Genomic DNA, 144,179 nt, shown 5'->3' with positions numbered 1-144,179 from the left:
TTTTATATTACAAATTGTTCAAGAAAATGAAAAAGAAAACGAAAAATTCATTCCCAAAAAGTTATCATGAAATACAAGACTTTCCTTGATGAGTGATCATCATCATCTGAGTCTCTACAGCTGCTAGTGGGCCTTGACCTGGTCCAGTATTTTCTTCCAGATCTCTCAGTCCTTTGTCTGAGTTCTCCAGCTTTTCACAGTAATCGTTCGATGCCATCCAACCATCGGAGCTTCGGCCCATAAGGTTTTCCATAGAGAAGACGCAGAGGTGCCTTGTTGTCGTCCATACTTTTCTTAGTTAACTTTCGGACCCGTATGTTAGTACTGGTATTAGTAGGGTCTTTTATAGCAGTATCTTTATGTTTCGGGATAGCAGTTTCGATCGAAAATATCTTAGAAGGCCGAAGCAGCCATAATTCGTTTACATATTTCTGCAGATATTTCGTTCTGGTTTGTTATTAATTATGCCAGGTACACAAAGTCACGTACAGCCACGAACTTGACTTGTAGACCGAGCTTTTGGGCAGTTTGGTCTATAGCAAGATATGCGTTAATAGCAGTAGAGGATCACTGCTGGTAGCGTCCTCCCGATCCAGGTCTATATCATCCGCGTATCTCAGTATTTGTATCTATTCAAAAAATAAAGTGCCCGATATCTCAATTTCTGGAATCTCGGATGCATTTTTCTAAGGCTATGTTAATCAGAAGGCTGGAGAGCGCATCACCCTGCCTAAGGCCTTCCATTGCCCTAAAAGGTTGCAAGATACTGAATGGATCCAAACGACGCTTTTTTATTTTTTAACGTCATTGCTGTAAGTGACACCAATTGTGGTGGAATGCCGATCTCAGTCAACGCTTGGTACAGGAAATTTCGGTGAACATTGTCGTATGCAGCCTTAAAATTCACGAAAATAATATGGTGTGTTATGACATTGAACTCAAGTGTTTCAAAATCTGATCAGCAGTCGAACGGTTAGGGCCCCAAGCGTACTGGTAGTCGCCTAGTTTGTCTTCTGTGTATGGAGATATTCTATTGAAAAGGACATAGGCGAAGATTTTATATGCCGTGTTTAAAAGAGATATACCGTGATAATTCTGGCAATCAAATATGTCACCTTTCTTGTGTACAGACACACCGCTGTAATATTATATACCCTATGTTACTGCGATGTTCCACTCATCGGGCGTATTAGATTATATTAGAAAAACTTAACTATAATTTTTCTTATGTCATTGTTGTGGCAACCCTGTACTTAGTATGTGGTTCATGTACCTATGCAATGTGTAAGGCAATGTGCTTTTAGAAAGAATAAAGAAAAGTTAACAGGGCGTCGTTTCAGACTACCACACCTGGACAGCCCATAAAATTTCTCCTTAAAGCTAGTTTCAGCATATGTAAGCAATTCCACAGAGATGTAATCAGTTCCTGGTGGCTTATGATTTTTGAGTTTCCTAATGGCCAATCTAACTTCGTCTATTTGTAGGCAGCGAGATATCTGGGGTGTTAGTATAATTTTGTATGGCAGAAGGTGTTTCAGCAGTTTCTGTGCTATTTAGCAGTTCTTGGAAGTACTAATTCCATCTTTTAATAATATCGTTCTTACTATTTAGTAGCTTCCTATCTTTACTGTTACAAGCTGAGGTTCTAGGTTTGAAATCTTTCCTACCTCTACTCTATTAGTTTGGCTGTAAAAGTTTCTCGAGTCCTTCGTTGAGAAACTTTTAGCAATCTCTTCAAGTTAGTTGACATCAACACATTTCTTCTTCTTTCTCTTGTGTAGTTATTTTTTTTCCTTCGTCGCGCTTTATGCTCTCTCTCGTCTGCAAGTGTAGGTCTGCTGTAACGATAGGTATGCTTCATTCTTTTCGTTAGTAACCTTTTGGCATTCGGCCACTTGTTTCTGCATCGTATCTCATTACCTAGATTTTCACTCGCAGCTGTTAGTAGAATTTTACTTAGTACTTCCCAGGATCTTACTTGCGTTTTATTCGCTATTTATCTATCTGCTCTGAGCCAAAATTTTTAGATAAACTTTCACTTTAAGAGGTGCGAAATAAATCTATACTACATAGTATAAAACAAAGTCGCTTTTTCTGTTCCTATGTCGCTTTGTATGCTTAAATCTTTAAAACTACGGAACGGATTTTGATGCGGTTTTTTTTAATACATAGAGTGATTAAATAGGAAGGTTTTAGTGTATAATTTATTAGGTTTGAAACAAAGTAGGCGAAGCTGCGGGCGGTAAGCTAGTAATATTATAAAGAGGAAAGGTTTGTATGTATGTATGGTTTTCACGCATAAACTACTGAACCGATTTTGATGAAATTTGGCACAGATAATCTTTAGACATTGAGAAAGAACATAGACTACCTTTTATTGCGAAATATGTACTACGGGCGGAGCCGGGGCGGACCGCTAGTTCCTGACTAAAACTGCACTTTTGTATTACTTTTTTTAATTAATTATACTGAAGTATAATTTTTTGTTGATTAATAATACCAATATTAGAGTTGATTGCCCATAGGTATTAAGTAAATAGTAAAAATGAGTCTTGAAACAAACAATAAATATAATTTCTGAGTTAACATTTGGTTTCATTAGACTACTTCCCATTAATATTTTAATATTAAGTTGACATAATTCAGGTTACGTCCAAATGCATGCATAGAACAAAAATACTAAAGTGACTCATTCCCAAACTAGTCAAAGATGATTTACAAGCTTTCAGTACTAAAGTGACGCAATATCTAATGGTAATTTTTAAAAAAAGATAAAAAATATTTAAATATAATTTAATTTATTTTTTATGGATTGTATGGGTGGACAATATCCTCTAAAATGATATCAGACTTTAATATCTTATATAACTTTGCATGCGAACAAGTTATGACATGATTTGTAAATAGTTCTGTAAATTACGAACACTTTTTTGATGATTCCCAAAAAACACGAATTTCGTATTAGGTCACTTTCGTTCTCAGCGTGCGATATACCATCGCGGACTTTTCTGTAGACCTTATCAATGTGTATAATACTTAGTACATTATTTTGATAAAACTCGTAGGGTTCAGCCTGCGTTTGCAATGTAAGCGGTAAAAATGTAATTTTTTACGACATCACATTAGAAACCTCAAAAATAACAGTACTTCTCCACTATTTAATGGATGTTATTATACATATAAACCTTCCTCTTGAATCACTCTATCTATAAAAAAAACCGCATCAAAATCCGTTGCGTAGTTTCAAAGATTTAAGCGTACAAAGGGACATAGGGACATAGGGACATAGGGACACAGAAAGCGACTTTGTTTTATACTATGTAGTGATTTTCGATTGAAGTAGGTATTGAAAAATTTTGTTTTTTTTAAATATTTTTTTTGTAGAATTAATATAGCCGAAATAACTCTTTATAACAACTGGTACATAACAACCTTCTGAGACATTATTTTGAGTTTGAGGAAATTCCTATGAGAGTATTTAAGGTATATTTGTCATTCTCTAGCATCCTATTTCCAGACACAAAATCATACCATAAAAACGCTCTAAGAAAGATAAACACTCTCGCATTTATTATATACAAGCTTTCCGCCCGCGGCTTCGCTCGCTTTGTCTAAAACCTAAAAAATTAAATTAAAGTAATTTTAAAGATTTAAGCATACATAGAAATATAGGGACAGAAAAAGCAACTTCATTTTACACTAGGTACACTAGCTGTGCTCCGCGGTTTTACGCGCAGTGCTCCGCTCTTATTGGTCTTAGAGTGATGATACCTAGGCCTATATTATATAGCCTTCCTCGGTAAATGGGGCTATCTAACACCGGAAGAATTTTTCAAATCGAATCAGTAGTTCCTGTGATTAGCGCGTTCAAACAAACAAACAATCAAACAAACAAACTCTTAAGCTTTATAATATTAGTATAGATTAGTATAGATATGTAGTGAAGTTAGGATTTTCAAAATCGAGTTATATTAGTAGGGCCATCCAATTGGACGTTTCGGGCCACTCCAAATGTTCACCAATTATTTGCTTATTCACTGTTGCAGTTAAAATTTAACTTTCACGTTGATTAATGTTACTTTTTCAAGTGCTAGTTAGGAGCGAGGTTTCCGCTTTTAGTAGAAAATATAAGAGAATAAAGAGTACAGCATCCAAATATATTTCAGACTGTATTTACTTTTTGTTTTGTTTTGAGAGGCAGTAGAGCAGCTCTATATTTTGTGTTTTATATGATTACATATTATCACCCGCAGCTTCGCCTGCTTTGTCTAAACCCTTACAAATCATATACTTAAACCTTACTCATGAATCACTCTATCTTTTGATAAAATCGCATCAAAATCTGTTGCCTAGTTTTAAAGATTTAAACAATAAACATACATAGGGACGGACAAACAGCAACAGCGACTTTATTTTATACTTTTTATTGAAAATATAAATTTCATACGTCTTAGTTTTCAGTTTGCTGTATTGAAAAACGACAGTAAAATATATTATCACCACATTTTATACTTACATATAAACTAAAGTATCTTTCAGATGCTTTTTTCTTATTTTTTCAAAATATATTTCCATTTTAATCAGATAAGATAACGTAAATTAAAATACATTATAATAATACTTAACATTTATTATCGATATTACCATTTTCCTCAAAGGTATGGGAGGAGCAAATCTCTTTCCAATACAGTATTTTGTAAAGTTCTGCAAAGTCGTAACGAAGTGAATAATTATAGCGATTTGCGTAGATTGGACGTTTCTTATGTATGTACATATTTGAGGAAAATATTTATTTTCTTTAGGGCCGATTTTTCAATGCTTGGATAAACTTATCTGTCCAATAAAGTATTACAAAATTAAAATGTGACGTAAACTGTCAAATACAGGCAATTAGAATACGTTTTTAAAATGGTAGTTTTAAACATTATTCGACGAATAAGTTTTATCCAAGGATTGAAAAATCAGCCCTTAAAAAAATTAATCGAGCAGCTAATTACGTATATTTTCTCAACTTTGTAGATGTAGTAGACGTGATCGTACGTGGAAGAATGTACCTTAGAAGCCACTAACAACATATTATGTGTTTGCCAATAGGAAGTTTAGATTGTAGGTATTTGATATACCTAAATTTATTTAAGATCCTGTTTTACTATGGTGGTGAGCACATAACAAAAGATGGCTTATGTACATATATACTCCTTTTCTTGCTCTGCTATAAAAAATAATGCATTTTTACAACATGTTTCAGCTTTTTGAAAATATTTTCTTATGTAAATTAAATAAAAAAATACACACGTAAGAAGTGAAACTTCTTTATGACCTTATTTTTCAAAAAATAATTTACTATATGCAACTTTACAGAAATACGTCAATCACGCGTGGCAGGGATAAAAACAAGATGGCGAAAAAATGTTACACTAAATTTTTTTCCACCCCCGATAAAGAAGTTTCACTTCAAAAATTTAAGGAGGAAGTCACAAATCTGTACGCACCACTAAACTATCTATTATACGAATCTTAAATCGCTTTCACGGAGTTTAATCAAGCATATTAATGAGATTTGGAAACTTTGTTAATTGTTTATTACTGTTATACTTCGTTTGGGCCGTTGTTAATGACATTTTGTACTCAGATTTTATTACGCTTAATTTTTGGATGATATACCTACTCTCTTTAAAAGGTTACTAGATAACTAGCTGTTGAACGCAGCATCCCCTGCGTGAGTGTAATATTTTTTATGATACAAACTTTCGTCATCATAGTGACAGATAGCATTACAAATTTGACCCCGATTGGTCCAGTCACAGACAGCGTACAGTAGTTAGGGCTGTGCGTTGATACTTGATAGATCAGTCAGTCAATCTGTCTCTACCTTAACTTTAATTAGGATCCTGACATGCTTACATTCGATTTTGAATCGACATAGGTATACACATTTTCGATTCACAAAAGGACTATAATGCTTTCGGTCTTTATGTTCCGCCTTTACGCAATAAATACACGAAAAATGATAACTTTGAATAAATGTAGACATTAACTCTCTTTTAAACGCAAATGTTTCTACCATAATACTAGCGTCAGCTACTATCAAGTATTCTGTGACAATAGTCAAGTAACCATATTCATGCATATTCCTCACAACTAAGTTTACACGGAAGACGTTCCTCTTGAATATGCCCTAATTGTCAGGTTTCAATCAGATCCAACAAAGGGTCTTTGTAGCATGCTCGCTGCTCTTACTGTGACAATTACTATTTAGATTCGACAATTGTGAGCGGTGTATGGTTGTTGTATATTGTTATTCGACTGCGAAGGGAGGAGTAATGTTTTCATGGGTAGACCGTATTTGTATAGTATTTCTCATTTCATTTGTCATAAGTAGATAGGTATTGTTATTAATAGGAAATGGCAAAGTTGAAACTTAAAGTATAGGTAAAAAAAATTATGGATGTATTTTTCGACTGACTGGTGGAATAAATAAATTGTTTGAAGAAATTAAAGTCAATTTAAAGATTTTTAACAAGACTGCTTAAGATTACAGACAGATTATTTCTGTAAAACGTAGGCACAACGTAAAATTACCTTTTGAATTCGTTAAAAAGTCATAAAATGCATAATTTTTACGATTCAAGCTCAAACACGAGAAAACATTTCATTCATATTTTATAGTCAAACCCCGAGGCTCGGGCACTCCTAGGTAGGTCAAAACTCAGGTCTGGCATAATGACTTTGTCAAAGCCCAAATAAATGTAATATTTCGGCCTTTTACTAAATTTTCGTCAGTTCGTTGTCTATAGCTGAGGCGACTTATGCTGGCCATACACCATACTTATTACTTCCTATCGTCCATTCGGCATGACGCTACCGATTGGATCAGTTAGAACTGACCATGTGTGGGAGTGGATTGGCATTATTTGGCATGATAGTTATACTTGAAGGAACAATCGAATTTCGATTCTTTTGGCTTGATCATGGCGATTGGATCATGTCGATTGGACCGTGTTTGGCGGTATGCGATCGTCACTTCAGTCTGGTCAATTTTCTGGTCATTTTTCGTCCAAGCTGAAGCATAGGCGCTTCGCTCGCTTGGTCGATAAATATGAAAGTATATGGATGTTTAGATGTCAACGGTTACGGATTTGAATAAGATTTGTTTGGGAGATAGATGAAGTACCAGATTACTTAACACATTGGGTACTTCTCATTAAATAGGTACATATATATATAACAACAATCTTCCCGGCATATAATCCTTTTTTTGTTTCATTTTTACGAATAAAACGCCCAAAACGGCTAAAACATCGTCGTCTGTCACCGGTGATGCCATGGCTTCAACTGAACGTTGCTGCCGATTGGACACTTCAAACGTTGTGTGTGTGGTCTCTATGGACAAACTGCAGATTGGATCAAGCTGCAGCGTCATGCCGATTGGACGATAGAAAGTATGGTGTATGGCCAGCATTATGCGCATGCGATGCCTATGCTGCGTTCGCCTACACCCGAGACTGCCTCTGACTTCAGTCAAAGGATAAAATTCGACTGTATTTCGAGGATTGCCCGATGGCTTTTGCCAAACCTAAGATAAACAAGTCCTTCCGCGAAGAAATTGTGTTTCGGGGTTCACTATATAGCACATAGATAGATTGTGGCCCTTAAAAACATACGGGTGTCTTTTCATAAGCAACGCCGTGTGATAAAACTAAAGCTACATTGAAATAAGTTACAATAATGATATTTTAAAACGTCACAGATAAATTTTGGGAGGTTTTCCAAGCTTAAGGCTTTTAAAACTGAAAAATTTTCAAGCGCTTAGCATTTATCATGTTCCGAGCGCGTGTGAACGACGGAGCTATGAAATTTATTGTGTGGTTTTTAACGCGAAATTGTTTTAAATCTACTCTTTTTAGATTTTATTTGATAAGCATTTTATTGTGTCAAAAATTTTTATATGAATATTCATATTTTAAATCATTATAAACCTAGCCAGTTTTTGTGACGTGGTTTTATCGCCTTTTTATCCTAATGTGCAGAAGGAATAATGTTTATATGGCAGTAAAAATTATGTTTTTTTTTTATCTAAATGAACCTAACTAGGGTATCATTACTGAAAATTACGATCTAGCCTTATACTATAGGCTAATGAGTAATATAAATCTAACTTAATTTGCTAGGTATAGTATGTCTAAGAACGTGTCCATTAACACTTTTCTTAATGTCTCTATTTAAGGCGAAGACTCTTCGTTCATGTGTTCTTTATGAATAGCACTCACTATATTACACTAACACTTCACTAAACTAACTCAAAAGGTTTTGTCCTTTTCAGTCTTCTCACTATGTCCATGTTGTCAAGGAGCTGGATAGCCTCGACGTTCACATCACACATGATGATGAAGTCTGCGTTCGTGAGCTGCGGCGTTCTTTTTAATTATGAGTAAAAATTATGTGAAAATTGAAATGTATTTTATTTAATAAGTAGTGTAATCATTTTCACTTCACTAACAACTGCTCCCTCTAAACTGGTAAAGTGGTTAATGTCTAAGCTGGTCCTGGTTCGATCCCAGGAAGAATCTAACAAAAGCCTAGGCTCTATCTCCAGAAGGCCTTTTAGCTACTTAGGTTATAGGTATTTGTAGAAAAATGATCAATGTAACTACCTAATAGATGTTATGTACAAAACATTTGTCCGGTAAATTATTTCATTTCATTTCATTTCATATGTAAATCTCCTTGTGTATTGAGCAAATGCGTTGAATTATGTATAAAATAAATAATAAGATCGTGTTTTTCATCCAACAAAAATGTATTAAAAAAAACAGCACGAATATTATACGAAGAATCCTTTGTATTTCCCATTGTATAACGAAATTCTTTAAAACTCTGAATATGAATAATACCGCTATAATATTGGCGTTTCGAATAAAACCGACGGTAATACATTTATCATTTGTAAATAAAAGTCGTTTTAAGCTTTGAAATGTTTTATTGCTGAAGAAAACAACGTTTTTAAATGTCTTTGTAGTGTTGAAGATATTTTGTGTGTTTTCTTAAACATAAATAAATGGTTGTATTCTTCATGTTGAATTTACATAACAAAAATAAAATCTTCTTATTGTTGAAGTTAGCACAAGCTAAGATTAATTTAAAAAACATACGTATGATATATGAAAATGAAAAAACAAACATTTAATTGTGCGTATTTCACGAGGATTCCTTAAATAAACACATATCATAAAATTGCAATACCTATCTTATTGTTTATGAGTATTTTATTACTTGCTTTCTAACCGCGGCTTCGCCCGCATGGTCAAAGGAAATTCCTATAAAAATGAGATGTGATAAAAAGTAGCCTATATTATAGTAGTCTAGCGTCTTAACTATATCTAGACATAAAAATCACAACACAATTTCTCAAAGTTCCATAAAAAATATGGCATCATCACTACATAGTATAAAACAAAGTCGCTTTCCCTGTCCCTATGTCCCTATGTCCCTATGTCCCTTTGTACGCTTAAATCTTTGAAACTACGCAACGGATTTTGATGCGGTTTTTTTTAATAGATAGAGTGATTCAAGAGGAAGGTTTATATGTATAATAAGATCCATTAAGTAGTGGAGAAGTACTGTTATTTTTGAGGTTTCTAATGTGATGTCGTAAAAAATTACATTTATTCCGCTTACATTGCAAACGCAGGCTGAACCCTACGAGTTTTATCAAAATAATGTACTAAGTATTATACACATTGAAAAGGTCTACAGAAAAGTCCGCGATGGTATATGTCTATCTCTTATGGATAACCCATAATAACTTTTTTTTGTCATTTACTTTTTACGACAAATAATGGCTAATTTTCGAAGCGATTTTAACCAATACAGCATTAATCCTTAAGCAATTAAATACCATGGATACATTGTTCATTTAATATAGATCTATATGGCCCTTTACACCCAATGATTTAAGTGAATATTTTCGAAGATATTACAGATTTAAAAATTGCGGGACGTAGCGTTTGCGGCCGCCCGGCTATGTATTTTATACCCGTGCGAATTGCGATGCCGGAGCGGGCCGCTATATTTTTATACCTATACAACGTTCACAATTTTTCTGTAGTGTATTTAGTATCAGCATTGCACCCGTGCGAAGCCGGGGCGGGTCGCTAGTTATTTATATTTCAACAAAACCAACAAAAACTCCCCTAAAGAATCTGTTACAGCCTACAGGCCTGAATAATTTATTATTATATCAAACAGGAATATCAGTCGTACAAACAGAAATTTAATCCGAAAATCGGATTATATAGCAAACACAATTATTGTTATTCGACTTACCTGATTAAAGAGGTACCTGATTATATTTGTAATCTATATTACGATTTATCTTATTCTATATGTTTGTCTTTCGTTCATTTTAATCCCTGGACCAAAAGAGGAGTATAATAGGTACGTAGTAACTCTTTAGTATTAAGTAATCTATATTATACAGTACTAGCAAACCCGGCGAACTCCGTTTCGCCACCAGAGACACCTTTTCTTTGCTATAATAAACCTCACGGAGCCCAAGACCTTTCCAACGAATGCAAAACCGTGGAAATCGGTTCGTGCGTTCTGGAGTTATAGCGTCAGGAAGGAAAACCCGACTTATTTTTATATAGTAGAAATAATGGATTTTTCAATTTATCTGCGCATGTTGGTAACATCACCACTGCTGGAACGGTGAAGGAAAACATCGTGAGGAAACCGACATGCCGAAGAATCAAAAGTTTAACGATATGTGACATCTGCCCGCACTTGGCCAGCGTGGTGGATTATGGCCTGTACCCTCATAGGAGGCCCGTGTCCCAGCAGTGGGAACGTATATATGGGCTGATGATGATAATAAATATGTGGCATAATGATGATATCTACTTATGTACCTAATACAGGATAAATTGTCTCTGTCTTTGCATATGTATCTGTAAGCGGCATCGAAGCTTTTAAAATTTAAACCAATGGACCGATTTTGATAAGGTTTTATAGGTAAAATCTTAGGAATAAATGAATCTACATAGGGTAAACAATGTGGTCAACATAGCTGCTGAAAGAAAAACAGTATCTATCTATCTAGCAAAAGATTTTCTATCACAAAACCGGTTTATATTTTATTGGAAACAAAGTGATTTTAAAATAAAATCATAGCTTAAGAATTATTATTAAGGGATTCATTTAATTCCAACAATAAAAATCCTTTCGGTAAACTTTCGCAAATTGTCAATTTTCAGCTCCAATAGATATCGTTGATTCGTTTGAATTTATAAATGTAAAATAATTCCCTTTGTTACACAATTTTTAAGAGCATTTTATTGTAATGGATTTGAATTAAAAAGATATATATTTTAGAATAGAATGCTTTCGTAATCTCTTTTTAGTTTTTACACATATTAGGTAGTATGTACATAAGCTTTTTTACACATTAACATCCGGCGTGTGTGTAGCTACACTTAACGAAATCTAAGTAGGTGTAATTTAATATTGTATCGAATATTATACGCCATATCAATTTATTAATAAACTAGCTTCCGCCCATGACTTTGTACGTGCATCCCCGTTTTTCCCCGTTCCCGCAAGAATTTCGGGAAATCCTTTCTTAGCGGATGCCTACGTCCTAACATCTACCTGCATGCCAAATTTCAGCCCGATACGTCCAGTGGTTTGGGCTGTGCGTTGATAGATCACTATATCAGTCACCTTTGAGTTTTATATAACTATATAGATTATCATTTTGATCGTTCAAAACAAATATGATACGATTTTGAACCATTTTTACGGCCCTTGACTCGAACTTGGAATTTCTCGAAAATCTACGACTAAACCATCGAGGCATCCATCATTACGTTTAGAAGCCAGCCCTTAATCAAATACTAATTAATAAATGAAAGCAATGAATACAAGCGGAATAAAATGTTTTAGCTATTGCCTTTTCACTTCATTGGACTACATTTCATAAAATCACAAGTTCAAAGAGAAATGTCATCAATACTTTATATCGTTTTTTATTTTTAACGTCTTCAAAGATTGGCCGTGAAAGACGATACTGAATTTGAAGCCAAATAAAATGAAACACAACACCTTTTCTTGATAAATAAAAATGATTTTTCCCTGTTTCGTGGAAAAACTAGTAATGTTGTAAATGGAAGGGTTTATGAATGTTTATGTTATTCATTTATTATAATTCTATATATGAAATATAAGTGAGAAGAAAATATAAAGATAGGTGAGGTTAATAATATTTTTTACATCTTACTAATAATACTTACTAGATTTCCGCCCGCGGCTTCGCCCGCGTTTGCAAAGGAAAACCCGCATAGTTCCCGTTCCCGTGGGATTTCCGGGATAAAAACTATCCTATGTGTTAATCCAAGTTACCCTCTATATGTGTGCTAAATTTCATTGTAATCGGTTCAGTAGTTTTTACGTGAAAGAGTAACAAACATCCATACAAACTTTCGCCTTTATAATATACATATTATATTAGATAAATGCGAAAGTTTGTGACGATGGATGTATGTTTGTTACTCTTTCACGCAAATTCTACTGTTTCGATTACAATGAAATTTGGTATGTACCTAGATAGCTGAAGACTCAAAATAAGTCATAGATATTATGCTCCTTTTTATCCCGGAAATCCCACAGGAACAGGAACTATGTGGGCTTTTCTTTGAAAACACGGGCGAAGCCGCGGGCGGAAATTAAGTTATTTGTATTTGAATAAATTAAAAATACCGATATATTTTACGTCGAAAGTTGAATTATACTCGAGCCTTAAATTGGCATAACTAGAAGAAATAACTGCCTTTTAAAATATTATTTCTAAACGTCTTATACTGTGAGTACAATAAAACCTATTTTTAATAAAAAAATATACCTACATTCTTCAACCTTCGTATGAATGATAATGTAACACTATACCTATATTATGTACCTTTATAATATACCTAATAGATATCGATTACTTCTAGGTATTAAGAATCCTTAATAATAAATATTATATATATTATAGGACATTATTACACAAATCGACCTAGTCCCACAGTAAGCTCAATTGAGGCTTGTGTTGTGGGTACTAGGCGACGATAAATATAATATTTAATAAATACATATATAGATAATAACACCCAGACCCAAGAACAAATAATTGAGTTCATCACACAAATATTTGCCCTGACCGGGGATCGAACCCGGGACCGTCGGCTCAGTAGGTAGTTACTTTACCACTGCGCCAACCGCGTCGTCAAAAATAATAAAACACTTAGCAAGATTGCATTTAAAGATTTCATACACAGCAAAGTTTAAGCATTTTAGATTTACCGTTTCCAGGAACAACTTAGTCGTTAGGTAACTAAGGAAAGCACTAAGACGGTTTGAATTATAAATAACTTCTAAGTAAGTACTTAAAACTTCTCTAACATTAGTGGTTTTAAACACATAGGTACTTAACTTCCGTAGTAATAAAGATTTAGGTCGTCTTACCTGTGCTATAGATTTAATTATACATAGCATAAAGCGCGTCACACACGGTGAAGATACTATAATATTTTTATCTTAAGATACTGTTATATTTTATATTACAGTATCTTAACCACGGACATGTATCAAGATAGACTAAGCGAGTGTATGTACTTCCCGTGTCCAAACTATGTTATTGAAACTTACTTGACGCTGGCCTACACTCAGTCCGCGCTTGCAGTTCGCCAAGGAAAGACGTGAAGCTGAATAAAGTAAAATGCCGAATTGCGCCGTTATAAACTGTAGAAACTCCACAGCTGTGAGTGGCCGAGTTAGCAGAGATGTTTCCTTCCACCGGTAAGTAATTTTCTAATCAGAATATGCACTATTTATTTTAAAATCAAATAAAGAATATCTGTGGAAAACGATCGTGACAAACACGGATACCAAATCATACGAAATGATTCGGAATACATTGCGGCTTTTACTTGGCACGGTAAAGATCGCGTCGTATGATAACAAGCAATGAATAGCGTCTTCTCATTTTTCTGTTCTCATTTTTCTGTCCAATTTTGTGGTTAGTGATGTTCATTTGATGCAACAGTTCTCGATTCTAATCGATTTTATAATCGAACAGAAAAATGATAATTTGTAGGAGCAATTTTTAAGAAAAAAAGGCATAGATTTTTTTTGTCATTTAATACGACTTGACCTAGAACTTTTAAGTATTTTAATACAAAGGTACTAAAAATAAATATTATGACATGGACGCCATTAGTTAAAGTGTCATCTTGGGAGTTTTTTAAAAAAACTCCTTGTATGTAAGAAAAAGCTAAAACACATTAGTGTACTTGTTAGAATATTAAAAGGTTTATAACTTTATTTTATCATCCCTCTGTCTATGGTAATTATCATTTTTCTGTCTTGAATCGATTTAGTAATCGATTACGATTCATTTATTTGACTACCTCTTAGACATAGATCTACATAGTTTGATCTGATTTCTTTCGATTTACTTCGATGGGATAGGACGATACTAGAATCGCCGCGCGAGTGGCGGCCTAATCGATTTAGCGTAAAATGAAATTAACATCACTAAAAAGCGCTCGTGACGTCATAACGCGTCAAGGTCAGTACAAAAAATATGACACGCTTGGTTTTCATACAGATCGCGGTACTTGCGTTGTCTACTTAAATATACATGTCTGTGATCTTAACGCATCCGGTATCAGCGTTCGGACCATCATTTTTCTTTTTGTGAAAAATGATGGTCCGAACTTTCTTTCATGACGCGGGGTCATTTGTAACAGGATGGCGGTTCTACAGGAGTCTTAGTACGCAATGACAAAAAGAAAAATGATGGTCCGAACGCTGATACCGGATGCGTTAAGATACTGTAATATAAAATATAACAGTATCTTAAGATAAAAATATTATAGTATCTTCACCGTGTGTGACGCGCTTTAATCGTCTTAGTATTGTGATTAAAGCGTGAACAAAGTAACAAGGGGTCCTTGGTTCGATTCCCGATGAGTATTGAGTTTGTCTAACGATAATAGCCATTTAATTAGTAGAGCATCAAGAGATCGATAGAGCAGTTTTTGCTTTGATTCGTAACAAAAAAAAACAGAGATTCAAAATAATTACCTATCCTCTTCATATTTTTATTTATTTATTTTAACTCTTTAATAATTGTACAGATAGGAAACCTTAGAACTACTTACACATAGAACAGAGTACAATTATTTTGGCGGCCTTATCACTTAATAGTGATCTCTTCCAGGCAACCACGGTAAAAGGTAAACAAGCAAAATGATCACTATTCGCCAATAGTGATCATTTTCGTCTCGCTTTCGCTCGTCCCGCCGGACGAGAACAGAAAAAAGAATAATTAATAGCAAGAAAAAAAAATAATAATATATAGAGATTCATAGTGCTTCAACCAGTTAAGTTTACTTTGAATTTGATTGTTATTATTTTGTCAATAAGATAGGGATATTTGCAATTAATTGATTATATAATACTACTTACGTTTACGTGCTTTCCGCCGTCTGTGTCTAGGTATACGCAGATCTTTATAACTTCGCAACAGATTTTGATAGCGTTTTTTAATAGATAGAGTGATTATAGAATATAGAGTCAAGAGCAACCTTTAAGTATATCATTAATTAGGTTCTGGACAAAGCGGGCGAAGCCGGGGCCGAAAGCTAGCCTATGTATAAATGAGATAGTATCTATAGATATAAGTTATAACTATAGTAATTGTTTTGTATCTAAACTGCTGATACAGTTGAACAATCGTTGTATTTACATAGACGCCAACATACACAAACTGTCTCAAAGTTCGACAGCTGTGTCTGCTAACAATAAATTTACATCAAACATTAGATATAACTATTCCATTTCAATGCTGTAATGGTTTCTCAAATACTATTCTATAATATCAAGAATTTCACCCATTCGACATTCGTAACCATTGATCAAAAAGATGTGATTTATTGTGTCTTAACAAAATTAAACATTTTCCTAATATAAGTCCAAAAAGAAAGAAATTTTGATGAATTATAGGCTTTTTTTTAAACTTTACCAAATTAAAATTAGACTATCTACATGGAAAGCAAATATACAGTCGAATTGAGAACCTCCTCCTTTTTAAGTCGGTTGAAAATTACTACAATTAAATTGAATTTAATGAACAATAATCAACGCTCTATCTCTACTCTAAAATTTTACTATATTATATTATTATCTTACGCTAATGCAGTGAAAGGAATATTAAAGAAAAATACTGTGCAACAAATACAGTGAAATTTTTTATCAAACCTTTTCTAAAATTATTACAGACTTATCAGCATTCCGAATCATTAACTCAATTTCAGAGATATCATTAACTTTTACGATTAATGCAATTCGAGGGGAGAATTGCTCTTATTTATGGTTTATTTTAGACTAGCTTTTGTTCACGGATTGGTTTCTTTTTAATGAATTTTTAGAATAAATTCACAGAAAAGTGTACCTACTAAAAAAATTAGTAGAGATGAATGCTTAGGTGTTTAATAGTTTAACAACTTCCTGCAAGTGGTAGTATAATCATTTTTTGTCTGTTATGATACGTTGTTGTTATTGTTGTTATTGTTGTTATTGGTGCTACAGGCCCATGTTGAAAAATGTATGGGTCATTCGAACCACCAGGTGACCTATCTAGAACGATATAAGAGCATAAAATAATAAGATTCAGCACTATGCCGTCACTTGTAAGCTGTCCACCTGAGTGCAGATGAGAATTCGAAAGTACAGGTAGAGATTTTTTCCCCTTGTCTCCATGATTTTTGTACGGCGTTGCCGATTATAAGCAGTATTAAAATAGTATGACACACATGCCGTAGAAAAATGGTGGTCCACAAAGCCGAAATTTATTTTGATTTTCCGACAATTGCCGGGGAAAATTAGGTCATTTGATACCATTACCTACTTTATGTTCATTTTAACTATTTTAATAAAACAGGACTAAAAAATAAAACAAATAATTTCCACCAATAATTTATTTCCACATCACGTACACGACTAGAATGAAGAAGTAAGTCTCACATCTAATGAGTATAACATTCCGATTTGAGTTCTAATTCAAACGCTTAAAACTTATAATTGCATGTGAGACTCAAAGGCTACTCAATTTTAAGACGACGATATTCTCATAGTAGTACTTTTGTTATCAATACTTAATATTATATCTATAATTTAATACTATAAAGCTGAAGAGTTTGTTTGTTTGAACGCGGTAATCTCAGGAACTACTGTTCCGATTTAAAAAAATTCTTTAGGTGTCAGATAGCCCTTTTAATTTTTATCGAGGAAGGCTATAGGCTTTATATTATCACGCTAAGACCAACAGAAGCGGAGCCACGCGGGTGAAACCGCGGAGGGCAGCTAGTTAAAATATATATTTGCCTAAATGCAGTTCGGATTGACTTCGCCTTAGTGTGCAAATGTGAACCTGATTGTGAATATTACCATAAAATTTTATATTAAAACGTCTGAAGTTAGGTAGCCTTTGAGTATTACAGAAAATACAATTTACGAGAAATTATTTTCCGTTGCACTTTAACACATAATAATTATTTATTTAATAATTTCATATATTAAACATTTTATAATGTTAATTAACTTTAATTAAAATAAAATACTGTAAGAGATAATTTTTCAATTTATAAATCTTAAAATTATTCTAAATATACGACACCAAAATGAGATAAGAAATTAAGATACGCAAAATACAAACATCTAGGGGAATGCTAACAAATGAACTGGTTTTTAATATATTTACAAATTAACGTGTTCATTATTTGAAAAACCAGTAATTTTATAAGAAATAATTTTCGACTTCATAAAGGTAGTAGATACAGTGGTGGTCACATAATTAAAGACACCCCCTAATTGACCATAAAATATTTACAGTAGGAAGTACAATTATCTGAAAAAGGTATTTAATCTAGTATTATTTTTATTAAACCATACAAGACAATATGTTCTTTAAAATGAGGGACAAAAAATAGTTATATTCCTTGTTAGTTTCGACACTTGCTCTCTGTGGAAATGTAACACAAACTTTGTTAACGTACGTGTAGCTGGCCACTTAATTAAAGACAACAAGAAATGAGTTATAATTTTTATAAATAAAAAGAAACGGCATTGTGCTTTACTTCGTTTTGTCGCGTAATTTCATAAATCGTTGACACTCTATAATTTTTTTTTGGTATTTTTAACTTTTAAAATTAAAATTCATACGTTTAATAGTTTAAAACTATTATTATGGTTAAAAACAAGAGTTGCGACTCGTCCACAAGAAAAAATATTTTTAACTTCCATTATAATTAAACTGTTTCAAGGATATGATTATGAATGCTATAAAACATGTCAAGATGTTCTACACGACCGAAAACGTACTCAGAAAAGCAAAACCAAGTGAAACTACTCAGCCGAAAGATTAAAAAATGGTGTTGTTGGCTAAAAAGATCCATTTAAAGGGTCAGAACTGATACAGTTCAGAGTTGTATGGTGCAGCAGGCTTGAAGGGGGTGTCTGCAAGGACAATTAGACGGAGACAGTGTGAGGAAAACTTGCACTGATGAGTATCTCGGAAAGTACCTACCACTTTTGAAAAAACAAAATGTGAAGGCAAGATTTCACTTTGCTAACACTGGACTGAACGAGAATGGAAACATGTGCTGTTTTGGCATGAAACTAAGATTAATATGATTAATTCTGTCAGAAAACAATATGTAAGACGCCATCTCAATAAGGAAATGGATCCAAGATACTCTAATAAGTAGTCATACATGGGGGTGGAAATATCAAAGTGTGGCGCTTTTTTTCTGGACTTGGTGTTGGACCTGTCAAAAAGACAGAAGGCAACATGGATAAATTCCAGTACAAGTATATTTTAGAGCAATCCATGCTGCTCTATGCAGAGGAAAATTTACCTGTTGTTTGGACTTTTCAAGACGATAATGATCCTAATCACACAGCAAAAGTAGTGAAGAGCTCGTTAAGGAACCAATCTGTAACTGTTTTGGATTGGCCCCCCTACAGGCCGGATTCAAATCCGATCGAAAACTTATGAAATCAAGAAAGAAAGAAGTCGCGGCAAAGCGGTCATCAAACGTCGACTACCTTTGCAAAGCATTTTCGAAGAATGGAACCAATTTAGTGATGCAACTTGAACAAAATTATAGTTGCTTCAATGCCCAAGAGATGTAAACCGTCATTACTGCCAAAGGACATGCAACCAAATTTTGAAAAGTGTAAAAATGTTTTTTAAATACGTCAGGTATTTTGTGTTGTAAAAATAATCTCATTAAACTAATATTTTTTTATATTTCTTATGAGCGAGTCTAATGTCTTTAATTATATGGCCAGACCTTTGCTAGGTTAAAACTGCTAGTAGTAAGGATGAACCGAATAAAATCTAACAAACCGACAAGTTTTGTAGATAAAATTTAGTTTAGCATTAGACAACACATACCTTAATATTTTAAAATTATTGAACAAGTTCCAATGGTACTGTAAAAAAAAAATTTTGAGAGAAGTATCTTGGGTAGTATAAAATGTTCTTAGTGTCTTTAATTATGTGACCACCACTGTATATACCAAATACTAAACCAGAAATAAGAAATTCTAGTTTCACTAAACGAGAAAAAATGTTATCAATTCATTGTAAATTGAAGATTTATCGTTGTTTATAGTTACTAACACAAGTCACAAGTGCAATTTATAAATAATTAGTGTTATTAAAAATCTGTATACTTACATATTTTTAGAAGGAACACACGTCACTAAGATAAAACAGTGGACCAAGAATACCCCTGGAGTACTCCCAAATATTGTTACATAAAATATATTTTAGTGAATTTTTACTAAAGCTTTAATTTTGATACACCTAAAATAAATATAGTTTATATTTCCTTATATTTTTATAGTTTTGATTCCCTACGCCTAGTGGATCTTCAGTGATTGCAAATTAATATCTATTTTACAGGATTATTTGCTTTAAACATTATCTCCCTACTACAAGGTACCTAATCTACGAACAGTAGCATGGCAAACACTTTATTTTTGACGTGACAACGTCTTATAATTCGATAGAGCCGGCTGCACGCACGAAAAAACATGACTCATACGGCGTTACCTCGCTCTGAGGCGTTCCATGTAGGCTTGAAGTGCAAGCGAGAGCGCGGAACGAGTTACAAAGAAGCACAATCGGACGTTGTCACGTTCAACTATCGTCAGTAAACCGACTTTACAGACAACCAATTTTTAACCATAAATTATAAAATTTTCACAGCGAAAACCAATTTGTATGACTTATTTTTAAATAAAAAATGTAATAATAATGTATTCATTTAATTCAATATAGTTTAAGTGAGTGTCATAATATATTATTCTAGTAACAATGAAATATTAAAATTTAAAATTAATAAAGAAAATCAACACAACTTGATCTGAAGCTTAATTTTAATAACTTCATACTGTGAAACGATGCTGAGGAATAAACATAGAAACCTATAATATAGAATATAATATATTATATAAGTTGCTATTATACTATGGATTTTTTTAAATAAATTAATAATTAATATGTACTCATGGTTAAAAAAATAAATAAAACAGGCTAGAAAGAAAAAATAAATTAAATTTATTGGTACATTATGCATAACTTTAAATTAATTTTCCATTTGCCGATATGTATAAATTGACCAAAATTCCTAAATAACGATTTTCTGCTTAGTGCATGAGTTTAAATCAAAAATGATATAACTGTAGAAACGATTTTTTTATTCTCTGTAAGTACATTTATATCTTTATCTATATAATCTGTAAATATGTAACAATAATAAAATAACTTCAAAACCCCCGATATACAAATAGCAAATATTTATATTCAATCTAGGTATAAGGTATATTTCAATTCCATTTTTCTTTACTAACTTAACTATGAAATTATTAATTATTATGATTCAATAAACATATATTTTTATATAATAATAACTACTTATAGTTCATTAACAAAGGAAAAGCAGTTTAAATATATAAGTACCTGAGTATAAGTAATAATTCATTGTGGAATGAATGAATAACGATATTATAAAGATATGTATTTATACATTTTAAAGTAAATCAGAATATCGTCAAAAACTATTCTAAATTGTTTAAACCAATTACTTAATTATCTGTTCACTAAATCCACGATTAAAAACTCAGAGATAATAATAAAATACATGACAAAAATATATTATAGATAAATTCTCATATAAATCTAATAAAATATTTAAATGTTCTTTAAAGGGGGTATATTTTACACAAACCTAAACACATTATAAAAAAAAGAGGTCAGCCCCCCTATTCAAGTGGCTTTCTGTTAGCGTAGCGTTCAATAGAATAGACTACGAATGTAGTTTATCTACAGCCTACGTCAATCTCATACATTCGTAGTCTATTCTATTGAACGCTACGCTAACAGAAAGCCACTTGACTAGGGGGGCAGGTCCGCAAGGTTGCTGGCTACAACTGGCGGCAAAGAGCCAATGACCGGGCTCAGTCGTGCATTAGGAGAAGCCTACTTCCAGCAGTGGACATCGAAAGGCTGATGATGATGATGATGATGAAACACATTTAATTTTATATTTAACTAGGTTTCCGCCCGCGTCTTCGCCCACGCAGTCAAAGAAAAACCCGCATAGTTCCCGTTCCCGTGGGATTTCCGGGATTGCGTCATTTTCCCGGGATAAAAAGTAGCCTATGTCCTTTCTCGGGTATCAAAATATCCCCATACCAAATTTCATGCAAATTGGTTCAGCAGTTTAGGCGTGATTGAGTAACAGACAGACAGACAGAGTTACTTTCGCATTTATAATATTAGTATGGAATTATGGATTAATGATTATGAAAAACTTTTTAAGTCTTCCTAAAATTAAACTTAGTATGAAAACCAAAATGTTTAAAATATTTTTTATTTCATTTTATTGGTCTCTACAGTGATGCTGAAAGAATATGATGTTTATTTAAAACTAATATATTTAATAAATCATTCTTTATCATATTAGAAAAAATAATAAAAATTAAATTGTGAAATTTCAAGTAACTCTGAACTTATAAATTAAAACGTAAATAGGTATTATAATAAATCGAATTTCTAGTAATATCTTAATACTAGATAATATTTATGTATGGCAATCGTTGGATATTATTATGACCATTAATAACAATTAAACATTTAATTTATAATAATAGGACAATTATTTATTATACGATGTATTTTTTTATTTATTTATTAACTTGGCTAACGTTCGCTTAATTTTTTGAAAATCTAGCAAGCGTTCGTTTGAAATATCTATAGCTTTTCTGTATATATATATACTAAGACTAATTTTATTATTTCCACAGATATAGTAAATTGGATGGGATCAATTATTTATTGCATTTATTTTTTAACATTATTGTGTAACATATCCATAGAAATCTAAATAACAAGACACATAGAAGTGCTGTAATATCATAATTCGTATGAAAACCGCTGTCGCCAAAATCAACACATTCAAACCGAAAGCTAAACAGTACACACAAGTAAACTATGCCTTTTATTGGACAGCTTGATTTTAGTGAAAACTAACTTATCTATTAAATTAAGCTTTTGAATATGTATACTAACGCACGAATTTACGGTTTATTTTAGAATAACATCCCTAAGTATATGAGACTTTTTGGTCCAATACGAACAAACGTGATAATAAGAATGGTCGACTGTGTCATTCATTGTTATTTCGATTACTATGGTGACACTCGTAATACTTGTAAAATATATTCTATAATTTTAAGGAAAAACGGCATTATTTCTAAAAAAAAATATTTTCCGATGAAATATTATTCCTTTATAAGTATAATTACAACTTGTGGAAGAATATCCGCAATGGGAATTGCTGAAACACATCATGTATACACTCATACGTCTCCAGAGCAACTGAACAGTGACGAATGCACTGGTGATGTGCAAATCACCTGAGTGGCGACAAGGTCACGCACGCTTACGACTTCTAGTGTCTTGTTATTTAGATTTCTATGAACATATCATTATAAAAACAGCATGAAAAGTAACAACTTTAATAGACATAATATCGATTAATTATAAAGATATTTCAATAAAAGATTTAATATTATTATTAGTCTATAAGCAAAAATATTTGACTAGATTTATATCTTGGGAAGACTAGATACAGGTGGGATATGAGTATTAAGTATTTTAATAATAGTAATATTTAATAGAAAATTCCTACATAAAATGGCAGCAAATCAAATGAACTATTCTCTTTTATTTTACCATATTGCATATTAGATAACAGTGAAATTAATCTTACAATTGGAAATAAATACTGATTTTTTTCTTTTTATTTTCCTAATACTACTTCTGTAAATACCTATAGCCTAAACTTAAAGATATTTTAATAAACGACCATAAATTATAATTAAGCACATACCAAATGGTAAGTACCTATACACATTGATCTACTTTAACAGGAATCAAGAAACTATATCTAAAATATATACCTACGTCTATAAGATATTAATTTATATTGTTCGTATTTAACTAGCAGGAATAATTTCAATTTTATTGGCATTATAATGTATTTTAATTAGTAAGTATACGAAATTACCTATATTATTTTTATCATGTGTCATGTCGCGTCGGTTATTTATAATAATAAGTACATAAATTACCTTCTTAAAAATCGATTTTTATTAACTGCTTCGAAAAGCTCCCTAATTGCATCAATGTCAATTTTAAATAGATAAATATACGAAACACTTTTTATTGTTTCAAAAGATGAAGCATATAATAATATGCTTCATCTTTTAATATCCAAATATAGCGGCTAGCTATTTCTAAATGACGACATATTTATTTTATTTATTTAGTAACATGTGTACACAAAAACTAGATGGCGCTGTAATCACTAATAGAATAGCCAATACGCGCGCGGCATTTACTACGTTGCTATGGTAACCATTACGTCATGTTGCTATAACAATATAGTGACTATGTTCCTATCAACTCCCGCGCATTTCCACGTTGTCATGGCAACCCATGCCTTATCTTGTATACATCCTTAGCCGTTGCCATGGTTACCAATTCCTATCTATCTAGATGTGTGTCGATGCATATTAATTATTAAGATAGTTTGTATAAAGAGTATTCACTATATTTTGCCTCCTAACCATTATTTCGCCCATATTAACTCCCACATCTGCTTTTCAAGTTATCTACTAGTTATGATTGTGACGTCATATATTTATTGATCGTATTTAGCTTGTTGATACTCTTACACTCGTTTCTATGGCAACCAACATACATTTCTAAACCAAAACACTTGTCTTTTCACAGGTTTTCGATTCGACCTTATATCAACTTTCTTTCACCTCATCGTAGACAGACTAAATTCAACTCCTAAGTAAATTTCTCTTATTAAACTAAACATTAGCGTTTACTAAAAGTAAATAGACTAGATTTAATCTATATATCAGTTTCTTTGAACAAATTATTCGGAGTATTATTGAAGCAAATGTATCGACTTTGCGATTCAGTCGTATCATTGTCTTGAACGTCCAAGTTGACGCATTTCGGCGATGTTTCTGTATGGAACTCGTGTCTGTATGTGCCTGAAATTAAATTAAATTCATTTTTAGTTAGAAATACACTTTTTACACTGACTCTTACACTAAGTCTAATTTTTCGTTTTGTTCACTGACTCCTAGACTATAAATTCGTGGCTTACTTTCAAATATCCGAGCCAAAACGGTATAAGAAAGAACTAGTAGTATTTTTTTTGAGGGATTGATTTTTACATTCTATTTCTATACGACTTTCTCTCTTAACCCATTGAGCCCCGATCGGTCCACGACACAATAGATTTTCTATTGTGTCTGTGATTCCGGGGCCTGAGTTATTAATGAAAAATTCACAAAACGAAACTCTAAAACAGCAGGACCGATTTCGACAAAACTACCATGACCGATTATGAAATTTTCTTACTTTCATTTTGTGAGAAATAAGAATTAGGATTACTGAATAATAAGTTTGAAATAATATCTACAATTATAGCCACAATCGTAGTTAAAAGTTTTAATAATTTAATTAACGCGGATAAAACCACGATCTTCAGCTAGTTAAACGAAACTTATAACACAATCTATAGTAGAGCCATTTTAATAGGCAACATTTGACAGTTCAACAAAATTCAACAACGTAACCTAGTAACGACAACATAGAATAACATGATATTTCGTTTTGTTAGAACTGCACATTTGCTTAACTTTTTTCAATTACAATTACATATTTATTATAATAATGATCGATATAAGTAATTTTAGGATTTGATTTTACTGATAAACCATTCTAAACATAATAAACAATTTCTGATTTAAAGAACTGACGTCGCTACAATTTTGTGTCAATAAACCTTTTTTCTTTTTAAATACCAGAGACGTTACTCTAAAAATCGAAATCAGACATCTAGAATCGAATGCATTGATTACTTGGGAATAAAAATTATCATAAATTATTGACATGTGTTTCAAGTTCGATTGACAAATGTTTCAAGTCCGTATCGATTAATTCACTTTAATCGATGTTTTTATGCAGGTTACCACCCTATGAAGATAAAATTGATAGACGTCAAATGTTGCCTATTAAATTGGCTCCACTATGATAAACTTTATTTAAAAACTTATTTAGTAGTATTATTTAAATAATTTATACACTAAAACGTCAAAGTATATAAAGTGCAAGGTGTACTTACAAGCAACAGAAGTGGGATGGACCAAAAGTGATAAATTCTACACACTGTCTACTTTAGCATATATTACAGCTAGTTATTAGTATTTAGCTATTAAATACTATATTACGGATTTAAAACACAATTTATTTCAGTTAATTTTTTGTGAAAAAAACAACAACAGAAAACTAAAACACGTAGACTACGATACGAAATACAAATATCATTAAATTTGAAAAAATAGTTCGGTAGTAGATTGTTTTTGAATCCACCAAAACGGGGGACTTGATTTTCATGAAATTTAGCATAAATATAACAACTACTCTTTTAACGATTAGTATAAGAACTTGATAATCTGAAACTCGGAAAACTATCTCAAGTTCAAAAACATTTAAGTTCTTTAAAAAACTGTAAGAGCTAGCTTACGTTATTATTGCAAGAACATAAAATATATCTACTACACTACGAAAAACAACACATCTTAGCATATTTACATGCGTCTACAGGAAAAAAAGCAAAAAAAAAACATAAATACTAGGAATGTTTATTAAGCACCACATAACATTATACTTAGACGATAGCATGCTACAGTGACTTGACAGCAATAGCATTTACAAACAGCATCAAAAACGGTGCAGCAAATGCATAGGACTGACCAAATAAATACAAAAGTAAAACCCATGCTATTGTCATCAAATCAAACATACAAATTGCACAAAGCCTTTTATTACATAGAACGTGTATTTATTATTTAATAAAAAATCGTTATTAAATAATAACGATATAATTATTAAGTATATTTTATTACACGCTACAAGGATTTTATAAACAAACTTAAAACAAAAAATTACGACTAGAAACATTTACTGTTAAATGAACTTGTTAAAAATGCAAGTTATGTCAGTCGAAATTCAAATGAAAACGTGTCCACACAACCGCTCGCTACGACGGTCGAGTCGTGACTGAGCGTTCGCGTACACAACACAATGTTATAAAAAGTACAAATACCCGCATTTGTATAATTTTAAGTTATCACTTTAAGTACAAAATTATTTAAGCAATAATTACTGGTGTTTTTGAGATATCTGTCAAATGTTAATTTTAACCTTAATTTAAGTCTAAATATAATACTTTTATACACTGAGTACAATAACTATACTTTTATCCCTTTCGCACCTACACGTTGATAGCACCAGAAAAGGACAGACGATTAACTTGAGTAAAACTAGACTAGAATGACAAAGATTTGGTATAATTTCTTAAGTAAGCACAGCTTTAAAAACATTTCAAATCAAAGAAAGACAAATTTATATGAAATACTATTAATTTTTTGCCGTGCATTCGACTAGTCTGTAAAACTCTTAAAAATAAGTACTAAATTAAGTATAAATTGGTTTAAATTGCATTAAATGCATGCGAAATAAATGCATGCTCGTCGCTTAAGCATCAGATTCGCAGTAACACTGGTTACAAAAATATCTAAGCTACACGATAGCCTTTGGAAATTAAAATGTACATTTCATCCAATCAGATTGAGTCAGAAAATGTCATCTTGGAATTTAAATTATTCCAAATTCGAGTCGATTCAGGTCGAATGGAATTACGTCAATTTGATTGCACATTCAAAATGTATCGAACACAAATGAACAACATCAATTCTTATTTAATAAGAAAACTAATTTCAAATTCTAGTTCATTCAACTCGACCGAACAACGTCAAAAAATTTAAAAGATTGGAATATACATTCCAAATTCACAATCTGATTGAATTGCGTCATAACTGGGGAATTACCATGATGTCTTAAAGCAGTATTTTATTTCCAGTGTGAGAGAATTACTATATTAGTCGTCTTGCACGCAAACTGGAAATAATACTGCTTTAAGACGTCATCGTAACGATCTTGTTGTAAATTTTACAACAAAGTCAAACATTATACGTCACAGTTCAATTTCCACAGACAAAAAATCAAGTGCAATTAAAGCAGCTACAATTAACTTTACGAGCGCGTCGTCTACAAAAACCGTAACACTTGAGCGCCAAACAACACAACCCTCCTTTCCTACTATTATCCGACTTGCACGACTCTTTACTATCCAATCTTTGCAATTTAGGAACATCGTCGTTTGCACTCAACAATCGATCCAATCGATTCTTCAATTGCGTCGGCGACACGCTGCGATCCCGATTAAATTTCGATTTCAAATCGATATTGGCATCGATTATTTCCGTTTGGTCCTCCGAGCCGGATGCATCGACTGGGGAATGTGAATCGATACTTTCTGGGGTATACGGATCGAGGCATTGTCTTGCACTCAATAGTGTTGTATCTATATCGTTAACGAATATATCGTGATAGCTCGAATAGTCAGCACTAGTGATTTCGACGTATGGTATTCTTAGGATTTTTTCGTTTAACGATCCCGTGCGGGTTCTTTTTAATCTGTATTCGTCGGATAATAGTTTGTCCGGGTGGCTGCCGGATAGAATGGTTTTGGGGTTTTTTGTTGAGTACAGGTCTGGGTCTGTGGGTAGTCTGGGAAGTTTTGGCCTAGGGGTGGGGGTTAATCGTGCGCAAGAGCATAATACACACGGCAATCTATTCTCACAACACTCTACTATACCTCGGTCGCTTTGCAGCATCACTCGTAAATATATCGGCTGAAATGAAACAATTTACTTCACTTTTAGGTGGTTAGGTTTAGGCTTAAGCATATTTTGGGTATTTAAAATTACTTTAATAGAGCGTTCTAAGTAATATTTCTACTAAAGCCTAGAGCTTAATTTAACTTGGCATATGTATCATTTATAAGTGAATATGCATATAGCAGAAAATATCAAGAAGAGAATTAAAACATGCCTTTTTTAAAAAGTTGTGTTTACTTCATTATTAAAATAGACTTACAATGTGCAGAAAAATAGAATTTGCTAGCTTTAAATAATTAATAAGAACTAATTACTACAATTTTCATTTCTCATTTACGTCAGCTATTTATTGTATATCGTATTTTATGCTCTATGAAAATAGAGAAAATCAAATTGAAATGAAAATGTATGCTCAAAACATAGTAAATAAAAAACAAAATATTATAGTACAACAATCACCATTGTTATTATTCCTAGATAAATAATAACTGCTATTCAAATTAAAATTAAACTGCATTTTAATTGAAAAACAGAGCAACAGTTAATTGTACTATTTAGTAGAAAAGTTTACAGCTATTTTGTTTACATACGTGGTAAATAATTTACCAAGCGTAGTAGAAAACCTACACCGCATGATAGTAAACGTACCATATATGGTAATAAACATACAACAAATGGTAGAAAATCTACTACACATAGTAGAGAATGTACCATACATGATAGAATTTCTACTAAACATAGTATAATTTCTACCAAACATAGTATAATTTCTACCAAACATAGTATAATTTCTACCAAACATAGTAGAATTACTACCAAACATAATAGAATTTCTACCAAACATAAAATAATTACTACCAAACATAGTAGAATTACTACCAAACATAGTAGAATTACTACCAAACATAGTAGAATTTCTACCAAACATAGTAGAAAATCTACCAGATTTAGTAGAAACAAACCTTATGATCCCCCATACACGTAGCGTCGCCAATCACACCGTATTCATTGCGTCGTCTAGTGGGAACATCTATTAGACGTCTCAATTCCGAAGTGTCACCCGTTTTTGGTGACCCTTCGGATTGGTTGCGGACAAGTTTGCGACGGGACGGTGACGTTTCTGAGTCGGATACTCTGTGGGGAGATTGAAACTCAAATTATTTTTATTTATTTATTTATTTTTGATAACAAGAATTAGATAACGATGGAGTAGGTCAAAGTCGAATTGGGAATCAAGCTCATGTAAAAATAAATATTCGCATCCTACTAATATTATAAATATGCGAAAGTTTGTGAGGATGGATGTGTGTTACACACATGTTTGTTACTCTTTCACGCAGATACTACTGAACCGATTACAATGAAATTTAGTACACATGTAGATGGTAACTTGGATTAACACATAGGATAGGTTTTATCCTGGAAATCCCACAGGAACGGGAACTATGCGGGTTTTCCTTTGAAAACGCGGGTTAAGCCGCGGGCGGAAAGCTAGTAAGATATAATTTAGGATATTCAAATTCACATTGGGATTAAAATAATGTCATTGAGATAAAAATAACCTTTATAGGGAATAATTTAATATGCAATAACTGAAATTTACATTGTTAAATGGCGTGTTATGTAATGTTCGTTTAAAATAACAAGCTGATAAAACAAAAAATAAAACATTTAACAAATTGTTGTTAAATTTTTTTACAAATTTTAGTATAAAATGAGAAAATACTAAAAAAAACAACCTCCAAAAAATTATAGGGCCACTCAACAACACACATCACGTTATACTCAAAATTGATAAAATACAAAACAACATCAATTTTGGACAATTCTTTCATGGTGTTCACTCACTGTTTTTTGTCATACAAAGTGCGCGACATGAGCCTGAAATTATGTTAATATAACTTTTTAGTTTTTTATTTGTATTAGATAAGTGGTTATCTGACTATAGGAAAACAGGACGTGAGTTCGATTATTACTTGAGGATTTTTTGTTTGAAAAATACAGAGTAAAAGAACATTTACTTTTTCTATTTAATAAAGGTGTTCAAATATAATTATGTGTATGTTTTAATAATAGTCATGACGTTTATTTAAAATATCCATCGAGCCTTAAAATTTAAGGTAGATAATGTTGATATTATCGCCTTGTAAGAGGTTATGAATTTATTGCTTCCGTTGGTTATGGTTTTAGTGACAATGGTGTTGATTAACAACGTATGTGTGCTTGTAGTTATTATGCATATTGTGTTTATGGTGAACAATTATAATTATGATGATATGTTTTTATTATTTTTTATAATCAACTTAATTGATAATTAAGGCTAAGTTGTGTCTATGTTTGATTTATGATGATGAATATTATGACGACTATAATCACCATAACATCCCGGGTTCACTGAGAGCGTCTATTGCACACTATTATCATCATTATGATGAGTATGATGACGATGATAACAAACAATCACCTGGCGCTAATAGCCTGCTGCACGCTAGTGGGGTCGGCGATGCTCTTCCTGCTGACAGTGTTGCCGGGCACACTGAGAGCGTCTATTGCACACTATTATCATCATTATGATGAGTATGATGACGATGATAACAAACAATCACCTGGCGCTAATAGCCTGCTGCACGCTAGTGGGGTCGGCGATGCTCTTCCTGCTGACAGTGTTGCCGGGCACACTGAGAGCGTCTATTGCACACTATTATCATCATTATGATGAGTATGATGACGATGATAACAAACAATCACCTGGCGCTAATAGCCTGCTGCACGCTAGTGGGGTCGGCGATGCTCTTCCTGCTGACAGTGTTGCCGGGCACACTGAGAGCGTCTATTGCACACTATTATCATCATTATGATGAGTATGATGACGATGATAACAAACAATCACCTGGCGCTAATAGCCTGCTGCACGCTAGTGGGGTCGGCGATGCTCTTCCTGCTGACAGTGTTTCCGGGCACACTGAGAGCGTCTATTTCCGCCATGCTGCCTTTCTTTTCTAGCTTTTTTCCGGGACTCCACTGAAATTTAAATAAGACAATATGTGAAGACGTTTACGGATTTAAATGCGATTAGACAATATGTAAAACACATGGAATCAAACGCAATTACGATAGCGAAACGCGATGTGCGAACGTTTCGAACATTTGCACAACAGCAAGTGTGGTCACGGGGAGGTGCATATAGTTAAACCATCAATGGTAATTTCTAATGCATAAAGATATTATATCGAATCGCCGACCAAACAAACTGCTCATAGTTGCTCACTTGCTAAATAGTAAAAACAGATTTAATTAAAAAAAGAGCATGTGTGCCGAGCACATGACAGAAGTGAAATTTCTTTGGCAATATTAAAAAATAACTAAATCGTCCCCTTACTCCGTGATTTTACTCTCAAAGCGCAAAAAGAATGCAAACAATTGAAAAATAATATACGTTAGATTGCAAAGTCGGATTTCGTTAGAAAGAAAATTTGACTTTCTACCGTTTCTCATCCTGGTTTATAATTTTTTTATTAATATACTTACTTTTTAGCAATTCCAATAATCAACTGTAACATGCATAAACGATTTTTTGATTTGATTTAATTTAAATTACCTGATTATGCCTTGCAGGTGACGCAGATCTAGCCGGACTACTATCTGATGAAGACAATCTTCCACTGCCACTATCCGTTGAATCAGTTACCGATTTCCTGAAAAATAAATATATTTTTTGAAGTGAAAACTTCTTTAGCGGCGTTGGGTATAAAATCTTAAACTCGCGTCAGGACACGTGGCCTGATCGAAAAAGCGTAAGACGGATACCATTCCAAAATATCAAACATGCTGAACGTTAATAATCAAGTTTTCACTTCTGCCGGCACTCCCGGAGTGCAACCCGTCTTTTTTTATCTGTTTTTATTTGTTTCAAATAATGTATCATGATAACACGAATGTGAAAAGATTTTTGTGTCCCTTAGACACATGAAACTGAAAGAATAGAATAAATTCGATCGCTCTGGCGGGTCACGAGTGGCTGAGTTGGTCACGAGTGGCTGAGTTGGCCCGGAATGGCGCGAAAGGATGCGGGTTCGAGTCCCGCCTCGTGATCGATTTTTTTCTATTCTTTATAAATTTATATTAATGAAGCATTTGAATGCCATAAAACCAAAAATATCATATACTAACTAACCTGGAGTTATGGACTCTATTTTCTGAACGATCTTGCACCAATAATCTCGCAGATTGAGACAAAAGAATTCTATCACACCACGCTGGACATCTGAAATTAAAATAAATTAAATAAACATTTTGTAGTGTAAAAACAATTATACATACATTGTTGAACATTTTTAAATAAAAAAAAAAATATTTATAACAAAATGCCTTCAAATTGTTAGAAGAAGACCAAATTTGAATGGGCCCACTGTTAAGCTTTCCAATAAAAAAAACATCAAAATAGGTTCATCATTTTAGTTGTAAGTTCAGACATAACAAACAGAAAAAAAATACACTCTCTCTCATTTGACCACTATATCTTATAGTTTAATATACACTCACCTGGTCTTCATATAATGTGTGGGTAGATGAACATCTTCTTCAAATGGGTATGAAGGTGGAAATTTAACCGGAAATTCGTATAAATGCGGTCTTAGGGCTTCTAGCTCTCTGTCGTATTTCAGTAACTGTAAAAAAAATATTTTTACGTCTTATAAAAATAATAGTTTTTGAAGTGAAACTTCTTTATCGGGGTTGGAAAAAAAATTTGTGTAACATTTTTTCGTTACGCGTGAGATTTTTCCGATACGCGCCATCTTTGATTCGACGTATTTCTGTAAAGTTGCATATTATATTAAATTATTTTTTGAAAAATAAGGTCGTAAATAAGTTAGCTGTCCACCTGAGTGCAGATGAGAATTCGAAAGAACAGGTAGAGATTTTTTCCCCTTACAAGTGACGGCATAGTGCTGAATCTTATCATTTTATGCTCTTATATCGTTCTAGACAGATCACCAGCCCCCCTAGTCAAGTGGCTTTCTGTTTGGGCTGGTGGTTCAAATGACCCATAATTTTTCAACATGGGCCTGTAGTCTATGACTTTCATAATACCATTCTAGATTAAATGTCTCTATAATTTAAAAACATATAATGGACAATAAATTTATTTCATTTTGATTTATTTTTCTATCTACCCTCACCCAAGACTCCCTGAATATCTTCTGATGGTCTACATGCGCGAATTCCTTCTTGCCAATCGTGAGTATGGTTCTATCGTCGTTTTTAGATCTATATTGTAGTTTGGAAGAGTCCACGTTTGCGCCATTTTGTACGCGACTAGCTTGAAGATCTTCTGTTACTTTCTGTGGAAAAAATATTATTTTTTCAGTTGATGTTTTACGTATATATATTATGAATGTATTATTATTGCTGATTTGAATAAAATCAATAGTAATGTCAAAAAATATCCACAATTTTTTACGAATGTATAAAAATATTATATCAATCGATTTCGACGTTATTTCCATTAGTATGTAGTAAGTATTTACTATGCATTAATTCTGCAAAAGGGATATATTCAAATTTAAGGCAATTTAAAGTGAATCCCTTTAAATTCCCATAAATTTGAAAAAATTATAAAAGAAAATCCTCTCAACCACACGTGATCAAAGTCAAGGCGTCGGCCCCGGCATGGCGAAAGACGCGGGTTCGAATCCCGGCTCAAGATTGAATTTTTTTTTCTATTTTAAAAGGATGGTTATTTAAAAAAAAAATACCTTAACAACAGCCCCAGTATCGGTGCGAAAGTTAAAATCACCGAAAATGAAATACGGCGCCGCGTTAACGTCCGAGTGCAGATGACGTAACGTGTGACGTAACGCGCGACGACGACTGCGGCAATAAACCTTTGAGGGGTAAAAAAAGTTTTTTGGTTGAAAAAATGTTATTTTTTGTAAATTTTATTCAGTTTTTTGTTCTTTTAAATAGGTAATGTATCATGTAAATAGTATTTAATCATTATTTTTCAGTTTTATAGTGATGATAACGGAAAGGGAAGCTATAAACATCTCGCTACGACCAATAGAAGCGGAGAAACAACAAAAAATATTGCAAAAATGGGAAAAAAATATTTTTTACAGCAGGTGCATGGGTTCAAAGATTTATAGAACAAAAGCTGTATCCAATAGGAAATGCTTCACTATTCATAAAAAAATACTTAAGTAAAAATTTTTCTTTTTACAGAAGTTTAAGTAAATAAAATATAAATTATACTATTCGTTTTTTTTTATAAATATACTCACAGACGGAAAAGGCTCTAAAGCCAATAGATTAGATGCATCATGAAACAGATGTATGTTCACAAACTCCACAGCCGTTCCGCGGATCGACCAGCGCGTGCGCATGAAACCTTTGCGCGACCATTTGCACTGGAAAACGGATTTTTTTGAGTGAAGAATAGTGTAAAAATACTAAGTACTACGCTTAATTTATAAGAATTAAAAAGAAATCTAATGAAAGCTTTGTAATTTAAACATTTCTATATATACATAGATTACCTAAACAGTTTATTACCTGTTATTTGATAGGAACTCTTTATAAAAATACTAGCGGTCCGCCCCGGCTTCGCCCGTGGTACTTACATATTTCGCAATAAAAGGTAGACTATGTTCTTTTTCAAGGTCTAAAGATTATCTGTGCCAAATTTCATCAAAATCGGTCCAGTAGTTTATGCGTGAAATCCATACATACATACATACAAACCTTTCCTCTTTATAATCTTATATATAAAATTCTCGTGTCACAATGTTAGTCTGCATACTCCTCCGAAACGGGTGGACCGATTCTCATGAAATTTTCTGTGCATATCGGGTAAGTCTGAGAATCGGCCAACATCTATTTTTCATATGTACCACGGGCGAAGCCGGGGCGGACCGCTAGTATTAGTATAGATATATGAAGAAATAGATGAAAAAGATCTTAAGTCTTAAGATTCTACAAGATTCATAAGTCTTAAACTTAACGGTATTAATTATTATTAATTATTATTACATAAAGTTGTATTTAAAATAAACCACTTAATCAAACATAAATAAAAAAAAGCTTCACTTTTAACCCCAAAACTTACCTCAGGGAAAAAATGCTGCGGGAACTTAACCTTCTCCTTAGTAGTGACCTTTTCAATATTTCCACTGTTAACCTCTCTACCAGAGGCCTCTACATAATTCCTCTTTTCGAAGTCCCACACCTTGAGATCCGTGAGCGAGGTATGGGCGAAGTACATGTTGCCTAGTGCCTGGAAAATATATCAAAATATTTCTTTTTTCAAAGAGTAAAAAGGCGAAATTAAGCCTATAGCCTTCCTCGATAAATGGGTTATCTAATACCGAAAGAATTTTTCAAATCACACCAGTAGTTCCTGAGATTAGCGCGTTCAAACAAACAAACTCTTCAGCTTTATAGTATTAGTATAGATAAAGCTGAAGAGTTTCTTTGTTTGTTTTCTGTTTCTCTTAACTCTTTCGGTGTTAGATAGCCCATTTATCTTGTAAGATGAGAGGCTACCTATATATCATTACGCTAAGACCAACAAGAGCCGTTTTATTGTGGTTTAATTACTTGAGTAACGGTGCATTTCCATCAAATGCGAGCGAATGGTCATTCTAACCCCAGTGTCAAATTCTTTAAATGTCAACAGGCGTAGCGTTCTTTCGTTGTTCTTAGTGCGTTCGAAAAGATTCTATGCAATGTTCTATTACTGAACAACACTGAATACGAGTTGTCGTTTACACTAAAAGATAAAAGAATGCTCGTTCTAGCTCTATATTCATTTGATGTAAATGCACTGTTACATTATTAACTCGATTGACACCTGTGACGTCACAAAATTAATTCATAGTTGTCGCATAGAAAGAAGAAAGAAAGAAAGAAAGAAAAAAACGTTTATTTAATGGCACATAGCCTCACACGTACATAATTCAAAGCAATTTATACAATACTTATAATACTTACTTACTACAATACTTAAAAATACACATTGAAGTGTGTAGTCTGTGAAGCATGATGCCATTAAAAGGGGAAATCACTCGGTGAACATCTGTGACGTAAACAAAAAAACGTCACAGCACCGATTTTCAGTGAGCCCCGAGAGCAATACTTCGTCATAATATATTTTAATTAAAGAAAAGAAAATATATACAATATTAATAGTATAATGTAAATTATAGACATAATAATATACTATAATATATATACACACATACACGTATTATAATATATTACATATAAAAGAATTTAAGCATAGCACAATGATAATGAATTAAAATGTGTATACAATAATACAATTGTAAACAGAAAATGTTTACAAATGACTAAGCTATTTGTAATAACATAAACACACAGATAATTTACAAATAAGCCAATTGTTGCATTAGAGGTATACAAATTATCAAATTAACAAACACAAAATTCTTTAAATAATTTCATAACTATAGTAAATATCTCAACACTCGAGTTAATTCTTTAGACATAATATCAGAAACTGTGCCAAATTTTAGTAACATATCTTTCAAATGAAGTAATTTTTCACTTACAAGAATTCCCATACCTATCATCTATACTAATATTATAAAGCTGAAAAGTTTGTTTGTTTGTTTGAACGCGCTAATCTCGGGAACTACTGGTCCGATTTAAAAAAATTCTTTCGGTGTTAGAAAGATCATTTAGCGAGGAAGGTTATAGGCTATATATCATCACGCTACGACCAACAGGAGCGGAGCCACGGGGGTGAAACCGCGGGGAGCAGCTAGTAAAAAATAAATATGTACTTATATTTACGATAGTACGTAAATATACATTTTGTGCTTTGCATTGCATGTTACAGCATGTTCGAATTACATTGTAATACAAAAATGATATTGCAAACATTTGTAATGGTATTGTAAAACATCATTATTTATCGATTCCATTTTCAGTTTTTTCTTAAGAACAGTTTTTTCTTAGGCGGTCAGCGAAAATTCAGCTATTCGCGCCTTAGGTAAGGGGTGAGGGGATCTGCGTTTAGTATGGAATCAACGTGCTCGAAACTAAAAATCCTAAGCGCCATTCACATTTTTTCAACAAGTGAATGAAAATATTTAGTATTTTCTAAATCTAAAACAGTCACGAAATCGAGAAATACGGTTGTATAAATGAGCATTTATATGATACTAGAGGTCCGCCCCGGCTGCGCCCGTGGTACATATTATTTCGCAATAAAAGGTAGCCTATGTCCTTTCTCGGGTATCAAAATATATTCATACCAAATTTCATGCAAATTGGTTCAGTAGTTTAGGCGTGATTGAGTAACAGACAGACAGACAGAGTTACTTTCGCATTTATAATATTAGTATGGATTTTAGAGGTAACTACAAGATTTTTTTTATCGAGCATAATGTTTCCAATCTTGTTTTGGAAACAGTCATCCCATCACACATACCTTCTGTAATACATTATACATATTAGAAATTTCAGTGCGAAAAAACTTCAATATTTTCAATTATAGCTCATAGTCCATTTTTCCGTTTTCACCTACTATTAGGGAATGCAATCCCGACTCGAGATTGCAAATTCGGGATCCCGCGGGATTAGAAATATCAATCCCGCGGGATCCCGGAATTTTCGGGATCCCGTCTAATTTAAAAAAAATGTTGAGTTCAGATGACTGAAAAAGCTAATAACTGCTTGTTTGTGATTTGTAAGGTTAACTCAAATAACATATTACTCGAAAGAAAATAAAAACCTTTATTCTTTAATCTTAGCAACTAAATAATAATCAGGTTGTAAAGAAATTAACGAAGATAAATTAGGTAATCAAAACAATAAGCTTATTTCAAGGAAATTAGGAAAAAAAGTGATTTTGAAAATGTTAAATGACTCCTTAAAAAACAAAGGGTATTAATAGTTTCATCTGCTAAACGGCATCTAACGTCCGTTGCAATGTACCCCGCTGCTGAGAATGCCCTCTCCGACTCAACGCTGGTTGGCAATAGCGCGGCGATTCGCCACTGGCGAAGCAATTATACAGGGTGTAATCGTTAAGTGTGCACAGGCGATTATTCCGTAACTATTGCAGATTTAAAAAAAAATTTAAACTGATATCGAAAGCCCTTTACCTAACGAGTAAAATGACATTATTAACTTTTTATAAATAAAACGAGAAATATCCAAAAATGTCACTTGAAACGCTCCCATATATTTAGTATGAAATATGACTATTTCATACATTTAATATGAAAGGTTTTGCTTTTTTATTTGATTTTATGCTTTAATTACTTCGCTAATTTTAATGAAAGTTCATTCAGAAACTGTAAATAGACCTCGATGTGGAATACAATGGTATTCCATATCGAGGATGCCATTTCGAACATTTGCTTTGAATACAACATGTATGGGAAATCAAATGTATGGGAGCGTTTCATGTAACATTTTTGGATATTTCTCGTTTTACTTTAAAAAAGTTCTTATTGTCATTTTACTCATTAGGTGTACTTTCAAAATCAGTTTAAAGTTTTTTGTTATCTATAATAGTTATGGAATAATCGCCTGTGCATACTTCACGATTAGGTACCCCCTGTATGCAAACTGCAAAAATCGCCCCCTTGTTCCTCCACACTCAAACAAATCCATTTCTTTTTTAATGGTAGATTCTAATTTGTCTAAGCTCGTGGACGTGGATATACGTGCAAAAGGACTTTTAGAAGCCGCTTGCGCCCCGAGTGGTTGTGTGTTGCGTCGCTGACCACTGCCGCCCAATCCCGTCAATCTCGAACGGGATCTCGTCATATAATGCGTCGGGATTGATCCCGAAAAATTACACGAGATCTCGCGAGATCGGGATCCCGCGGGATCGGGATTGCATTCCCTACCTACTATGGAGTATGGGCCCTTAACTCAAACTTCTGGAATCTCATAAACGTTTGTAAAGAAACCTTAAACATACACTAATTAGGTTTACTAAAGCCGTAATGCATATTTTTTTATGTTATTTTTAATCCGTTTTTAGCCTTAATACTCAGCTTATTCAATCAGAGCATTTAAAACATCATAGTTTGTTTATTTTATCCAAAGCGGAATTTCAATCCAGTCTACAAATCAAGTCTACTTATAAATAAATAACAATTACCTATTTAACTAACTGGATGAGTACGCTAACATGCATCCCAGAGTTATCCTATCCTATCCTACTAACTAATATTATATCTAAATGCGAAAGTTTGTGAGGATGTGTGTGTTTGTTTCTCTTTCACGAAAATACTACAGAATCGATTACAATGAAATTTAGCACACATATAGAGGGTAACTTGGATTAACACATAGGATAGGTTTTATCCCGGAAATCCCACGGGAACGGGAACTATGCGGGTTTTCCTTTGAAAACGCGGGCGAACCCGAAATCTAGTTAATCTATAATTCTTATCTTTTTAATTTATTCTTATAGGAATTAAATTATTCAATTATTTGTGTTAGGAAAAATATTAATTAAGACTGACATTCCAAGCGTACAATAAAGTTGTAATTGCCATAAATGTTAACTCAATTACGATATGATTATTTTATAAGGGCTACACAAACATACGATACGTTACAAGTAATTTTTATATTTTCTTTGTTTTTTTACTTAATTCAATTTATGCTTACGACGATTAAAAATGAATATATAATGCTCGTATAAAATGACCACATATACAAACTCTACTATTATGCAACGAGAGTCCTATTAAACTTGGTTCAGCCGTTCAAAATACTACATACGAATGGCAAAACAGACTGAAAGGATCTATTGGAATAGCACAGAAGCAATGACTCAAACTAGTTCATAGGGTAATCCTATTTTTCACTAGGCTGACACAAAAGGTAAGCGTAGCGTAAAGAGCTTGATCAAAACAATATTAATGAATAACATCTATACTAATATAATATTATTAAGCTGAAGAGCTTGTATAATATGTATGATTTATCAAAACACTCATGTTAGAAGCTCAGAAGTGCCAGCCAAGATTCAAAGATACCAAAATCGTCGCCTTACTCCACGACGTGACGGTATTGCCATGACGCGATCTTGAAATTTTACTCTTCATTCCCTTCAAAAAGGACATACATTAAAAGCTTTCTTATATTACAGAGTTTTTGTTTGTTCATACTTATTTAATAACTTCACATCGAAAACCTGTTTAAAAGCGCCTTAACTAGTCTATCTGTTTATGGCACTCATATTTAATTTACACTTCACAACGTTATAAAAACGCAATTATTATCGCACGATAATTAACTTGTAGTACTAAATTAATAACGTTTTTATTCCTTGCCTTATTATTTACGTTTTATTTATGAGAGAAAATGAATTAAACTTACTTTAACACAAAAATGTTGTGTAAAACCACACAACATTTTTGAATTTGAATGAAACCACGGCAAAAGTGAAACTTAGGCACAAAATTATCGTATTTGTACGATAATTATCGTACGGTTCGACCGTCACGCGACATGCGCTACACAGACCAAAAAGTTTGAGACGATGTAATAAAAGTTTCACTTTAAAACATTTTAAACACAGTCTAACTTTAAACCAGGGATCTGTCACTTTAATAGTTGTCTATATGAAATACGACAATACCAGATTAAAGAGAACCCGCGCTTAAAGTTAAACCCTGTCTTACTACTTTAATATCACAAACCTTTTAATGCATAAAGTCTCAGCTTTATTTATAAGCCACTTTATTATTATTGACCGCCTCCTCGGTACAGTGGTTGACGCGTGAGCGTAACACCGAAGGGTCCTGGGTTCGATTCCCGGTGGAGACGAAGAAAAAAAAATGTCTTGGTCTGGTAGGACACAGAAGGCTGATCACCTACTTGTCCGTAAAGAAAATCGATCAGTGAAACAGGTGTATAATGCATGCAGATGCATGCCCCTTACCCCACTAGGGGACATGGGACTTCACTTTCACTTTTTTATTATTTTAAATAATTTTTGTTAACCAAAAATGTATGTTTAACTCCGTAAATATAATGCATGATTTAACAATTCCTCCTCACAACATTAACGTATAAAATCCATTAATAACTCAAAATCATTACAATAAGGAAAAGCAATTCTCAAAATACCCGCATTCTCTGACGTCACAGTACTCATAAGGCTTCACGGATATATTCCTACGTAGGTGTGACGTCATAAGATTTATGTTCGCAAGGTGTTAATTGCATTGTTAACCGACTGCGAAAAGGAGGGTACCGTTTTCTTTTCTAACGGGTTTAAAAAAATAATGGGGCAGACGTGAATAGCATGGAAATGTGTTCAGTCTTTCCTGGGAAATAGTGTGATAGATAGATAGTAATTTGTACAAACATATAATATGTACCTACATACAAATTAACATAGATAATAATTTAATTAAACTGATAAGTAATAGATCAATTGACATAGATTACCAGGGGTGGATAGGTAATGTTTTATGCTATAACTAGCGGTCCGCCCCGGCTTCGCCCGTGGTACATGTTTACGTTTTCTCTACATAAGAACCACCCTCTTATTTCAAGGAATATAATAAAAAAAGAATTATCGAAATCGGTTCAGCCGTTCTGGAGTTATGCGCTTACCAACACATTTTGCGATTCATTTTTATATATAAAGATTTAGGTTACCTACTTTCATTATAGAAATTTCTCTAGAGCTAAGTATGAGATAGGTATCAATTAGCATTCTTATCTGTCACATTATTTTTTTTTTTTGGGTGTCCGTTCGATTGCTCTGGCGCGATCACGGGTAGCAGAGAGGTAAAGGCATGCGGGCTCGAATCCCGCCTCGTGATCGAATATTTTCCTTTTTTTTAATCTATACTTATAATGCTTAATTCCATTTAGAAAACAAGAACCTCAAAACACAAGCACACAATTACAATATACCTAGTCTGGTCATAAGTTCTGTCACATATGTTTTATTGAATAAACAAAAAGTTACTTTTATATATTTATTGTTTTATATGTGGCAATAAAGCTTAGGCGCGGGACATATACAAGCGGCGCGGCGCGCATCGGGCGCACCGCGGGCGCGCTGTTGGCGTCCGAAAATGATATTTATATAGAGTGGTTAAATGCATTTTCTTCATGCATAATTTAGTAAAATTATGTTTTTTGTGCTAAAAGAGTTTAACATTAATTTGAAAGTAACGATTTTGTTTTGATAATTCCTTGTAAGTAAATAGCGAGGATAACCCCACGATTGCAAATATATCTTTGTTGGAAATGTTGGAATTTACTTGGAAAATTTTATAGTACTTTTAAAGTAATTTTAAAGTAGTACTGGTGTAATGATGGAAGAAAAGAAGGTTAAAATAACACAAAATTTATATTGTACTAGCGGTCCGCCCCGGCTTCGCCCGTGGTACATATTTCGCAATAAAAGGTAGCCTATGTTCTTTCTCAGGGTCTAAAGATTATCTGTGCCAAATGTCATCAAAATCGGTCCAGTAGTTTATGCGTGAAAACCATACATACATACAAACCTTTCCTCTTTATAATATTAGTATAGATAAAATATGGTTTTCAAACACAGGTTTACATTTAAACCATATAAATCTTATCATTAAAATCTCAGTTCAAAAGTATTTACAGTACTGATCATTCCACAATATTATTACAATTACAAATAAATAAAAAACACAATCAAAATCAGGATTATCTTTATTTCTGACATTGTAAATACATGGGAACTTTCATTATGCTCTTCTTCATTTTCACTTTCCCTACTGCCATCACCTGTGTAAATCATTTCATCGATTAATTCAATTCACCTTTAAAAATAAAACGAAGAAGGGTATGTAATAGCAGCTCTATATAATTCCACACAGAGAGAACACATTTTTGACTGACAGGCTACCGTCTCCTACCACCCGATTTGTTTTTGATTGTGTATGACCGTGAATTGACCTCTATTTGGATGCGATGGGGGAAGCGCGCCTGCGGTACGCCTGCGGTACGCCCGCGGCGCAACCGTGGCGTGCCGCCTCGTCGCCTTTCCAAAATTCTTTCATACAAAATGTATAAGAAGGACGTGGTGCAAAACAGATTCAAGAGGTGCGCTTATGGCACGCCCGCGCCCGCGCCGCTTGTGTTTGACCCGCGCCTTACATATCCCTTAATAATTTCGTATAAAAATTATTCAAAATGGCATCCATGTTTTGCGATACAAGCTTTCAACCTCCGCGGCCAGTCGTCAATCGCAGCACGCACCGTGTCCATGTTTATTTCAGCAGCTACTTTAATAATGGATGCTTTGAGTGACTCCAAATTTGGGTGGGACTTAGCGCAGGTTCTCTCCTCTAAATATTACCAGATTTTATAATCTAGAGGATTCAGGTCCGGGCTAGAAGATGACCAATCTTCATGACGAATGATGTCAATCTGATGGGCGGCCAGCCAATTTTGGATACTCTTGGCTTTGTGGGCAGGTGCTGAGTCCTGCTGGAATACCCAGTGCTGATTTTTTAACATGGTCTGAGAAGGAGGTTTTACGAGGTTTGTCAGGACCGTATTTTGGTAAACACTGGAACTTATTTTCACACCCTTTTCACAGAAAAACACCTCTGTTAGGCTAAAATAAGACACTTCCAGGAAAACCATTACTGATAAGGGGTGATGGCCGCGATGGACTCGAAATACACGTTGACACGCTTCTTCACTACTGTGGGTATACACTTTAATATTCTGTTTGTTACAGCACTCCTCCACTGTAAAAATTTTTTCATCTGAAAACAGGATTTCACGATACATTTTTCTCGCGTATCGTTTAAGTAAAGCGCGACATTAATCCTGTCTTAATTTCTTCAGGCGTGTGTTAAGAAGATGCGATGTTTTTCTACAATAAGCCCATAGTCCTAGGTCCTCGTTCAACACCCTTTTAACTGTGGTACTGCTAAGGCCCATCTGCAGTGCTAACTGTTTTCGATTTCGGACCGGACTTTTTCTTATTCGCACCTTTACTGCATTTATCACTGCTGTCGTCCAAATCGTACGACAAAGACCACTTCTATTCCTATCTTCTACTCTTAAATGTTACTTAAATCGTTTTATAGTGCATTAAAAAATCTCTGTGTTATTTGTAAATTTTAAAGCACACTGAAAATTTCTCTTGGCGCGTAACCGCTACGATGCAGAGCGAGAACAGCGACTCTGTCTTCTTTTTGCGTCCACTACATTGTAACAAATACGTTATTCTAATAAAGTGTGTCGTTTTTTAACGCGTAAAATAATCAAAAATCGAACGTGAAAAAGAAATTTGCGATAAACATTAAAAATTTGAAAATCTAACATAATGACAGAACTTATGACCAGACTAGTTATACCGTTTTGTGACGTCACACTCATATATATGTATGTAGTACATATTATATCTATACATATAATAAAATCGTAGGAAAGTCAAAACTGTACATTGAATATTTTTTTAAAAGAATACATAATCCATGATCTATAATCGATATAGAAGCCAAAAACATAGTTTTTAGAATTTTTGTCTGTTTGTCTGTTTGTCTGTTTGTCTGTTTGTCTGTTTGTCTGTATGTTTGTCCAGGCTAATCTCGAAAAGTACTGCATAGATTGACTTCAAATTTTGCATGAATATTACTAACAGGTCGGGTGAGGCTTTTTTAAACATATTATCATGCTATCACCTCCGGGGGAGGAGCTGTGAACCTTTTTTTTTCTTACGTATTCCGTGTATTACGACAGCGTACAATCTAAAGACTCATGTTTAAATGTTGGTTTCGGGTAAGCCATGCTATTATCTAGCTTTACACAATAAAAACTATGTCATTTACGTAATTTGGGCAGAGAATCAGTTTAATGAATTTATTAGTATACAAATTTGAAACAGCGCCATCTATGAGATTTCGTAAAAATCAAATCAATTTACATGTTAACACTACTGAACACAATGTTAAAAATTAATAATTTAAATATAATTATGTTATTTATTTATTTAACTCTTTAACCCATATCTTCCCTTCCCTATAAGGTGCGCTTATAATTCGTGTGAATATACTACATTTTTAAAAGTGAGGGTAGATGTTTATTATTTTAAGTCAAACTAGACACCATTACAGTTAATCTTATATTGATTGTGTTCATTGGTTACATTTTTAAAAATCTTCGTGTTTTAAAAATTCGATAACGAGGCGGGACTCGAACCAGCATTCTTTAGTGGTCGAATTTTTTCTATTCTTTATAAATTTATTGTTTATGAATTTATATTTATAAACAATAATACAAAAAGGTTAGTTCGTTGATAATTATTATTCCTTCATCATTTACATGTTGTAAGTAAAAATATACTTTGACTGTTAATACTTTTGTTCAGTATTTACCTGTATGATTATTGCTTGGTAATTAATATATTTTCATGTCGTATACCTAATTAAAAACATAAGTTTGATGTGAAACTAGCTGGATTTATTTTTACACACTCACAATCTTATATTTTGTGTTAATGTTAAAATAGTATTAATAGTGTAAATCATAATATTTTTTCACAATTAAAAATATTTCCTTTTTTTGATGGTGTTGGCATCGAATTAAACCGCGCTGTCGTTTCGTTCACAAAAAGTGAAGTTATGAGGACCGAATATGTAGCCGCCTCAACTTACGGAAACGAGAGTAACCTGCGTTGTCTGTTAGTTATTGTATAGTCGAATTTAACGTTACATGGAAATTGGCATCTAATTATATGAATAAATAACTATCACGAGGTGATTAGGGATCGACACTGACGCCAAAAATTTTTGTCCGTCTGTCTGTCTGTATAACCGTTATAGAAACAAAAACTACTCGACGGATTTAAACGAAACTTGGTACAATTATTAGTATGAAAGAAATGTTCTCCATATTATATAAAAAATATCTCCCGACATCATAATTAATGTCTATCTTTTATGGTTGAGCTTAGGAGTTCAAAGCTTTCTGATTATATTTGTCTACTAGCTGTGCCCGCGACTTCGTCCGCGTGGAATAGTGACTATGGGACCTATGACCATGGGCTCAGGGTGGGGCAACAATAATTGTTTTTATTTTCATGCTTCCACTCCCACGACCACTCCCAGGCCCACGCCAACGCCCACGCCCACTCCCCTTCACAATTGGTACCTACCAGATCAAAGCCAGGGTAAGCGCCCCACCCAGCCCCACCGTGGCTACGCCCATGCTGAATTACTACTTAACATACAATTATTGAGTAAATACGTACTACCATAAATAATTAAAAGAATTGTTATTAAAATTTCTTACTAAACTGAGCTAAAAAACTTACGTACCAACTTATTAAAGAAAATCAAGAAATGAAATGCCTAACCTATACCAAATAGTTACTACATAATATTGTAATTAAAAATTATGATTAGTATATAATATCGAAAATCAAAAAAGAAATGCCTAACTAATTCTACGTAAAATTTCTTTTAAATTATATCATATTATTTTTTAGGAACCAGGGGGGGAGAGGAGCAAATTCTATTTCCTTCCTTTCTTAAATGGATGTTTTTAATAATGTATGGTGTAGCCACTGATCAGCTTAATCGATACTCAATTTTTATCAAATCCAGCAACAAATCCTAATTAGATGTTTCCTGTCTCACGCACGTAACTAAAGGCTGAAGAGAGAGAGAGGGAGCACGTAACTTAACCGTTTAGACGAAGAAAAGTGTATAGAAAAAGGAATAAATAATTTCATAAACTTCCCAACGATCTTTAAAAATAAATTATTATATCATTTTTTTCATTCCCACTTTTACCCCTATGTAGGTATAATAAGTGGATGAACCGATTTCGATACAATTTATCTAAGAACCAGCGTCGGAAAATATGCTGCCTAACAAAAAAAAGCCGCATCTAATTCGGTTTACCTGTTAGCCAGCTACGGTGCCATAGACAGACACACACACACACACAGAAATACATAGCAGTCAAACACATAACACGCCGTCTTTTTGCGTCGGGGGTTAAAAATATAATACGACATAATTTAAAGGACATTTTGTGTGGAAAATTTACCTATTAGAAGTAACCATAATGTTAATTTGACCCCGCCCCCCCTACTACCTCAGCTTACCCCCAAACCCTTGGGGAATTTTGATATGATCATCTGGACATGTAAAGGAATAACTGTAGCGTATAACAGATAAATTACGTTTTATCGTACACTGTACAGTGTACAATAGAATGCCTTAGCAAATGTTCGCCGTGATTACTTATAAATTGTTAATTCGGTTTACCTGTTAGCCAGCTACGGTGCCATAGACAGACACACACACACACACAGAAATACATAGCAGTCAAACACATAACACGCCGTCTTTTTGCGTCGGGGGTTAAAAATATAATACGACATAATTTAAAGGACATTTTGTGTGGAAAATTTACCTATTAGAAGTAACCATAATGTTAATTTGACCCCGCCCCCCTACTACCTCAGCTTACCCCCAAACCCTTGGGGAATTTTGATATGATCATCTGGACATGTAAAGGAATAACTGTAGCGTATAACAGATAAATTACGTTTTATCGTACACTGTACAGTGTACAATAGAATGCCTTAGCAAATGTTCGCCGTGATTACTTATAAATTGTCATAACTTTTTTATTTATGAACCGATTGACATGAAATAAACACTAACTGTTAAATGAAGATTACCACAATACATTAGTGAAAACCGCATCTAAATCGGATAAGTCGTTTCTGAGATTAGCGTGCACAAACATACAGACAAACAGACAAAAAAATTTTTAACTACAGTTTTGGGTTCAAGATCGATTTAATAATAACACCTGCTAATTTTTTTCTACATATTTTCATTGTACAGACATCGCTTTTCCACAATTTTATTATATGTATTGATGATGATGATGATTGATGATTATAACACTCTCAGTCCGTTTTAACTTAATTTTTATTTACTCGCATCAGTGCCACCTAAAAAATCTTTATATCGAAATTCGAGCAAAGCTAAGAAAATGAGAAATAAGAGTTCTCAAGGATCGTTAGAGGTAAGAGGCTTACTATTGACCGAAAACAACATATTGTGTTATGCCGAGAACCTGAAACCGCTTCACAACGAGAATTGCGGCTCACAGCTGACCGCGAACGGCATGTACTATCCTGTGAGACCGAAACCTTTACTGAGAGGGTATAACGTCTCACAGCTGATCGCAAATGGCATATTTTATCTCGATAATCTGAAACTTTTACTCAATATGAAGACCGATTGACAAATGATAGGGTGCACCATAATATTATTCGATCTCTTGAAGATGAACATGAGCATAAGCAATGACTAGAGTAGGGACGCGAATATTACCATTATTTGAGACAAGATTATTTGAGACAAGTACGATTAATAAGTTTGTTTAATGAAAGATTAAGAATTGAAACTATTTGGTCTCTTGAAACGGACGAATAGCGAGAGGCCCGTCTTACTGTAGACAGATTTCGACAGTCTTAATGACTTAAGAGGTAAACATAGAAGATCAATCTACGAATTCGGTGGTGTGGTCCGACAAATATAAAAGTGGGTTTGCTTATAACCTCACAATTGATTACAGATCATCTTCTGTATAGGCGATATTAACGTAGTATGTTCTTTTTGTAATGCTTTAAAGAGGAGTAAGGAGTCGGCTTTCGTTTGAAGATACACCAGAACCTTTGAAATCACTACTTTTAGAGGAACATGTGCAATCTAAACAGTTCTTAGACAATATTCGCTCTTATAGTAGTGCGTTTTAAATGATCCTTTGGTGCTCAACAATTATCAGAGGATCCTTTCATGCTTACTTTTAAGATACAAGGTCAAGTTTATCATTTGATAGGATCCCTTTTGCCTGAAGGCCAACCTAAGTTTCTTCAAATATATTTTTACCCGACTACGGCAAAGCAAAAGGAGGGTTATGATTTTGACAGGCTATGTATGTATGTATGTATGTATGTATGTATGTATGTATGTATGTATGTATGTATGTTCATCTGTTCCCTCGTAACTTCTAAACTACTTATCAGAATTCGACAAATGACATATCATTAGAAGCGTCTTAATTGTCTGCTGGTTATAGGCTATATGGGGTTTCACAAAATCTAATGTGGCGCCCTCTAGCGGACAAAACATACAGAGTAAAAAAATAAAGTTAAGATAAATATGCCGTGTTTGGTATCATTTGAAAGCTTTTTACTTGCACATTTTGAATATATATATATTACTAGCATTTGCTTGTGACTTTACCTGTATTCATGGGCTGATTGCATATAATTCACATCTTTTCGTTCATAGCTTCTTTATTAGTTCATCAATTTAACTTTTGTTTTATACTTTTTCAGCGTCGTTTTTTGTCGTAGTTGGGTTTTAGTTGTTTTACTTTTTATCTTGTGTATTCGACTACAACGAATAGTCGAATACAAGAAATCAATATTTCTCGAATTTAAAATATTACAATTTTTCCTACAGTAGGGCGACGAATGGTATTTTCGCATAGTAACGGAGGGGAACTCGCGGGGGGTCAAGTGACGCGGGCCACGTACCACAAACATGCTTAGTTTGTTGTACCGAGCGCGAAAGAAAGTCATCGTGTTTTTAGTAAAATTACTATGTAAACTAACGTAATTTAATACTTAGGTACATATTATATAATGATGCGCTCAAACTGTTAATCTACATTTAATTTAGATTTTTATTTGAATTACTAAGTAATGTAGAATTTAAATCAAATTCATGTTTTCCTCAGATTTTCGATGTCCTCCGATTTTAAGATTTTCTAATCAGAGTATTCAATTTTAATGTAGTTTATTTTTATAAGAGACAATTAGGAACATTCAAAAATAAAGTGTCACGTATTTTTTTTAAACGACGAATGACGAAAAACGACGTAATCGCGGACGAAGTCGCGGGCAACAGCTAGTACACCTATAAAGGGAATCTGACGTCACATGAAGCATGCTAATTGCATTGAGGTCACTGCCTCATTCCAGCTCAAATACGGTAAAAAGGAAAAAGTTATTGATAATCGTATGTGAACAGTAAAATTATATAGGTTTTAAATCTTTTAATTAATAGGATTAAATTTCATGCATGTTTGTATTAGTTAAACTCGAAAAATACGTGACCGATTTTGAAAATTATATTCATAAATGCACTACACATAAATTATATCATAAATGCAATGCACAATAACAAAATTATTCCTGAGTAGCAGATAATATATTTATTGCAGTTTTTAATTTTTATGTCCTCTCATACGTATTTTATAGTATTGCTTCTACGTATCGATAAAATACACGTATTTTTATGTGGAGTCGATAAAAGATGATTTTCCCGCGTAAAATACAATATTTTTATGCCTATTGGCTGTAATATTACCGATTATAGCTTGAGCTTTTGCACGCCTCATAAGCGAAGCGTTGAGGTGGGTACTACTGTCACTTCGCGCAAAACATCTGATTTTTCAAACTTAAAATGTCTTTATGTATCATACATTGCACTTGTAAGATAATACATACACACACATATTAAGAAAAAACACTATTTTTAACGTTCATGATATTTTTGATGTCATTTTTGTTATTTAAACTAGTTAAAAAACAGTTTAAAAAAGTTCTGTCTTGGACGTCCGTGTGTCTGTATGTGCGGATCCTTTTTCTTGTTAACACGATAGCGACCAAAATACTTTACTAATCGAGTCTTTTTTTTTCTCTTACGCTTGAGTATGCTCAGGAATAGAACCCTTTCATTTTTCAGGGTCTGATTCGATGTGGTTTAATTGTTATTAAATAAACAAAAATAATAATTAATAAATATTTATTAAAAAAAAATTATGAGGCGTGCACTTTTGGATTTTCCAAATTATTTATAAATAGCTTTTCTTTCGAACCAGTGTAGTACGGTCAACTAAACAAACTCTTCAGCTTTAGTTATTACTAACCGATCGACTCCGCCCACTTTACCCGAGATAAAAATAAAATATACACTTAAGGCCTATTCAAACGGGAGTTATCCGCTACCGCCGCCGTTATTTAGCTTTCTGGTGAAATACTTTCGATCTCAAATCGGTTCAAAAGTTTCGGAAGAAACAACCATCAAATTTTCGTATTCATATTAGTAGACTATAGACTATAGTATCTAGACTAAGTATGAATGAATGAATGAATGAATACTCTTTATTGTACATACACAGAAATACAGTTTGTTACATGGTTGAGATAACTTATGACTAAATTAAAGTAAAATTATTAAGTATTGCCTAAGGATCCCTAAAACGTATTGCATTGTACATTGTTACAGATGCATGCACCATGCCATAACTTACTACATATATATACGTATTGGAATTCTGCTATTTTGACGTCATTAGTACTATATTAGCATTTAAATGTGTGTAAATATCTTTTTAACGAGAGCATTGCAATATGATATAGCTTATGGATGCTTACGGATTTAATAAACCTATTAAGTATATGATAAAGCCAAGTTTATATGTTTGATTGTATTTGTAAAGCTTTTTACAGTGATTATAAACATAATTAAATACTGTGCTCAAAATACCTAGGTATAATACATTTACACCTTGCTACCCTTGTTGAATAGAAATATTCAAATGTATTTTGAAATGGCGGGACGCATTTGTTGTCATCTCAAGATCCAATCTCACAGTGTCACAGGAAGAATAAAACATAGGTAGGTATATTATGTATAAACACTATTTCCTAATACGCTCGTAAATACTCTAAATTTTGTAAAATACTCGTTTTGTTGTGAATAATTGTTTTTCGAAGTGAACTTCTTTAGTCGCGTTGATATTAAAATTTCAAGATCGCGTCATGCAATACCGTTACGTCATGGAGTGAGGCGACGATTTTGGTATCTTTGAATCTTGCCAAAGAAGTTTCACTTCTGACAAGTGTGCTCGGCACACACGCTCTTTTTTATTATGGAATTATTATATTCGGTACGAAACAAATTGTTCACGAACACCCATAAAAATCCTACATAATATTTTATTACCAAATTGACAAGCATATAATATCGTGAAAAGACAAAGCATCGTTCTAATTTATTCTTATTTGCTTTTACTGACAAATAGTAGTTAAGTTCCAAAAAATGGTTTACATAGTAAAAAAATTCGGCATGCTTACTTGACATGAATTTTTAAGTTACATACACGTTACTGAAGTCAACTATTTATTATGTTTTAGTAAGGCTTAGTCATTCCAACTCAAACATTTATTTATTAACTTTGAGTATTAGTATTTAAAATATACCCCCGGTACCCACAGGTACGGAAAGAATTTTCTACAGAGAATAGCCGGCAGGAAAATCTGTAGTTGCTCTTTTAAATCGTATCATTTTAATAATAATTTACCTTTTCATTTGAGGTAAGTACTAAGCCTACTAACTACATCAATTTTAAATGCGAAAGTGTGTTTGAGTTTTTGTTTGTCATGATTTTGTGTCTGAAGATATTAGACTAGAGAGTGAGATAGGCTACTTTTATTCGCGCTGAAATACATATATGTATCATTGCTATGGAACTTCCTTTGAATACGCGGACGAAGCCGCGGGCCGTAAGCTAGTACATATCGCAATATTTTATTCATTTTGTTAATAATTACCATAAATTCTCCAATGACTCATACACAACACTTATCAATAGAAATAGGAAGCGATTATGAATTAGTGAAATACCGACATTCCTTGCATAAATGAAATCGTGGCAAAGGCTTGCGAAGTGATGTCATCGTTAATTGGCTGTGAAATTGTTTCTTACTTTGATGTTATACTAGATCTATTTATTATTACAGTGACAATATATTACAAATTAATACAATATAACCAACTAGCTATGCTCCGCGGTTACACCCGCATTGCTCAGCTCCTTTTGGTCTTAGTGTGATGATATATAGCCTATAGACTTCCTCGGTAAATGGGCTATCTAACACCGAAAGAATTATTCAAATCGGGCCAGTAGTTCCTGAGATTAGCGGGTTTAAAGAAACAAAGAAACTCTTCAGCTTTATAATATTAGTACATATAGATATGTTCTGTTTAGCTTATCCGTCAGTTAAACTGACAAATAAAGTAAGAAAATAAAGGTCAAAACTGTCAATTATATAGGCTTTTATGGACATCTTCAGTGAGTGGTAAAACGCGCCTATTCTTAATTATTTATAAGCTATCGAATTTGACCCCTTTTAGTACCTCAAAGAGCTTTTTATATCCATTACCCAGTCTTAAAATAACCTTCCGCCTATTACATACTGATATTCTGTTTTAGAATACGTTTATAAATCATGTGTATTTCATTTCAATAAGAAATACATGATCAACAACATAAGACCAAAAAATGCGACAAAATGAATACAGATATACCAAAAAAATCCTTACCGTAAACTTCTCAGGCGAGCTGAAGTCTTCATCCAGATAGATCCGTATCTTATCGAACAGCCTGAGTTCTGGACAATCACAGAGCCTCTGAACAAAATCTTTGACATATTGCATTGATTTCTCGTATGCTTTGCCGCCAACCTCTTGTAAGTGCAGGGCTATGAATTTGGGGTCCATTCTTGATACAGCTTGCAGAAACTCTGACGTCCATATTGGTAGCATGACGGATGGCTGAAAGGAAACGTAGTTTAACAAACAATCGTACTTATATTAGACCTAGCTGGATTTCGCGTGGTATCTACCTACCTACGTAAATCTATCTGTGTAACAAATTATACACGAATCCGGTCAGCCAATTCTGTGTAAGAGTAACGTGAAGAGTAACAAACATCGAACATTCTTACAAACTTTTGCGTTTATAATATCAACAGGATTATAGATGCGAAAGTGTTTGATTGTTTATCTAACTCACGTAGTATCTGAGCAATTTTTTACTATGGTATTACATATTGTTAAAAATTAACAATTCAGGGAAATTCAATTATATCCAATATTCAAATACATGAGTGGCCCTTATTTTAAATACCGTAGGTACTATAGGTGGTACATGAGTTCATGAGGCCCTGAAGTATATAAAGTTCTAAATATAAACAGCGCCGTACCATCTAATCGAGGTGAACGATATTTTATTAGATTTTTCATCGCCTTTAGAAGTCGTAAATATCTTTTTGCGTACATAATATAGCTTTTAATAATATGACATGTAGATTATTTTTAGTTCACTACGCAACTTCTTTAATAAATGAAGCTCTGTATTATTATTTCTATAATATTTACAGACCATAAACATAATTTTGTCAGGATGGATATGGGTGTATGGATGTTTGTAACTCATTCACGCAAAAACTCCGTACCTAGTTATCTTATATTTTTGTTATTTGGTACAGAGATTATTTAATAGTGTTATAATCAGCTTAGCAGCTATGCTACTTTTTGCCCAGTACCGTACAGTTTTTTCTGAAATAATTTTACTACTATTTTTTTTAAATATGTTTTTCGTAACAGATAAGGTAAGTACTATAACTACGAGGCAATACGAAGTTTCAGGGATTACCTACACGAAGCAATTAAAACATTTCATATTTCTCTTAATATTTCTACATAGAATATAGATGACTTTCATGATTTTTCACCTCAATACATAAAGATGTTAACATTAGAGAAACAAATAACAAATCATCAACTACGTCAATCGGTGTGACATGCGGCCTTGCTGTAATTACTGAAATACTTATATTATAAATAGTCTCAATGTGAAAGGATTCTAATGTTTGGCTCATACTATTTTCTTACAAATATATTGTTAGCTGTCGCACGTAATTCCGTCTTTCTTATGAATTGCTGTCGCACGCAACTCCATCTGCTTTTAAAAGAAATATTTTTGCAACATTGCTGCTCCACTCCTATTGATCGTAAATGATTAATATATTTATTATATAGCCATTCTAGACGATAAGATGAAAGCTATCACGTTTCAGGATATAAGAAATATCAGTCATTTACAGGAAAGTTTAACACAACGCAAGTTTTATTTATACATACCTACCTTAGATTACAAACCTACTACCTTAATTAAAGCCTACTATATAAAAATGAAACCCGTTTCGCGTTGTCACGGTATCACGTGTGAACGGCTGAAGCGATTTCGATAATTCTTTTTTTTTAATGTTTGTGGAAGTCCAAGGATGGTTCTTATGTAGAGGAAATGTAAATATGTACCACGGGCGAAGCCGGGGCGAAGCAAGCGTGATATAAAAATAACCTTTTGGCGCAGTGATTATATTCCACGTCAATTACTCTCGTGGGTAGGGTTCTAATTTCCAATAATAATGGAAAATATTGCACAATGAAATATTTTTTATTCTAGCTTCGTATTCATTTATGTATAAAAAATGTTTAAAAGTATGCTTGCCTTTTATCTAGTTACAAAAAATATTTAAATTTATTTATATATTTATTCAAAAAAGCACTTGCAAATTAGCCTAATTGTTGGCAAGGTTTATTCGGTCTAATAAGTACCTAAAAAGCTTAAGTATATATTTTTTTTTCTGATAAACATCTTCAAAGGATCAGCAGGAAACCACCAATTACATAAAATAAAAAATTCTAGTTAAATAATAATAACAAACAAAATATTATATTCAGTAAACAATTTTTTGCCATAATATGACATTGAAATGGTTTATCAAGATTAAAATTACGTACTTATTATAATACAATATAGTTGTAAATTGAATTTTTTCCTGTATATAGTACATTTCATATAATTTTTTATCATGTTTTATTAGTAACTAGCATTCCGCCCGCGGCTTCGCCCGCTTTATCTAAAACCTAATAAATTATATACTAAAGGACAGAGAAAGCGACTTTGTTTTGTAGTGATTCATGCAGCTTTATCCTTCTTGGGGTTCTGTATGTAAGGTTAGAAACTCTTTTTTATTTTTTATTAAGTATATTAAATATTTATTATTATAATAAAGCCTCTGCTGGCCGTCTGTCTGTCATCTAGCTGCTGTTTTCTTTGATGAAAAACAGAATTATAGCAATGTTTAATGGGGGCTCCGATTCAACAAATACATAAATTTTGGTGGTTTGTCAATGTGATTATTAATAATTAAATGAAGTAAATACAGACAAATAAGATTCTTCATTTACTTCATTTAATACTAACTAAGACATTTCCTAGTCTCTATCAGAAATTGAACCCAATACTGAGCTTTTCATTCTGAGCTATAACCACTGAACCAAAGGAGATATATACATTATTTGCTATATTTGTTGTAGAACAATTACCAAATGCAATATAACCTCAGTACAAAACATAATATAGGAAATGCGCTATTTGCCATATAAGTTTTGGAACAATTACCAAATGCAATATAATCTTGCTTAGAAATATAATATTTTAATAAAATAATCACACCATCCTGTTCATGATAAAAATTCCATGTGAGTTATTATCATTAACATATTATTATTACATAACGTTTCATGTCGGTAATGTACAATATGTAAGTATTGTTTTAGATAATATTATAATGCACATGAGAAAATTTTACAATTTCTATTTTAACTTGAATGTTATCCATAAGATCTTATGATAATATGTTGTGGATAATGAATGAATCTCTCATATGTTGAAAGTTTGAACCCCTATGGGCGGCCGTAAACAGACTGCTTCAAGCAGTTGAGGCCGACTGCTTGAAGCCGCAACCGCGCGGTGTATAGTCATTCATTCACTGCCCTACACATGACTGCTCAAGCAGTTGCAACCGCTTTAAGCCAACTGAGCAGTTGGTGGTGACAACTCTAGCAGTCAACGACTGACTGCTCGAGCAGCCCGTGTATGTCACTCAGCCATTAACTGCTCGAGCTGCCCGTGTATGGCCACTCTATGTGTGTTATTAATTTCCTATTCTATGCATATTCAAATCAAATCAAGGTAAATTATAGTAATTTGAATTAATTTCTGTACCTTGAATAATATTAATAGATTCTCTTACAAATAGATATTAGTAAAAATTATTCAAACTGGCGAGTGGCCACCTTTTTATCAGTCATTAACACATAAGCATTACAATGAAGTAATAACATTAATGGCAATGATAAAAGTAAAAAGGTGTAGATTTTATGCACTCCGGGAGTTGCAGTTGTAAAATTCAAATTGGAAAGACAAAGCTGATATCTAATTATTTTTAAGGAATTTTAAGTATAATATAATAAAGCATAATAGCGCTTCTAAATTTATTAATTTTTGTCTTAAAATATTGTCGATTTTATTCCTCTATAGATTTAAAATTAGCTTATGGTACAAAAATCATTCAGTATTTTGTTTATGAAGCAGATGTTGAAGTGAATGTTTAAATAATAACTTTGAATATACAAACTTATTTCCTCAGTTGTACAATTTATAAAATACATGTAGATATTTTCTGCAGTTGTACTGAATTAATATTTGCCTTGACATAGATAATAATGAATACTACACCATAGAGATGACATCAGAATATTTCCATAATTTATAAAAATCCCACCATTTTCAAAAATTCAAAATAAGAACATTTTTTATCCACTAGGTGAAAGTCATAAAGCCTATCGAACCACTCGTTTAAAATTAGAACATTATCACATGCGCAACAAACTAAATTATGTAGGTAGATAGATTTTACATGAGTTTGAAAAATGTATTTTTATACAACTACTCACATCTTCGAAGATAGATCCGACGTTTGCAGTCACTAATAGAAGAGGCACTTTATCTGAACCCATTTTTTTAAACTTCAACATACCGAAAATCAATCAAAACAATTTAGCCCAACGAGGTTGAATACAGGCGCTATGTGGCAGCCACGCCGCGATTGTTACACAGGTACATTATAACTACAGACACCGCATATAATATTACAGTAGTTACTTTTATTTTGCTAACACAATTTAAAATAATTAAGCACGATAAAGCAATATCGCCCTCCTCGCCCTTTCAAGTTTTTTGACATTTGTAAATGTTAAATAAATGAATGAAGCGCGCTCCGTTTCACGGTAACGTCACAGCGTGTCACGAACGAACTTCACACTGAAGGGTATTTAAAGATATTTCCAGGATGTAAATGATAAAAAAATCGTCATTCATTTATTTTTAGGCTTTTATTACACTACTAAAAATTTTTAAGATATTATTGTTAAAATTATTAATTAGTGTTACGTCACTTGTGATATGCTACTAAAATGAATCGGAACGTGATTTTCAATAACAAAACACTGTTGGGAGTTAACCAATGACGTCGTTTTTGGTTTTACGTCACGCCCTACTTTCAGGGACGTACTTGCTTATTTTTATCGACAACCAACGTAAATAAATGGAATAAATTGTAAGTAAATTAATATACTACATGCTTTTAGTTTTATTGCATGGATCTTAACTGGATAAACTTTCAATTAAATGTTGGTTATTTTCGTCTTGTAATCTCAGAGTAGTCGAATTAGAAACACGGATTCAGTAATCTATATTTTTATAACATAGGTACCTACTAGCTTGTTAAACTGGACTAATAGAAAATTTATTTCTTGATTTTTATCAATATTGATTGCAAACTTTAGTCGTGGCCGTTAAAATCGTTTTTGAAGGACATTTCTTTCATAAAAAAATTTCATGACCCATTATTATTAATTCATAGATATTAATTTACTGTTACGTATTTATAGACGCTTATCGACATTTTATGAAATACAAATTACCCAATAAACATTTCAATGTAGATAGGTATTAGGTACGCCTTTTTATTTCAAATTCAAATTCATTTATTCATTGTTTGAACACGTATACATACAATCTAATTTAATTTCTTCTATTATTTTTTTTTTGTTTTTCAGAAAATGCCGTTAATCATACTATGGATGATTCTGCTGACTCATGGGGCTTTGGCCCATGAGTATAAAGCAGTTGAGACCGAAATGTTCGCGATACCAATCAGCCCGAATTTATTCAATTGGACTTATCAAGGTATTTATGGTTTTATTTTACTTTTTTGCCTGATTATAGTAGAGAGTAATAATAGTTATGAGAAAAAAACTAACTTTTGCCCGCGTCTTCTCCCGCATTCGGTTGTTAGTAAAAAAGAGCTTGCCAAGCACACGTGTCAGAAGGGAGCTTCTTAGATAAGATTCAAAGATAATTTTCAAGAGCAACCTACGCCCTTTTTACAATTATACCTACCTACTATGTATTGGTTAATGTTTAATTCCTAGAGTAGGTTTATTAGGAGGTTATATTAGTTTTATATAGGTAGGTAAAAAGTAAAATATAAAATAATATTTTACTTTTTACTGGTATCTTTCAAGATTGAAAGCGTGTTTTTTAAACTATATCTATGTATTAATTTGTTATTCCATAGTCTACTTCACCCTATATTACACATATGTATTTAACTTCCTAGTTTGGATAACCAACATTATCGAATGTAATCCATACTAATATTATAAATGCGAAAGTAACTCTGTCTGTCTGTCTGTTACTCAATCACGCCTAAACTACTGAACCAATTTACATGTAATTTGGTATGGAGATAGGTATTTTGATACCCGAGAAAGGACATAGGCTACCTTTTATTGCGAAATATGTACCACGGGCGAAGCCGGGGCGGACCTCTAGTTATTAATGTATTACAGAATTTGATCAACAATACCGTTTCTACGCATCACTAATCGGTAAACCAGAACTGCCCTCATGGCTTCGATACATCTACAGTGGAAGACATCACTCGGGGTTCATTTTTGGTACACCCCCTAGGAATACGGAGTCGCCTATTACGGTAAGAACTTAATTTGGACAAGTACACACGGGTGCAAAAAAATCGCACACTCCGTACTTTCTAAGTTCAACTTCAATTATTTTAATGTTCTAAACATATGTACTTATTTGGAAAAAATGAAAGCATAAAATGAAAGCATATTTAATAAGCTTTATTGAGATTAACCTAAAAATGTAGGGGGTGTGCGATTTTTTGCACCCGAGTGTATGTAAAGTAACGTATATAATTATTATTTCCTATAACTTATGAAACAGTGGTTGCTTTGGTGGTCAGTAGGATGTTTTGTGATGTCCTACTAATCCATACTATAATATTATAAATGCGAAAGTAACTCTGTCTGTCTGTCTGTTACTCAATCACGCCTAAACTACTGAACCAATTTTCATGAAATTTGGTGTGGAGATATTTTGATACCCTAGAAAGGACATAGGCTTCTTTTTATCCCGGGAAAATGACGCAATCCCGGAAATCCCACGGGAACTATGCTGGTTTTTCTTTGACTGCGCGGGCGAAGCTGCGGGCGGAAACCTAGTATTTATATATTTTTTATCGTAATTAAATATTATGTAACTAATATGTAGCTTTAATATGTGGTTATGTAACTTTTGAGTGAATAAATTTCGTTTTTGATGAATTATCAATCCGTTTCATAAATTTATTTAAGAAGCCGTTCATCTAGACAAAAATATGAAAAAAAATCTGGGTGCCACCAGATTACCTAAAAAAACCCTCCAGCTGGTAAAGGAATTATTAAAATTGGTTAAGCAGTTGTAGGTAGTAGTAATTACAAACGGATAAAAAAACATATCTCTCTATAATAATATAAGTATACCTATATGTATTTATAGTTGGAAGTAATCGGTCTAAACAGACAAGACTATGAAACGCGCCGGGTTTTGCTCAACTTACGAATTGAACCAAAAAGCAAGATGGCGACTCATGAAGTGGAATTGAAAATAGACAATCTTAATGTTGAGGATTTACTTGATGAACATAGGTAAGTGGAAATTTGTGCTTTATAATTAGTGGAGTAGAGTTAAAAATCATTTGGTGAATCCAGGCTAATTTATTGCTCAGTTCAATTTTGTAATATAAACGAACTTTTCGGTAAATACGAGTTTTTAATTCGATAATAAAAAATATGGAATTTTAAACATTTTTGAGTATAATTTTTACTACATTTTACTCATAAAGTCTAGAATCTAGTTATATAAATGTATATTTATTGAAAAAGGTAGTTAAATTTTATAACTACCCGCAAACGTTAAAAAAAATTAAAATACGAAGACTTCAAAACAAAATATACACACGGCCATAAAAATTTACAGTTATCATAATTGTCTTTTTATTATTATTCCAATAACGTATTTACATTTTACATAAAGAATATATTGAAATGTTCCAGAATGACGCGTCTAAAAGACATTCTACGAACAAAGCTATGGACGGAAAGCAGTGGCGACCTCTATGCTACGTTTCTAGCTTCGGCCATAGATTTAGGGGCTAGGTTGCCTTTGAAACCTAGCGATGGTGAGGGGTGAGTAACTAAGTAATCTATACTAATATTATAAAGCTGAAGAGTTTGTTTGTTTGTTTGAACACGCTAATCTCAGGAACTACTGGTCCGATTTGAAAAATTATTTCCGTGTTAGTTAGCCCATTTATCGAGGAAGGCTATATATACTATATATCATTTCGCGAAGACTAACAGGAGAGGAGCCATGCGGGTGAAACCGCGAAGCGCAGCTATTGTAATATACATATTACATAGACCACTTAAAATATTATAATAATTTGTTTTATTAGCCTAGTAGTTCGTTTAGGAAGTGTAGGTACACCATTTACTAGCTATAACCTCTTTCCAATGACAAAATATATACAGTATATTATTAAGTGTGGGTCAAAATGAAGTTTAGATAAAATATATTTAAAAAATAACAATAAAAATTCCTCTTTTCAGCCTAGTAGTTCGTCTAGTTAGTATAACACCATGTTCTAGCGAACTAAAGCGTCTCCGGGAAGAAGTTTGACCACTCTCTCGCTTACCAAGTTGTCGCCGAGAGATTTTAATCGAACTTTTACTATATTATACACGAAGTTTAGGTTAAATATATATACAAAATGATGTCTTACAATTTATAAAGTAAATAATAATGTCTTTTTCAGTCTAGTTGTTCGTCTAGGCAGTATAACACCATTTTCTAGCGAACTAAAGCGTCTCCGGGAGGAAGTTCGACCGCTCTCTCGATTACCAAGTTGTCCCCGAGAGTTTAAACGAACTACTGTAGAAAGATTGTTCAGGGATGCTGGGTTTACATTGGATTGGTGTAGCTTTGAATTGGTAAGTAGATTTTAGAGATAAAACTAATATGGTAGAAAGTGAAATTAATAAAAGAAGAATGGTTAAAGTTGAACTGGTATTATAAGTATTATTATCATGCTGAATCCGATTTAAATCTGCTTTTGAGGCAGGTATTTTTTATATGTGGCAATTATTAGTGTATATTAAAATGAATATACTTTTAGAAATGTACACAGGGCTGGGTTCGATATTAGTTTGAACTTTGAACGTAATAACAATGTACTGCGATTCTACACAACTGCCTAATTGATGTAGACAGTTGATAACAAATCACAACAAGTCAACGACTATTAACAAAGTGAGGGTAGTTGGGTCAAACGTCGTACAAACAACGTCTGAGCCACTAGGAAATTGCAAATCATTTTTAAATTGCAAATCATTTTTAAATAAATATTCACAATATAAATACACATAATCACTTTCAGTACAACACAATCTACAAAGAACGCACTACAGAGCGTCTCGAATACCTAACCGAAATACCTCCCAGTAGACCGGATAAGAACAGTCTTTTCAACACAAAAGACGCGTGGACTGCTCCCAGTAGAACGGCTCTACCGAGTAGAAGTTATGTGCAACAATTGTCTGTGACGATTGCTGTTCCTTTGGTGCTTATGTTGCTGTCTGTTGCTGCGTTGAGTGCTGTATTGTGCTTTCATTATGCTGCTATGTGAGTATCACTACATAGTATAAAACAAAGTCGCTTTCTCTGTCCCTATGTCTCTATGTATGCTTAAATCTTTAAAATTACGCAACGGATTTTGATGCAGTTTTTTTAAATAGAGTGATTCAAGAGGAAGGTTTTAGTATATAAGTTATTAGGTTTAAGTCAAAGCGGGCGAAGCCGCGGGCGGTAAGCTAGTCTTAAATAAAATAATATTAATAAAACAAGTATAGTCCTACTTAATATGTATATGTCGGCGCAACGACGTAATACGACTACCCTCAAACTACTAAATAATTATAACTAGCTAAAATTTACTTTGATCTTTTTAAATAAGTGGTTAATTAATGTATTAAAATAATTAAATTCACGAAATAATTAATGTTTGTTATAAATGATAAAAATTCATGGTAAAAATTCGAGTGGCAACACTCAAACTAATTCTTGTGAGTCATGGTTTGCTTTAAATGCGAGCGCCCGACGGCACAGAGCACATTCAGTACCACGTGACCTAGTCTCCTAGGACACGACCGCTTCCTCGCCGCTGGCTGATGGGCGCCCCCCGGCACCTTGCCGGCGGGCTCGACCTCGCTAAGCGGCAGGTGGCTTCACCCACGGACATTCCTCCCTCTGCTGCTAGCAGCCAGCAGATCGCCCGCGATAACACGCGGGCTCGATCGCACTGCAGCAGGACACCTCCCGGACACGACACCTCGGACCATTAGGTCCCACCCAGTGCCCCGCCTGTAGTTGCAGGCGGCGTTGCCACCACTGAAAGGGGCCGTTGCCCCGAACAGTTACCCCGAGGCCTGTGAAGGCCTGCGTGGAAGACCCCGCGATCGAACAGAGCACATTCACGCGCCGGCCGTCAGAGCGTTCGGAGCTCTCTCTAAAATTAGTAATTTCGACGTGAAATAAAAGGGCAGTAAAATAACTACGGGCGTTCTACTTCGAGTATGAGCGCCTGCTCTGATGATGGTGACGTCAGAATTGTTGACGTCACTCTTTTTAAAAATAGCCTTTGGGCCCTTCTTCCGTCATATACGAATACGGTATAATATAAAATTATAAATGCGAAAGTTTATGAGGATGGACGCATGTGTATAGGTATATTGTGTGTTTGTTACTCTTTCACGCAAATAACCGATTACAATGAAATTTAGTACACATAACATAACAGTACGGTAACTTGGTAAACTAGCCTGATAGATATGTAAACTAGCTTTCCGCCCGCGGCTTCGCCCGCGTTTTCAAAGGAAAACCCGCATAGTTTCCGTTCCCGTCGGATTTCCGGGATAAAACCTATCCTATATGTTAAATCCAAGTTACCCTCTATATGTGTGCTAAATTTCATTGTAATCGGTTCAGTAGTATTTGCGTGAAATCGTAACAAACACACACACACACATCCATCCTCACAAACTTTCGCATTTATAATATTAGTAGGATAAGTACTCTAAATGCTCTAAATACTGCTACCTATTGCTACATTGCATTTAATGCAACAAAAATTATGTTGTTATTTTTATAAGTAAGTATGTAATAAATAATTTTATGTATAAACGGGATACGATAGGGATAACTTGTAAAAATAATCATTCGTAAAAATTTATCTAATGACCGATTGAAAGAAAGTTATGATTTTTTTTTCATAAAGGAACTTAAAATTAATAATTTCAGACGCGATCCAGAATCGGAAGGTTTCATAAACGACATTTACCACATCTGCGCAGATTATAAACGAAGGAGGTTAGATTGTGTGCGCGTGATTCGTGTAACAAATAATATTATAATATATTATGTATTTTTGCTTTAAAAACTGAATCTTGACACTATTTATTTGTTTGTTTAACCGACTAATAAAGTGTATGTTACTAAACATTGTGTGTCAATATTTTAAAACTAAAAATCTTCATTTTAATAAATATAACGCAAAAATTTAAGTTTTGTTTGTAAACTAGGTAATACCTTTTTTTACAAAATGCATGTAACCACCAATGAAAAAAAAATGAGAAATAACATTTACTAAATATAAATTAAAATTTTGGAATTTAATTATAAAAAATTAATAATTTTAAAATGATAGTTACTAATACTGTAATACCTACAATCGAAATTCTGGGACAGGAATTACATGTAATAATTATTAATTATTATTGAAAACTCAAGAACATCACAAAATAATAATTTAAACAACCAACGCTGTTACACTTAAATTGTCATATTTTTTTTTACTATAAAAATATTATTTTCAGAGCACACAAAACAACAAAAGTGGAACTGTGTAGATATGGCACTGGCAACACAGAGCAGAGTCAAATCGTCGATGATGAAAGTACCAAGAGTTTGGGAGTGAGGTAATTAATTCCTTTTGTATTTTCAAAATTAATAATAAAATTAATATAATTATTAAATTTGACTAAAACAAAAATTTTTGTAGCAACTCAAATTACATTGAAAATTTTCAATAGGTATTCGGTATTTCTATATTATGTAGAAGCACAGTATTACCATCCTACAGTATGGCGACGAATGTACTTGTGCAGAGAAACGGAGGGGAACTGGCGGGGGGTCGGGCGACGCGGGCCGCTTAATGCAATCACGCTTACATATTCTATTATGACGCGCAAAAACTGTTCCGTTTACGGATGTAAATCTACATTGAAATCCCAGAAGGAAACAATATTACAGAAAGATTGTTTTAATTGTATCTGTTGAATTAAAATCAAAGCTATGTATATGTTGTCCTCATTATTTTCTAATCAGATTGTACATCCCAATGCAAATGCATTACTTAGTTAAATGGTATAATATACAATTAAGAACATCCAAAAATAAAGTGTTCACGTAAATAATATTTAGCAGTGCAATATCTGTAATTATATATTTATGAACAAATAATTACATCAGATTTAATAATCGCAATTATTTTGAATGTACATATGAATAAATGATTTCATCATAATATTAATAATCAAAATTGTTTTATTTCCCATTTGTTGCAACCCTAGCGTATTTTTGTGTGGCAGCGTAAGTACCTACGCTGGCGGCGGCATCGCGCGACATCAAAGGCGATTCCTTACTGTAGGAAATAATATTGTAATACTGTGGTAGAAGTAAAGAATATTCATATCCTGTATCTGTGTGATTCAATGTTTATTTATCACTAGCGGTGCGCCCCGGCTTCGCCCGTGGAACATTTACGTTTTCTCTACATAAGAACCATTCTCGTACTTCAAGTAATATAATTTAAAAAAAGAATTATCGAAATCGGTCCACCCGTTCACACGTGATGCCGTGACCAAGGAAAACGGGTTTCATTTTTATATATTTAGATGATATAGCATCGAGCTATTAAAAATAATAATTTATATTCTAGCTGTTGATGTATTCAAATATATGTTTTATTTTTTTCAGCCCGAACAACAGTCTAACGAGATACAGCCCAAAATCCACCCCGAACTTAGCCGGAAACTACAACCGACCCCAACCTCCCCCTTACGCAAACACACTACACAATCGCAAGTCACACACACACACACCGACACACACAGACACAGAAACACACACACCAGAACACAGACATTTGGCTCTAGAAGAATCGCTAAAACTCCTAAACGAAGCGAACATAGCCAGCGAATTTGATAACTTACTACTGAAGAACCCGATTGTCGATTTTAATGATGGTTCCGAGGATTATGTTCCGATTAAACAGGATCCTGGCTATGTCAAAGCGGACCCTGGTTATGTCAAAGCGGATTCCGGTTATGTCAAAGTGGATCCGGGCTATGTCAAAGTGGATCCCAGTTATGTCAATCCGGATACAGGTTTCCCGGATCCTAAATATGAAGGTGTTGGCATTTGACACAATGATATTGACGGGACAGCTCCCGTCAAGACGTGGTTCTGTTGAAATGGCGGGAATATTTGAATGTTTTTAGTATTTTTTTTTGTTACTACTGATTATTTATTATTGTAGAACAGTTAAAAGAAACATACTTAAGTATTTAAACTTAAACTTGAACTTTGTAACTTGTAAGGCAAAAGTCGTAACAATATTCGTAAACTATTTCATTACGATAGACGTAGTATAGAATATTCAACATTAATCAACTATCGAATACAGTAGAATCTTTCTAGGGTTGAATATTGTTCTATGTAGTAAATATTGTTTATTACGTAATATAATACGATTTTTAAAAACAGTAGACGCACATTTTTTGTACAATATAACAAATACAAAGTTAATACTGATAGATAGACAGAGTCACTTTTGCATTTATATCATTAAGTATTACGCGATACAATTAAGAATAGGAACGACTGAGCGCCATATTGTGACGTCATTTTTATTATTTATATGAACATTTTTCAAACTAATAATAATCCAAGTTAAAATGTTACTGATAATATGTAAAACAGGATTTCTTAGCAGATTGTATATTTCAAACAAGCTGTGCCCCGCGGTTTCACCCGCATTGCTCCGCTCTTGTTGGTCTTAGCGTGATGATATATAGCCTATTACCTTCCTCGATACATAATCAAACACCGAAAGATTTTTTCAAATCGGACGAGTAGTTCCTGAGATTAGCGCGTTCAAACAAACAAACTCTTCAGCTGCATAATATAAGTAAGTATAGATTACAAAATATTAGGGCATTGACTGTAATCCGTTGATGTTTCAAGCAAGCCTTTTGATATTGTATAAATATATTGTACCTACTAACATAAAAAGTTGTTGTACCGAATAATAACATGAATATAATCTAGTCAATTGTATACTAGTCAGTAGATTGTAATATTTAGAAAAATAAAAATATAGACAACACTAGTATTTTTGTTTTTTTATTTCAATCCTTACTTAGAAGACACGAGTAACATTATATTTATTTATATTATAACATATTTGATATACATTGTTTAAATCTGTCTAGCCCCGGAACTACAGACACAATAGAAAATCTATTGTGTCTGGGACCGATCGGGCCCATTGGGGCTCAATGGGTTAAAATATATCGCAGATAAATTGTACGATGTTGCCTGAATAAACAATGGTCCCAAAATTAAATTCTTAATTATTTTATATAAGTTGTTTTAATGTTACTGTTCGGGAGATCCAGTCAAGAGCGGGACTTACAGGCGCTATGACAGCAGACGAGGCCGTAGCCAAACTGTGTTTATGTATTCTCTTCAGATGATGCCGCACTTGGCAATTTGTTAAACTCGCGGAATTAATACCAACAATACCAGATGTATGTATCATCGCTCCGCCTGAATCTCCTCCACATATCATCGCTAGTGAGCCGCATGCTGATGAAACACATAACGAATAGGATCTATATTGTCTTTCCTTCATCAAACAAACGTTGACTATACCTTTATAGACTTGTAATGGTTTTTTTAAAGGATACGTGGTGTCCACCGTTGAAGACACGTTCGTCGTCCCGTGGCCAGCTACATACACCTCTTGTCCAATCAGCGTCTTATAATCGACTGCACTGATAACCGCATATTCAGATATATGTATCCTTTGTGTGCGGAGGAGGGAAATGTCAAGGTTGGCTAAATTATAATCGGCGTTTAAGTCGTATGAGGGATGAGGGATCACCTCCAGCACTTTGGAAAAATTGCCCCGGAGTGTCGGTAGGTGTGACCCATAATTAAGAGCATAATATTGACGTACGGGTGGTGACTGCTTGCAATGAGCAGAAGTTATCGACCAAATTGGCGAAATAACACTACACGTACAAAACGGGAGAAATTCGTTATTGCCTTTCATATTTAATAGTCCGAAAATAGCGACGTATGGAAACTCTTCAATAATAACGTCCCGACCTTGAAATATTCGCCGCCCTGCTTCACACTCTACGCTAAATGCTACGAATAGGCAGTTTAATAAATAAATCATTTCAAACGTGTTTTACTAGGAATATTTATGACTATAAGTATTTATTACAAATAAAATGTTATGCGAAATAAAATTATTTTCATTCATATCGTATAATAAAAAGTGTTGTTATAGAGATTACACCCGTGAAATTCACCAGGGTGGCAAAGGACTGGTTTTTGGACATTTTCTAGTAGTCAACTATCTATCTAGTAGTTTTCTAGGAATCGAAGCTATAGGTACTCTCTGTTGCAATAGTTGGTCGCAAATCAGTATCTATAGGCACATATAAAAAGTCGTAGGAAAGTCAAAAATTGTAATTGAATATTTTTTTAAAGAATATATTTTACGGAGTGATCTACAATAGATACCTAAGCCTAAAATATAGTTTTTACAATTTTTGTCTGTTTGTCTGTATGTATGACGTATGTCCAGGCTAAACTCAAAAATTACTACATGGATTTACTTCAAATTTTGTACAGAGGTATCTTGAGACCAGAGGAAGGATATAGGATAGGTTTAATCCCGGTATTCCCACGGGAACGGGAACTATGCTGGTTTTTCATTGGCTACGCGGGCGTAGCTGGTGGCGGAAAGCTAGTCTACTCTATCGTTTTCGTTTCATATAGTGTAGGTATTATAGACCGGACCCTCAGTGGAGTTTCGTTTGCAAAAATAGCGGACCTAAATCTGACTTCTGATATATATTTTATAGATCCCAGACATCCTATAGACAGATGTTGCCAACCAGTTTTGTGGTCCCCCTCTCCCCACCCCGGTAATTAAATATGGCATACAAAGAAAAAAATAAAAATTTCCAAAACATGCTTTGTGGGGTATCAAATGAAAGAGCTTATTGAGTAGATCACGAATATATAGCATACTATAACATTTCTTACACTTTCTCTAAGATTTTTTAGAAAATTTACGAAAATGCTCCATTTTTGAGTTAACTTTAAACCACTATAGATTGAAAACTCATGAATATATTTTTTAAATTATTATTTTAAATAATTAACAATAGTCCATTGTTTACGATTCAATAGTTCGTACAGTGAAATAGTTGTATGGGGGAGTGGGGGGAGCATTCAAAGATGGCGAGTATATTTTCAAGTTTATGCCAGAAATAAAGGCCTAATACAAAAATATCGGTGTCAGGGCTTAGAATAATTATCTCTGCACTGTGGCAGAACATTCTTGAATCAGCCTCTGTTTGATTAGATTTCAAATCGGTAACTTCAGTGAAAGTTGCGCCTTGCAATTTAAAACATTTTGTGGGGTCATCAAATCCTCATACATATAGCTCACTTATTACGAACTATTGAATCGTAAACAATGGACTATTGTTAATTATTTAAAATAATAATTTAAAAAATATATTCATGAGTTTTCAATCTATAGTGGTTTAAAGTTAACTCAAAAATGGAGCATTTTCGTAAATTTTCTAAAAAATCTTAGAGAAAGTGTAAGAAATGTTATAGTATGCTATATATTCGTGATCTACTCAATAAGCTCTTTCATTTGATACTCCACACGGCATGTTTTGGAAATTTTTATTTTTTTCTTTGTATGCCATATTTAATTACCGGGGTGGGGGGAGGGGGACCACAAAACTGGTTGGCAATTCTGTCTATAGGATGTCTGGGATCTATACAATATATTATTATATCAGAAGTCAGATTTAGGTCCGCTATTTTTGCAAACGAACATCTCCTTGGAGCCTGCTCTATTAGTATAATATTTATATTGGTTTAGATCCGTGAATATACAATTACATTTGAAGATTTGAATTGAAACTTCTATAGGCGAGTAGAGCGTAAAATTTCAAGGTCGCCTCATGGCAATACCGTCACGTCCTGGAATAAAGTGACGATTTTGGTATCTTTGAATCATGTCAAAGAAGTTTCACTTCTGACACGTGTGCTCGGCACACACTTTTTACTAGTTATTTTCTAACTTCCATTTCAAAAGTATGTAGTAAAGTGTTGCAACACACTTTGTCAATTTTCAATAATAAGATTTTTATAACGTTTGCTTATCGCTAGAGTTAATATACAACAATTCAGTGTTTCACAATTTTTTATTTCTTCACACACCTATTGAGAACTAGTTACAGTCGAAATGTTTTGTTTGATATTCATATTGGTAGCTCAGAGCATACAGTGTGAAGCCGGACGGCGGATATTTCAAGGTCGGGACGTTGTTCTGGGAGAGTTTCCATACGTCGCCAACTGGGGAACTCTGATAAAAGATGCCAAGAAAACGAAATTCGATCCTTATTGCACATGCAGCATCATTTCGCCTACTTGGGCAATATCTGCTGCACACTGCATGGAAAAACCACCCCTTTTGACGCGAAATTGTATCAACTACAACTCTCATATACCATCAGATTTAGGAAAGTTCGCTGAAGTACTTCAGGCGATTGCACATCCTAACTATGACTTCGACAACGAATATGCATTTCTGAAGAACGATATTTGTCTCATACGCACTAAACGTATTCAAATAGCGACATATGCTGTACTCAGCGCTGTTGATTATCTTAGTCTGATCGGTCAAGAAGTATACGTAGCTGGTTACGGATCCACAAACGATTCTTCAAAAGTGGATTTAACGTTTTTCGTAAATAAGCCACTGCAAGTATTCAAGGGTATGGTTATTAAGTGCCTTGAAAGAAAAGCAGATGCGACTTTCAGTTCTGTTTGTTTTTCATCACCATGTGGCTCCCTGGCCATGATCTGTGGAGGTGATTCCGGTGGACCCGTGATACATACATCTGGGATCGTTGCAGTTAATTCTTGGAGCGGGAACGATTGTGAATTTTTAATTAATTTGAAGATGATTCATAAACATTCCTTAGCTCGAGCCGCATCTGGCGTCGGTTCACCTGTCAGCGCAGTACTCGACTGGATCTCGCACACAATCGCGAATACAGTTTGATAGTAATTGTAACATAATATAGTTTATTGTAATATATAGTTTTGTTTCAAATGTTTTACGATTTCATTAATATCTTCTTTTTCTTACCGATCATAAAATAAAATCTGTGTTAGGTAGATTATTTTAGAAACTAAAAAAAATTAAGTAGTCTTCTTCTTCTTCTTCTTATCAGCCGTGGGACGTCCACTGCTGGACAAAGGCCTCCCTCAAGGATTTCAAGTACGACCGGTCACCGGTGGCCTGCATCCAGCGGTTCCCTGCCACTCGGACCAGGTCGTCTGTCCATCTTGTGGGAGGTCGTCCCACGCTTCGTCTTCCCGTTCGTGGCCGCCATTCCAGAACCTTTCTGCCCCAACGGCCATCGGTTCTACGGGCTATGTGCCCCGCCTATGCATGTCATGCATTGCATTGCCGTCTAGGGACAACATTATATCTATTTTTCATGATTGAATAAAATGAGGTTGAACAAAAATAAAATCTTTATCATATCTATATTCTGATGTTTTATTTTAATTCCTTACTTTCCTACTTACGAAACTTATACTCTATCTTATACTTAATACTATAAACCTGAAAAGAGTTTGTTTGTTTGGACATGGTTATCTCCAACCTCCAGGAACTACTGGTCCGATTTGAAAAATTATTTCAGTGTTAGATAGCCCATTTATCCACGAAAGCTATAAGGCTATATATCATCACACTAATACCAATATAGGAGCGGAGCAATGTGGGTATAAAGGCGGGTCACATCTAGTATGAAATAATTACTATATCAACTAACAGAAAGAACATGGTTTAATATAAAACTCGTACAAAATTTTATTTCTAAACAATAAAATAATAATTATGTATGAATTGACCTGAATTGAGAGTAAATTGGCTACCTCAAGAAAGATTAACTGAACGAAAACATTTGTATTTAAATGTAAGCTAGTATGCAAAGCTATTTGTGGTCTTATCATTATTACCTAGAAAAGAGTCTTTCTCGTTATTTTTCTTTCAAAATCTGTATTTTAAATTGAATACAGAAAAATCAATTGCATATACAAGTTATTATTATAACAACAGTTATAATATGTTTTAGTTTCTAAAATAATCTATCTGATACCGAATTTATTTTATGACCGGTAAGAAAAAGAAGATACTTAAGAAATCGTAAAACATTTGAAATTAAACTATATAATATTACAATATTGCGATAAACTATATTACTATCAAACTGTATTCGCGATTGTGTGCGAGATCCAGTCGAGCACTGCGCTGACAGGTGAACCGACGACAGACGCGGCTCGAGCTAAGGAATGTTTATGAATCATCTTCAAATGAATTAAAAATTCACATTCGTTCTGGCGCCAAGAATTAACTGCAACAATCCCAGATGTATGTATCACGGGTCCACCGGAATCTCCTCCACAGATCATGGCCAGAGAGCCACATGGTGACGAAACACAAACAGAACTGAAAGGTGCATCTGCTTTTCTTTCAATACACTTAATAACCATACCCTTGAATACTTGCAGTGGCTTATTTACGGAAAACGTTAAATCCACTTCTGAAGAATCGTTTGTGGATCCGTAACCAGCTACGTATACTTTTTGACCGATCAGATTAAGATAATCAACAGCGCTGAGTACAGCATATGTCTCTATTTGAATCCGTTTAGTGCGTATGAGACAAATATCGTTCTTCATAAATGTACCTTCGTCGTCAAAGTCATAGTTAGGATGTGCAATCGCCTGAAGTACTTCAGCGAACTTTCCTAAATCTGTTGGTATATAAGACGCGTAGTTGATACAATTTCGCGTCAAAAGGGGTGGCTTCTCCATGCAGTGTGCAGCAGATATTGCCCAAGTAGGCGAAATGATGCTGCATGTGCAATAAGGATCGAATTTCGTTTTCTTGGCATCTTTTATCAGAGTTCCCCAGTTGGCGACATATGGAAACTCTCCCAGAACAACGTCCCGACCTTGAAATATCCGCCGTCCGGCTTCACACTGTATGCTCTGAGCTAGCAATATGAATATCAAACAAAACATTTCGACTGTAACTAGTTCTCAATAAGTGTGTGAAGAAATAAAAAAATTGCGAAACACTGAATTGTTGTATATTACTCTAGCGATAAGCAAACGTTATAAAAATCTTATTATTGAAAATTTACCAATTTTGTTTTACAACACAAATCGAGAAATCGAGGTTAGAAAATAACTAATAAAAAGTGTGTGCTGAGCACACGTGTCAGAAGTGAAACTTCTTTGGCATGATTCAAAGATACCAAAATCGTCACTTTACTCCACGACGTGACGGTATTGCAATGAAGTTCACTTGAAATATTAAAGGATCTAAACCAATATAAATATTATACAAATTACAAATATGATACGGAAACGATAGACTAGACTAGCTTTCCGCCAGCGGCTTCGCCCGCGTAGCCAATGAAAAACCAGCATAGTTCCCATATCCATGGGATTTCCGTGATAAAACCTATGTCCTATGTCCTTCCTCTGATCTCAAGCTATCGCTGTACCAAATTTGAAGTAAATCTATGCAGTCATTTTTGAGTTTAGCCCGAACATACGAACAGACAAACAGAAACAGATACAGATAAAAATTCTAAAAACTATATATTTGGCTTCGGTATTTATTGTAGATCACGCAAGTATTCTTTAAAAAATATTCAATTACAGTTTTGACTTTCCTACGTTTTTTCTATATGTATAGATACTGCTTTGTGACCAACTATTGCAACAGATACTAAGCCGAGCTTCGATTCCTAGAAAACTACTAGATAGATATTAGATAGTTGATTACTAGAAAATGTCCTTAAAACCAGTCCTTCCCCACCCTGTTATGTGAATTTCACGGGTGTAATCTCTATTACATGTCTGTCTGATTAAGGCTAATAAATAAATAAAATAAATCTCTATTACAACACTTTTTATTATTCGATCAGAATGAAAGCAAATTTATTTCGCATAACATTTTATTTGTAATAAATACTTATAGTCATAAATATTCCTAGTAAAACATGTTCGAAATGATTTATTTATTAAACTGCCTATTCGTAGCATTTTCCGTGGAGTGTGAAGCAGGGCGGCGAATATTTCAAGGTCGGGACGTTATTCTTGAAGAGTTTCCATACGTCGCTATTTTGGGACTATTAAATCTGCAAGGCAATAACGAATTTATCCCGTTATGTACGTGTAGCGTTATTTCGCCAATTTGGTCGATATCTGCTGCTCATTGCAGGCTGGCCACACCCATGCTTCAATATTATGCTCTTAATTACGGGTCACACCTACCGACACTCCGGGGCAACTTTTCCAAGGTGCTGGAGGTGATCCCTCATCCCTCATACGACTCTAACGTCCATACTATTTTTTATTTACCCAACCTTGACATTTCCCTCCTCCGAACACAACGGATACATATATCTGAATATGCGGTTATCAGTGCAGTCGATTATAAGACGCTTATCGGACAAGAGGTGTATGTAGCTGGCCACGGGGCGACGAACGTGTCTTCAACGGTGGACACCACGTATCCTTTAAATAAACCATTACAAGTCTATAAAGGTATGATCAACGTTTGTTTGAAGGAGGAAATTCGAGCAGGATACATTTCGATATGTGTTTCATCAGCATGCGGCTCACTGGCGATGATATGTGGAGGCGATTCAGGTGGACCGATGATACATACATCTGGTATTGTTGGTATTAATTCCGCGAGCGAAATGAAATGCCAACAGCGGCATAATCTGAAGAGAATACATAAACACAGTTTGGCTAGGGCCTCGTCTGCTATCATAGCGCCTATAAGTCCCGCTCTTGACTGGATCTCCCGAACAGTTACATTAAAACCACTTATATAAAATTAAATTACAATTTTCTTTTGGGCTTTTGTTTATTCATTTTCATTGCGTAATACTCGGTTCCACCAAAAATATTAATATGAAAAAAAAGACAGCATTAATGCTGTCTTTTAATAAGCAAATTTATTATTCTACTTTATCTATTTCTTGTTTTATCATTATTAACTACAACAATGGTTGTTAATAAAAAGTGTGTCATTTTAAATTGAATGTAGAATATGTATTAGTTAGATATATTATACTATAAAATGATATCAAAATATATTTATACTGTGATAGTAGAGTCATTTTAACAGGCAACGTATTTTGGCAGTTCAACAAAGTATAAATAAATGGGTTTTGATTATAATAAAACAGAACTTTATTTATGTTGTTATTATTTTTATTACCTATATAGTTAATTATAAAGTCCCTGCACCTGAATAAATTCATTTTTCTTTATTGTGATTTTTTATATGTATAGATACTGCTTTGTGACCAACTATTGCAACAGAGACTACTTGAAAATGTCCAAAAACCCAGTCATTCTCCTCCCTGTTATGTGAATTTCACGGATGTAATCTCTATTTCAACACTTTTTATTATTCGATCAGAATGAAAGTAAATTTATTTCGCATAACATTTTATTTGTAATAAATACTTATAGTCATAAATATTCAACACGTTTGAAATGATTTATTTATTAAACTGCCTATTCGTAGCATTTAGCGTAGAGTGTGAAGCAGGGCGGCGAATATTTCAAGGTCGAGACGTTATTATTGAAGAGTTTCCATACGTCGCTATTTTCGGACTATTAAATATGAAAGGCAATAATGAATTTCTCCCGTTTTGTACGTGTAGTGTTATTTCGCCAATTTGGTCGATTACTGCTGCTCATTGCAAGCAGTCACCACCCGTACATCAATATTATGCTCTTAATTACGGGTCACACCTACCGACACTTCAAGGAAACTTTTCCAAGGTGCTGGAGGTGATCCCTCATCCCTCATACGACTCTAACGTCCAAACTAATTTAAATTTAGCCAACATTGATATTTCCCTCCTCCGAACACAACGGATATATATATCTGAATATGCGGTTATCAGTGCAGTCGATTATAAGACGCTTATCGGACAAGAGGTGTATGTAGCTGGCCACGGGGCGACGAACGTGTCTTCAACGGTGGACACCACGTATCCTTTAAATAAACCATTACAAGTCTATAAAGGTATGATCAACGTCTGTTTGAAGGAGGAAAGACAATTAGTTAACTATCCATTATGTGTTTCATCAGCATGCGGCTCACTGGCGATGATATGTGGAGGCGATTCAGGTGGAGCGATGATACATACATCTGGTATTGTTGGTATTAATTCCGCGAGTCTAACAAACTGCGAACAGCGGCATTATCTGAAGAGAATACATAAACACAGTTTGGCTAGGGTCTCGTCTGCTATCATAGCGCCTATAAGTCCCGCTCTTGACTGGATCTCCCGAACAGTTACATTGAAACGTCTTATATAAAATAATTAAATAACAATTTTCTTTTGGTATTATTGTTTATTCATTTTCATTGCGTAATACTCGGTCCCACCAAAAATATTAATATGAAAAAAAGGCAGCATATAATGCTGTCTTTTAATAAGCAAATTTATTACTCTACTTTATCTATTTCTTGTTTTATCATTATTAACTACAACAATGGTTGTTAATAAAAAGTGTGTCATTTTAAATTGAATGTAGAATATGTATTAGTTAGATATATTTTACTATAAAATGATATCAAAATATATTTATACTGTGATAGTAGAGTCATTTTAACAGGCAACATATTTTGGCAGTTCAAAAAAATAAATGGGTTTTGATTATAATAAAACAGAACTTTATTTATGTTGTAAAGTACCTACACCTGAATAAATTCATTTTTCTTTATTGTGATTTTTTATATGTATAGATACTGCTTTGTGATCAACTATTGCAACAGAGACTACTTGAAAATGTCCAAAAACCCAGTCATTCCCCTCCCTGTTATGTGAATTTCACGGATGTAATCTCTATTTCAACACTTTTTATTATTCGATCAGAATGAAAGTAAATTTATTTCGCATAACATTTTATTTGTAATAAATACTTATAGTTATAAATGTTCCTAGTAAAACACGTTTGAAATGATTTATTTATTAAACTGCTTATTCGTAGCATTTAGCGTAGAGTGTGAAGCAGGGCGGCGAATATTTCAAGGTCGGGACGTTATTATTGAAGAGTTTCCATACGTCGCTATTTTCGGACTATTAAATATGAAAGGCAATAATGAATTTCTCCCGTTTTGTACGTGTAGTGTTATTTCGCCAATTTGGTCGATTACTGCTGCTCATTGCCAGCAGTCACCACTCGTACATCAATATTATGCTCTTAATTACGGGTCACACCTACCGACACTTCAAGGAAACTTTTCCAAGGTGCTGGAGGTGATCCCTCATCCCTCATACGACTCTAACGTCCAAATTGATTTAAATGTAGCCAACATTGACATTTCCCTCCTCCGAACACAACGGATATATATATCTAAATATGCGGTTATCAGTGCAGTAGATTATAAGACGCTGATTGGACAAGAGGTGTATGTAGCTGGCCACGGGGCGACGAACGTGTCTTCAACGGTGGACACCACGTATGCTTTAAATAAACCATTACAAATCTTTAAAGGTATGATCATCGTTTGTTTGAAGGAGGAAAGACAATTAGTTAACTATCCATTATGTGTTTCATCAGCATGCGGCTCACTGGCGATGATATGTGGAGGCGATTCAGGTGGACCGATGATACATACATCTGGTATTGTTGGTATTAATTCCGCGAGTCTAACAGATTGCCAAGTGCGGCATCATCTGAAGAAAATACATAAACACAGTTTGGCTACGGCCTCGTCTGCTATCATAGCGCCTATAAGTCCCGCTCTTGACTGGATATCCCGAACAGTTACATTAGAACCACTTATATAAAATTAAATAACAATTTTCTTTTGGGATTATTGTTTATTCATTTTCATTTCATTCTATGAAAAAAGACAGCCAAGTTCTACTGAAAAATATTCCAAATAACGAAATAATATGATTTATGATTTATAAATAAGCAAATTTATTACTCTACTTTATCTATTTCTTGTTTTATCATTATTAACTAGTTACAACAATGGTTGTTAATAAAAAGTGTGTCATTTTAAATTGAATGTAGAATATTATGTATTAATTAGATATATTTTACTATGAAATGATAGTCGAGTCATTTTAATAGGCAACATATTTTGACAGTTCAACAAAATATAAATACCTAAATGCGTTGTGATTATAATAAAACAGAACTTTATTTATGTTGTTATTATTTTTATTACCTAAAAAGTTAATTATAAAGTACATAAGCCTGAATAAATTCGTTTTTTTTTAATTGTGATGTACACACTTGTCTTATTTTGTTTCTAAAATTTACGAAAGAAAGTAAATATACCTATTACTGGGACAGGGATTTGTCTGATGATTTTTAAATTGACATTTGTTTCAAGTCCGCATCGATTAATTCACCTTAATCGATGTTTTTAAGCAGGTTACCTCTCTATGGAGATAAAGCTGATAGACGTAAACTTTCTATAAAACCTATATGTACTAATATTATAAAGCTGAAGAGTTTGTTTGTTTGAACGCGCTAATCTCGGGAACTAGGTACTGGTCCGATTTGAAAAATTATTTCAGTGTTAGATAGCTCATTTATCGAGGAAGGCTATAGGCTATATATCATCACGCCACGATCAACAGGAGAGGAGCCACGGGGGTGAAACCGCGCGGAGCAGCTAGTGTCCTATAAAATGACTTCACTATAAGCTTATTCGATTGAGTATTTGTAAGCTGACGACGCCGTCAGAACACTTCAGAATCTTTCACATGCATACATTATAGCTTTACACAAGACTAGTAACAAAATAATAAATTATTAAATTCTAATTTGATGAAAAAAGAGGCTTAGATACTAATTATGGGTAGCTGAACTATTTCAATAAAATAATTTATCTGATCAGGACAAGTATAAAAATAATTTTAACAATAATTGTAATAGGTATAGTTGGTACCTATTTCATAGAATTTTAATATTACCATGAACAAATAAAACAAAAGCATATTTTCAAATAATATTTATTATCAAATAAAATAGTTGCAATACTTATCTAATAACAATTTTATATAGCCTAAGTATCACAATGGATAGAGATCTTACCATATAAATAAAACTAATTTGTACATAATAGATAGGATTTTTAACTTAAATACATCTGTTTCTATAATCAATCTTTTTTAAAAAATCTAAAAAAAATAATTGTGAATATGGTTAACCTTTATCAACTTATTTTTTTTTTTCAAATGGTAAGTTAAAAAAGATAGGTGTAACATTTTATAATAATTTGAATTTAAATTTTTAAAAAGATTAATTATTGCAAAAGTTTCAATAATTTGATTTCGAGCATTTAAAAATGCCGATTAAACTTATACATATAAAATATAAAACTACTATAAAAAGAAAAAAAGTTTGTACAATCTCATCACTGGGATTTATTCATTAAAATTAATGTTAAACAACAAGATTTTTTTGATTATGTATGTTGTTTTTTGTTAATTTTATTTTAAAGGATTTTTATATTAAAGGAAATAAATTCTAATGTTTATTTATGTATTTAGTACTTAATAGTTAATATTAATTAATATAGTCTAGATATTCTTAGGTTAATAATACTATTTGAACGTTGTTTTAACTTATGGTACTATTTAACTATTAACTATGCAATGGATGCTTTTGTAACAATAATTTTATTACATATACTTACATCTTATATATAAAATTCTCGTGTCACAATGTTAGTCTGCATACTCCTCCGAAACGGGTGGACCGATTCTCATGAAATTTTCTGTGCATATCGGGTAAGTCTGAGAATCGGCCAACATCTATTTTTCATATGTACCACGGGCGAAGCCGGGGCGGGCCGCTAGTAATTACATAATATAGGCATTGTACTTATATTAAAATTACTATATAAACGTAATATTGAATACAAAATAAAATTGACATTGATACGTGCAATCTTAACATATTTATCAATAGTAACTGTCATGAATTTCAACTTATAACGAAATATTTTAATCTAAAATGCTGTGTTCTTTTCGACGGGTTTCCAACAAACGATAGCTCTCATGTCGTCGGGCGCTTGGCCGAATATCCTGTCTCCGTTCGCGTCTACGTACTGATTTATTTGATAATCCAGTAATGTTTGGAAACCGAAGACGTCTGTGCCTAGTTGCTGTGAATAAATAAAAATAATTAGCGTTAAAATTATGTACAATAAGTTACTACAGAACAAAAGTATGCATTTTTTTTTAATTACCTAAGTACTTAAAAATAGAATTTTTGAGGAAGTTTTTAATTTTAAAGTTGTTATCATAATGATAAAAAATAAAAATGTAGATCTTAACCAAAATTCATTAAAATCGATTCAGCCGTTCTCGAGTTGTGTATTGTAACTTTTGTAAGTAAGTAACGAAACTTTTATTTCAATATAATTGGCTGCGTCAGATTGTAAACACCATTACATTATTATCTATTACGAAAGATTGTAAACTATCGAAAATCGTAAACGATGCCAAATTATTTACAATTCAACGAGTATATTTTCATAGTTTATAATCTATCGGTAGAAATCCGTCAAATAAAGAAATCTGGTTAATTAACCATAATTTACTACTATAAATTGATAAAATAATAGTATACTCAAAATCGATAAACTAATACTATACTCCAAACTAATATAAACTAATACCATACAGCATACTCGAAACTAATACTATAAATTACTAGATAAAAATAGAGCAGTGGTGGCTCAGTGGTGACACCTCAGACTTCGAATCGATAAGTCCGGAGTTAGATACCAGGCGAGCGCGCAGGAAATAAATTGATTTTTCAATTTATCTGCGCATGTTGTTACATCACCACTGCTCTAACGGTGAAGGAAAACATCGTGAGGAAACCGACATGTCGAAGAATCAAAAAGTTCAACGACATATTGTGACATCTGCCAACCCGCACTTGGCCAGCGTGGTGGAATATGGCCTGTACCCTCATAGGAGGCCCGAGTCCCAGTGGGAACGTATGTGGGCTGATGATGACTAGATAAACTTATACCATACTCCATACTAATACTAAAACCTACCTGAGTCAAAGGGCTAGTATTAGTAGTAAACACCCCCCGGAACCCCCTCTCTTTGGCAACCCCCATGGTGGCTATCTCTAATTCTTTAATCGCTGATACATTATCTCCTGCTGTGAGGGTTGAAGATGTCGCCATCATGAACGAGTGGAGGATTGTACCTGGATAAAAAGAATTAAATAAATAAATAGATTTGATTGTATGTGTTTTTATTTTATTCCCTACTAACGGTCCGCCCCGGCTTCGCCCGTGGTACCTACATGTTTAAACTTTAAACTATCCTATCTCTCAAGTTGGATCGAACTGCACATGGTGTGCGAATTTTATTATAATCGGTTAAGTGGTTTAGGAGTCCATTGAGGACAAACATTGTGACACGAGATTTATATAATATATTAAGATTAGGGAAGAAAGGCAGGCAGACAAGTATTCCCTGCTTACAATTACTTTTTATTCGCGTTATTTAAGCGGGATCAAGCTATAATTTTTTTTTCTACATTTAAGATAACAAACAGTACAACAGTAAGATATATTACAAAAATTTAATAAATATATCATAAAAAAATAACCTTTTCCACCGGGCAACATAGTATCTCTCACAGAGCTCTCCACAGCTTCCAAAAACGTCATGATCTTAGCGAGTCCACCAGATAGAGTTATGTCTGGTTCATCTCGCGCGTCGAAATTTAGGGCTACTGCTATAGGGTTGGAAGTATCTGTAAATAATGTTTTATCAATAAATAAATAAATATTTCGGGACTATATTCACACACGGCACGATCTGATCCCATACTAAGCTTTCGCTTGTGTTATGGAAACCAGATGGCTGATAAACATACATATATAAAAATAACATATATAATATAATTTTAAATAAATACTTATATAGATAATTAACACCCAGACACAGAGCAAACATCTATGTTCATCACACAAATATTTGCCCCGGGTGGGAATCGAACCCACGACCAGTGGCTTGGAAGGCAGGGCCACTACCAACCAAGCCAACCGGTCAGTCAGTTTTATCGTTATGGATACAGCACTCAGATTGCTACGCGTACTGTGGTAGTGCTAGAATTAAAATGAGCTTTACGTCTTCTTTGTGAGATTTTAATTTACAACAGCAGTAGTTTAGAAAGAAAAGTTTACTCTGACAGAAACTGTGTTCAAGATGATTCTTAATGTTGGTGTTTATGGCAACTAATTATCTAAAACTAATATGGCTAAAAAATTAAAAAACCGCCATAGCTCAATAACCATCAATTTTTGACCCCTGGTTAACTGGACTTAATTTGTTGCAAATGACCTCTAGTATAACCCCTTTAAGGATCACGTCGAATTTCCAGTCACCACAGGGTGACTGGAAATTCGATATATACAGATATATTTGCTTTATTAATTACTAGCTGTGCTTTGTTTGATGTCGAGTGATTGTCGAGTTTCCAATCACCCTGTATAAAAGCAATAAGACTCACGATCCTCCAGCACAACACTAAGCCCAGCCTGCAGCAGCGGCTCCCAGCAAGCGCTGATGCAGTGCGCGTAGTCACGTGTGTCTATTTCGTGACGGAGGAATTGTTCTAACTCCGCTTTCTCGTAAAATGATGATACTATCATTCTGTAAATTAATGTTCGTTTTATACTATTTGAAATATTGATTTTATAGTATTTTAAAGGGAGAAAGACATACTGAAAACTGAAAAGTTATTTAGCCTAAAATCACAAGTTACTTTTTATAGACCAATATAAGTTATAATACATATAATACATTTTGTAAACGTGAAAACTCAGGTACCCCAAGCATACAATGAATGTTTGATATAATTAGTATTGATCAGATAAGCAAAATCTAGTCAACAATTTTGGCTGAAGATTCTTAAAAATAGATAGTCTGGAATAGGTAGCGTACATTTGTAAGTGTTTAACAATACAAAATAAAAACTATCTTTTCAGTGAACGTTCTTAGTGCGTTCGAAAAGTTTCTATGTAATATATATGCAATGTTCACATACTGAAGAACAATGAATACGAGTTTTCGTTTACACTAAAAGATCACAAAAGAATGCTCTAGCTCTGGCTCTATGTTCGTTTGATGTAGATGCACCGTTAAAATGGCAAAGTAACAGTAATAAATATCTGATATTATAAGAATTAACTTCCCTTTATAAAAAAAAAACAATACCGTCAGTTGATATAAATACTTACTCGATAACCTCTTCCCGATGATCATCTCTCATAGAAACAACATTGAATTTAGCATCATCAGAATCTCTGACATTATCAGGATTTGTGGTTAGACGCTGTAGTACTTCTCCGAGATTTGCTGCTCCGATGAAATCACTTATATCTGAAATAAATAAATATTTCAGGACAATTTTCACACACGGTACGATCTGATCACACACTAAGCTTTCGCTTGTGTTATGGAAACCAGATAGCTGATAAATATACATATATATATATTTAAAAAATACTTATATGTAGATAATAAACACCCAGACACAGAGCAAACATCTATGTTCATCACACAAATATTTACCCCGGGTGGGAATCGAACCCACGACCTCTGGCTTGGAAGGCAGGGCCACTACCAACCAAGGCAACCGGTCAGTCAAAATATTTGTTTTATTATAGCACTTTAACTTAAACTAATTTATTTTAGAAAGAGCGAAAGAAAAAATATTTATTTAACTCCCCAAAATAAACACGATTATCACACAATAAAATTAGAATAAGACAATACAATTCAAACAAAACAATAAATTTACAGTAAATATGTATATTTTTTCTTAGTTTATAGATATTATCTTCAAGTACTCACCGATATAATACCCCTTCTCCCTCAGCCTGGTAATCGTATATATAGAGTTAAGGGAATTCCCCCCTAACTCATAGAACCCAGCTTGTAACGATATAGCGCCCCTCGCCCCGCGCCCTATCGCCTCGCCCACTGCAGTGAGCAGCGCCCTAGCGGCTGCGAGCTGGTCGGGGCGGACGTTTGTGTAGTCTAGCTCTAGAGATAGTGTGGTGTCGTCTGGGTGGACAAAAGATTGTTTTTTAGGAATATGTCAATTTTAGGCTATATTAGTGGCGTCGGAAGTGTCTATTTCTAGGAATTTTGGAGATAAAATGGTACATAATTTTCTCTGTGTATCATCTGTGTTATATATGTTAATTCTGTGTCTGTGCAATAAAGAATAATGCACCCATCTATCTGTCTATCTAAATGAAACAAAGTCAAAGAAACAAGATGATTTCGGAACGCACTGGAATCTTAAATCCAGGTTGGTCAGTAATGTTAGATAAAACCGCGTGATGGCATATAAGAAGCTATGTTTGTTTCCCCCTAACTCATAAAACACAGATTGTAAGGATATAGCACCCCTCGCCCCGTCTCGGTGACTAAGATTACACATGTCGGTAAGGTCAGGTTCAACCGTGGAGGGTTATTGTTTTTCATTATGATGTCGTCTATGTATGTATGTAAAATTCAGCGTCACAAAAATTATCTATATCTCACGATATATCGAACTTAAGTTGAGTGTTATGAGAAGTTAAAAGAAACAGAACCATGATTATTTTTGAAACTCGATCGGGAGTATTATGTCATCAGCTGGTAATATTGGTAAGACGATACTTTGATGGTAGCCTGTCAGCAAATCCTTGTTTTCATAGTAAACAATTTGAAAAGTAAAAGTAAACTATTTTAAATGTGGCAATAGTAATATTGTTAGAAAGTTGTTTTTGAGAACTATTCAGAGTAAAGTATTCAGAGTAATGCATGTCGCATTACTCTGCGATACATAAAATTGAAACAATATGTTGATTCAACTTTGTTACTACAAAAATGTTTAAAATGAATAAGGAGCTCCAGGCTAAAACTTTAGTGATCGATCGTTGAACTAATTATTATCAATTGATATTTTCTATGATATTATAACTGTTTGTCATATGTTTACTTGTGCTGATTGTTATATAGAAAATGTTATATCTCACTTCTCTCATTTCTGCCTTCTATTTTAGCATTAGATGGTATTAAATTTAATTGTACAAAATATCATTTATTGAAATATACTCAACACCAATATGTTAACAGTGTTAATTTTTTTTGAGTTATTACTCAACAAATAACTTACCATTGTTATTACTATTTTCATACATCTTTAGCAAAGCCTGTCTATCAACTTTGCCATTCACTAAAAGAGGTATTTCGTCTATGATAATTACCTGGAATAGAAAATATTGTGTGATTTAGTATTAATGTGTAAGGCTTCGTAATATTCCGAGTGTATTTTTTAAGAAATCTCATTTTTAGTATTTTTTATATACTTACTAATATTATAAAGCTGAAGAGCTGTTTTTTCTTTTGTTCTACTGATCTACTATTGATCATATCTGATTTGAAACATTACTTCGGTGTTATAGCCTATTTCTCGAGGAAAGCTATAAATCATCACGCTTCAGGCCAACAAAAGCGGAGCAATGCGGGTAAAGCCGCGGGGCAAAGCTAGTATTTTATATTTTCATACATAGGCCATAGTGATATTAATTGAATTATTATATGCTTAAACAACTTACTTGTGGTAACATATAACTGGTTAATGTGTCCTTCAGAGTATGTTCAATATTATGGCCACTAAGTCTTACATTGGGATTCAGTTTCACGAAGGCTAGAATTTCTGGATTGCCTCGATCTAGACCGTAGCAAAGTACTACACCTGAAATAAAGAATTCAATAATGAATGAAACAGGGGGAGCCTCAACCCCTAGAGAACGCGTCCCCAGGTGGCGGATAGGGGAATGCCCTTCCGGTGCTACTAGCATTTGAAGGGTAGGAGTAATAACATTACTCCCGCGGACCAAGAGGCCGGAGATGAACACTTCGTGACCAAATCCCTATTGCGAGCTTCTTCGACATAATCGAAGGTCAGGTCGTAGTAGTGCTGTGTGCTTGGGTTGGAGTACACAGTAGAGATGGCGGCGGAAGAGCCCTACAATGGGCCAACGGCGGCGCTCACATCTTGGAATAAGATGACAACCTTGGCGTCAGGTGGCAACCGGCCGTAAAACTCAAAGCCAATTATTTTTCTCCTCGAAACATGAAAGGTAAACATTCAAGAAAGGGCACTACTGCTAGGGCGTTCCCCAGAAGCGACGGAAGAGCGAGTTTATGCGATATGGATGCGAATAAAGAAGAATATACTAGGGGGTCCCCCGGAAGCGACAAGCAATCAGAAATAGCAACAGACAATAAACCTGTGCCAACACCTCAATATAAGTTAAGATTGGCTAGTTGGAATCTAGGTTCCCTTACCGGAAGATGCCAAGAACTGGCTAAGGTTTTGCAAAGAAGAGATATAAATGCATGCTGTATACAAGAGACAAAATGGAAAGGCTCCAAATCCAGAGATATTGGACTAGGTTACCAACTAATATATCATGGCGTTAAGAACTCCCAGAATGGTGTGGGTATAGTGCTGGACTGCAATCTGAAGCATCGTATAATAAACGTGGATAGAAAGAGTGACCGATTAATTGCAATTAAACTCGCTATGGACGATCAAAAACCTTTAAATATCATCTCCGCCTATGCTCCTCAATCCGGATGTACAGAACTTGAAAAATCTATTTTCTGGGAAGATTTTGATGACCTCATGAGTGTAATACCAGAACATGAATCAAAATACATAGGTGGAGATCTAAATGGACACATTGGTGAGACAGCCATCAATTATCGAGACGTCCATGGTGGCTATGGATATGGCACTGTGAATAGGGAGGGAATATCGATACTGGATTTCTGTTCTAGGCATGGTTTAGCTATTGTTAACAGTTGGTTCCAAAAGAAAAATGAACATCTAATAACGTACAAAAGTTCTGGAAATAACACTCAAATTGATTACATACTATGCCAAAGATCTGCCTTAAAAAGTTTTAAAGATTGTAAAGTAATTCCGGGTGAGGCTCTCACCTCACAACATCGCCTATTGGTATCAAAATTAATATTACCGAAAAGCATTCAGGTCAATAAAGATAGAACCCCTAGAATAAAATGGCGCCAATTATACTCAGAAAAAGGTAAACAGTTCATTGCATCTACTATTAAATATTTAGAAAACGATTTAACTTTAAATCACAACAATAATACAAACCTAATGTGGTCAAACTTTGAAAAGTTTTGTAAAAATGAAGCTGCGAATCATTTGGGAATATCGAAAGGTGGAATAAGTACTAATAAAGATCCTACGTGGTGGAATGACAATGTGAAGGAGGCTATAAAAACTAAAAGAGAACTCTTTAAGCTGTGGCAACTAACAAAGCTTGAAGAAGACCACATAGAATACAAAAAAGCAAAAAAAGCTACCAAACAGATAGTTGCTCAGTCAAGGACAATTGCTAATGAGATGCTCTACCAAAGACTGGAAGACGCAAGTACAGATGTAGAGGTTTTCAAAATAGCGAAACAACGATACAAAGCTACGCTAGACATAAAAGTTAATAAATACATCCGAAACAAAGATGGACAGCTGTTAACATCAAATGAAGATATTTGTAATAGATGGAAGCAATACTTTGGAGACCTCTTAAACGAAGAATTCCCTAGTGAACCCTTACAAGAAATCATTCCAACAGTCGGACCTATCCAAGAAGTAACGCAAGAGGAGATCAAACAGGTTGTTATTAAAATGAAGAATCACAAAGCGGTTGGCCCTGACGAGATACCCGCTGACATCTGGAAGAAAACGGGTCCCCTTGGGTATGAGTGGCTTGCGCGTCTTTTTAACACCATACTGTACACCCTAAGTATCCCTGAAGCATGGCGACATAGTTTCCTAGTACCTATTTATAAAAATAAAAGTGACATCAGCATATGTGATAACTACAGGGCTATTAAACTCACTTCACATACCCTAAAAATCTTTGAAAGAATTTTAAACAACCGCCTGTTAACAATGGTTAATATATCCGAGAATCAGTTTGGTTTTACTGCAGCAAAATCAACAAATGATCCCATTCAAACTGTTCGAATCCTTATGGAAAAGCACCGATCAAACCGAGAAGATCTACACCTTATCTTTATCGATTTAGAAAAAGCGTTTGATCGTGTGCCTAGAAAATTAGTATGGCAAGCCACGAGAGCCCAAGGAGTACCAGAGATATTCGTCAAAATTATCCAGGATATGTATGATGGTGTAAGTACAACAATAAAAAGTGCTGCTGGGTTCAGTAAACCATTTAAGGTAAATGTTGGAGTCCATCAGGGATCGGCTTTAAGCCCACTTCTTTTTAATCTCGTAATGGACTACATAACGAGAGACATTCAACCAGCTCTGCCTTGGTGCCTAATGTATGCGGATGATATCGTACTGCTCGATACCTGTGCACAGACCCTACAATCAACGCTGGAAGCATGGAGGCACGCCCTAGAGACTAATGGATTGCGCGTAAGCAGAAAGAAAACTGAGTATATGGAGTGTATTTATAACCCTGAGACGCGGCAACGTAACGTTATTAGTCTACAAGGAGAACCACTTCCTAAGGTGTCACAATTTAAATATCTGGGATCTATGCTATCATCGGATGCCAATATCGATGCTGATGTTACACATCGAATCAATGTGACTTGGCAGAGATGGAGGAATCTGACTGCAGTACTATGTGATCCAAAGATGCCGATAAAGACCAAGGGCAAAGTGTACAAGACCGCAGTTAGACCCGCTCTAATGTACGGCTCCGAGTGCTGGGCAATCAAAAAAGGTCAAGAACAAAGATTACATGTCAACGAAATGAAAATGCTCAGATGGGCGGCCGGTGTAACTAGACTCGATAAAGTGCGCAATGAACACATCAGAGGAAGTTTCAAGGTTGCTCCCATCACAGAGAAACTCACCGAACAGCGCTTGAGATGGTATGGACATGTAATGAGACGAGGGGAGGACCATGTAGTTAAGAGGGCTCTTAACTTGCCAAATAAAAGAAGGGGTCTGGGGCGTCCGCCAGCCACTTGGTGGTCCACCATATCGAACGACTTGGAGCGAGCCCAATTGAACAACCAGACAACCCAGGATAGGCCATCCTGGCGCATGAGAACGAGGAGAGCCGACCCCAAATAAAGGGACAAGGCAAAGGAAAAGAGAGAGAGAATAATGAATGAAACAGATAAATAATGAAATGAAATGAAATTATTTATTTTGAAAGAAATACCCAACCAGCAAAGATGTCCTATAACAATAACTTACATCACCAAAAAGCTTTTTAAATGACGTATAACAGTGTCGCGGTGACAAGCTTGTTGTATAATAGCGTTTAATGAGATGATTTTGCTCTATAATCATACACAGCAAATTTGTCCCATAACAAGGTGATGTAAACGTTTATATCACTATTTTATACGGCGTTTATAGAGCAGCTCTTATCCAGATTTTGGTACAGCAATAACAGGACGATATTATCACATAACAGCGCTGGTGGTCTCTTTTTTACAGCAAATTAGTGCAATAAACGATTCTAGGGTAACCTTTATAGTCCCATGCCTATAGAGGCGTAAAAAAATCTACAATAGGACAATTTAGTGTTGTAATGGTTTTCCTTATTACTATTATAGCACTGTGAATCTTCATGGTTGCTGAAACTCCATAATAGAGCAATTAGGTGATATATTCGAGTTTTATATCGCTTCTTTGTAACCTAATTGAATTATATTCGTGTTTTTCTGCCCATTATAACGCAGTGGTTTAATAGCTGAGTGGTCAGAGTTATAGGACTGACTTACTGTATAAAAGAGTTAATAATTCTGTTATGTAACAAAAACGGCGTATAAAATGCGACACTTACGAGAGATATACGGCCTATAAGAGAGTTTCTTTCACTTTAAAACAACAAAAACCTGCCATATTGTCAGCACCGTCTCGTAAATAATTGAAGGGTTCTATTTAATAATCATGGATTGAATGAATTAAAAAAAATCGCAGCTTCAGTAACGATTGACACCAGACAAATTCAAGGTGAGGCTTCGAATACGGACAATGATTCCGTACAATCTGTTACATCCTATGAACAGAACCAAGTTAACAGCCATCATGTGGTTTGTGATAATTCAGAAGCAGACCATTCAGACACTAGTGTTTTGCTTGACACTTCGGGATCGGAATCTAAAAATCGGAATTTACACTAGAAAATACAAAATAAAGCATGTTATGGGTTTTCTATTTACATCAGGGAACCCTACTAATTTAATCCAGTATATGGCATGACAGTTGTCAAAACTACGTTCGTTTGCGGACGTATAATAGCCACGGAGTTGCTATTTGGCATCCTATACAGCAATTTGGTGTAAAATTAGTTTTTTAATTACTTAAAACTCAATAATTCGAGGGGGGCATGAAAAAAACAGCGTAATTATGCATATAATCTATCAGTAAAATTTCATTCACAAGTCAGTTTATGTATCTAACATAATTAACAGTGTAACAAAAATTAATACTCGACACCACGATGATGGTTCCTATAGTCATTTACTCGTATTATCAATTGGTACACGATTTACCATTTTGTATTATAATTGTAGCGTCGCAGTGACTTGTACATCGCAACTTCGTGCTACAAAAGATTTGCGGTTACTCTTAAAACACAACTTCGCGCTGTAACAGCATCGCGGTTCCTTTTATATCACTATTTCGCTCTATAACAGCATCGCGATTCTATAAGTGTACTCTTCTATAGGTCCAATTGGCATCTGAGTTGCTGCTACAGCAACACAATACCATCAAATGGCTTTATAAATGCGCCACTTTGGGGTTTATACAACGTTCTTATCACCCTTATAGAACTACCAGTTAGCACCTCTGAAACGTTCTTATCCCTTCTATAGAGCAACGATTTGTTGGTTGGGTATGCAAAGAAATTTAAAAGATAAGGTATTTTGCAATACACGAATAGGTGAAATGACGTCGCAGTCGTGGCTATACCGTCACGTCATGGAATAAGGCGACGATTTTGGTATATTTAAATCTTGGCAAAGAAGTTTCATTTCTGATACGTGTGCTCGGCGTACACGCTTTTTTTTTCTATATATTTTATATTGCATAGCTTCTATCGCGGGCCTTGAGCGCGGGGACCGAATCGAGAAATTCCGTAACGAAAAAGCCTCACGCTCCCCACGGGGACGGGCTCGGAGGTGTGGCTTGAAGGCATAGCATGCAATAGCTTTACCGCGGCAGTCCCCGAGTGCCACACGTCTTTTTTTTTCTTACCTTTCTCAACTCCCCCCACATTAGCTACAGCCCTTTCTACTTCCTGCAAATCCACTCTATGGCCACGAATTTTAACTTGTGAATCCGTTCGACCAGCGAATAGAATTACACCCTTGTAGAGGATACCGTAATCTCCGGTACGGTAGAGACGGCTGAATTCTGGGGATAAAAAGATAAAAAATATGACTTAAAACGAAAATTTGCAATTTATAATGTATACCTAAGTGTGAAATTTAAAAATGAACGTCTGATTCTTTGGTTAAATCGTACTTTGATTACCATTTTTGTATTTTGTGGCTTTCGAAAATTTAAAATATTATATGCGTATTCATAACCAAGATATTTTGTCCTGTGTATTGTGTAAAAATACAAACTTATAATGATACGGATATGTGTGTGTGAATGAATAAACAGAACTTGATGGTCAAAGGGTTGATGGCGCCAATGTCTGTGAATAGAACTTGTTGAAGAATGAAGGGACTGAAAATTTATTAATCTAAGGCATGTGTTGTGTTGTGTGTGTGTATTTATATTCTACTAGCTGCGCTTCGCGGTTTCACCCGCGTGGCTTCGCTCCTGTTGGTCTTAGCGTAATGATATATAGCCTATAGCCTTCTTCGATAAATGGGCTATCTAACACTGAAAGAATTTTTCAAATCGGACCAGTGGTTCCTGAGATTAACGCGTTAAACAAATAAATACTTCAGCTATGTAATCTATACTAATATTATAAAGAGGAAAAGTTTGTAAGTATGTATGTATGTATGTATGTATGGTTTTCACGCTAAAACTACTGGACCGATTTCAAAAATTCTTTCACCATTAGAAAGCTGCATCTTTGCTGAGCAACATAGGCTATATTGCATTTTCAAAAAAATTAGAGATCCTTACCAAAAATTCAATAATGTAACCCAAGGTGTAAAAAAATCCTCAATAAAACTTCTGTCATCGCGTGCGCTGCGGAATCTATTGAAGATAGAACAAAAAAATGTTCTACGGTATTATAGAATGGATCAATATCTACAAGAAAGTCCGCGATACCATATGTCCATCTTCTGTAGTTATGTTACTACAACAACTTTTTTACGTTTTCAAAGTAAATAGAAGTGCCGACAGTAATCAAACCATGTTATCCATACACATATATTAATCCTTATCCCATTAAATGATGTTTTATTATAGACTGTTTCAATGCCAGCTAAATACTTTTTAAATGAAAAGAATTGGATATTCCATTCAAAAGATATAACGAATTTTTAAAAGTGTCAATCTACAGAAAATAGTAGGTATACTGTTCGAGCAGGCCGTAGTGCGGGGGTCACGGAGGAATTCTACCAATATGCGTCTTGACGGAACACAGTGGGGTTTTGGTCGGTAGGAACCCGAAATAACCCACGGCCCCTCCCCCGGAGGCCGTGGGTATCTATGAAAGATTTCCCCACTAAAACAAAAAAAAAAGGCCGTAGTGCGGGACGGGGTAAAGGTGATTTTCATGTGATTAAAAATTAAACCTATAGTCCGACCTATAGTAGACTTTTCACTGTAACGGTATCGCTATCTATGCGGGTGAAACCGCAGGGCATTGCTAGTATTTAATAAGTGCCTATAGATTTTTAAGTATGTATGCAAGGATGAATGAACGTGTGTGTCTGTCTGTGTGATACATACCAGGATTAGAAGCATGCGGGTTATCACAGAACTTCCCCGCCCCCTGCCCCCCCACATACCCCCGCGCGAGGTTACTGCCCCCGACACACACTTCGCCGGCTTCGGATTCACGGCACGGGTTCATTTCCTCGTCTAAGAGGTAGACTGCGCAGTTCGATAAAGGGCTACCTGGTGACGAAAAAAAAGGGTAATTTTTTTCCATAATTTAATCTGGTTTGATAATAATACATTAAGTATATGACAAATGACTGACTTGAAAGCAACCCTTGAAAGTTAGTTTCAGATATTTAAATATACACATAAAAGTAATTTTTGAAGTTTGTGGCAGAAGGTGTTTTATCCTTTTAATTTGCATAATTTAACCTTTATTACTTAGAAATTTAACTTGCAGATAATTTTTAAATTTGTTTAGAAATAAGTAGTTAATCAATGAGATAACATCGATCTTTAAAGAATTATCATAATTAGATGAAAAAATTAGACTTTCGACTATTTACTATAACTGTGTGCGTAAGAAAAGATTTAAATAAATCAATAACGATGTCTACACAAACCATAACCCAACTAAAAAATTCCCCAAAATACATACCTATAGGTATAGTCGGGAACGTGTCCACCTGTTCCCTTCTCTCCATAACATAATATGTCACATCCCCCATAACCTCAGTACTGCCGTAAAAATTAGCCAATTTATACCCATTCTGATCACCAAAGTGCTGGAAAAATCTAGAAGCCAGATCTTTACTAAGGGTCTCTCCAGAACAGACCCAGAGTTTTAGATTTTGGAGCGGTCTCTCTGAAGGATTTAGGGATAGGTACATTAGGATCGATTGAAGTAATGTTGGCACTAGGACTAAACGTTCAATCTGAAAAAAAAAACAAGACATGAACACAAAAAATAACAAAGTACCTACTTTCGACTGCACTTAGAAATGCATTTAGACTGCATTTAGGAATGTGCAGTCACAACTACTTAGTTGTGAAATAATATCGCTAGCTTTTCAACATGATGAATAACATCAAAGAATCTTTCGAAAGTATTGTAAAGTAAGTATGAAATTATGCAACATTTGCAAGAAGTGAATTAGTATTCATTCATTCATTAAACACCATCTAATAATAATAGTTTTCAAGCTATTAAATGACAAAAATAGAACAAATGAACATATTCAAAAACAACAAAAATTGCATGTTCTATGAAGCAACATTTCACTAGCCGATTATTTCTAGATGTACAATTTCTAACTCATTCTAGATTGCCCCTACAATAAAAACAAATATGTGCACACAACTCACTCGATTCTCAGCCAAAACTCGCACCAATTTCTGCGGGTCCCTCGTGGTTTCCTTCGGCACTATCACCAAGGACCTGCCATGGAGTAATGGCCCCCAAATCTCGCAGACAGAATCCACGAATGTTAACGCAGTTTTCCACACGCAAGTACTTTCTGTATCAGAGTAGGGGAATGTGCGAAATTGCCACCAGAGACGATTGCAAATTGCGGAGTAGGGGAGACGAACGCCTAGAAAAAAAATTATGTCATTTATTTATAATTCTTTATTGTCAAAAAATTTATTTTATTGAACAAAAAATGTTAAATCATATTCTATAGAGATATAGAAACGTGTTGAAAATGAATGTATCACATAATTTTCACTTATATGTGATTCACTTCGTAACAGTTCCAAATAAATTCCAACACAAAACGGTAAAAACATTGCAATTTTGTAACGCCTAAAAATTATTTAAGCACAATTTCTTAATTTTTTTTAACATGTTTGCTTGTTCTTAATTCATGTTCATTCCACTTTATTTTCAATTTGACAATGAAAAATACAGAAAACTGAAAAAGGATCATAAAATTAAATAAATTTCAGTTACAGTCATATTTTTTTCTACTCTAACCTCTATTTTATCTACAATTAAACCACTTCTAATTGAATTGTAAGATAAAATAAATAAGGAAGACGGTAATAAAAATAAACAAACAAAAAGAAATCGCATTTTTTTTTCATCAATACCTTGATAATTTAACGCAATAAATTAATGTATTTTTTTACTATTAGATAAGTACCTAATGCTATAAATAAAAAATACACGGAAGCAAATCATATTGTGCAAAAATTAAAGGTCAGTTTAGTAAGCATCGTTATATTTGTGACTAGAGGTCCGCCCCGGCTTCGCCCGTGGTACATGTTTCGCAATCAAAGGTAGCCTATGTTCTTTCTCAGAGTCTAAAGATTATCTGGGCCAAACATCCAAATCGGTCCAGTAGTTTATGCGTGAAAACCACATATACATACATACATAATTACAAACCTTTCCTCTTTATAATATTAGTATAGATTTACGGAATCGAGAGATTAAAATTGATTTAAAGTTAGGGTTCATAGTAGTACAGGGACGGACTGACTTTATAAAACCATGGACTGTTTATTAACCACTTTGAATTAGATAGAAATATTTATTTAAGAACACTTAAATATATAACTTCAGGTTTAAAATCGAAGCTTCATATAAAGTTGTACTATTCGTTGTACTTGTCTATCATTAAAATGCGAAAAATTAGTTTTCACTTCGAATTCAATCTTAAATACAGCCCTGATTGACCTTATGCGAAAATTAAATAAGCACATAATTTGTCAACTCACGATTATATTAAATATATCAGTTAATTTAACTACCTCATTGCCAATTCTAACCAATCATGTACTTACATCTTCTTGATTATAAAAAATGTGAATTACCGAATGAGTAAGTACTTGTATCAATTTTCCAGATTTAAAAATGCAAATACATAAATAACATTGCATTATGTCATATTAACTAGAGCCAGCTACTGTACTCGATTAATTATTATTTTACTGAGTGGATTCTACATACATAAATTATACAGATTCCATAATATTTTTAGGTACGATTAAGTAAATATTAATATATCCATACTAATAAAAATAAAGCAAAGATTTATAAAAGAAATTAACAAAATTCACATACAATTCGGCTTTAGTACTAACATGCAAGTCCAGACAACGGACAACCACACATTCACATCACACTAACACTCACACACACATACACACACGCACACAAAGGGAGATTTCAGATTTAACTGTTTAATTATTCATTAACCTTTCTTAAGATCTTAATATACTATTATAAAGGCGAAAGTTTGTAAGGATGTATGGATGTATGGATGTATGGATGTATGGATGTTTGTTACTCTTTCACGTAAAAACTACTGAACCGATTACAATGAAATTTAGCACACATATAGAGGGTAACTTGGATTAACACATAGGATAGGTTTTATCCCGGAAATCCCACGGGAACGGGAACTATGCGGGTTTTCCTTTGAAAACGCGGGCGAAGCCGCGGGCGGAAATCTAGTATTATATAATTCACCAAAACATGTAATACACTCCTTTCTGATAATATGTCATTTAAAAAATTAACTTAGCTAAGTAGTAATCTTAATTGGCTCTTAGTTCAGTACTAATATATTAAAAATTGTTACTTATTGTAATGCTGTATGATTACAAAGAAATAAATAAATAAATAAATAAATAAATATTATAAATGCGAAAGTAACTCTGTCTGTCTGTCTGTTACTCAATCACGCCTATTAACTACTGAACTAATTTGCATGAAAATTGGTATGGAGATATTTTGATACCCGAGAAAGGACATAGGCTACCTTTTATTGTGAAATATGTACCACGGGCGAAGCCGGTGCGGACCACTAGTAATAAATAAATAAATTATTTTTGGGAGAGACGGATAAAATTTATGGTTATAGTAACTATTTATTCTTTTTTTGCAGAAATAAAACTTTATTGAAAAACTTTTACAATCTCAACCAATATAATTATTAATAACTAGCTTTCCGCCTGCGGCTTCGCCCGCGTTTTCAAAGAAAAACCCGCATAGTTCCCATTCCCGTGGGATTTCCGGGATAAAGCCTATGTTACTCGTGGATAATGTAGCTTTCGAATGGTGAAAGAATTTTTAAAATCGGTCCAGTAGTTTATGAGCCTATTCATTACAATCAAACAAACAAACAAACAAACAAAGTTTTCCTCTTTATAATATTAGTGTAGATTTCAGAAGGCGCGGGTTCGAATCCCGCCTCGGGATCGAATTTTTTCTATTTTTTTAAACTTTCTTACTAACCTTTCGGTATCCCCGTACTGCCTGAAGTATACAATACTATGGCGATAGTGTCAACACTATAACGCACTAGCATGTCACTGTCATTCAAACCGTTGGAGGATAGTGCACTGGCGTCGAGTGATAGTTCTTCAAATGATATGGCTGGTACTCCACTGTTTTTGAACATTGATGGATTTGCTGTAATAAAGTATGTTTTTTAATTTATTAGTACGGTTTAATTTCATGCTAATTGTGTAGCTTTTATTGAGGTGTAGGTAAACGAACAGATAGTTTTTACGCTCTATAAAAAAGATATATTCAACATTTTTTTTATATATTAAAAAAAGTTAAAAGTAGGTAATAAAATAAAAAAATAAGGCAAAATGACATATATTATGACAATTAGAAGAGAAATTGATTAATTTATTGAATATTCAATAAGTTATCTTAAACAAAAGTGAGACATTAAATATTAGTTTAACTAGATCACAAAAACATAATGACTAGCTCTTACCACAAAACAATAATTTAAACACAGTCTAACTTTAAACCGGGGATCCGTCATTTTAATAGTTGTCTATGTGAAATACGACAAAACCAGATTAAAGAGAACCCGCGCTTAAAGTTAAACCCTGTCTAAAGTTTTTTGTGGTAAGACAGTGTATTTCGTAATTAAGGTGATGAATTAATTTTTCTAACATTTACGGCCCTTTTCAAACCTTCCTAATTTTTATATTATTAAATTTGTCGTGATGAAAATTCTTGACAAGAAAGTTCAATAGTAACACAATACGTCTACCGTTTTAGAAACATGATTCCATGATATTTTCTCGATAGAAAAAAAATACAAAATTATCATTGTTATTTTTTTTTAATCTCTGGCATCTTCAAAATAACAAACGTAAAGTTACGACTTTTTGGATATTAACTATAAAATATACAACCTATACGTCTACCGTGTTAGAATTTTGAAATATGCGATGGTTTTGAAATAAACAAGAAATACTTGAAATTAGCGCGCGACCAGCCAATATAGCGAGAGCCGCCCTGTACCTTCCTACCCCGATCGCTGCACGAGTCATTCCCGCTACGGCTGTCACACGGGGAACTTGTGTCGCTCGCGCAATCGTAAAAAAGGGTGACAACACGATAAGACAAAATGAGACAAATGGGGACAATAAAGAAAATAAGAAGAAACATAAAGGTTGGAGGAAAAAGAATGCTTACAATTGGAACAAATTAATGAAGTAAGTTGGTTTTATTTTAAATTTGATGATAATTGTATTATAGACGATGTTTGATATGTACCCCTGTTTTAAGTACATAACGAATGTGTAAGATTTTTTCATTTATAGCATAAATAATCTTTTCAGAAATCCGGAATCCAGAAGGAAAATAAACCCACTGATTGTTCACAATGTGAATCCACTCCTTCGTAAGTACCTTTATTCAGTCAAAAATGTATGTTATCAAAGCTCTACTGGTTTTATCGCATGATTCCATTTTTAGCAAAAAGCAACAAAGTGCAAAGAAATAAAAAATCATGGTGAACTTAGTGGAAGTATGGCGGACATAATATGGAACAGGAGCTCATTGGAGTAGTATTATATTTAAAAAAAATACGAAATAATTTCAAGAATTACATTTCTTAGAAGGTGGTAGATAAGTATGTTGTATAAAGAATTTGATGTTGATATTTATTTCATTTATACTTACTACACCTGTGCGGGAAATTGCTTAGTAATAAAACAGGTTTATATTCATATTTACATAGTAATGTGAGTTTTCATTTCGAAAAATTTTGTGTAAGTATATTAAATTGAGTTCCTGGGTGATCTGGAAACACAATTGGGCCCGGAAGATGGCGCTGCAGTCACTCCTCCTAATGACATGAACCGATTTGGATGAATATTTGTGTGCACATTTCATTTTTGTGTGATGATTGGTTGATTCGCTTTCACATTAGCTAATATTATGTATTTTTGTTGTTAGAAAGTAAACTTAATTTAATGTTTATAATACATTATTATTGGTATAAATAAGCCAGTGTTCGTCTCACATTGCTGTACCTGCCTACCTACCCTACCAGGGCCTAACTTTGTTCTGGCTATTTTATTTTGATTATTTGTAATGAATAATTACAATTATAATAGAGTGCAAAAAATAAATACATGCGTCAATATATTTTGTGTTTTTTTTAAACAATTTTTTTATTTAAAAAAATATCATTCCGACCGCGGCTTTGCCCGCGTGGAATTAGATTATATCGTGAATCCTGTCTTATCCCACAGAAGTGTTCAGTTCGGATAAAAAGTATCCTTTGTGTAAATCCAGGCAATTAGCTATATTTTATCAAAATTGGTAATGTAGTCTTGACGTGATTAAGTAACAACTAACAAAAAAATATACAAATTAACATCCAAAGTTTCGCATCAGTTTTACTGTATTAGTGATATCTTCCACCCTTGACTTTGACTGAGAAGAATTAGGGTTTATAACTTCTTTCAGAAATATTACCTTTCATTTCTGGGCATGACGTAATATCTACGTCAGCATCAAATTCTATCTAAATCCATTCAGTAGTCCGCGTTATTGAGTACCATTTCATTTTTTCAGAGTAACAATATTTTTTGTTATTTTAAAGATTATTTATAACCTGTATTATTTTGTAATAAAGTAAACATTACGAAATAATAATAATTATTAATAATGTCTAAGTAGTTGTTAAAAAGAAGATTATTTGTTTATAAGCAAGAAAATAAAACCAATAAATCAACAATTAAATATATGTACCTATAAGAATATTATAACTGTATGACGACTCCATACATGTTTGTCCCGAGTCGGCCAGCGGCAGCGCGGCGAGTTTGCAAGAATGACTTCGCGCACACCCGCGTTCGCGATAGCGAGCTATTAGACTCCGCCCGCCAAGCAGTAGATTTTTTTTTGTGTATCGTCTTAAATTGTAACTCACCAGTATCATCATAAATAACCAAAGATGGTTGTGCATCTTTCAAAATATGCGACACTCTTGCTTGGGGGAAACTGGGCTCCATTGGCACATACGCTGCGCCTGCCTTCCATATCGCTAATAGTGTTATTATTGTGCTGAAAATAATATACATGTTGTCGGAATACACGAGTAAAATCTAGTTGTAAGTTTCATTGTACCTATATTTTTTATTTATCGTTTTCAAGAAAATGTAAATACTATCTGATAAATTACAAATTGATGCAAATCTTAAGACGGATACATAATTTTAAATTGTTTAAGTTAAAATGGCACATTTTTGAAATCCTAAATGATATCTTCTATTTTTGAGATATACTATACGTAACAAAAATAATTTAGGCTCTAAACTGAGAAAAAAATTAAGACTTTCGTGATTAAAGATATCTCTTAATTAATAAAGACAAATATTAAAAAAAAAACTGTTTATTTAAAGATAAAAAACATACTTATGCGTAGGCTGCATGCATACAGCGATCACATAATCTTGATCCCTGTTACACCCTCTGGGCCTTGCGTGTGCGCATATAGCTCTCGCTAACGAATTAGATCTGGCTTCTAACTCGGAATAGCTTATACGGATGTTGCAGGTTTCATCTGGGATAAAAAACAAAATCTATATTTATAATAATAAATTTAATTTAAAAAAAACACGTTTAAACTCTTGGAATTATTGTATTGTCACCGATCCTTGATAAGTGTACAAAGTTTGAATTTAATCTGTCCGTTTAAAGTGGGTCAAAATCAAGAGTAAAAGAGTCGGTTGCATACAAACATACAGATGAAGCTTATAGCGTGATAAAAATGAATGTTTGCACACGCATAATTACGAAATGATTGCACCATATTGGATAATTTCTTTTATGTGTTGCTATGTAAGATTTATAAATTTTGTTTATTTTGTAGATGAGTGAACGATTATATCTGCATTCTTATCTAAACTAATATTAAAGAGAGGAAACATTAGTGTTTTATTTGTAAAAGATAACCTGAAAAATTAATTAATCGCTTTTAATAATACTGTCACTAGTAAACTACATTATTAATGGATAGCAAATAATTTACAAAGACGAGTACAGTCGCAGGAATTTACTAAGCTTTAACCAACTAATATTATAAATGCGATAGCTTGTGAGGATGGATGTTTGTTACTCTTTCACGCAAATACTATTGAACCGATTACAATGAAATTTCGTATATAATTTGCTGAAGAAAAAAATAAATGGACTAATTATAATTTTTATCCCGAAAATCCCACAGGAACGGGAACTAACTATGTGTTAATCCAAATTACCCTCTATATGTGTGCTAAATTTCATTGTAATCGGTTCAAGTAGTATTTGCGTGAAAGAGTATCAAACACACACACACATCCTCACAAACTTTCGCATTTATAATATTAGTAGGATAGTAGGATTCGTTACCAATGTGTTAGTGAATGTTTGAAGGATGGAAAGGATGATATTCTTGTTTTCTTATTACTACGCTGCTATAAATGTTAAAAAATATAACGTTACCTGAATAAACCAGTGCAGTTCTGTCTCCAGCAGCCAGCAGTTCCAGGTGTTTGGGAAGCGGTGCAGCCGGCACGGCCACCCGGCCGCCCGTTACGACGGACATTCGTGGTAGCGAACCCATTTTTACTGGAAATAAAGATGAACCCTTAAAGTCACTACTTTATTCGTCATATTTGTGTCCTAAATACTTTATATTCAGGGTCGAAACAATACAAAATAAACTCAACATGTTAATAGGTTCCTCTAAATCTGCTATCGTTTATAAAAACACCAGAACAACTAATAAACCGATCAGTCTTCACAATCGAAAGAACGAAAGATAATTTTCGTTCTTTCTTTACTATTTCCAGGTCTAAATTGCCCGATTATAAGATTTCATTGGTATAGAATTTTAATTCAAAAATTTAATTTCATCTCTAGGTCATGGCAATACATCTAAAAATAATACACATCTAAGAATAATATAAAAATGTTCAATGTTATAATGAAAATTATAGGTACCAAGTACGTTACTTTTAATACTTATGCTTGGACACTAATAACAATGGCCAATATCATTAAAATATATTGCAATCAAAGTTGACAAGTAACAATCAATCATGTACTTGTCATTCATAATTATTGTTAATCATTCTGACCTAAATTTTGTTATTTACACGCAAAATAATAATATTTTTATGATTTGCAACTACATGGGAAGAATGCAATGTTTTACGACAAAGAGTACATAATTCAATTATGATAATTGATGCATTTTTTATGTTTATTGTTCATCAATTATAGTTTATTTTTAAAATGGAATGCAGGGTAGTGTAAACAGCTTGATTCGTTTTTTATTTAGATTTTTTTATAAATTCGCCCAATTATCAAACTGACAGCTGCTTTCTGTGTTTTTAGCTGTTAGGTTAGATATGCCTCGGTACGTGATAAACCAAAACTAAAATTAAAAACATAACTCGTTAACCACCTACGATTTGTTTTGCAAAAGAATTTTCAAATACATTTATAAAAGTTAAAAAGTACTTTTAGTAGAATTAAAACGACTGGCTTTAACCATGTACTCGTAAAATTGCAACTCAAGGCTTGTATTTAACTTTGTTAAAATTTACTGCAACGCAATTATTTAACGTTTTATTGCTCTCAATTATTTTTGAAATAACATGTTCAAGAATCTAGATTTTAATGACGGTTGAATACTATTTTTTACTGACTCCAAAAACATGAGATTAATAATTTAGACACTCATATTTTCGTTAACCAATATTCGTTAAGTACTGAGGGAGAAACCCTTTTCCAATGTTTTGTATGTATTTGAAACAAGAAAGAAAGAAAGAAAGAAATAATGTTTATTTAGCACCACAAAGTACAAACAGAAAAAATTATTTATCACGATTCAAAATTGCGAACTAACTAAAAGAATGATTTGAGAATTCTAAAATAGCAGATAGGCTAGTTCTAGCTAGTTGTTATCTACCAAGCGATGGAATTTGGAAATTATTATTTATTATGGAGATCCATAATAAATAATAATTTCCGTTCAACGTAACCGTTGCAGTTTTAATATTATTTATACCAAACTGGGGCTGAAAAATATGGCTACGCCTGTCAATCAGGAAAAATGCAATTTTCTACCAGTTTTAAATTTACCAAAATCGATCTAGTAATTTCAGAGCTTATTAAGTACAAGCATACAACAAAAAAATACATACAATTAAACTTATATTTTAATTTCACACTGAAACCATTGTAATAGCTGTTGTATTGGTGCTGTTTTCCGAATATGTAAAGAATAAATAGATAAATAAAAGACAATGTTATATTTTCCACAAAACAGTTATTAAAGCGGTCAATAGTTTCGTAAGAGGTATAATCATAAACCAAAGCACGGTTAGCCTTCAGTTGCGTAATGTTTAGGCGGCACGCACAATATTTAATGTTCGTTTTAAATTAAGATTTAAGGTAAATAAACCGGCCGAGTTCGAGGTACGAGTGTGTGAAGGATTTTGTATGGAGCTGAATGACACCCCTTTTTGAGGCTGTATAATCATCATAGTCATGAACGTGTTTATAATATAAAGGAGCGAAATAAAACCCCTAATTTGTGGCTGTATAATCAAAATAGTTCGTAAAAATATACAGGTCTTTGCGATGCTTTCGATTTTTTTTTTTATAAATGATTGTCAAAGTCAAATAAAGACTAGAAAGAGAAAGGAATAGGTTTCGAATATTATAGAAAAAAATAGTAGACTCGACACAAACTTGTGGAGTGGAGTAACAATTACCTATAAGGAGTAGAAGAAAATAATCGAATTTGAACGAGTAGTACTTCCTTAAATAAGCTTGTTCATTCACAAACTATTTATATAATATTAGTATGAATTGTACAAATTTTGGTAAAATGGAATGGAAGAGTGATGCAGGGTAGAAAATTAAATCTCCGAAACGTAGCATAGGTACAACGCTCTATTATTCCTTATAGCTTAAATCTTATTTAATAATTTGCCTTTATTAATCCGACGACATTAAATTTATTTATTTATTTAAAAAATTAAAACGTCAAAAATATATTGCGCCTACACTCAACTATTTCTTATCTCCAAAACCTATCAAATGATGTATCAAAATGAAGTATTTTCAATAACGGACGATAAAACGTAAAAATAAATAGTATCCCTCAATGCGTTTGTTTACAATCACGATAATTACTTTACAAAAAGTTCGCGAAGCTATAAACACGTTCAACGCACGGCATTTTGGTCAAGGTCGGGTCAAAAACCTTATTTTATCGAGACATTTTTTCTTTACATAACTGCGTGTGATACTTGTTGCTTATCGTGATTACATTCGATTTCCACTTACTTTTATAGCGTTAGAACTTAATTATGTTAAAATTTTTAATTGCTGTATGTCAAATGGTTTTTTAACAGGCCATAGCACAGAATTAAAACCTTCCACGATTTTTAGCAAAATACTATTTATAATATATTTAAGTATTAACCCTTATTTCGAATTTGTCCGTACCACCGGACAAGTACTTTAAAAAAATCCACCGCCCCGTCTAATTCTATTTTTGCAACAAAAAAACTACTAAGCTATTGGGAGGTCGATCAAATTTTAGTAGAAAAATAAATTTTGCGTGTAATAACCCAGAGTTTGACAGTTGGCGAAAAAATGTCGGCGAAACTGCGCACTAAGAAAGTCTTTCAGGTAATTTATTAAAAAATATTATTTTTTGCCTATGTTGCGTAGATTTTTTATTTGTTTTTTGTGAATTTAGTCTACTAACGTTCAAATAATACGATTTCATAGCTTTTGCTTACGTTATTCTTAATAATTATCGAGTTTTTCACTTGTCCGCCACACCGGACTTCGTCGAAACATCTGTATTTATTGTGTCTTACAGCTTGTCCGTCACGGCGGACCTTGTCGAAATATGGTATGAAAGGTAAAAGATTTGAGTTGTCGGTATTACCAAAACATTACATCTATTCTCAGTACCTATCAACTTGTTAGATACTTCTTATCTACCTAACCTTTACATACGACTACCCGACGCCTTTGAGTCCAAATATAGAGCAAGTTTGCCCGAACCAGTCGCAGGAACTCAATTTTGCAAACTTACCTTCTATATCGTCTTTACCCTCGTTGCCAACACATGTGCATAGAAAAAGAAGACTCAGAGAACCATCAGTTGTGACAAAAAAGAGACCCAAGCAAATTCAAAAGCTTTCCCTCTCTTACAAATGGAAACAGAGTACCTTTTTGTATAGAGCCCAGATAGAAGATACTGCAGTAGTTGAAGATCCTCCCGTAGTACGTTCACCTTTAGATTACTTTTTTTCACAGTTTCTTTGTACTTTTATAAAAAATAAAGGCTCTTTTACTATTATATTGTTTTACTTTATACTATGCAACTTCTTTCACGTATTCGATTAAGTCCGCTAGGACGGACAAGTCATTTTTACTAAGATTCGATAATGTCCGGTGTGGCGGACATCGCTTTTCTCCATAAGGGTGGGGGGTAGATTTTTTTTTTCTTTTTTTGGAGGTTTAGAAAAACCATGGAAACTAGGTTATACAATAAAATTTTAATAAGTTTACTATCACCTTCTCTGTCGAAATAAGGGTTAACTGCAACACTATGTATAAATTATACTACACTAGCCGCTTGGCCCAGCTTTACCTGGGTTGACGCGGGATAAAAATTGTTACTGTAAGTATATACAGTATACAACATAATATGAAATATTCTAATGGCAATGTTATTAAAAGATAAGGATAGATTCATTTTTAAATTAAATCACGAGAAGTAAACAAACCAAAAAGCCTTGCTCTTTTTTATATTAGTAGTACCTATTTCAGTATATAATATGTATGGTGGTCGACTATTAATAATTTAACCTACATTGATAGTTCTATTATAACCTACTAGTTATTATTCTGTGCTATAACTACTAGCTCGTTACCTCAGCTTTGCCTGGGTTATAGTGTGAAGTCCCGTGTCCCCGTAGTAGGGTAAGGGGCAGATGCATTATGCATACATCTGTTTCATTGATCGATTTTCTTTAGGGACAATTAGGTGATCAGCCTTCTGTATCCTACCAGACCGAGACATATTTTTTTCTTCGTCTCCACCGGGAATCGAACCCAGAACCCCTCGGTTGTACGCTCACGCGTCAACCACTGTACCAAGGACCGTCTTGCCTGGGTTATACCGGCATAAAAACTACCCGACAGATTTAAACCGACATTTCCATAATTATTATAAGTGATGACTAACCAACATAATTAAATATACAATTTAAAATAATTTTATAGGAAGTTTTAGATGCATATATACCAGATATGCGAATAGGTACATATATTATAATAATAATTAGAATTACCATATCATAATAATTACACGAATATTTAAACAGTTTTTTTTGCAAGCCTATTATTTTTTTACTAGGCATATGTAACCAATATACTTATATAAAAAAATCTAATCATAACGAACCATTTATTGTGCCGGAAATAACTATCGAATATACACCTACCGAGAGTTCCGTTCACGCAGTGCTCGCAAGCGGTCGCGTACTTAATTATTATTCAAAAGTTCATGTACGCAAATATAACCTTTAAATCAGTGATAACTGTGAATAAAGTGGCGTGAAACTTTACAAGTCGAGAAGTTCTTCGCGGCCCATATGATACTCACTTGTGTGAAACAAGGACAGCTGTCATAATTGCTGTCTCACCCGACTGCCGCTTCAATTGAATTTTCGAAGGCGATAAATAACACTGACCAGTGTATTCAAAGGATTACAAGCATAATAATATTGTAAACTGATTTTTACGCAAATCAGTTCTGACATTCTGACCGTTGGATCGGACGAGAAGTAGACGCTGCCGCAACACCGCGCCAGGGATATTGCAAGACCAGTAGCCCCAATCGGAGCCACTGTTAAATGACAATATTTATTATTTGTGTAGTTACTAGGGCATTTAGTTTTTATTAATAGTTTTATCGCCTTATTCTGGGAGCATAGGAACATCCGTTATTTATTACCACACAGACTATCTATATTATTTTATTTACATATTGTGTTATCTATATATGTGTATATATTGTAATATTTTATTTTTTGTCTAGCGTACACTGACTATATATATATATATATATATATATATATGTATATAGATATATATTATACATTGTATTACACAATATCTTTTAATAAGTAAGGACAGGGTTTCCCCTATTGGGGCAACTATTAGGTTAGGCTAGGTTAGTAATTACACTGTTGACAAATAATTATTAATTTTTTTAACACTAATATTATTTTATACAGCTGTCTCCCTATTGGAGCAACTGTCTAGATTAGGCTGTTTGGACAAGTAATTATTATATAATTATTTTATACAGCTGTCTCCCTATTGGAGCAACTGTCTAGAGTAGGTTGTTTTGACAAGTAATTATTATATTATTATTATATACAGCTGTCTCCCTATTGGAGCAACTGTTTAGATTAGGTTTTTTATTTATTTATTATTATTATTATCTTTTTTTTATACTGTTGACAAATAATTATTATTATTCTTTTTTTTTTTAACCCTATGTGTCTCCCTATTGGAGCAACTGTTTAGATTAGGTTGTTTTTTTTGACAAATAATTATTTAATTATTATTTTATTCAGTTGTGTCCCTATTGGAACAACTGTCTAGATTAGGTTGTCTTGACAAACAATTATTAACGATGTTCCACACACCCCAAAAACGTACGAGTGACACCTTGACAATTGACGTGAGCAGGGCTCCAACAAAAGCTGAGGCATCCGTAGTGCGGAAAAGTATTGACAAACTGGAGGCTCTGAACACTACTGTTTCGCCCCCCATCCGGGAGCCTCCAGTTCTTAAAAAGAAAGTAGTCGTAAGTAAGAGACAAGCCGAAGACAAGGAGGGAAGCCCACCTCCAACGGCATCCATTTATTTGATAGAGGGTAAAGCCTGTCTATTAAAAGCGAAAAGTCATATAAGGGACTCCCGAAATCTCAAAGCGGAAAGAAAAGAGGGAGTCATCGCAGCGCTAGACAGACTCTACCAGATAATTAAAGAATTAGATATAGAGCTCACCAGTGCCAGGGCTTGGAGCGGCGGAGGGCAAGGGAGGGACCCTTTACACCCCCCCCATCCGTCCGACGCTCCGACGATTACTGACCAAGCACTGATGAGACACATGAAAGAAAATAACAAATTGCATGAAAGCATGAAAGAGAGTATGAAAGAAATGACAAAAAGGATGGAAGAGATGAGTGGAAGTATGAAAGAGAGTGAGGTGAGAATGGAAAGGCTAAGCTCGTTGTTGGAGGGCAACATGACTGTCGCCAAAACGACAAGTTACGCAGCCGTTGCTTCGAGAGGAGTCGCTGAGAGATTCCCCGAAACAAGGGCTTTGCATTCAGTTATGGTGTCCTCCAAGGACGAACAGGAAACGGGAGAAGATGTATTAGAGAAGATTAGAAAGACTGTGGATGCAAAAGATGGATGGGTAAAAGTGGAAAGAGTAAGAAAGGTGAAGAATAGAAAAGTAGTCGTCGGCTGTGTGAGCGAAGAAGAAAGAGATAAGGTGAAAGAGAGATTGGGAAAGAATGAGGGACTAGTTGTGGAAGAAGTGAAAAACAAGAGCCCCCTTCTGGTCTTCAGGGATGTGATGAAATGTGACACTGGTGACTTCATCACTGCGCTAAAGAACCAAAACGCAGGCATACTTGAGGGCTTGAGGGGGGAAGAGCGAAAAGTTGAAGTAGCGTATGTGATGAAAGCTAGGAACCCCCTCCAAAACCACGTGGTGATAAGAGCGAACCCACAGGTATGGAGGAGATGGATGAATGAAGGATACGCCCACATAGGGTTGGGCAGAGTGAGAGTAATGGACCAAAGTCCACTGGTGCAGTGCTCCCGCTGCCTTGGGTATGGGCATACCAAGAGGATGTGTAGGGAAGAAAAGGAACGATGCAGCCACTGCGCCGGTCCTCATATGAGGACTGAATGCGATAAGTGGCTGCGGGGAGAAGCGCCACAGTGCATTAACTGCACTAAAGCCAAGAAAAGTAGCGCTGAGCACAGCGCCTTTGATCGTGAATGTTTTGAACGAAAGAGGTGGGATGCTCTGGCCAGGTCAGCGGTAGCGTATTGCTAAGGTTGTTCAAGGTGAGTACTTCCAGTACCAAATATTACAGGCCAACCTCCAGCGGAGTCAAATCGCCACTAAAGAGCTATTGCTCGAGGCCACCAAGCGTAAGGCTTGCGCAGCGTTACTACAAGAGCCCTACGTAGGTGGGGCTCGGAGTATGAGGACATACAATGGAGTGAGGATCTTTCAGTGCGATGGGGAAGGAGGTGGAGTAGTTAAGGCGTCTGTAGTGGTACTCGATGACTCACTGGACGTCGAACTACATGCACGCCTTAGCAACAACAATATTGTTGTGGCCACCCTCAGAACCAAAGCCTGGGAGATGATTGTAGTGTCCTTCTACTTCGAACCCGACAAGCCAATAGGGCCCTACCTGGACCATCTTATGCGGATAGGAAGAGAGTTGGGTTCCAATAAGATGGTCCTGGGAGGCGACGCGAACGCAAAGAGCCCGTGGTGGGGTGGCGACAAGGAAGACCAGCGAGGTAGGGATATGTCTGCTGTACTGGAAGCAATGGGTATGCACATACTCAACACCGGGGACATCCCAACATTCGACACCGTGAGAGGGGGGAAAAGATTCTCCAGCTACGTGGATGTGACAGCGTGCTCCGACGACCTGCTGAACCGAGTGGGCAACTGGAGAGTAGAGGAGGGTCTCACGAGCTCGGACCACAACGGCATATCATTCGGCATCAGACAACAGAAATCCACAGGCACGAACATAGTACGAACTACACGCATATTTAACACACGCAAGGCAAACTGGACTCAGTTTCATGAGAAACTGACTCAGCTGATGTCGGACAGACAATTGACTACACACGACATAGACACAATACACAGCACACAACAAATAGACGAGGCAATAGACAGTTACACACAAGCAATCACACAGACATGCAGAAACACTATGCCGACCAAAAAACACACACAAAAATTCAATTTGTCTTGGTGGAATGATGAGCTCGCGCAGATGAAAAAGGAAGTTGCCACGAGGAGACGCAGGATCCGAAACGCAGCACTTGTTCGCAGAAACCGCGTTGTTGGATTGTATCTTGAACAAAAGGAGAAGTATGAAAAGGCTGTGAAAGATGCGCAATGCGAGAGCTGGAAGGAGTTTTGCCGGAAACAGGATAGAGAGGGGGTCTGGGAGGGCATCTACAGAGTGCTGAACAGAGCCACTAGGAGAGAGGAGGATCTGTCTCTTACGAGGGGCGGTGAAACCCTCGACGCCCGAAGCTCTGCAGAACTGTTGGCGGAGACTTTCTACCCCGTGGACTTGGAGAGTGGTGAAAGTGAGGAACATCGTCTGACGCGCCGGCGGGCGGAGTCCTTGGACACCGAACCGCCGATGGGTCCGGACGATCCTCCTTTCATCATGGAGGAGTTGAAGGGAGCCGTTAGGTCCTTCAATCCCAAGAAGGCCCCCGGGGCGGATGGCCTCACGGCCGACATCTGCAAGCACGCTGTAGATTGTAACCCGGAGTGGTTCCTTGCGCTGTTGAACAGGTGCCTCACTGTCGCCTACTTCCCCAAACAGTGGAAGTGGGCGACTGTGGTGGTCCTGAGAAAGCCGGGCAGGGAATCATACCGGGTACCGAAAGCCTATCGACCGATTGGTCTCTTACCTGTTCTCGGCAAAATCTTCGAAAAGATGTTGGTCGCCCGACTCAGGTTCTACTTGCTGCCCAAAATAAGCCCCCACCAGTATGGTTTCATGCCACAGAGGAGCACCGAAGACGCCCTCTATAGACTAGTGAACCATATCAGAGATAAGAGGGAGGAGAAGAAGGTTTCTGTTGTGGTTTCGCTGGACATAGAGGGAGCTTTCGACAGCGCCTGGTGGCCAGCCATAAAGGTGCGGTTGGCCGAAGTTGGGTGTCCGGTGAACATGAGGCGGGTGATTAGCAGCTACCTGAGTGAAAGGGGAGTGAACGTAAGGTATGCAGGTGTGGAAGTAAGTAGGGAGACCAACAAGGGGTGCGTACAGGGGTCCATAGGTGGACCACTCCTGTGGGACCTCTTGCTGGATCCCCTGCTGTGGATGTTAGAGGAGATGGAAGTGTTCTGTCAGGCGTTTGCCGACGACATAGTGTTAGTGTTCGATGGAGATACGGGTTTAGAAGTAGAGGTCAAGGCAAACCGCATATTAGCAAAAATTGACGAATGGGGTGTCAGAAACAAGCTGAAATTCGCGCCACACAAGACATGTGCCCTGCTCTCGACACGAAAACTAAAATATGACAAGCCACGACTTACAATGGGGAGTGTGGACATCCAATATTACGATAATATTAAGATACTGGGCCTAATTATTGATGGCGGCCTGACATTCAACGACCATGTCGGGAGCGTTTGTAAGAAGGCAATCGCCCGCTACAAGCTGTTAGCGAGAGCAGCCAGAGTAAGTTGGGGGCTTAACCCCCAAGTAGTTAAGACCATATATATCGCCGTTATAGAACCGACTATCTTGTATGCATCAGCAGCGTGGGCGCCCACAGCGGAAAGGATGGGGGTCCGAAAGAGGCTCAACACCGTTCAACGAGGTTTTGCCCAGAAGATCTGCAAAGCATATCGGACTGTCTCTCTGAACTCTGCGTTGCTGTTGGCTGGGATACTCCCTCTTGATCTCAGAATACTCGAAGCTTCGAGGCTTTATGAGATCAAGAGGGGCGTGTCGCACCCGGCGGTGATGAGGGACAGGGAGGTGGAACGAATGGCACCCGCGATTGAGGACCCACATCCGGCAGAGCAGGTAGAGCTGGGGTTCGTCTTGGTAGATGAGGGCACCTATGCCGACGTGGTTGACAGCCACGTCCATAGGATCTATACGGACGGCAGCAAGATTGAGGGTCGAGTCGGAGCCGCCCTTTCTGTATGGGAAGGTGCGATCGAGACAAAGGCCATCAAGCTTGCGTTGTCGCCGTATTGTACCGTCTATCAGGCGGAGCTCCTTGCGCTCAAAAGAGCAGTAGATATAGCCTGCAAGAGTGGAGCGGCAAAGGTCGGTGTCCTCAGCGACTCCAGATCGGCGCTCCAGGCGGTCACCCTGAGTTCCCCTCATCCCCTGGCTGTGCAAACACGGGCGGCCCTCCGAAAAGCTGCATCGCAGAGGCGGGAGGTCTCCCTGTTTTGGATCAAGGCGCACGCAGGGCTGAAGGGGAACGAACGGGCAGACGAGTTAGCCAAGGGGGCCGCTCTGGGGTTGAGGAGGAAACCGGATTACGATCTGTGTCCTGTTTCATTCGTCAAGCGTATCTTGAGACAGGATACGATTGGCGAATGGGATAGGAGATACGAAGTAGGAGGAACGGCCGGAGTCACGAAGCTCTTTTTCCCAAGCGCTGCTGCTGCATACAAAGTAGTCGGAAAAATAGACATCACACACCACATCACACAAGTACTGACTGGTCACGGCGGATTCGCCTTCTACTTGAACAGATTCAAGCTGAAGGAGAATCCGTCGTGTCTATGTCAGCCCGGAGTAGAGGAGACGGTTCCTCACCTGTTACTCGAGTGCCCTATTTTTGCAAGCAATAGATATGCTATTGAACAAAAATTAGGCATGGCGATGACGGGTGAGAATCTACCTTCCGCCCTGGGGGATAAGTTTAGGGATACTTTCTTTAAATATTGTAAATATATTGTAGAAGTAGTCAATAAGCGAAATAATGGGGTGTGATGTGATTCTGTGATATTAGGGATAGTTTCAATTGTTGTAGCATTTATTTTATTTATTTTATTTACCAGTATTTTAATATTTAATTTTGTATTTGTAATATTTTTATTTTGTAATAATTCTATTTTTAATTTATTACTTATGTGGATATAAATTGTGATTGAAAATAAATAAAAAATGAAAATAACGTCTCTGGACAATATTCCAGAGGTGGCGCGAACACCCTGTGATGGCGGGTGCCTTTAAAAAAAAAAAAAAAAAAAAATATACACCTACCATACTTCCGCCAGCTGTCTAAATCTTAACAAATTATGTTACATTCCTGGACAAACACGCTATCAACAAGTGAAAGCAATATGGAAATCGATACAGTAGTTTATGAGCTTATCGCGAACAGACAGATAAACAAAAAAAATACATACCTACTTTCGCTTTTGATATTGAAGTCGGATATATATTTTACCAGCAGCGCTCCGCAGTTTCACCCGCGTGGCTCCGCTCCTGCCCCCCTATGCAAGTGGCTTTCTGTTAGCGTAGCGTTCAATAGAATAGACTACGAATGTATGAGATTGACGTAAGCTGTAGACAAACGTATCTACAGCCTACGTCAATCTCATACATTCGTAGTCTATTCTATTGAACGCTACGCTAACAGAAAGCCACTTGCATAGGGGGGCTGTTGGTCTTAGCGTGATGATACGAGTATATATTATATAGCCTATAGCCTTCCTCAATAAATGGGCTATATAACACCGAAAAAATTTTTCAAATCGGACAAGTAGTTTCTGAGATTAGTGCGTTCACACAAACAAACGAACGAACTCTTCAGCTTTATAATATTAGTATATAATATCAGGTTCAAGATTTATTTGACTATTAAATCACAACAGGTTTTCGTGATGAAAGATTATTATGTTATAATTAGAGGAAGTTAATTTTTTGTTTCAAAGTTCCGCGTCTATTTGAATACATTTTGTTATTTTTATTATAAATAGCCTCTTTTTTCCAAGTAGGTTAATTAGGAGAATATTCGAAATTGTTTTGTTTCTTTACTCTGGTTTACCTGATAACTTTTTATAACACAGATTTTAACGATTCTTAAATGATAAAAAAATTTATATTAGATAGTGTTTAGTTTTTTTTTTCTGTCGGTCTGTACAATTTATTGTCGGTCACTTGAATTAAATGTAGGTAGATAATAATAATCAATTTTATTATAATCTTAGGTATTCACCTAGTTGGATAATTCGTTTTATCGTATTGAATCTATATTCGTATTTATTATCTGCAGGATGTTGTTTGTAAGTTTTGCGAAGACTTTTCACATCGGATATCTGTGTCATAAAATGATCTTTATTTTGCCAAAACATTATATCTGTGATCTGTGTTATAGTAAAATCACAATATATAGATACAACCAGTAGGGATACTTCAAACAACACGTTCGAAATTGCTCACGCATACAAGCAGCGTGTCTAATTATGTTCTTATATCTGTCAATTATCATCGATCGTGGGTACTTAGTACTTACGATTCTCGTAAACACGCTTGCTTGTGTGCGTGAGCCATTTCGAACGTGTTGTTTGAAGTTTCCCTACTGGTTGTATCTTCCTACGTATATAGTGGTTGTCTACATAATATGTATATGTATATAAAAATGAATATTTGTCTATATGTCCTTTATAGAATCGTAAACTATGCATTTGATCATGTGACGATCTTCAGCAAAGTGTTGTGCATGAGCTCACGAAGGTTTCTGAGTTGTTACGACCAATTTACGACTGTGTGTCACAGACTCACAGGCGAAGCCGGGGTGCACAGCTAGTTTTCAATAAATCTAATTCTAAACACAATTTCGCTTATCTTCATGTATCTAAATGTTATTTAAGTTAAATTGCAATACGAAGTACATCTTCCTTCAATTCTCACGGCTCATTTGAATTAGAAGTCGTCAACCTTTTATCACGTGATCTTTTTTTCAATGTTTAGTTATTGCTTTGTGCTTTATTGTTTTATTATGAAACGTTACATAACATTATGTTATTTATGTAATTATTGAAAACTTTGTTAATTACGGTCTTGTGCGCTAACGTTTTTACTTGTTAGACATAGGTCGTATAGCTATTTAGTTAGCTAGCTTTTAAACCAATATTAGATATATATAGTTTTAAAGAATACTCATTTTTGATTATACATGCAAATTATAAAATATTTAATAGAATGTTGGTAACTACTTATTAATCTTATTATAAATATAATAACTTATAAGCTCTACGAGAAAAAATGAAAGCAAACAAAAAAAAATCAAAGCCGATTTAAATTACATAACTGAGTCTATTTGTGGAATAGTTAAAATTTTAAGATTTACCTATACAATTAAAATGCACATAAATAAATAAAATATTTCAAACCAATAGTCGACCACACCAGCAAACAAACAGACAAACACGAGATAAACAAAAGATCGACCCAAGGTCTGGCACACTTGCACGGGTCGCCGGTTCGATTATAGCCATTCACTTTTTGCTAATACCAATGTACTTAATGACTTACATTGACTTAACCATGATTACAGTAAAACTTTAAATAATGCACTTAAATAATCAAATGATTATGAATTATAATAAGTTTTTAATCGTATACTAAAACCATTGAAAGGAAAATATGTACATTTTAATACGCTTTTACAAGCTTCATCTGTATGTTTCTATGTAACCGACATTTTTTAGGTTTGATTTTGACCCACTTTAATCGGACAGATTTAATTTTAACTTTGTACACTTATCAATTAGTATCGGTGACTGTACAATAATTTCATGAGTTTAACCGTATTTTTAGTTTTTAAAAACTATATTTATAATTTTATATAGTTTAAATGACGCGTGTGCACGCTTGGAAGGAAATTTATTTATTATAACACCTTATTAAAATACATGATCTACTGCACTTTTAATTACAGGTGATTGAAATTTTTCACTGTGCTAAAAATAGCCTATATTATTAATGTCTCTAAAGAGTGACTAAATACAAAAATGCATTGATCAAACTTTTTGCTTTATATACAGTATGTGTAATACCCTTTGTTTAATACAAACGGGAAAACAAAATTTCCTGACCTTCATATAGGTATTGTCCCTGTTAATTGACCCCGGGTCATTCTTCTCTCACGCAATGGCATATAGTATTGTTGATCATATAATTTCTTTATGTAAATCTTTATAATATACTAGCTTTCCGCCCGCGGCTTCGCCCGCGATTTCAAAGAAAAACCCGTTCCCGTAGGATTTCCGGGATAAAACCTATCCTATGTCCTTTCTCGGGTATCAAAATATCTCTATACCAAATTTCATGCAAATTGGTTCAGTAGTTAAGGCGTGATTGAGTAACAGACAGACAGACAGAGTTACTTTCGCATTTATAATATTAGTATGGATACCAAATTGATATAATACAATATATTATACAAGCCGATATTTACGACTTTGGTCTCTTTAAGTAAATATTTTGCTCTGATTATTTAATATTAAAAAAAATGATGCAAAAATTTGAGTATACCTACTGCTATGAAAAAAATGTATTTTACTAGAACCAGGGAAGGTTATTTACAATAATTTAAATATAAGGGTGATAATATAATATTACTTAGGTACCTACTCATAAATACCAATGTAGAGTAAGCCTTGAAGGAAAAAAAAAATACTTTTGGCTTTCAATAAAATAAGTGTAATAAAAAATAGATAAAAAAACAAAACTGAATGGTTTAAGATAAAATCAAATTGATTCAAATATTCAGGTTAAGGCCTAACTTATAACAAAAGATTCAACAGTACCCATTATATAGTTTTATTGCTATAATTAAAGGAGTAGCCATTAAAAATTTATCTTTTGAGTTAAATTTTATATTTCCCTTTAAACCGGGTTCTTATTTTTCCCGTTTAAGATTGAATTTTCCATCGCAATGAAAACATATATAAAGAAAGAAATTCATCATCACTACATAGTATAAATAATTATGTGTCAGGATAATTTTATTTATGTATAAAATACTAGCGGTCCGCCCCGGCTTCGCCCGTGGTACATAATATTTACGTTTTCTCTACATAAGAACCATCCTCGTACTTCAAGGAATATAATAAAAAAAGAATTATCGAAATCGGTTCGGCCGTTCTCGAGTTATGCGCTTACCAACACATTTTGCGATTCATTTTTATATATAAGATTATTATTTTTTTTTTTTTTTGTAGGTATATTTTGTAAAAAATATGAACATTCTGCACTTTTCTTTTCTACCTAAATTTTCATAAAAATTTGACAACAAAGCTTTTGCTTTGTGAGTTGAATAGAAGACATTTTAAACCATAAAATGCGAAGTTAAAATCAGTCAGGAAGAGTCAAAAGATTTTCTGACGCGTTTCATTCGTTTATTAAGTTGTTTAAATACATATTTACTGTCTTATTATTTGTATGGTGAAGGTTATTTGCTTATATAAAGTTCTATACATTTCACGAGAAGTTGATATGTGTGATTCTTGTGTTTATTGTAAAAGATCGGATCAGTTATTATGGAGATTACCAAGTCACGACAAACCCAAAACAGAAACTATTGTTTTTTATAGACATGGAGGACGTCAGGTCGTTCATTTATATAAAAAATGAATTCTTTCTCTACTCTCTCTACTATAAGCTTTTTTACATTTTTTTCATTAAGATGTCAACTTTATTATTTAACTTACACGCGAATGATTAGATGTTTTTAATTATTTACTCAATAATTATGCCATAATATCTAATCGGAATTTGAAAGAGGTCTGCACTATAACATAGAGTTTATAGTCGAGGGAAGCTGCGGACTCTAACTAATATGAATGTAAATTCTCAATATGTCTCTGTATTTCTCTAAACAGTAGCAAAACTACACTATTTAACTAGGCTTCGACCCGCAGCTCCACCTGTGTGTTCAATGGAAATTCCCCTGGGAATGAGATGTTTTACCGTGGTAAAAAGTAGCCTATATCACAGTCTAGCCTCCTATCTCTAGACACAAACATCGTTGAATAAAATCATTCCGTTGCCGAATGAAAGAAAAACAAACATACACACTTTCGCATTTATTATTAGTAAGGAAGTAAGATAATATAAATATGCAAATAATTATGTCATTATTTTTGTAACAGTAAAACATTTTAGCACAAAGTCTACGTCATATAAGTGGTTATACTTGAAATCGTACCGCATGGTTTGCCACGTGATTTTATTAATAAAATATAGTGATTTTAAAAAATATTCTAGACTAGCTTCCGCCCGCGACTCCGTCCGCGCGGAAAAATTAAGATTTATTTTTTTCTACGTATTTTTCCGGGATAAAAAGTATCCTATTTTATGCCCAGGATAATAAGGTATAATTATACCAAGTTTCATCGAAATCGAACCGTTAGTTTTCACGTGATGCCTTCACATACAGACAGACCGACAGACAGACAGACAGACAGACAAAAATTTTTTTTATCACATATTTGGGTTTGGTATCGATCCAGTAACACCCCCTACTATTTATTTTTTCAATGTTTTCAATGTACAGAATTGACCCTTCTACAGATTTATTATATACTAGCGGTCCGCCCCGGCTTCGCCCGTGGTACATATTTACGTTTTCTCTACATAAGAACCATCCTCGTACTTCAAGGAATATAATAGAAAAGAATTATCGAAATCGGTTCAGCCGTTCACACGTGATGCCGTGACAACGCGAAACGGGTGCAGACCCGCCGCCTTTTTATAGCTCCCGCCGCGAAGCGCGTCGAACGCGGCCTCTGATACACAAAAATAATTCTGTATTCACGCGCGATGACTTATAGCGTATTTCATGTATAACTTTGGTGTTTCTTCACCGATTTACATGATTCTTTTACTATAACCTGCCCAGGAGTATGAAGAATAATTGTGCCAAATTTGGTTAAAATCCGTCGTGTAGTTTTTGTTTCTATAACGAATATACAGACAGACAGACAGACAGACAGACAGACAGACAAAAATTTTACTGATTGCATTTTTGGCATCAGTAGCGATCCCTTATCACCCCTTCATAGTTTTTTTTTAAATATATTTCATGTACAGAATTGGCCTCTCTACAGATTTATTATAAGTATAGATGTAGGTATAGATTCTTTAGAGTTTAATAACAGGCAACGGCGATTTTTGAATTTTAATAAAAAAATTATAGCTTTTATGGTTCTCGTAATATATGTTACTAGTGCTCCGCGGTTTTACTCGCAGTGCTCCGCTCCTGTTGGTCTTAGCGAGATGATATATATCCTATAGCCTTCCTCAATAAATGGGCTATCTAATACCGAAAGAACTTTTCAAATCGGACCAGTAGTTCCCGAGATTAGCGTGTTCATACAAACTTTTCAGCTTTATAATATTATGTATAGATTTTTACTACTTTTTAGTAATGTGCCTATTCACAAATATTTGGTAAATAACTTCACATTTAGGTATTTTATGTTTTGTTCAATCGTTCTTTAATAAATATTTGAAAGACTTTATTTTCTTGCTCTGTGGTCTATAATTTAATAACAATTGTTTAAAAACAACACATTGAATTTTTGTTTACCTTCTTATCAAATCTTTGTTATACACACACACAGTGAACACCATAGAACAATAGAAATATAACAATCACAAGCACAACCTTAAACCATTTTAAGACGAGGTCACATAATTTCCTAAGGTACATTTACATAAGGAAATTAGACCAAAATATAAGATAAATAATGTCGATCGGAAGGTTGAGTTGAGCCGGCTACTCACGTACCTGCCACAGGGGCAATATTGGAACAATCTCGGTCGCACGGCGGCGGTCGGAGCAATTTCAGTTGTCCTCTAAATTGCCCCTGCTTGCCTATTACCTCACAAATTGAGGGTGCAATTCCAATATTGCCCCTGCTGCAGGTAAGATAAATGTATCTATGAGTTGAAATGCGAAATACCATCACGGAACTATGTTAATCTAATTTTCATATGAAATTCTATAAGTAATTAGAAATGTTAATGTTGTTGTTTTTTTTCTTTAATATGCTAATAAAATTCTGAAGCTTTTAACGTTGAATAATATAGATTATAATTTATAAGAACATTAATTAAAATCAACATCAATCAACAGAGAAAAGAACATTCCAGACTAAAAATATATCGCCTTTTAAACGTCTTTCCAACGAAGATTTTTATAAATATACTTAGTTAGAAAAAATTAAAAAATACGCTTAAAATCGAGAAATTATTATATTGTCACCGATCCTTGATAAGTGTTCAAAGTTTGAATTAAATCTGTCCGTTTAAAGTGGGTCAAAATCGAGTCAAAAGAGTGAGTTACACTTTATAGAATAAAAAAAATCGATCACGAGGCGGGATCCGAACCCGCGTCTTCCACCATGTGAGTGACATACAAACAATAAACATACAGATGAAGCTATTATAAGCGTGTAAATATAAACGCAAAGTTACCTACATTTTCTAAATGTAAAAATGCATAGAAAATTACCTTAATGTTTATATTTTTAGATGTAATCTTCAACACCTCTCTAATGAGCCATAAACGCAAGTGGTCAAGGATTCACTTGTGAATATTCAAATGCTAGAACATAAGTACTTCTATTATATAATTTAGGAGTTAAATAATAATATTAATGCTTTTCTACTTTGATTTTACGCGAGTATTATACATTTAGAATTTAAAGACTTTTTAACGGATTTTAAACGCGATTTATTCATTATATTATTTTCCCGACGTTTCGAACACTTTACAGCGAGCGCAGCCATGGGGAGACTTATACGTATGGTTACGGGAAAATTATATAATAAATAAATCTCGTTTAAAATCCGTTAAATAGGTTTTTAATTTCTAAATATTAATGCTTTTAAAATACGATGACATTATTGTAAACTATCTGTTAAAGTATTAGATACGAGAAATAAAATCTTTTTGTTCATTTTATTTAATTTAAATTCAAAATTCAAAAAAATTCAAATTATTTATTTGCTAGAAATGTGGTAATCTTTGTACAGATGTTATGTACTTAAATTGTCCTGCGCAAATCGCCAATTGATTGGCATGCAAATATTATATTGACTCTTAGACTATAATATTTGAGCACAAAACCTAAGTACCCATGGCTTGCGTCGGAAGTGAGCGGATCTACAGACTACAGTCTACAAGGCTGTTACATCGTTAATTAGTACTATTTACAAATATCCTACAAACTACGCCAGAGTTATCTTAAAATCTATATAATTTATCTCGAACAATCTTACAACGATTATATCTCATATATGTATATCTACATTTTAGTTTTTTAACTGTTTAAGAGTAATATGTATTAGATTATATAATATGTAAAATAGGTAGATTATTATCTATATTATACATACATACATTTAGCTCTATTTTTAACCGACATCCTCAAAAATTATGAAGAATCGAGAATTTTTTAGGTAACAAAGTAAAAAATATATTTAACTATATGTATAAGAACCAAACAGTTTGATTTCCTATACTTAATCATTTATATTATGATTATGACCTGGGGGTAATGATGTTTTAAAGCAGTATTAATTCCAGAGTGGAAAAATGGCAGACCTATATAGGTCATCTAGCGCCATCCCTTTCCTACAGTGGAAATAATACTGCTTTAAGACATCATGGCAACCCTCCTTCCTAGTTCCTAATTCCTATACCCTCATAGGAGGCCTATGTCCCTACAGAGAGAATAGGTATATGTACATATTATAATATGGGCTGATGATGATAAATTACTATTATATCATATTACTTGTATTCTCTTGGCTAGTAAAATGAGGTTCTAGGAAAAAGTAAATTAATAAATAATATCTAAAGGTATCAAGTTAACAAAAAATTAATGAACGTTATTCCCGGATTTAATTTTTAAAGTGAAACTTTTATTACATCGTCTCAAACTTTTTGGTCTGTGTAGCGCATGTTGCTTGTATCGCCGATCAATGCACATTCTTATACTGAAAATCAAAAAATTTACTTATTTGAAATTAACGTAAACAAAAACCATAACATCCTTCTGGCGCAGTCGGGTAAAAAGATTGTTACCATTGATAATATATATTTGCATATAATATTATATTGTAATCACAGATATATAAATTAAATATTATAAAAACTGGACGGAAACATACATAAGGATCTCTATAAATAATGTATGTTTTAGCATTGGTCGATTTATAGGAAGTGACGGTATATCGAAAATTTCCAGAAAATAATTAAGGATATACGAAAATAAACCTTAAATGGGCTATGTCTCAAGTTAATTGTTTGTATGTATGTATTTCAGATTAAATTTATAAAAGGAAAACGTGTTCGAGTCTCATAGTAATTTCAAATCTATACCACACTACAATGTGCTGAAGAGTTTGTTTGTTTGAACGCGCTAATATCAGGAACTATATTGGTCCGATTTGAAAAATTCTTTCGGTGTTAGATAGCCCATTTATCGAGGAAGGCTATAAGGCTATATATCATCACGCTAAGACCAACAGGAGCGGAGCAACGTGGGTAAAACCGCGGGGCGCGGCTAGTAATAATATAAAGGTGAAGTGTTTGTCATGTCTGTGTGTTTGTCCGTTGAATGCGCTTATATCAGGAATTTCTGCATCGTTTTCAAAAATTCTTTGTTCTTTGGATATGTAAGCAATCAAAGCTTTTATAAGATGTGCATAGAAACAAGATGAAGCTACGATTAAATTAAATATATATCATTCTAATCAACAATATATATAATGGATGTATTTTCCAACTCGTCATCCATTTGTCATCATTAATTATGCATATATAATATTTGAATAAGAAATAGTAGGGATGTAACGATACCGATACAGATACCGATATATCGGCCGATATATCGGCAAGCCGATATATCGGTATCGCCGATAATAAATCAACCGATACCGATATTTTTTTATTAAATTCTTTCTTTTCTTTTATGTTTTTGCATTGTATTCATTCATATTGTATATCTGTTTCTGTAATAGTGTTAAGGAAGAGCGGAACCTCCTGACACAAGCATTTTATTTGCTTACTAGGAGTGTTCCAATCACAAATTTGTTTATGTAAAGGAAAGAAATAGATAATTTTGAATTTTTTTAATTTTTAACGTGATAACGTTTTTAAAATCGTTTTAGTCGGGTGACATGTTCATAAACTTGTGTCACACCAAAACCTCACGAGCGCGATCGCAGGTATAACGAGAGAGAGACGGACCGATCTCCCGTTTCATCTCGAGCGCTGCCACTGCATTATGTTATCACGTAAACATCTCGATCGTAAACCTACTTTACAAACAACCAATTTTTTTGATATCAAATAATTCAAAAAATCCGCGCCCAATGAACGATGCGGGAGGCCGCCCGCGCGTGCGCACTTTGTTTTCTGAAAAAACTCTACCAATACTGCCGTCCTTTGTTAAAAAAAAGCCGTTAACCCTCAAATGGTCAATTTTCAGTTTTAAATGTAGGGTGATAGAGTTCAGAATTCTCTATCTTTCTGTCTAAGAATCATTAATAGTTATAAATATATGAAAATATTGTAAGCCGTTAAGTAACACAATTTTCAGCGATTCCATAACTTGAAAGCGTCTAACCAACACTACTTCGCTAAATTTCCTTTAAAGTACCTTAACCGCCAGATTTAATAATTATTTTTTAGCTTTTTACTTGACTAAAAGTACGTTATCAGATTATACTTGACTATAGGGACGCAAAAGGACTATAACTGCTTTATGATATGCTTTCATATAACGATTCCAATGGAAATCCTTACCTTATTTGCAGTTACTCGCCCTTAACGCTTTTTTTAGTTAAGTAATTTTATTTAGGAAAAATTCTAATAACACTTTTTTGCTTAGCTACAAAGCAGCTAACCCTCATTTTTTAGCTAAAAGGCAGTTATCCGATTCTGGTGATGCATCAGTTTTGGGGATGAGAGTGATGATGAAATAATGTCGCTCCCAAGCAGAGTACCGATTGTTTTTGATTTTCTTTTACAAGACGTATTGTTTCTGATCAGGTTTACTAAGTTTTAAACAATCTAGCAGCTAAATTACGGAAAATATAACAAGTCAAAGTTACGAAAATTTGGTAGGTAATGGTTACGACAGTGCGAACTTTCAATCGTACTTCTCTGTTTAGACTCTGATTTGTCACTGTAACCGAGAAAGAGAAGAAAGACAGTCTGTACTATTTAATTTTTAAAACTATTTATTAATTATGTAATTTACCCCTTGGGTGGAATTAGTAATCGACTGTCAAGCAATGTACTAGAGATGGTGATACAAAAATTGTTAGGAGTACACTACCTTTGACCCGCTGACGGGGAGTCCATTTTGCAACTATTGCTATTTTTTCTTATCTTTATATGTATTAGATTATTAAGGTTTGTATTTTTTACATTGTAGCAAATAAAAAGTTTTCTACCTCCTGCTATTTTCCACATATTCTGGTATATTATATTTTCTGAATGTGGATGAAAGAGTCTTCTAATCATTTGATAAGCGGTTCTACATTATTTATTAAGAGCATCCCACATGTAAGAGCTTGAAGCCCTATTGAAACCAGGGTGTATTTTTTCAAAAACCTTGTGCACAAGTCTTAATTTTTTTTTCAGGAAACGATTTATGTTTACATTGTTTGTGGTTCTATATGTACTCAATATCCGTGACTCGCATGATGGCTTCGCAGAAGAATATTTATAAAATAACGTTAAAATTGCAATTCTAAATGAATATACGGTTCCAAAAAAGAAAAGCGAGAAGATTTATCTCAATCTTAACCCATTAATGAGCCACTGTAATGAAATAAACGTGAACATGACGAGAAATAAAGGTTAATTTTATCGAAAACTTAAAAGAGTCATTTAGTAAAAGAGTTTAAAATACTTGTTACTCACAATAAGACGCTAAAACCATTAATTTAGATAGTATTTAAATCCTTAATACTTAAACCTAAAAGCTTTTGATCCTTTTCCTTTCCATTGGTTGACCTAGAGGATGTAATTCCCGAGAGCAAAGCCTCAGACAGCAGCAAATTTTTAACATTAGTAAGATTAAAATTTAGTACAACTATATAGAATCATAGTACAAAAGCATCCAAAAGCCCTTAAACGCTGATTATAAAGTTTTTGAAATTTAAATTAAAACGAAAGTCTTAGCTTAAAAGTAGTTATAGTAGCTTAACGACGTTTTAGGTAAGCATTTTATTAATAAATAAAAAAAAATCACAAAATGAAAATAAAAATACTAAATTACTTAGCTAAAAAGTCGCTATGGTATGTGAACGGCCGTCTTGTCCAGTAAATAGTTAAAATTTTCAGATTATATCTAATATCTAATATCTAATATATATCTAATATCTAATATATATTATAAAGGCGAAAGTTTGTAAGGATGTATGGATGTATGGATGTTTGTTACTCTTTCACGTAAAAACTACTGAACCGATTACAATGAAATTTAGCACACATATAGAGGGTAACTTTGATTAACACATAGGATAGTTTTTATCCCGGAAATCCCACGGGAACGGGAACTATGCGGGTTTTCCTTTGCAAACGCGGGCGAAGCCGCGGGCGGAAATCTAGTGCTGAACTAAACGAGAAAAAGTGAATTTAAAAATAAATTATAACAGTTTCTGGGTAAAAACTAATATTTATATATAATATAATTAAATGTCGATCGATGTATCTCACAATAATTATTGTAAGTGTCATAATTTTTAAGAAATAACGATTTCCGTGTTTTTTGCCATTTACTCGAAACTCACTTCGTGGGCTTAACGGCTTTCTAGTTAAAGGTCGGCAGAATAGTAAACTTTTATTAGGTACTGATTGTATGTGTATTACTTAAAGTTTAACTGACTTCGTAAAATAATTATACCTACTAAAATAAATGGTTTTGTTGTTTTTTGATTTGGCATTTTTATTTAAAAGAATACGATTAACAGTTGTCTCTGTTAAATGTTGGTAACTTTTTATGCATAATTCACTATTTATTTTTCTACCAAGCCATCGATATCGGTATCGGTATCGGTATCGCCGATACATTACTACAAATATCGGTATCGGTATCGTATCGGCAAAATCATGTATCGTTACATCCCTAAGAAATAGAATATTTACTTCTATATTAGGTCTTTGTTCAACACTAGTAACAGCCCGGGGCTTTACTCACTATTTTATCCGGATAAAAAATACATAAACACACGGTAACAGCGTGGATGAGTACCTAGTAGTTTTTCAAACAAAAATAAGTACAATATTTTTATAGTTATACTAGACTAGATTTCCGCCCGCGGCTTCGCCCGCGTTTTCAAAGGAAACCCCGCATAGTTCCCGTTCCCGTGGGATTTCCGGGATAAAACCTATCCTATGTGTTAATCCAAGTTACCCTCTATATGTATGCTAAATTTCATTGTAATCGGTTCAGTAGTTTTTACGTGAAAGAGTAACAAACATCCATACATCCATACAAACTTTCGCCTTTATAATAGTAAGTATTAAGATAAGATGGTACCTTTACTATAGTTTATAATGTCTATATTTTAAGCTCTTTTGAAAGATATCATTATTAATGCATAAAGAAAATAGTTTTTCCTTTCCTTTCTAAAATGAAAATATCGGAAATCGGAATAATAATAATCATAATTGTTAAATACAACGTATTTTAAGGATAATTTTCATACTTATCATTTTCAAATTCAGAAATTAAAGAACATTCAACATATTTTAAATGTCAATTAATTTTAATTTACTTACATCAAAGTTTCTCGCACTTTACAACCGCGTCGCGTTGTTACATTTTTCACTTTCGTCATTACGTTTTCATAATACTTATACAGTAGTATTCAAGAGCCTAAAAACAACATTTCCACTATATTATATGCTTTAATAAGACTCTCTATTAATTATAGAACGAATTCTACCAATAAATCATACAATTCAAACCTTACCTTCACAAAATACCAACTTGCCTACCAATCTACGCAAAATTCCATCAACGTTCCAAAATAAATAACAAAAACAAATTGTCTATTATTAAACAACCATTAAGTTATATAATTCGCCTGTACTTGAATTTTACTTTTATTGTCTGTACCGCTTGACCACCGACTAAGGTTACATCTTTTATTTTGTAACAATTTTGACATTGACCTACTGTTGTAGTACACTTAATTTATTACGCGCTAAATCATTTCGAATTTAGAATTCGAATTTCGCGCGCGATAACTATCGACGACTATTGATTAAAAAAAAGAAATGTCATAGACAAGATGGCATCTTATAAAATTAAAAAAAATGTGTTTAAATTTTTTAATGTGTTTAATTATTTAATAAAATGAAATTAAATAAAATGATAATACGAAGTATTAAAATATGAACTTAAGGAATTTATAATTTCTAACCTCCTTAAAAATTTTTCGTTGGTGTTTATGTTTCAAGGTATCGACGAAAAAAAAAATTTGACATATCTACCTACACTGCTTTTTTAAAAGCACCTTTCTATACCACACTAAGATTAAATTCGTGGAATTGATTAAGCTTTTATACAGACCAATAATATTAGCTTAAAATTTTATAAATAAACAGTGCATAGATTTTTGTACTTATTCCATAAAAGGATTAATAGGTATTAAATTCCAAGTATTCAGAGGTCAATGACCTTTGCGATCAACAATTCTTCTTTACCACAAAGCGACCTTTCCCTTAGTTCTACAAAATAATAAAGATAAATATATTATAACTAGGTTTCCACCCGCGGCTTCACCCGCGCAGTCAAAGAAAAACCCGCATAGTTCCCGTTCCCGTGGGATTTCGTCATTTTCCCGGGATAAAAAGTAGCCTATATGTCCTTTCTCGGGTATCAAAATATCTCCATGCCAAATTTCATGACAATTGGTTCAGTAGTTTAGGCGTGATTGAGTAACAGACGGACAGAGTTACTTTCGCATTTATAATATTAGCACAGTATTACCATTATTAGGAAATAATGGTAATACTGTGATATTAGTATGGAAGTATGGATATAATAAGTGTTTTAACCGACTTCATTCATTTTCCTAAAGTATCAAGATTATTCGCTCACTAATATTTGACTCATACTTCGGCAAAATCGCATTTGATGTGTACTTTATGTGAATCGATAAAACCATAGTCAGTTTAAAATTTAAATATGACAAAATTAATTAAAATTTTTCGAAGTAGAACTGAATAAAAGTATTGGTACATCGCATCAAAATCCGGTCTATAGTTTTAAAGATTTTAGCATACACGTCCCACACGTACATGTCCCTAACATAGGGACAGCGACTTTGTTTTATACTATGTAGTGATGATACACATTTTACTTTTTACGCAAGCATTTAGGCCGGGAAATTAAGGAGCTTATATTTTATTTTGATAAAGTCGAATTGGGCGAAGTCAGGGCGAGAAGCTATGGTATAAAAAGTATTAAGTAGCTATTAGAAAAAGCATTATTAAAAATATGTATGCATAATTTAAATTATTAACGAGCCTCCTCCTTTTTTTTGAAGTCGGTTAAAAATAAATTCAATCCGTTCGAGATTCCATCCTTTAGAGTTTAGACGTGAGCGAAGCAGGGGCGAGCAGCTAGTTTATAGATAAATCACAGATACTAAGATTACTTAATAGTTACTCTATAACGAAAAATAATAGAGTTAAATCAACAATTTTTTTAAATTTTTTCATGATTAAAGTTCAAACGAATATAGGAAAAACGTCAGCAGTATTTAAAAAATATTAAGCTTACGTAAGTTAACAAAATCTAAAATTAATCTCATTAATCGCTAGAAAAACTATAGATACAAAAAATAACGAAGTTACCTAATTGTTGCATAGTGGTAAAACCATATAAGTATTATGAAAACCAACATATTGTTGAAAACCAGTAGGTAATTAACGCTATTTTAGGGGTTGTATATTTTTAGGTCGAGGTTTCTGAACCGATTTAAGTGATGCTTATTTTAATTGATGCGGAATAGTTTCGAATTGGTCGCATAAAAATTTGATTCGGATAGGCCCAGTAGTTTTTATTATAGGATATACTGTATTTTATAGAATAAACATTATATTTTTATTGTAAGTACATATTATTATACATAATATTATGACAGAGTTTGAATATTACTACGTACCTATTTAATAATAATAAAAATAAATAGACACTAAAAACGTTGTTGAAATGTAAATTAATAAAAAATGTAAAGTAATGTATTGCCCTGTATTGCCACACTGAAAAATCTGAAGGCAAATATATTCAATTAAAAAAGACTGTCAAAAATATTGATTAGCGCCAAATTAGCGCCAAACGCTTGCATATTATTTTTTTATTTTAAATGTATTTATTTTTTCGTCTAATTTTAAATAATTTTTATAATATTTATGTAATAATTAATGATTTGACAATGGACGGCATGTCAACCGGTGAACAAACGAGAAGTCTTATATATTATTCCATATGGGAAGTAATTTTAAAATTAAAAATATGTTAATTTGAATATGTGGTTTACTTCTTGAAAGTTTTAGCTAGAATTTTCTATAGGTAATCTTATATATAAAAATCTTATATATAAAAATGAATCGCAAAATGTGTTGGTAAGCGCATAACTCGAGAACGGCTGAAGCGATTTCGATAATTCTTTTTTTATTATATTCCTTGAAGTACGAGGATGGTTCTTATGTAGAGAAAACGTAAACATGTACCACGGGCGAAGCCGGGGCGGACCGCTAGTTTTCTATATAATTGGTAAGTACCATTTTTGTCCGCAATTTTTCGTAAAATAAAATAGTTTTCATATATTTCAAAATTTTCATATACCATGGAAAAAATAACATAGACCGTATCTATTAATAGTTATTATGAATCATAACATGTTTTTATAAGATTAAAAAGCGATACTTTAGAGCTTACACTTTTAGTAAGATTTCTTGTATATTTCTAAATAGGTACTTAGATACTAAAATATATTTAAATATTCAACTAGGTATGTATATTTTATTTCGGTTTATAATTTTATAGGTAAACCAGAATCTGATGGCAATTAGGGAAATCAAAATTTTGAGTGTGCAACCCTAGGGAAAATGGACTGAACGATTTTGATACTGCGTATTTTTTATTTTGTCCTCAATATCATTAGTCGCATTAAACAAGTGGATAATACTGTATTTAATAATGAGATATCCACGTAATATTATGTAGGTACTTAATAAATGTATAAAATACATATTACTTTTCTAAAGGTAATACATAATATTATTATGTGTTTACACATACCTATATAATATATTTGAATATATGTATATCATTATGGCATGTGAAAATATGGATGTAATGATAATGCAGATCAAAACTTATTTACTATATTAATTAATTAACGATTGTTTATAATTTTTTATAAAATAAAACAATAATAAAATAAAATCATGTTTATTTTCGTAAGTATTAACACATTATAAAATTGATTTGTACACCTTGGACTTGACAAATAGCCGAATTGGAAACTCCTGTAATAAGTTTTCATAAAATTATATTTAAATCAACAAACAATATTATAGTTACCTATTTATAACATTTTTAATTTAAAGTATCAAAACGGGTAAGTCCAACTTAGCAATAAAATCTTTCACGCGCTTTAAAATTGAAAATTATGATGTGTTTGACCCTTCTTCATCGAATATTTTTCTATACACATTGTAAACAACACCTCTTGCTTGTGATCGCAGCGGTTTTATCGATATTTCGAAGATTTTGAAGACAAAATCCTAAAAATTAATCATCAACACAAATAATTTGACAACCAATTTGATAGTTGACAAATAAAGTTGCCACATGAAAATCTTTTATTTTTCAAATATAAATATGCCATCAGATTCTGGTAGACCTATAACATCATTATTGTACTGTATTACTGAATTTTATTTTTCAGTGTTACCAAAATAAAAAAATGCACTACTTATAGAAGTTTCACTTTTCTCTCAAGAATTTATAATTTTATAACCTGAACATATTATCCTATTTGACACTCACATGGAATCATTGTTGTAAGTGTGGGTGTGTGCGTTTTTTTTTTTTTGGCGGGAAGACGTTTCTTTTTATATTTTATATTCTTCTGCTTAAAATAATTATTTAAAATAAATTGCATAGCTTACCGAAAACTTGTTAGACGTTGAAATTTTTTATTGAGCTTAATATAAGTACCTAATTGTAATTTTATTTAAAATGTTAGTACATAATTAAATTAAACCAACAACACGTGATAACAAAATATTCTTACTATCATGATAATTAATTGTTTTAGTAATATAATTTACTTATTTAATGTTGTAATTATTGCAATTTATACAAAAATAATTAATATTTTTTTACGCAATTACATACGATAACGTGTCCTTTACATTCATATCTACAAATGAACTGTATTAAAAGCGAAAATTAAATTATTAGTACCTAGTACAGATTTCATGTGCTATTGGTTTTAATTGTGTCGTTTATTTTAATTTTAAAATTAAATTGTTTATATTTTAGAGGTTGCATTCCGATTTAATATGTTTATTATCGGCTAGTTTTAATATTTCCTATTTCAGAAGATTTTATTTACTTACGTGAATTATATAAATTGTCTCTATCAATTAAAAACATCCATACCATTTCATTATTTAATTTTTATAAATAGCTTATTATTAATTATGTATTCACCGCTTTAATTAAAACTAACTATTTTTTTTCATACATAGAACTACATAGAACTAGGAAATAATATTTTACGTTATAATAAATAATAGTTATAAAATAAAAACCCTCTTTATTAAATTAATTCTATATGAAGATAATTTTAACAATAAAATTTTACACCTCAGCTTATCTAAAATTAAAAAAAAAACACTCACTGCAAAAACCACAGATCAAAATCCGAGAAAAAAAAACACAAATTCAAATTTGGAACGCACAAAATGTCACAGACGCGCGCGTGAAAAAAATTGGCGCGCTGTCAAACGCGAACTGTCAAGTGCTTGTGTAATGCAAGGTGCAACGGGTAACTGCGCGCGTAACAGGCTCATACCAATTTATATAGACGGTAATAACTGATTGTGCTACAGCGTGTGCCTTGGCCTTTATCTTGCAGGATTTTAAATCGAATAAGATCGGCTCTAAGAAGATAGATTTATGTGATGATTATTTCGTTCATAAGCACACGAGAAGTCTGAAGAATATAAATAAGTTCGTAGGTATTCTACTAATTTTGTAATTCGGCTAGCTTACTTTTTTTTCTTAGTTTGGACGAAAAAATGTTTGAATCAATTAACAATAAATATTAAATAACAAAAATAGTTCGGTAAGTACTTAATTAACATAACATTTAAAATATAACACAGGTCAATACCATTTTTACTTATACTAATAATTTATTTTATTTCAGCCTTCATAAGCTAAATTATTAAAGCTTTCGTAAGAATTTTAAATACAAAACAAATTACGAATTTCAATAGGAATGCCTCTTCAACCTGGTTTCTAGATTATGGAATAAATGACCGTGACTTCATCTTAAAAATTACATTTTAGGTAAGTCGAGTTATTCTCTAAAAATATACTAAGCATCAAATTTAAAGTTTCTTTCAAAATCGGTCCCACCGTTTCGGAGATTATCCGTGACAAACATACAAGCATTTTATATTATTTAATGTAGATCGAGACTAGAGACATTTTGATAATATGCATTGTTTAATATTAATTCAATATTACAATTAGACTTAAAATTACTTATCTGCATTTATTTCTATGCACTTATTTACATTTATAATCAATACATAATGTATTCATGGAAATTTTATAATTGTAATAAAGTATTATTTTATCATTGAGATAATATTACTACGTATGGAGGAGACACCACGAACAAAATCTGTGCGCCATTTTTTTGCTCTAAGTTTTAAAAATTATTATTTAGTTAGGTACTTAACGATGAAAGTTATTCCTTTGCACTTTTCCGTATTATTTGTATTATTTGTGCAATATCGTAACACACACGAAGGCATGTTTGATGCGTTTCACTTTAAAACCATTAAAAAATACCGCTCAACATACGTCACATGACGTATGTTGAGTGGAACATAAGTGATGTAGGCGGTGTCGTCTCCTATTAATATTATCTCAATGTATTTTATCCTTGAACTTATACAGTCCCTTTGAAACCATAACCTAAGACAATATAAACTTAATTGTGTAACTTATTTTACGATCCAAACATAAGAATATTAATAAAATAAGATATACGTATTAACTTTAAATCTAACCTAATGAAAGCAGATTATCTATAACTAGCTGTGCCCCGCGGTTTCACCCGCCTTGCTCCGCTCCTGATGCCCATAGCCTTCCTCGATAAATGGGCTATCTAACACCGAAATAATTTTTCAAATCGGACCAGTAGTTCCTGAGATTAACGCGTTCAAACAAACGTTTATTATTATAGTAAACGTTTATTATAAGACTATAAAAAAACTGAAAATCGGTTTTTTACTAATAATGAATTTATGATCTGAAAAGCACAATAAAGAACGTCCAGAACAAAATGTAAGTACTTAATTTGTTGTATACTTAGGTTGTATCTTATATATAAAATTCTCGTGTCACAATGTTAGTCTGCATACCTACTCCTCCGAAACGGGTGGACCGATTCTCATGAAATTTTCTGTGCATATCGGGTAAGTCTGAGAATCGGCCAACATCTATTTTTCATATGTACCACGGGCGAAGCCGGGGCGGACCGCTAGTATTATATATAACAATAATGTATTAAATTAATTTGATTTTAATAAATTTAAATAATATTTATTGAAGAAAATTCTCGAATTATTCAAATACTAGATGACATCCTTAGATTAAGGATTGGTCTCCGCGCGCGCGCTACGACTAGATACCGCCCCACCTAAAAACAATAGCTCTGTGAGTGCGGCAACTCATTTCTGTAGTGTGTGTTAGGCAATTTGTAAAGACGCTAGTGTGTGTGAAGAATTGGGCTGCCAGCTACATAAATTTTACCTCATAAATGGGAAATCTGGCATCTTGGAAAGAAGTTTGAAAAATATTTTTTTCATCCTGACCTGGCCGGGAATCGAATCCATGAACATGTGAGTCAAATCCACTTGCGACGCTACTATACTATAGTCACAAAGGTTGTTTAAAAGTAGGGATGTAACGATACATGATTTTGCCGATACGATACCGATACCGATATTTGTGGTAATGTATCGGCGATACCGATACCGATACCGATATCGATGGCTTGGTAGAAAAATTAATAGTGAATTATGCATAAAAAGCTACCAACATTTAACAGAGACAACTGTTAATCGTATTCTTTTAAATAAAAATGCCAAATCAAAAAACAACAAAACCATTTATTTTAGTATTATTATTTTACGAAGTCAGTTAAACTTTAAGTAATACACATACAATCAGTACCTAATAAAAGTTTACTATGGTAGAGTTTTTTCAGAAAACAAAGTGCGCACGCGCGGGCGGCCTCCAGCATCGTTCATTGGGCGCGGATTTTTGAATTATTTGATATCAAAAAAATTGGTTGTTTGTAAAGTAGGTTTACGATCGAGATGTTTACGTGATAACATAATGCAGTGGCAGCGCTCGAGATGAAACGGGAGATCGGTCCGTCTCTCTCTCGTTATACCTGCGATCGCGCTCGTGAGGTTTTGGTGTGACACAAGTTTATGAACATGTCACCCGACTAAAACGATTTTAAAAACGTTATCACGTTAAAAATTAAAAAAATTCAAAATTACTTATTTCTTTCCTTTATATAAACAAATTTGTGATTGGAACACTCCTAGTAAGCAAATAAAATGCTTGTGTCAGGAGGTTCCGCTCTTCCTTAACACTATTACAGAAACAGAAATAAAACAATATGAATGAATACAATGCAAAAACATAAAAGAAAAGAAAGAATTTAATAAAAAAATATCGGTATCGGTTGATTTATTATCGGCGATACCGATATATCGGCTTGCCGATATATCGGCCGATATATCGGTATCGGTATCGGTATCGTTACATCCCTATTTAAAAGTAAAAAAGCGGAAATTAAAAAAAAAACATATTATATGAGTCAGTTAAACATGGTTAAACAGAAATAAATTATTGTATTATACTTTTTTATACATGTGTTAGTAATAGTATTGAAAAAAAAAAGTTCAAATTATTGCTAAAATATTTCCTCAACCACGTGTATTTTTTTGGATATGCAATACGGCAACACTGAATGGCGTCGTATTTTCGTAGAAAAATTTTTCGAAGTAAAGGAGAAATTTCGAATAATACGATACTTAGTGATGGTACGTGATCCCAGTGTCTTTCTTATTTTTTGTTGTATTATTTTTAAATAGTTTTATGACACAAATAGGCATTCTACTTCAGATTTTGTTCAAAATCTTTATAAACTATCGGTTCACCCTCTCCACACAATGCTTGTGACACGACTGGCTTGGGTACGCCGAATTCGGCGTACTATAAGTTGCCGCATTTTTCAAGTACGCCGGCGGTATCTAGTCGTAGCGCGCGCGCGGAGACCAATCCATAATCTAAGATGACATCCAACTTTGTCTGCATCAAGGTTGTTTTTTACGGAAACTTTTTTATCGTATAAAAATAATTATAAAACACTTGTTATGCTATGAATTTAATAACAGGCCTAGCCGTATTTTAAATATTAGCCGAAACAAAAATACAAAAATTTCAAAAAATTTCGTGTAAAAAATTGTGTGTAAGTGTGCTTAGTAAAAATTACGGTTTCAATTAACAATTCCGAATGAAACCAAATAACAATGTAGTCGATAGATATATCTATGTAAATACTACATGTTAATTTAATAATTTTATTCATATACCATTTTGAAAAAAAAACCTGGTTTTCACATCTTACAAATCTATAAAAAACATTACAATTGAATATAAAAAAAAATCATTTATATAGGTATTCAAATAAAAAACAAAATATACATTTGTATCAGCCTATATTCTGCGGAAATATCCTCTCATAGGATTAACGGGATGCACAATCGACTAGACTGGGCGACAATCGGTACCGTATATAAGTATAGTTGGTACCCTGACTATATAATATGTTTTATTATTTTTATCAGTAGGTAGGTACAACAAATCTATACTTATCTATACTATATCTTAATATATATAAATCTCGCGTGTCACAATGTTTGTCCTCAATGGACTCCTAAACCACTTGACCGATAATAATAAAATTCGCACACCATGTGCAGTTCGATCCAACTTGAGAGATAGGATAGTTTAAACATGTAGGTACCACGGGCGAAGCCGGGGCGAACCGCTAGTATTTTATATATATATATATATATATATATTTTTTTATAATATTAGAGCTGAAGAGTTTGTTTGTTTGAACGCGCAAATCTCAGGAACTGCTGGTCCGATTTGAAAAATTATTTCGGTGTTAGAATGCCCATTTATCGAGGAAGGCTATAGGCTATATACCATCACGCTAGGACCAACAGTAGTGGAGCCACGTGGGTGAAACCGCGGGGCGCAGCTTCTGTATTATAAAACCTTCCACCACGTCTGTCTGTTTGATCGCGATAACCTCAAAAACGGCCGCACCGATTTTCATTAAGTTTCCTCCAATGGACAACTCGAGGAAGGTTTAGTAGGTAAATAATTTGTTAAGGAGAAGCTAGTCGAAGCATGGTCTTCTATATCGGAGACCTCCGTCTCCGATATAGAGTATGAATTCTTTCACACTTAAAATTTAAAGCAGCGAGCGAACATTAAATTTGCATATTAGTGAATTAATAAAATAAACAATACACACACAGCACTGCCATTCACTTGATAACAGAAGCAAACCACTGAGTTGTGTAAAAGTGCCAATAAGTGTTTATAAAAATTAGACAGAACAAAAATAAACTAATGTATCCTTAGACATTAATATGGCTACCTAATAATATAATATTATAAAAATATCTTACAGTATTATAAATCCTTAATAACATCTCTATAATATGTCCACATATTCTACAATTTATAATAATAATAGTCAATTAATTTAATAACAGCGTATTAAAATATGATTCCGCATTAGTACCTATAGGCAATAATTTTCTAATAGACTACATCTGGTAAGTTATGTCTTGAAGCTATACATAAAACATGACATGACCGCCTCCTTGGTACAGTGGCAGACGCGTGAGCGTAGCACCGAGGGGTCCTGGGTTCGATTCCCGGTGGAGACGAAGAAAAAAAATTGTCGCGGTCTGGCAGGACACAGAAGGCTGTTCACCTACTTGTCCCTAGAGAAAATCGATCAGTGAAACAGATGTATAACGCATCTGCCCCTTACCCCACTAGGGGACATGGGACTTCACTTCACTTATACCAAGGAGGCGGTCAAATAAAGGTTAATTATAATTTATATTGTGTTACTAGCGGTCCGCCCCGGCTTCGCCCGTGGTACATGTTTACGTTTTCTCTACATAAAAACCATCCTTGTACTTCAAGGAATATAATAAAAAAAGAATTATCGAAATCGGTTCAGCCGTTCTCGAGTTATGCGCTTACCAACACATTTTGCGATTCATTTTTATATATAAGAAGATTAACATTTCCTTACTAATATGTAAAAATTGTTTTATAATAATTTTACATCTTATTTTTCCCCTTATCAACAATATAAAATTTTATTATTACATACGCACAATAACAGGGTAATTATTCAAGTATTTATTACTAATTAATTTGTTAGTAATCTATAAACGATGAATCGGAATGAGTGTAGGAGGAAAAAATCTGTTTTCTTTTTTTATTTATTTATTTTATTTATGTTTTGACGTTGTTTCTATGCCTGAGATAAAGATCGATAATTATTATATGTAATTAATATGTATGTAGATTGTAGAGATAAACTACGATAACATGGCGCGCCCCTCCAAATTACTGTTTCAATGTGTGTAGTGACATCCTTACGAAGGAGTTTGTATGTAGTTGTACGTATTCGTCTTTAGTACTTTACGTCCAGATTTGTTGGTCAACTAATCATAAGTTGCCGAGCGCCCAAGACAACGCACGTGTCGTTTTCAAAGAATACGTCAGTGCAGCGCCATTACTAATAATAATGAGCGATTAGAGCGGGACTAGTCGAGCAACAAATCCGTGGATTTGTTTTTGTTTGACGGCCGTCTCATTACGCACACATGCGTTGTGAATCTTGGTGGTGCATTGTAAATACTTTCACAAATACATACTTTCAAACGTTTTGAATTTTGGAGGGGCGCGCCATGTTATCGTAGTTTATCTCTATTAGGTATATAGAATAGAATGTTTGTCTGTATGTCCTTTATAGAATCGTATTATAATCGTAATCGTACAATGCATTTGTTTATGTGATTATCTTCAGCAAAGTTTTGTGCATTGCAGAGTACCTATACATTAGTATTCTCTGAGATTGCGCATGAATCCATGAAGGTTTCTGAATACGACCAATCTTCGACTGTGTAACACAAGCAAAGCCGGGGTGCACAGCTTGTAGATTATATAAATCGGCTCGCTCATACTTAAAGGTATAGTTTCGTTTCTATTGCTGGTATTGTATGAAAGAATTATTATAAACTAGCGGTCCGCCCCGGCTTCGCCCGTGGTACATATTTACGTTTTCTCTACATAAAAACCATCCTCGTACTTCAAGGAATATAATAAAAAAAGAATTATCGAAATCGGTTCAGCCGTTCTCGAGTTATGCGCTTACCAACACATTTTGCGATTCATTTTTATATATAAGAGAAGATAGTGTATTTTATACATATAATATAAAAGTATTTTACTATCCTATCAATGTATATCACCAGACACATAAATCATACAATAAATAAACTCCGTTGCGACGTGAAAGACACACAAACAAAAATACATACTTTCGCGGTTGTAATATTAGTAATTACCACCCTACGAAAAAATTGAATTGAATCGAATTATAATATTAGTAAGGATTATCCCACCAAAAACATTTTCATGTAAAATGTTGCCAAGACGAGTCCATATGACTCGCACTGTCAAAAAGTTATCAGATCTCATGTAGAGCCAAGCTTCTAACACTACACGCCCTAACTCTACAAGGCCTAACTTCACAAACTCTACACCTTAGTCAAAATATGTGGCCTGGCCATTTCGCTACATTCACATCGGCGTAAGGTGAAAAATTAATTCACTGTTCATTACTTTTGTGTTATACAATAGTTCTTGTAGTAACGAACGGCCAAGCCACATATTTTGACTAAGGTGTAGAGTTTGTGAAGTTAGGCCTTGTAGAGTTAGGGCGTGTAGTGTTAGAAGCTTGGCTCTACATGAGATCTGATAACTTTTTGACAGTGCGAGTCATATGGACTCGTCTTGGCAACATTTTACATGAAAATGTTTTTGGTGGGATTTCATTTCTTTTTGTAAGTTGTTTGTAACAATTTTATTTTTTATTTTTAGCTACTGTGTGGACGTAAGAGGCAGGAGACGTTCGCAACACTTCTATTCATTCATATTTATATGATCTGATCTGAAGTATATGTCTCATCAATATATGTCGATTAAATTTTTAATTTTTTTTTTAACAAGGAGTACCTATACATATATATATATCTAGGGGAACCAAGTTTTAGATTATTAGATTAGACCTCTAGCGTCATCAAAATTTAATTTAAAATTACAGGTCTCATACAAACTCCCATCCCCTAGTTTAAGGGGTTGGGGGATGAAAGTTACAAGTTTTATAATTTTTTTGTTGTTTGTGTGCTAATACTAGCTTACATACAAAATTTCAGCTTTCTAGGGCATTAGGAAATACCTTAAGAATTTTGATGATCATCAGTGAGTCAGTGACGAAATTAGCGTTTTTTAGATATAAATACAATCTGAAGTATAAAAGCTAATGTAATTAAAACTTAATATGTTCAATAAGTCCGCTATTGACAATATATCCCGAAAATTTTGTTGATCTAGCATAATCCAAACCCAAGTTATGAGGGTTCAAAAAAACATCGAAGCGCTTCGAGAAAAGGTAGGTAGTGCCCGTGCGCGTAGTCGCTTGGCTCGTCTTGGCGGGGGCACTACCGTGCCCCCAGATGAATAGGTTAATTTGAGAATTGTAATTATATTATATGGGGACAGTTTAAATATAAATAATAAGGATATTGATGTAGGATTAAAAAAAATGTTAGATATTAGTAGTAAGACTAAATGTAAATTTATGTTGTGTACCTTGCCATACCTACCTGGTTTGACACAAGAACAAAATAGATTAATTTATAATATGAATTTAAAATTGTATAACCTAACAAATCATCATCGTGATGCATTTATTTACTTTGACATTAACTCATGTATTAAATCTTTTACTTTGACAAAGAATACAGTGTATCTGCCATATAGATATAAGCGTGAACTTGCTATGTTAATAGCATATAATATTAACCAGTCTGGTACATGTTCGGTATCAGACCATCGATCTACTATAATTTTATGTAGTAGTAATTTTATACATCAACCTAGATTAAGTGTAGACAGACAATCTAGCCCTAAGCTAGATTTAAACTAGTATATAAGACAACAGCTAAGCAGTGTTTTTCCATTGTGCATCAAAATATTCAAGGCTTGGCTAGCAAATTGTTAGAAATAGAATTGTTTCTGAATGATAACAATATTAAAATATTTTGTGTAACAGAACATTGGCTTAAACAATGTCAGTCGTTAGTAAATATTGAAAATTACAAATTAAAAAGTATATACTTTAGGACACAGGCTATTCACGGAGGTTCTGTTATTTTTGTACATGATAGTGTAAAATGTAAAGAACGAACTGACATTGTTAGTCTTTCTGTAGAACGGACCATTGAACTGTCCTGTGTGGAGCTGGAGCGTTATATTATTGTTTGCGTTTATAGACCCCCTTCCAGTGACTATAATATGTTTGAGACAGTCATGGAAGAAATATTAAAGCGTCTAAGCAGGAGTAAAAAAAAAGTTATAGTATGTGGTGATTTTAATATTGATTTACTTTTACAAACACAAACGGCTACACGAATTGTTAATTTGTTTCAGTCATTTAATCTATATAAACTTTTTAACGAACCCACACGAATTACACCTACTTCTGCAACTTGTATTGATAATATATACTGTGACTGCATCTGTTTAGAGAAAAATATTCTCAATACATTGACTTCGGATCACTGTGGCCAGAAAGTAGTTTTTGAATGGGATTGCATACCTACATTTAAAAGGATTAATGTTAGGCCTATAACTAAAAAAGGCATTAATAAATTTAGGAATAATATTAATAAAAACCTGCCCGTACTAAATGATCAATCCTATCCTAATAGTCCTTGTGAAATGTTTAAAAATCTTTTTAATTTAGTACATAAAGAATTTGAAAAAATATTTAAAGTTAAATCTTTAAATATTACCAAGGATTTACCATTTAGTAAATGGGCGACAGCTAGTATACATAGGTGCAGGAACATTCTTTATGAATTATATGGTATGAAGCAATATAATAAAGACCCATCTTTTCTTAGTTATGTTAGAAATTACTCAAAAATTTTTAAAAAAGTTTGTTTCACTGCAAAGCGTTTGTATATCAAAGAAAAAATACGCGACTCTGATAATAAAGTTAAAACAGTTTGGTCAATTATTAATGGTGAAATGGGTAAAAGCAAATCAAGTAATACCATAAAACTTGTAAATAATGACAGGGTTATTGACAAAAGTGCTGATGTTGCGCTTGCTTTTGAAGAATTCTTCAGTAGTGTCCCTGCTACTATTACTAATAGTTTAAATTCGTCTTCAGCACTCGCAGAGACCTTTTTGAGGGACCATGTTGCGGAGTGCAGTACATTATTTGAATTACGACACGTAACTGCTAATGATATTGTTACTGCCTTTAAGACGCTTAATCTTAAAAATACTTGTGATCTTTGGGGAATGTCCGTAAATTTAGTTAATAATATAATAGAAAATATTGCGAAAAATTTAGCTTCCATATTTAATAAGTGTTGTGACTATGGTACATTTCCTAATTTACTAAAGCTTAGTAAAGTTATACCTTTATTTAAGAAGGGCGATCAAGAAGACTGTAACAATTATAGACCTATCTCTATTTTACCAACATTAAGTAAGGTATTCGAGAAGTTAATATTAAACCAATTGAGTAGTCATTTTGCAAATAATAATTTACTGCACACCAAACAGTTTGGTTTCACAAAGGGGCGCTCAACCACAGATGCTGGAGTTGCACTTCTAACACATATATATAAGGCATGGGAAAACTCAAAAAATGCTCTAGGGATATTTTGTGACCTCTCCAAGGCATTTGACTGCGTTGAACATTGTACTTTGTTACGTAAACTTAATCACTATGGAATTAAAGGAAAAGCCCAGAACCTCATAGCGTCATACCTGCATGATAGGATACAGACTGTAGTTGTTAATGGAGAACGTTCTAGCGGTGCGTCAATTAACATTGGTGTTCCACAGGGGTCAATTTTAGGTCCCTTCTTGTTCTTGGTATATATCAATGATCTTCCCTATTATTTGCAGGATAGGTGTGAAATAGTTCTGTTTGCAGATGATACCTCATTAATTTTTAATGTGGATAGGCATGACCCAAATGTTGACGAAGTGAACAGTGCTCTTTTACACATATCTGAATAGTTTACTGCCAATAATTTATTATTAAATGCCAAAAAAACCACTTGTGTTGAATTTTTACTTCCTAATGTAAAAAAGTTGAACAGAGATATTACCTTGAACGGGGAGGTATTGCATCCTACTGAGTCTACTGTATTTCTAGGGTTAACATTGGACGAGAAACTACAGTGGGGAGCCCATGTCAACACCGCTGCAGGTAAGCTCAGTTCTGCT

General features: G+C 33.9%; 3 protein-coding genes across 5 annotated transcripts; 1 reads left to right on the top strand and 2 right to left on the bottom strand.

Moving 5' to 3' along the window:
* Positions 1 to 26,334: 26,334 nt before the first annotated feature.
* 5PtaseI (inositol polyphosphate-5-phosphatase A) lies at positions 26,335 to 58,441 on the bottom strand. Its single transcript, XM_089709808.1, has 12 exons — positions 58,140 to 58,441; positions 53,874 to 54,104; positions 35,552 to 35,719; positions 34,728 to 34,853; positions 34,203 to 34,331; positions 33,627 to 33,788; positions 32,989 to 33,113; positions 32,621 to 32,710; positions 32,045 to 32,141; positions 31,337 to 31,467; positions 29,409 to 29,580; positions 26,335 to 28,461 (listed from the first exon to the last, which is right to left on the bottom strand). The coding sequence occupies exons 1-12, from the start codon at positions 58,218 to 58,220 to the stop codon at positions 27,769 to 27,771; spliced, it is 2,205 nt and encodes a 734-aa protein (XP_089565934.1). The 5' UTR covers positions 58,221 to 58,441; the 3' UTR covers positions 26,335 to 27,768.
* A 269-nt stretch (positions 58,442 to 58,710) lies between these two features.
* Positions 58,711 to 68,066, top strand: Scgalpha (sarcoglycan alpha). Of its 3 annotated transcripts, XM_089709822.1 has the most exons (10): positions 58,711 to 58,801; positions 59,304 to 59,433; positions 60,099 to 60,241; positions 61,090 to 61,238; positions 61,647 to 61,778; positions 62,408 to 62,582; positions 63,029 to 63,273; positions 64,948 to 65,016; positions 65,523 to 65,624; positions 66,685 to 68,066. In XM_089709822.1, the coding sequence occupies exons 2-10, from the start codon at positions 59,307 to 59,309 to the stop codon at positions 67,130 to 67,132; spliced, it is 1,590 nt and encodes a 529-aa protein (XP_089565948.1). In that variant the 5' UTR covers positions 58,711 to 58,801; positions 59,304 to 59,306; the 3' UTR covers positions 67,133 to 68,066. The 3 variants fall into 3 exon arrangements, with proteins under 3 accessions (XP_089565948.1, XP_089565950.1, XP_089565949.1); XM_089709824.1 differs by lacking the exon at positions 60,099 to 60,241; XM_089709823.1 differs by lacking the exon at positions 64,948 to 65,016.
* Positions 68,067 to 80,385: 12,319 nt separating this feature from the next.
* e (nonribosomal peptide synthetase ebony) lies at positions 80,386 to 133,264 on the bottom strand. Its single transcript, XM_089709760.1, has 17 exons — positions 133,127 to 133,264; positions 102,791 to 102,916; positions 101,723 to 101,870; positions 101,238 to 101,371; positions 98,285 to 98,461; positions 95,407 to 95,633; positions 94,700 to 94,976; positions 94,111 to 94,278; positions 92,443 to 92,601; positions 86,768 to 86,907; positions 86,326 to 86,416; positions 85,011 to 85,223; positions 84,395 to 84,536; positions 83,665 to 83,807; positions 82,759 to 82,905; positions 82,193 to 82,350; positions 80,386 to 81,286 (listed from the first exon to the last, which is right to left on the bottom strand). Exons 2-17 carry the CDS (start codon positions 102,909 to 102,911, stop codon positions 81,131 to 81,133), a joined length of 2,601 nt encoding a protein of 866 aa, XP_089565886.1. The 5' UTR covers positions 102,912 to 102,916; positions 133,127 to 133,264; the 3' UTR covers positions 80,386 to 81,130.
* Positions 133,265 to 144,179: the final 10,915 nt, after the last annotated feature.

This window comes from Colias philodice, chromosome 23, assembly GCF_061535455.1.
Source record: "Colias philodice isolate Cphi_HAF_F1 chromosome 23, ilColPhil1 Martin Lab GWU primary, whole genome shotgun sequence".
In the NCBI taxonomy this organism is placed as follows: Eukaryota; Metazoa; Arthropoda; class Insecta; order Lepidoptera; family Pieridae; genus Colias; species Colias philodice.
The sequence above is the reverse complement of the archived record's forward strand: the minus strand, read 5'-3'. Positions and strand labels throughout refer to the sequence as shown.

What these genes read in the sequence shown, in the direction of transcription:
- Scgalpha (XM_089709822.1), top strand. Translation starts at nt 59,307, where the DNA reads ATGCCGTTAATCATACTATGGATGATTCTGCTGACTCATGGGGCTTTG. An exon ending in AAACCTAGCGATGGTGAGGG is followed by an intron (nt 61,779 to 62,407) that starts GTGAGTAACTAA and finishes TGTCTTTTTCAG; the next exon opens with TCTAGTTGTTCGTCTAGGCA. An exon ending in ACCAAGAGTTTGGGAGTGAG is followed by an intron (nt 65,625 to 66,684) that starts GTAATTAATTCC and finishes TATTTTTTTCAG; the next exon opens with CCCGAACAACAGTCTAACGA.
- e (XM_089709760.1), bottom strand. Translation starts at nt 102,911, where the DNA reads ATGGGTTCGCTACCACGAATGTCCGTCGTAACGGGCGGCCGGGTGGCC. An exon ending in AACTGCACTGGTTTATTCAG is followed by an intron (nt 101,871 to 102,790) that starts GTAACGTTATAT and finishes TTTTTATCCCAG; the next exon opens with ATGAAACCTGCAACATCCGT. An exon ending in TGTGGGGGGAGTTGAGAAAG is followed by an intron (nt 86,908 to 92,442) that starts GTAAGAAAAAAA and finishes TCTTTATTTCAG; the next exon opens with GTGTAGTACTTTGCTACGGT.
- 5PtaseI (XM_089709808.1), bottom strand. Translation starts at nt 58,220, where the DNA reads ATGTTGAAGTTTAAAAAAATGGGTTCAGATAAAGTGCCTCTTCTATTA. An exon ending in CTTTAGAGCCTTTTCCGTCT is followed by an intron (nt 34,332 to 34,727) that starts GTGAGTATATTT and finishes TACCCCTCAAAG; the next exon opens with GTTTATTGCCGCAGTCGTCG. An exon ending in CGTGTATGGGGGATCATAAG is followed by an intron (nt 28,462 to 29,408) that starts GTTTGTTTCTAC and finishes GTTTCATTTCAG; the next exon opens with CCGATATATTTACGAGTGAT.